The sequence below is a fragment of the Pseudophryne corroboree genome, chromosome 8 (assembly GCF_028390025.1).
Source record: "Pseudophryne corroboree isolate aPseCor3 chromosome 8, aPseCor3.hap2, whole genome shotgun sequence".
Lineage (NCBI taxonomy): Eukaryota > Metazoa > Chordata > Amphibia > Anura > Myobatrachidae > Pseudophryne > Pseudophryne corroboree.
Window position 1 is genome coordinate 484,116,505 of NC_086451.1, and position 144,179 is coordinate 484,260,683.

Consider the following 144,179-nt stretch of genomic DNA (forward strand, 5'->3'; position numbering starts at 1 on the left):
CATTACCCCTCATAGCCAGGGTATTTCCCGGGACATCCCCCCTCATAGCCAGGGTATTTACCAGGACATCACCCCACATATCCATGGTATTTCCCTGGACATCCCCCCCACATAGCCAGGGTATTTCCCGGGACATCACCCCACATAACCCGGGTATTTCCCGGGACATCACCCCACATAGCTAGGGTATTTCCCTGGACATCACCCCACATAGCCAGGGTATTTCCTGGGACATCACCCCTTATAGCCAGGGTATTTCCCGGGACATCAGCCCCTCATAGCCAGGGTATTTCCCGGGACATCACCCCTCATAGCCAGGGTATTTCCCGGGACATCCCCCCACATAGCCAGGGTATTTCCCGGGACATCTGCCCACATAGCCAGGGTATTTCCCGGGACATCTGCCCTCATAGCCAGGGTATTTCCCGGGACATCACCCCACATAGCCACGGTATTTCCCGGGACATCCCACCCCCATAGCCAGGGTATTTACCGGGACATCACACCTCATAGCCAGGGTATTTCCTGGGACATCATCCCTCATAGCCAGGGTACTTACCGGGACATCACCCCTCATAGCCAGGGTATTTCCCGGGACATCACCCCTCATAGCCAGGGTATTTCCCGGGGCATCACTCCTCATAGCCATGGTATTTCCCGGGACATTACCCCTCATAGCCAGGGTATTTCCCGGGACATCAGCCCTCATAGCCAGGGTATTTCCCGGGACATTACCCCACATAGCCAGGGTATTTCCCGGGACATCACCCCACATAGCCAGGGTATTTCCCGGGACATCCCCCCACATGGCCAGGGTATTTCCCTGGACATCAGCCCTCATAGCCATGGTAATTCCCGGGACATCACCCCACATAGCCAGGGTATTTCCCAGGACATCAGCCCCTCATAGCCAGGGTATTTCCCGGGACATCACCCCTTATAGCCAGGGTATTTCCCGGGACATCACCCCTCATAGCCAGGGTATTTCCCGGGACATCACCCCACATAGCCAGGGTATTTCCCGGGACATCTGTCCTCATAGCCAGGGTATTTACCGGGACATCACCCCTCATAGCCTGGGTATTTCCCGGGACATCAGCCCTCATAGCCAGGGTATTTCCCGGGACATCACTCCTCATAGCCAGGGTATTTCCTGGGACATCAGCCCCTCATGGCCAGGGTATTTCCCGGGACATCAGCCCTCATAGCCAGGGTATTTACCGGGACATACCCTAACATAGCCAGGGTATTTCCCGGGACATCCCCCCACATAGCCAGGGTATTTCCATGGACATCAGCCCTCATAGCCAGGGTATTTACCGGGACATCAGCCCTCATAGCCAGGGTATTTCCTGGAACATCCCCCCACATAGCCAGGGTATTTCCCGGGACATCACACCTCATAGCCAGGGTATTTCCCGGGACATCACCCCTCATAGCCAGGGTATTTCTTGGGACATCACCCCTCATATTCAGGGTATTTCCCGGGACATCACCCCTCATAGCCAGGGTATTTCCTGGGACATCACCCCTCATAGCCAGGGTATTTCTTGGGACATCACCCCTCATATTCAGGGTATTTCCCGGGACATCACCCCTCATAGCCAGGGTATTTCCTGGGACATCACCCCTCATAGCCAGGGTATTTCCCAGGACAACAGCCCCTCATAGCCAGGGTATTTCCCAGTACATCACCCCTCATAGCCAGGGTATTTCCCAGTACATCACCCCTCATAGCCAGGGTATTTCCCGGGACATCACCCCTCATAGCCAGGGTATTTCTTGGGACATCACCCCTCATATTCAGGGTATTTCCCGGGACATCACCCCTCATAGCCAGGGTATTTCCTGGGACATCACTCCTCATAGCCAGGGTATTTCCCGGGACATTTCCCCTCATAGCCAGGGTATTTCTCGGGACATCCCCCTCATAGCCAGGGTATTTACCAGGACATCACCCCACATATCCATGGTATTTCCCGGGACATCCCCCCCACATAGCCAGGGTATTTCCCGGGACATCACCCCACATAACCCGGGTATTTCCCGGGACATTTCCCCACATAGCTAGGGTATTTCCCGGGACATCACCCCTCATAGCCAGGGTATTTCCCGGGACATCACCCCTCATAGCCAGGATTTTTCCTAGGACATCACCCCTCATAGCCAGGGTATTTCCTGGGACATCACACCTCATAGCCAGGGTATTTCCCAGGACATCTCCCCACATAGCCAGGGTATTTACCGGGATATCTGCCCACATAGCCAGGGTATTTCCCGGGACATCTGCCCACATAGCCAGGGTATTTCCCGGGACATCACCCCTCATAGCCAGGGTATTTCCCGGGACATCACCCCTCATAGCCAGGGTATTTCCCGGGACATCTGCCCACATAGCCAGGGTATTTCCCGGGACATCTGCCCACATAGCCAGGGTATTTCCCGGGACATCAGCCCACATAGCCAAGCCCACATAGCCAGGGTATTTACCGGGACATCAGCCCACATAGCCAGGGTATTTAACGGGACATCAGCCCACATAGCCAGGGTATTTCCCGGGACATCAGCCCACATAGCCAGGGTATTTACCGGGACATCAGCCCAAATAGCCAGGGTATTTACCGGGACATCACCCCTCATAGCCAGGGTATTTCCTGGGACATCACTCCTCATAGCCAGGGTATTTCCCGGGACATTTCCCCTCATAGCCAGGGTATTTCTCGGGACATCCCCCTCATAGCCAGGGTATTTACCAGGACATCACCCCACATATCCATGGTATTTCCCGGGACATCCCCCCCACATAGCCAGGGTATTTCCCGGGACATCACCCCACATAACCCGGGTATTTCCCGGGACATTTCCCCACATAGCTAGGGTATTTCCCGGGACATCACCCCTCATAGCCAGGGTATTTCCCGGGACATCACCCCTCATAGCCAGGATTTTTCCTAGGACATCACCCCTCATAGCCAGGGTATTTCCTGGGACATCACACCTCATAGCCAGGGTATTTCCCAGGACATCTCCCCACATAGCCAGGGTATTTACCGGGATATCTGCCCACATAGCCAGGGTATTTCCCGGGACATCTGCCCACATAGCCAGGGTATTTCCCGGGACATCACCCCTCATAGCCAGGGTATTTCCCGGGACATCACCCCTCATAGCCAGGGTATTTCCCGGGACATCTGCCCACATAGCCAGGGTATTTCCCGGGACATCTGCCCACATAGCCAGGGTATTTCCCGGGACATCAGCCCACATAGCCAAGCCCACATAGCCAGGGTATTTACCGGGACATCAGCCCACATAGCCAGGGTATTTAACGGGACATCAGCCCACATAGCCAGGGTATTTCCCGGGACATCAGCCCACATAGCCAGGGTATTTACCGGGACATCAGCCCAAATAGCCAGGGTATTTACCGGGACATCAGCCCACATAGCCAGGGTATTTCCCGGGACATCAGCCCACATAGCCAGGGTATTTCCCGGGACATCACCCACAAAGGGGTTCACTACGATATGCCGGCGGTCGGGCTCCCGGCGCCCAGCATACCGGCGCCGGGAGCCCGACCGCCGGCTTAACGACAGTGTGGTGAGCGCAAATGAGCCCCTTGCGGGCTCGCTGTGCTCGCCACGCTACGGGCACGGTGGCGCTCTACGCGCGCCACACTATTTTATTCTCCCTCCAGGGGGGTCGTGGACCACCACGAGGGAGATTAAGTGTCGGTATGCCGGCTGTCGGGATCCCGGCGTCGGTATACTGTGCGCCGGGATCCCGACAGCCGGGATACTGAAGATCACCCCCCACAAAGCCAGGGTATTTACTGGGATATCAGCCCACATAGACAGGGTATTTCCCGGGACATCACCCACATAGCCAGGGTATTTACTGGGACATCAGCCCACATAGCCATGGGTATTTACCGGGACATCAACCCACATAGCCAGGGTATTTACCGGGACATCAGCCCACATAGACAGGGTATTTCCCGGGACATCATCCACATAGCCAGGGTATTTACTGGGACATCAGCCCACATAGACAGGGTATTTCCCGGGACATCACCCACACAGCCAGGGTATTTACTGGGACATCAGCCCACATAGCCAGGGTATTTACCGGGACATCAGCCCACATAGCCAGGGTATTTCCCGGGACATAGCCCACATAGCCAGGGTATTTCCCGGGACATCGCCCACATAGCCAGGGTATTTACTGGGACATCAGCCCACATAGCCAGGGTATTTACCGGGACATTAGCCCACATAGCCAGGGTATCTCCCGGCTCATCACCCACATAGCCAGGGTATTTACTGGGACATCAGCCCACATAGCCAGGGTATTTACCGGGACATTAGCCCACATAGCCAGGGTATTTACCAGGACATCAGCCCACATAGCCAGGGTATTTACCAGGACATCAGCCCACATAGCCAGGGTATTTACCAGGACATCAGCCCACATAGCCACGGTATTTACCGGGACATCAGCCCACATAGCCAGGATATTTCCCGGGACATCAGCCCACATAGCCAGGGTATTTCCCGGGACATCACCCCTCATAGCCAGGGTATTTCCCGGGACATCACCCCTCATAGCCTGGGTATTTCCCAGGACATCAGCCCCTCATAGTCAGGGTATTCCCCGGGACATCACCCCTCATAGCCAGGGTATTTACCAGGACATCACCCCACATATCCATGGTATTTCCCGGGACATCCCCCCCACATAGCCAGGGTATTTACCAGGACATCACCCCACATATCCATGGTATTTCCCGGGACATCCCCCCACATAGCCAGGGTATTTCCCGAGACATCACCCCCATAGCCAGGGTATTTCCCGGGACATCACCCCACATAGCCAGGTTATTTACCACAACATCACAGCACATATCCATGGTATTTCCCGGGACATCCCCCCCACATAGCTACTGGCAGAGCTTTCTGACCAGAGGAGAGATAGGAGGGTGGGGAGAGCTGTAAGTGACACAGGGATCCCAGCTTCTCCTCCTCCCCACCAGGGTGTCTGAGTCCTGTGTAAACTTTTATGTAACTAAACCATTTGGGTCTATAGATAGAGACACACAGTGTGCTCCTGAGTCCTGTCCCAGTGTGTAAGTAGTACAGAGGATGCTGCTATTCTTCCATATGACAACATACAAATAGAAAAATAAAATAATGTATTTTAAGGTTAAGTTGTGTTTGTTCCACTTCAAGAAAATGTTATAAAATAGTTGTCTTTTAATAAAGTGTATAAACAGTACCCAGGCGTTATTAAACTATAAGTTTAAAACTAATATACAGCATTGGTTTAAATGTAATATAGACAATCTATACCTCCCACCATGACCCATTCCAGGAGGACAAAATGCTTTCTACCTGGACTTCCTTCTTCATTTATGATTGCAATCACCTGTGGTGAAACATCTTTCTTATCAATTAAATAGTTCAACGCAGGTGACACCAATCATATAGTAAGAGGGAAGTCCAGGTAGAGAGCATTTTGTCCCTCCTGGAATTAGACATGTTGGGAGGTATGCACAATCTAATATACACCCCCCCACCTTCCACCGGGGGGCCCCCTACCCAAAGTGCCCCGGGCACCCCTAAGGTTTAATCCAGCCCTGTAGCCAGTGTATTTGCCGGGACATCACTCCACACTCTCCAGTCAGTTGTGTTGTTTTGTGACACTTTATTGGAAGTGCAGAATTCTGCAGCATGTCAGGAATACATCACACAGCACTTATCTCCATGGAGAACATAAGAGATCTGCGTCTCGGCCTCGCGCCGGCGCCGCGTTATTTATTCTACCCTGATACGAGGCTTCTATCCTACCAGGACTTATTTTATGTCGCCTCTGCCTAACTCTTAATCAGCTCCTCACAGTTGGTTGCTTATGAATATAGACATAAAATGTTCGTTCTCTGTGAATTGCTTTGTGCCCGCATCTACAATAAGGAATTTCCATTTGTGATCTTCCAGTTGTTATTTATTTCTCTTCTACATGAATGCTCCGGCTGATACAAAGAAACAGGAGGCCGGAGAGAAGCACCAGGGGTGCCCCAACGGCCGCGAACAGGAACGACCATCCGTAATACACGCGGACGTGGGTGTCTGGGAAACACTTCTGGCTTCTTTCTAACAAGATATACTTCTCAAGGTCAGCGGCAAACTCCTTCCAGAGGGTGAAGAGGGCGATGAGAAGGGCGAGCAGCACGCCTGAAAGCAGATGAGAATTTCTGTCACTGAACGTGTTACACAGTCATTCGCGTTAGCGGCTGAGGCGGAGGGGCCGGGGGGGATGGGGGGGTAGTATGCAAAATCCCGACCCCGGGACCCTCACACGCCACCATAAATGTAACTAATTGTATAATGAAAACATTCACTTACCACTTGGTCACTTACCATCATCCAGCCCCCCCTCCCTACACACACCTATGTCTGGGTAAATGTAACTTATTATATAATGTATGACCATATTTACCTACCTTGAATGTCTCCTCTCTGGGAAAAGCCTGGAGAGAAGACGATGCAAGAGACTTCAAGGAGCAGGGGAGGGCAGTGACATCATCAAGCCCCGCCCGCACATCCGGAAAACATTGCGTTTTGTGTGTCCGCTGGAAGGGGGCGGGGCTAAAAGGACGCGATTCGCGTAATTTTAACCCCTTCCCCACTCCACGGATCCGCGAACTCAGGAGAATATCCCTCCATCCTGCCCGCATCACTAGGATGAAGCAGGATGCGGGAAACCTGCCTTCTCTTCCGGGGGTGCAGGGGGCTACCCCAAAAAACGGGAGCCTCCCGCAGCTTCCGGGAGAGTAGGTAAGTCTGTGTACAACTGTCACTTACCACTCGTCTATAACTGACATCCAGTCCCCCACCACCCCACACCTACGTACGTCTGGATAAATGGAACTTATTATACAGTATAATGTATAGCTTTCACCTACCACGTGGGGGCATATCCAGTCAGCCTGCAAGGTTTAACCCTCAGCTAATTGTCGGCTCCCCCGTGCGCTTAAGGGGGTCATTCAGACCCAATCGCACACTAGCTTTTTTTGCAGCGCTGCGATCGGGCCTGAACTGTGCATGCGTATGCTCTGCAATGCGCATGCCGCCGGCGACGCGGATCGACGGACAGCGACAGATCCAACGAAGAAATCGATCGCACCGGCGATCACAAGAAGATTGACAGGAAGAAACCGTTTATTGGTGGAAACTGACCGTTTTTAAGGAGTGTCCGGGCGAACGCAGGCGTGTCCAGCCGTTTCAAGGGAGGGTTCCTGACGTCAGCTCCAGGCCGGACCATAGCACTGGAAGAGTAAGTCCTGAGCTGTGCAGCTCCCTGCACAAGCGATCGCACCCCTGCACAGCGACTACCCCCTCCCCTTGTAGGCGGCACCTACCTGATTGCAGCACTGCAAAAAAATGCCTGTGTGCGATCAGGTCTGAATCCCCCCCTAAGCCCCCAGGGTGCACTTTTCCTCCCAGCCAGGGGAGCTGCAAGAGAAAATCTGCATTAAAATGCACCCTCTGGGATTTAACGCGCAGCGAACCCCATAGAGTCCAGCATTTATACATGGGATCTATGGGTTACCGCGGGTTTCCCGAGGATTTACCGTGTGTGGAAAATGCAGAATAATTGAATAGCTCTGGGTGTGAAACTCTGAGTTTTCCCCCGTGCCTAATTGAATACAGTATGTCGCTAGGTCTGTTACCGTATCGGATCACCCAAACCACACCCACGTCTGAATAAATGTAACAATATATAATGTATAACTTACCACATCAGGTCCCCGTCAGAAGAGAGAATCAAGGGCGTAGGCGTGGGTGGTCTTCTGTATGCCGAATGTCGGTATCCAGGCGCACAGTATACCGGCGCCGGAATCCCGACACCCGGCATACCGACAAATATTCTCCCTCGTGGGGGTCCATGACCCCCCTGGAGGGAGAATAAAATAGTGTGGCGCGCGTAGCGCGTCACCGTGCCCGCAAGGGGCTCCTTTGCGCTCGCCACGCTGTCGGTATGCCGGCGGTCAGGCTCCCGGCGCCGGTATGCTGGTCGCCGGGAGCCCGAGCGCCGGCATACCGTACTACACTCGTAGGCGTAAGTCCTGTCCATTTTTCTATTTTGATACAGATGTAGCCGTGCTCATTATGGCTATGAAGTGGACGCACGGGCACTCCTTTAGCGCCTAGTCGCACCCATGCCGCGCCGGACTGTGGCTTTTGACACTCAATACAATGTTAATGGGCGCGGGCATGATTAAGATGCATGCTCACGCCAGCGTATGTGCGCATTGTGGCAAATGAGGCGCGCCCGTGCCTAGTCGTAGACACAGTGAGCGTGGCGGCATCTGTATCTTATATTCTTACCGCTAGTAATCCCTGCATTGTTAGGTCTGGGTCTCGCTATCCCGGTGTGGTATACAAGATCTACAATACTTACAACCACAGTCATTAGGTCGACCCCATGTGGCAGACATGCATTAAGTCGACATTGACAAAAGGACGACACGCACAAAATGTCTGGAGCAAAAGGTCAACATGGAAATGGTCGACACCAAAAAGGGTCGACACATTTTTGTGTGTGGCATTTTTGGGGTTAGTGTGGATAGTTTTTCCATCTGGGACCACCATTTGTAGAAACATGTCCGCTTGCCACGCTTCAGGCGTGGTATCTCGCTCTGCTCCGCGCGTCATAAGGTTACTAAAGGTTATGATTTGTGACATGGATAGTCAAGGATGGAAAAAGTCCAAAAACATGTGTTCATTATTGCCATGTCGACCATTTGAACCTGCTGACCTTTTGTCAGTGTCAGCCGAATGCACGTCGACAATATGGGGTCGACCTTGATATTATCGGCCTACCATATTGTCTAGATCCCATGCTATTCTTACATTAAAAGAATGTTTGCAGTGATAAGAATTTTTAACCCTTTGGTATATAGGGTGAAGCGATGAAAATGCATAGTGGCTCCCCTTTCAGTGTGTAATCTCCTGCTGTCCCGCACTGTAAATCAGAAACCCTGAATTCTTCACTACAGCTCAACTCAGCCTTCAGGGGGGCCACAAAGGGGTTTCTGGGCAAGGACATTGATTTGCTGCAGTCACTGTGATTGATGTAGCTGCTTAGGAGACCCTGTTGTTGGACCCGAGCCCAATGTGTCTTCTTATCTCTGCTGTGTGTGTAGTGATCCATAGTGTCTGCTCCTAATGCTTGGTTGTTCTATTGTGAGCTGTGATTGAGGGTAAGAGTTCTTATTAGTAGTATTTAAACACATTGGTTTAATTAAAGTGTCTGTGTCCATTACGGACACAGTTTACACTTTTAATTAAACCAATGTGTTTATGTGATTTGCAGTATACTGTAACTGTACGGAAAACAGCACAAACAATAAATATAGGTAGGGCTTACAAGGTGCAGGCAATCCAGTGTTCACAGTAAAATAACATCTAACACACAAAAACATACACAGTAAGCTTCAGGATGAATTCACACAAAGTCAAATTGCATACGGAATTTATTGTATAGGCATCACATTTATTATGTATAGTGGCCCTCATTCCGAGTTGTTCGCTCGTTATTTTTTTTCGCTACGGAGCGATTAGTCGCAAATTGCGCAATGTTTGCAGTGCGCCTGCGCCAAGTAAATTCGCACAAAAGTTTGGTCTTTTACTCACGGCCTAACGAGGTTTTTTCATCGTTCTGCTGATCGGAGTGTGATTGACAGGAAGTGGGTGTTTCTGGGCGGAAACTGACCGTTTTATGGGAGTGTGTGAAAAAATGCAGGCGTGTCAGAGAAAAACGCGGGAGTGGCTGGAGAAACGGGGGAGTGGCTGGGCGAACGCTGGGTGTGTTTGTGACGTCAAACCAGGAACGAAACGGGCTGAGCTGATCGCAGTGTAGGAGTAAGTCTCGAGCTACTCAGAAACTGCTAAGAAATTTCTATTCGCAATTCTGCTAATCTTTCGTTCGCAATTCTGCTAAGCGAAGATACACTCCCAGAGGGCGGCGGCTTAGCGTGTGCAATACTGCTAAAATTTGCTAGCGAGCAAACAACTCGGAATGAGGGCCATTGTGCTCAGCTAGATGAAAAGAAATATTACAGCAAATACTATAGCTGCAAACAAGAAATCCAGTACTACCAATAATTGCTAAATTTACAGAAATGTATTCTTACTAATGTTATATAGAAATATCCCACAAGCATATAAACATGGACACGCCCCCTGTGTGGAGCTAGACACGCCATTTTGGCAGAGTGCGACACCCCCCCCCCCTCAATCTTCCTGAATTTAGTTTCCAATCAAAGTTATATGTAAAACAGCCTTATGGGTAATGTACAACGCACCTATTGTGTCTCTCTGTGCCTCTATTCCCCCAGTATACACTGGGACACACTAGGCCATAAAAGACATTAACCCAAAAATTCTATTCAATATATTTAACAGGTCTTGAGCCTTTATAATATATTATATAAGATCTCGGTGCTTGTTTATATATTATTACATTTTGATTGCATTCGGGTTATAACAGTTTATGGGGGTCATTCCGAGTTGATCGCTCGCTGCCGATTTTCGCAGCGCAGCGATCAGGTGAAAAAATGGCATTTATGCGCATGCGTTTGCCCCGCAATGCGAATGCGCGACGTACGGGTACAAAGCCCTTTGTGGTTGTGCTCAGGTTCTAGCAAAGTTTTTCTTCGCACTGACAGTCGCAAGAAGATTGACAGGAAGGGGGCGTTTCTGGGTGTCAATTGACCGTTTTCAGGGAGGGTTTGCAAAAACGCAGGCGTGTCTGAAAAAACGCAGGCATGGCTGGGCGTTCGCTGGGCGGGTGTATGACGTCATATCCGTACAGGAATAGGCTGAAGTGATCGCAAGCGATGAGTAGGTTCAGAAACTGCACAAACTGTTTTTGCAGAGCTCGGCTGCACAGGCGTTCACACTTCTGCTAAGCTAAAATACACTCCCAGTGGGCGGCGGCATAGCGTTTGCACGGCTGCTAAAACTAGCTAGCGAGCGATCAACTCGGAATGACCCCCTATGTTTCTTGTTGCTGCGCAGACTGTCTTGGAAGGAGCCCTCTGCAGCGCATCTATTCCTCCTACTGTAAGACCGCACATTGTCTGCTGAGCGGAAAATTAGCAAAGTGATCTCCTCTGGCCTCCGTCCAGCGGGAAGCTGCCAAATAAAATAATACCCGTCTGCATTAAGGGGCCGTTAATTCATTAGAACACTGTTCCAGTACCAGAAAAGGTTCCTCGCTGCATGGATAAGGACACCCGTGAGAATGATGTAAGTCACATAAGGGGCAATTTAACAAAATGAAAAATAAATCTTTAGAAAACTATTTTTATTGGTGCAATGTTTAGTGCTTTTGCCCCTCTACAGTACACGAAGCCCCCCATGTAAGGGCAGCGTATCGCTAACTACCGGGGCCATTCTATGCTGCATGCGGAAGCCTATGTATCATGGGGAGCTGTCCCCCAAGAACCTACACATCCTAGGATGGCCTTAGCTGCGGTGCCCCCCCCCCCGGGAAAATTATTATATTATTATTATTATTATTATTATTATTATTATTATTATTATTATTTGTTTTTTACTTAAAATAAAAAAGGTATTTCATATTTTTTATTGAATCTAGAATTGGACGCCTGTGCGGTTCCACTCCCAGTGGGCACACAGGTGGCGGTGAGCTGGGTTACACATGCGCTGTATCGCGGCTGCCTGTCCAGGCTACCCTTACCACTGCCGTGCCACGTCGCCGGGGGTTTGTGTGCCACTCAACACAGAGATCAGCATCTAGGGGCATTTATTGCACCAACATAGCAGTAGCCATGTAGACAAGACTATGAGCTTCTTTTTGCAAAAAAAACACCCCAGACAGGGATCCAATGGCTGCGCGGACTGCGCCTGCGCACTTGGGCCCCCAGTACATAAACCCAGAAGTCTTTTCCTCCCTGGAGCAGCTGTATATCGGAGCAGCAGTCCTGGCCGGAAAGGACAGTAGCGCATGCAGACGAATGGGGGCCGGATAAATTGCGATGTATTTGCGCTGCGTGATGCATCCCACCTGTAATCAGGCTACGTAGTCTCACTGGGACCTGTTGTCGTCTTGCGCCAATAGCGGTCATTTTCCGGTCGCAATACTATCAGGCGTCAGAGTCGCAATGTGTGTACCCAGCCTAGCTGCCCCCACACTGACATGTATACCTTAGGGGTCCCGTGCCAGGAGCCCACACACATAGTCGCGATAATCTGCGATAAGTTTTCCACCGTATGACTGGAGGGAAAAAATTATAATGCCCCTTTTATAACAGAAATACGCAAACATAAATATCAGAACCCCCCACATACATAGGGCGGCGGTTTCTGGAAGCGGTCGCCATAAATCAGCTTTGCTCTTGCAATGATCTTTCCCTTCAGACACAGGATTTGGCACGCACGGCATCAGTGTATCTAATTACCGGACTTGGCATCTTACCAGAAGTGATGAGGAATCCACCGCCTACTTTATAGAGCTGGGCGGCCGCGAAGGGGACAGCGCACACCAACAGAAGCCCCCCCACCAGACTGGCAGCCACAGCGAGGATGATGAATGCCGTCCAGAAGCCTCTGTACACTGGCAATAAAAACAAATATCATTGTGTTGTTTAACGGCTGTAATCCCTGGTTAGTGCTCAGCCCCTGTCTGTGTCCAATGTACTGAGAGCTAAGAGACTGGTTCCAGCAGCCGGGACGCGGCCTGTTCTGCCTGAGAGGGAGAGAGGCGCAGGTCTGACTGCTCTGCCGCAGAACATTCCCACTACAGGGAGACGTCTGCAGCATCAGTGCAGTGTACTCTGTCCCCTTGTCAGCCCCTCAGAGGCGTCCCCAGCATCAGTGCAGTGTACTCTGTCCCCATGTCATCCCCTCAGAGACGTCTCCAGCATCAGTGCAGTGTACTCTGTCCCCATGTCAGCCCCTCAGAGGTGTCCCCAGCATCAGTGCAGTGTACTCTGTCCCCATGTCAGCCCCTCAGAGGTGTCTCCAGCATCAGTGCAGTGTACTCTGTCCCCATGTCATCCCCTCAGAGACGTCTCCAGCATCAGTGCAGTGTACTCTGTCCCCATGTCAGCCCCTCAGAGACGTCTCCAGCATCAATGCAGTGTACTCTGTCCCCATGTCAGCTACTCAGAGGTGTCTCCAGCATCAGTGCAGTGTACTCTGTCCCCATGTCATCCCCTCAGAGACGTCTCCAGCATCAGTGCAGTGTACTCTGTCCCCATGTCAGCCCCTCAGAGATGTCCCCAGCACTGGTGCAGTGTCCTCTGTCCCCATGTCAGCCCCTCAGAGACGTCTCCAGCATCAGTGCAGTGTACTCTGTCCCCATGTCAGCTACTCAGAGACGTCCCCAGCATCAGTGCAGTGCACTCTGTCCCCATGTCAGCCCCTCAGAGACGTCTCCAGCATCAGTGCAGTGTACTCTGTCCCCATGTCATCCCCTCAGAGACGTCTCCAGCATCAGTGCAGTGTACTCTGTCCCCATGTCAGCTACTCAGAGACGTCCCCAGCATCAATGCAGTGTACTCTGTCCCCATGTCAGCCCCTCAGAGACGTCTCCAGCATCAGTGCAGTGTACTCTGTCCCCATGTCAGCTACTCAGAGACGTCCCCAGCATCAGTGCAGTGCACTCTGTCCCATGTCAGCCCCTCAGAGACGTCTCCAGCATCAGTGCAGTGTCCTCTGTCCCTATGTCAGCCCCTCAGAGACGTCTCCAGCATCAGTGCAGTGTACTCTGTCCCCATGTCAGCTACTCAGAGACGTCCCCAGCATCAGTGCAGTGCACTCTGTCCCCATGTCAGCCCCTCAGAGACGTCTCCAGCATCAGTGCAGTGTCCTCTGTCCCCATGTCAGCCCCTCAGAGACGTCTCCAGCATCAGTGCAGTGTACTCTGTCCCCATGTCAGCTACTCAGAGACGTCCCTAGCATCAGTGCAGTGCACTCTGTCCCCATGTCAGCCCCTCAGAGACGTCTCCAGCATCAGTGCAGTGTCCTCTGTCCCCATGTCAGCCCCTCAGAGACGTCTCCAGCATCAGTGCAGTGTACTCTGTCCCCATGTCAGCTACTCAGAGACGTCCCCAGCATCAGTGCAGTGCACTCTGTCCCCATGTCATCCCCTCAGAGACGTCTCCAGCATCAGTGCAGTGTACTCTGTCCCCATGTCAGCCCCTCAGAGGTGTCTCCAGCATCAGTGCAGTGTACTCTGTCCCAATGTCAGCCCCTCAGAGGTGTCTCCAGCATCAGTGCAGTGTACTCTGTCCCCAATGTCAGTCCCTCAGAGATGTCCCCAGCACTGGTGCAGTGTATTCTGTCCCCATGTCAGCCCCTCAGAGACGTCTACAGCATTAGTGCAGTGTACTCTGTCCCCATGTCAGCCCCTCAGAGACGTCTCCAGCATCAGTGCAGTGTACTCTGTCCCCAATGTCAGCCCCTCAGAGACGTCTCCAGCATCAGTGCAGTGTACTCTGTCCCCATGTCAGCCCCTCAGAGGTGTCCCCAGCATCAGTGCAGTGTACTCTGTCCCCATGTCAGCCCCTCAGAGGTGTCTCCAGCATCAGTGCAGTGTACTCTGTCCCCATGTCATCCCCTCAGAGACGTCTCCAGCATCAGTGCAGTGTACTCTGTCCCCATGTCAGCCCCTCAGAGGTGTCTCCAGCATCAGTGCAGTGTACTCTGTCCCCATGTCAGCCCCTCAGAGATGTCCCCAGCACTGGTGCAGTGTACTCTGTCCCCATGTCAGCCCCTCAGAGACGTCTCCAGCATCAGTGCAGTGTCCTCTGTCCCTATGTCAGCCCCTCAGAGACGTCTCCAGCATCAGTTCAGTGTACTCTGTCCCCAATGTAAGTCCCTCAGAGATGTCCCCAGCACTGGTGCAGTGTACTCTGTCCCCATGTCAGCTACTCAGAGACGTCCCCAGCATCAGTGCAGTGCACTCTGTCCCCATGTCATCCCCTCAGAGACGTCTCCAGCATCAGTGCAGTGTACTCTGTCCCCATGTCAGCCCCTCAGAGATGTCCCCAGCACTGGTGTAGTGTCCTCTGTCCCCATGTCAGCCCCTCAGAGACGTCTCCAGCATCAGTGCAGTGTCCTCTGTCCCCATGTCAGCCCCTCAGAGGTGTCTCCAGCATCAGTGCAGTGTACTCTGTCCCCAATGTCAGTCCCTCAGAGATGTCCCCAGCACTGGTGCAGTGTATTCTGTCCCCATGTCAGCCCCTCAGAGACGTCTACAGCATCAGTGCAGTGTACTCTGTCCCCATGTCAGCCCCTCAGAGACGTCTCCAGCATCAGTGCAGTGTACTCTGTCCCCAATGTCAGCCCCTCAGAGACGTCTCCAGCATCAGTGCAGTGTACTCTGTCCCCATGTCAGCCCCTCAGAGATGTCCCCAGCACTGGTGCAGTGTCCTCTGTCCCCATGTCAGCCCCTCAGAGATCTCCCCAGCATCAGTGCAGTATACTCTGTCCCCATGTCAGCCCCTCAGAGGTGTCCCCAGCATCAGTGCAGTGTACTCTGTCCCCTTGTCAGCCCCTCAGAGGCGTCCCTAGCATCAGTGCAGTGTACTCTGTCCCCATGTCAGCTACTCAGAGACGTCCCCAGCATCAGTGCAGTGCACTCTGTCCCCATGTCATCCCCTCAGAGACGTCTCCAGCATCAGTGCAGTGTACTCTGTCCCCATGTCAGCCCCTCAGAGGTGTCCCCAGCATCAGTGCAGTGTACTCTGTCCCCATGTCATCCCCTCAGAGACGTCTCCAGCATCAGTGCAGTGTACTCTGTCCCCATGTCAGCCCCTCAGAGGTGTCCCCAGCATCAGTGCAGTGTACTCTGTCCCCATGTCAGCCCCTCAGAGATGTCCCCAGCACTGGTGCAGTGTCCTCTGTCCCCATGTCAGCCCCTCAGAGACGTCTCCAGCATCAGTGCAGTGTTCTATGTCCCCATGTCAGCCCCTCAGAGACGTATCCAGCATCAATGCACTGTACTCTGTCCCCATGTCAGCCCCTCAGAGATGTCCCCAGCACTGGTGCAGTGTACTCTGTCCCCATGTCAGCCCCTCAGAGACGTCTCCAGCATCAGTGCAGTGTCCTCTGTCCCTATGTCAGCCCCTCAGAGACGTCTCCAGCATCAGTTCAGTGTACTCTGTCCCCAATGTCAGTCCCTCAGAGATGTCCCCAGCACTGGTGCAGTGTACTCTGTCCCCATGTCAGCCCCTCAGAGACGTCTACAGCATCAGTGCAGTGTCCTCTGTCCCCATGTCAGCCCCTCAGAGACGTCTCCAGCATCAGTGCAGTGTACTCTGTCCCCAATGTCAGCCCCTCAGAGACGTCTCCAGCATCAGTGCAGTGTACTCTGTCCCCATGTCAGCCCCTCAGAGATGTCCCCAGCACTGGTGCAGTGTACTCTGTCCCCATGTCAGCCCCTCAGAGACGTCTCCAGCATCAGTGCAGTGTCCTCTGTCCCTATGTCAGCCCCTCAGAGACGTCTCCAGCATCAGTGCAGTGTACTCTGTCCCCATGTCAGCCCCTCAGAGATGTCCCCAGCACTGGTGCAGTGTCCTCTGTCCCCATGTCAGCCCCTCAGAGATCTCCCCAGCATCAGTGCAGTATACTCTGTCCCCATGTCAGCCCCTCAGAGGTGTCCCCAGCATCAGTGCAGTGTACTCTGTCCCCATGTCATCCCCTCAGAGACGTCTCCAGCATCAGTGCAGTGTACTCTGTCCCCTTGTCAGCCCCTCAGAGGCGTCCCCAGCATCAGTGCAGTGTACTCTGTCCCCATTTCAGCTACTCAGAGACGTCCCCAGCATCAGTGCAGTGCACTCTGTCCCCATGTCATCCCCTCAGAGACGTCTCCAGCATCAATGCAGTGTACTCTGTCCCCATGTCAGCCCCTCAGAGGTGTCCCCAGCATCAGTGCAGAGTACTCTGTCCCCATGTCAGCCCCTCAGAGGTGTCTCCAGCATCAGTGCAGTGTACTCTGTCCCCATGTCAGCCCCTCAGAGATGTCCCCAGCACTGGTGTAGTGTCCTCTGTCCCCATGTCAGCCCCTCAGAGACGTCTCCAGCATTAGTGCAGTGTTCTATGTCCCCATGTCAGCCCCTCAGAGACGTCTCCAGCATCAGTGCAGTGTACTCTGTCCCCATGTCAGCCCCTCAGAGATGTCCCCAGCACTGGTGCAGTGTACTCTGTCCCCATGCCAGCCCCTCAGAGACGTCTCCAGCATCAGTGCAGTGTCCTCTGTCCCCATGTCAGCCCCTCAGAGACGTCTCCAGCATCAGTGCAGTGTCCTCTGTCCCCATGTCAGCCCCTCAGAGGTGTCTCCAGCATCAGTGCAGTGTACTCTGTCCCCAATGTCAGTCCCTCAGAGACGTCTCCAGCATCAGTGCAGTGTACTCTGTCCCCAATGTCAGCCCCTCAGAGACGTCTCCAGCATCAGTGCAGTGTACTCTGTCCCCAATGTCAGCCCCTCAGAGACGTCTCCAGCATCAGTGCAGTGTACACTGTCCCCATGTCATCCCCTCAGAGACGTCTCCAGCATCAATGCAGTGTACTCTGTCCCCATGTCAGCCCCTCAGAGGTGTCCCCAACATCAGTGCAGAGTACTCTGTCCCCATGTCAGCCCCTCAGAGGTGTCTCCAGCATCAGTGCAGTGTACTCTGTCCCCATGTCAGCCCCTCAGAGATGTCCCCAGCACTGGTGTAGTGTCCTCTGTCCCCATGTCAGCCCCTCAGAGACGTCTCCAGCATTAGTGCAGTGTTCTATGTCCCCATGTCAGCCCCTCAGAGACGTCTCCAGCATCAGTGCAGTGTACTCTGTCCCCATGTCAGCCCCTCAGAGATGTCCCCAGCACTGGTGCAGTGTACTCTGTCCCCATGCCAGCCCCTCAGAGACGTCTCCAGCATCAGTGCAGTGTCCTCTGTCCCCATGTCAGCCCCTCAGAGACGTCTCCAGCATCAGTGCAGTGTCCTCTGTCCCCATGTCAGCCCCTCAGAGGTGTCTCCAGCATCAGTGCAGTGTACTCTGTCCCCAATGTCAGTCCCTCAGAGACGTCTCCAGCATCAGTGCAGTGTACTCTGTCCCCAATGTCAGCCCCTCAGAGACGTCTCCAGCATCAGTGCAGTGTACTCTGTCCCCAATGTCAGCCCCTCAGAGACGTCTCCAGCATCAGTGCAGTGTACTCTGTCCCCATGTCAGCCCCTCAGCGATGTCCCCAGCACTGGTGCAGTGTACTCTGTCCCCATGTCAGCCCCTCAGAGACGTCTCCAGCATCAGTGCAGTGTCCTCTGTCCCTATGTCAGCCCCTCAGAGACGTCTCCAGCATCAGTGCAGTGTACTCTGTCCCCATGTCAGCCCCTCAGAGATGTCCCCAGCACTGGTGCAGTGTCCTCTGTCCCCATGTCAGCCCCTCAGAGATCTCCCCAGCATCAGTGCAGTATACTCTGTCCCCATGTCAGCCCCTCAGAGGTGTCCCCAGCATCAGTGCAGTGTACTCTGTCCCCATGTCATCCCCTCAGAGACGTCTCCAGCATCAGTGCAGTGTACTCTGTCCCCATGTCAGCCCCTCAGAGGTGTCCCCAGCATCAGTGCAGTGTACTCTGTCCCCATGTCAGCCCCTCAGAGACGTCTCCAGCATCAATGCAGTGTACTCTGTCCCCATGTCAGCCCCTCAGAGACGTCTCCAGCATCAGTGCAGTGTACTCTGTCCCCATGTCAGCCCCTCAGAGATGTCTCCAGCACTGGTGCAGTGTCCTCTGTCCCCATGTCAGCCCCTCAGAGACGTCTCCAGCATCAGTGCAGTGTCCTCTGTCCCTATGTCAGCCCCTCAGAGGTGTCTCCAGCATCAGTGCAGTGTACTCTGTCCCCAATGTCAGTCCCTCAGAGATGTCCCCAGCACTGGTGCAGTGTATTCTGTCCCCATGTCAGCCCCTCAGAGACGTCTACAGCATCAGTGCAGTGTCCTCTGTCCCCATGTCAGCCCCTCAGAGACGTCTCCAGCATCAGTGCAGTGTACTCTGTCCCCAATGTCAGCCCCTCAGAGACGTCTCCAGCATCAGTGCAGTGTACTCTGTCCCCATGTCAGCCCCTCAGAGATGTCCCCAGCACTGGTGCAGTGTACTCTGTCCCCATGTCAGCCCCTCAGAGGTGTCTCCAGCATCAGTGCAGTGTACTTTGTCCCCAATGTCAGTCCCTCAGAGATGTCCCCAGCACTGGTGCAGTGTATTCTGTCCCCATGTCAGCCCCTCAGAGACGTCTACAGCATCAGTGCAGTGTCCTCTGTCCCCATGTCAGCCCCTCAGAGACGTCTCCAGCATCAGTGCAGTGTACTCTGTCCCCAAAGTCAGCCCCTCAGAGACGTCTCCAGCATCAGTGCAGTGTACTCTGTCCCCATGTCAGCCCCTCAGAGTTGTCCCCAGCACTGGTGCAGTGTACTCTGTCCCCATGTCAGCCCCTCAGAGACGTCTCCAGCATCAGTGCAGTGTCCTCTGTCCCTATGTCAGCCCCTCAGAGATGTCTCCAGCATCAGTGCAGTGTACTCTGTCCCCATGTCAGCCCCTCAGAGATGTCCCCAGCACTGGTGCAGTGTCCTCTGTCCCCATGTCAGCCCCTCAGAGATCTCCCCAGCATCAGTGCAGTATACTCTGTCCCCATGTCAGCCCCTCAGAGGTGTCCCCAGCATCAGTGCAGTGTACTCTGTCCCCATGTCATCCCCTCAGAGACGTCTCCAGCATCAGTGCAGTGTACTCTGTCCCCTTGTCAGCCCCTCAGAGGCGTCCCCAGCATCAGTGCAGTGTACTCTGTCCCCATGTCAGCTACTCAGAGACGTCCCCAGCATCAGTGCAGTGTACTCTGTCCCCATGTCATCCCCTCAGAGACGTCTCCAGCATCAGTGCAGTGTACTCTGTCCCCGTGCCAGCCCCTCAGAGGTGTCCCCAGCATCAGTGCAGTGTACTCTGTCCCCATGTCAGCCCCTCAGAGGTGTCTTAAGCATCAGTTCAGTGTACTCTGTCCCCAATGTCAGTCCCTCAGAGATGTCCCCAGCACTGGTGCAGTGTACTCTATCCCCATGTCAGCCCCTTAGAGACGTCTACAGCATCAGTGCAGTGTCCTCTGTCCCCATGTCAGCCCCTCAGAGACGCCTCCAGCATCAGTGCAGTGTACTCTGTCCCCAATGTCAGCCCCTCAGAGACATCTCCAGCATCAGTGCAGTGTACTCTGTCCCCATGTCAGCCCCTCAGAGATGTCCCCAGCACTGGTTCAGTGTACTCTGTCCCCATGTCAGCCCCTCAGAGACGTCTCCAGCATCAGTGCAGTGTCCTCTGTCCCTATGTCAGCCCCTCAGAGACGTCTCCAGCATCAGTGCAGTGTACTCTGTCCCCATGTCAGCCCCTCAGAGACGTCCCCAGCATCAGTGCAGTGTCCTCTGTCCCCATGTCAGCCCCTCAGAGATGTCTCCAGCACTGGTGCAGTGTCCTCTGTCCCCATGTCAGCCCCTCAGAGACGTCTCCAGCATCAGTACAGTGTCCTCTGTCCCTATGTCTGCCCCTCAGAGACGTCTCCAGCATCAGTGCAGTGTCCTCTGTCCCCATGTCAGCCCCTCAGAGACATCTCCAGCATCAGTGCAGTGTACTCTGTCCCCATGTCAGCCCCTCAGAGGTGTCCCCAGCATCAGTGCAGTGTACTCTGTCCCCATGTCAGCCCCTCAGAGACGTCTCCAGCATCAGTGCAGTGTCCTCTGTCCCTATGTCTGCCCCTCAGAGACGTCTCCAGCATCAGTGCAGTGTACTCTGTCCCCATGTCAGCCCCTCAGAGGTGTCCCCAGCATCAGTGCAGTGTACTCTGTCCCCATGTCAGCCCCTCAGAGACGTCTCCAGCATCAGTTCAGTGTACTCTGTCCCCAATGTCAGTCCCTCAGAGATGTCCCCAGCACTGGTGCAGTGTACTCTGTCCCCATGTCAGCCCCTCAGAGCCGTCTACAGCATCAGTGCAGTGTCCTCTGTCCCCATGTCAGCCCCTCAGAGACGTCTCCAGCATCAGTGCAGTGTACTCTGTCCCCAATGTCAGCCCCTCAGAGACGTCTCCAGCATCAGTGCAGTGTACTCTGTCCCCATGTCAGCCCCTCAGAGACGTCTCCAGCATCAGTGCAGTGTCCTCTGTCCCTATGTCAGCCCCTCAGAGACGTCTCCAGCCTCAGTGCAGTGTACTCTGTCCCCATGTCAGCCCCTCAGAGACGTCTACAGCATCAGTGCAGTGTCCTCTGTCCCCATGTCAGCCCCTCAGAGACGTCTCCAGCATCAGTGCAGTGTACTCTGTCCCCAATGTCAGCCCCTCAGAGACGTCTCCAGCATCAGTGCAGTGTCCTCTGTCCCCATGTCAGCCCCTCAGAGATGTCCCCAGCACTGGTGCAGTGTACTCTGTCCCCATGTCAGCCCCTCAGAGACGTCTCCAGCATCAGTGCAGTGTCCTCTGTCCCTATGTCAGCCCCTCAGAGACGTCTCCAGCATCAGTGCAGTGTACTCTGTCCCCATGTCAGCCCCTCAGAGACGTCTCCAGCATCAGTGCAGTGTCCTCTGTCCCTATGTCAGCCCCTCAGAGACGTCTCCAGCATCAGTGCAGTGTCCTCTGTCCCTATGTCAGCCCCTCAGAGATCTCCCCAGCATCAGTGCAGTATACTCTGTGCCCATGTCAGCCCCTCAGAGGCGTCCCCAGCATCAGTGCAGTGTACTCTGTCCCCATGTCAGCCCCTCAGAGATGTCCGCAGCACTGGTGCAGTGTTCTATGTCCCAATGTCCGCCCCTCAGAGACGTCTCCAGCACTGGTGCAGTGTTCTCTGTTCCCATGTCAGCCCCTCAGAGACGTCTCCAGCATCAGTGCAGTGTCCTCTGTCCCTATGTCTGCCCCTCAGAGACGTCTCCAGCATCAGTGCAGTGTCCTCTGTCCCCATGTCAGCCCCTCAGAGACGTCTCCAGCATCAGTGCAGTGTACTCTGTCCACATGTCAGCCCCTCAGAGATGTCCCCAGCACTGGTGCAGTCCTCGGTCCCCATGTCAGCCCCTCAGAGATCTCCCCAGCATCAGTGCAGTGTACTCTGTCCCCATGTCAGCCCCTTAGAGACGTCTCCAGCATCAGTGCAGTGTACTCTGTCCACATGTCAGCACCTCAGAGGTGTCTCCAGCATCAGTGCAATGTACTCTGTCCCCATGTCAGCCCCTCAGAGGTGTCCCCAGCATCAGTGCAGTGTCCTCTGTCCCCATGTCAGCCCCTCAGAGGTGTCTCCAGCATTAGTGCAGTGTACTCTGTCCCCATGTCAGCCCCTCAGAGGTGCCTCCAACATCAGTGAAGTACTCTGTCCCCATGTCAGCCCCTCAGAGACGTCACCAGCACTGGTGCAGTGTTCTATGTCCCCATGTTAGCCCCTCAGAGACGTTCCCAGCACTGGTGCAGTGTTCTCTGTCCCCAATGTCAGCCCCTAAGAGACGTCTCCAGCATCAGTTCAGTGTCCTCTGTCCCTATGTCAGCCCCTCAGAGACGTCTCCAGCATCAGTGCAGTGTCATCTGTCCCCATGTCAGCCCCTCAGAGACGTCTCCAGCATCAGTGCAGTGTACTCTGTCCCCATGTCAGCCCCTCAGAGATGTCCCCAGCACTGGTGCAGTGTCCTCTGTCCCCATGTCAGCCCCTTAGAGATCTCCCCAGCATCAGTGCAGTGTACTCTGTCCCCATGTCAGCCCCTCAGAGACGTCTCCAGCATCAGTGCAGTGTCCTCTGTCCCCATGTCAGCCCCTCAGAGACGTCTCCAGCATCAGTGCAGTGTACTCTGTCCTCATGTCAGCCCCTCAGAGACGTCTCCAGCATCAGTGCAGTGTCCTCTGTCCCCATGTCAGCCCCTCAGAGACGTCTCCAGCATCAGTGCAGTGTACTCTGTCCCCCTGTCAGTCCCTCAGAGATGTCCCCAGCACTGGTGCAGTGTCCTCTGTCCCCATGTCAGCCCCTTAGAGATCTCCCCAGCATCAGTGCAGTGTACTCTGTTCCCATGTCAGCCCCTCAGAGACGTCTGCAGCATCAGTGCAGTGTACTCTGTCCCCATGCCAGCCCCTCAGAGGTGTCCCCAGCATCAGTGCAGTGTACTCTGTCCCCATGTCAGCCCCTCAGAGGTGTCTCCAGCATCAGTGCAGTGTACTCTGTCCCCTTGTCAGCCCCTCAGAGGCGTCCCCAGCATGAGTGCAGTGTACTCTGTCCCCATGTCATCCCCTCAGAGACGTCTCCAGCATCAGTGCAGTGTACTCTGTCCCCATGTCAGCCCCTCAGAGGCGTCCCCAGCATCAGTGCAGTGTACTCTGTCCCCATGTCAGCTACTCAGAGACGTCCCCAGCATCAGTGCAGTGCACTCTGTCCCCATGTCATCCCCTCAGAGACGTCTCCAGCATCAGTGCAGTGTACTCTGTCCCCTTGTCAGCCCCTCAGAGGCGTCCCCAGCATCAGTGCAGTGCACTCTGTCCCCATGTCATCCCCTCAGAGACGTCTCCAGCATCAGTGCAGTGTACTCTGTCCCCATGTCAGCCCCTCAGAGGTGTCCCCAGCATCAGTGCAGTGTACTCTGTCCCCATGTCAGCCCCTCAGAGGTGTCTCCAGCGTCAGTGCAGTGTACTCTGTCCCCATGTCATCCCCTCAGAGACGTCTCCAGCATCAGTGCAGTGTACTCTGTCCCCATGTCAGCCCCTCAGAGACGTCTCCAGCATCAATGCAGTGTACTCTGTCCCCATGTCAGCTACTCAGAGGTGTCTCCAGCATCAGTGCAGTGTACTCTGTCCCCATGTCATCCCCTCAGAGACGTCTCCAGCATCAGTGCAGTGTACTCTGTCCCCATGTCAGCCCCTCAGAGACGTCTCCAGCATCAATGCAGTGTACTCTGTCCCCATGTCAGCTACTCAGAGACGTCCCCAGCATCAGTGCAGTGCACTCTGTCCCCATGTCATCCCCTCAGAGACGTCTCCAGCATCAGTGCAGTGTCCTCTGTCCCCATGTCAGCCCCTCAGAGGTGTCCCCAGCATCAGTGCAGTGTACTCTGTCCCCATGTCAGCCCCTCAGAGGTGTCTCCAGCATCAGTGCAGTGTACTCTGTCCCCATGTCATCCCCTCAGAGACGTCTCCAGCATCAGTGCAGTGTACTCTGTCCCCATGTCATCCCTCAGAGACGTCTCCAGCATCAATGCAGTGTACTCTGTCCCCATGTCAGCTACTCAGAGACGTCTCCAGCATCAGTGCAGTATACTCTGTCCCCATGTCAGCCCCTCAGAGGTGTCTCCAGCATCAGTGCAGTGTACTCTGTCCCCATGTCAGCCCCTCAGAGATGTCCCCAGCACTGGTGCAGTGTACTCTGTCCCCATGTCAGCCCCTCAGAGACGTCTCCAGCATCAGTGCAGTGTCCTCTGTCCCCATGTCAGCCCCTCAGAGACGCCTCCAGCATCAGTGCAGTATACTCTGTCCCCAATGTCAGCCCCTCAGAGACATCTCCAGCATCAGTGCAGTGTACTCTGTCCCCATGTCAGCCCCTCAGAGATGTCCCCAGCACTGGTTCAGTGTACTCTGTCCCCATGTCAGCCCCTCAGAGACGTCTCCAGCATCAGTGCAGTGTCCTCTGTCCCTATGTCAGCCCCTCAGAGACGTCTCCAGCATCAGTGCAGTGTACTCTGTCCCCATGTCAGCCCCTCAGAGACGTCCCCAGCATCAGTGCAGTGTCCTCTGTCCCCATGTCAGCCCCTCAGAGATGTCTCCAGCACTGGTGCAGTGTCCTCTGTCCCCATGTCAGCCCCTCAGAGACGTCTCCAGCATCAGTGCAGTGTCCTCTGTCCCTATGTCTGCCCCTCAGAGACGTCTCCAGCATCAGTGCAGTGTCCTCTGTCCCCATGTCAGCCCCTCAAAGACGTCTCCAGCATCAGTGCAGTGTACTCTGTCCCCATGTCAGCCCCTCAGAGGTGTCCCCAGCATCAGTGCAGTGTACTCTGTCCCCATGTCAGCCCCTCAGAGACGTCTCCAGCATCAGTGCAGTGTCCTCTGTCCCTATGTCTGCCCCTCAGAGACGTCTCCAGCATCAGTGCAGTGTACTCTGTCCCCATGTCAGCCCCTCAGAGGTGTCCCCAGCATCAGTGCAGTGTACTCTGTCCCCATGTCAGCCCCTCAGAGACGTCTCCAGCATTAGTGCAGTGTTCTATGTCCCCATGTCATCCCCTCAGAGACGTCTCCAGCATCAGTTCAGTGTACTCTGTCCCCAATGTCAGTCCCTCAGAGATGTCCCCAGCACTGGTGCAGTGTACTCTGTCCCCATGTCAGCCCCTCAGAGCCGTCTACAGCATCAGTGCAGTGTCCTCTGTCCCCATGTCAGCCCCTCAGAGACGTCTCCAGCATCAGTGCAGTGTACTCTGTCCCCAATGTCAGCCCCTCAGAGACGTCTCCAGCATCAGTGCAGTGTACTCTGTCCCCATGTCAGCCCCTCAGAGATGTCCCCAGCACTGGTGCAGTGTACTCTGTCCCCATGTCAGCCCCTCAGAGACGTCTCCAGCATCAGTGCAGTGTCCTCTGTCCCTATGTCAGCCCCTCAGAGACGTCTCCAGCCTCAGTGCAGTGTACTCTGTCCCCATGTCAGCCCCTCAGAGACGTCTACAGCATCAGTGCAGTGTCCTCTGTCCCCATATCAGCCCCTCAGAGACGTCTCCAGCATCAGTGCAGTGTACTCTGTCCCCAATGTCAGCCCCTCAGAGACGTCTCCAGCATCAGTGCAGTGTCCTCTGTCCCCATGTCAGCCCCTCAGAGATGTCCCCAGCACTGGTGCAGTGTACTCTGTCCCCATGTCAGCCCCTCAGAGACGTCTCCAGCATCAGTGCAGTGTCCTCTGTCCCTATGTCAGCCCCTCAGAGACGTCTCCAGCATCAGTGCAGTGTACTCTGTCCCCATGTCAGCCCCTCAGAGACGTCTCCAGCATCAGTGCAGTGTCCTCTGTCCCTATGTCAGCCCCTCAGAGACGTCTCCAGCATCAGTGCAGTGTCCTCTGTCCCTATGTCAGCCCCTCAGAGATCTCCCCAGCATCAGTGCAGTATACTCTGTCCCCATGTCAGCCCCTCAGAGGCGTCCCCAGCATCAGTGCAGTGTACTCTGTCCCCATGTCAGCCCCTCAGAGATGTCCGCAGCACTGGTGCAGTGTTCTATGTCCCAATGTCCGCCCCTCAGAGACGTCTCCAGCACTGGTGCAGTGTTCTCTGTTCCCATGTCAGCCCCTCAGAGACGTCTCCAGCATCAGTGCAGTGTACTCTGTCCACATGTCAGCCCCTCAGAGATGTCCCCAGCACTGGTGCAGTCCTCGGTCCCCATGTCAGCCCCTCAGAGATCTCCCCAGCATCAGTGCAGTGTACTCTGTCCCCATGTCAGCCCCTTAGAGACGTCTCCAGCATCAGTGCAGTGTACTCTGTCCACATGTCAGCCCCTCAGAGGTGTCTCCAGCATCAGTGCAATGTACTCTGTCCCCATGTCAGCCCCTCAGAGGTGTCCCCAGCATCAGTGCAGTGTCCTCTGTCCCCATGTCAGCCCCTTAGAGGTGTCTCCAGCATCAGTGCAGTGTACTCTGTCCCCATGTCAGCCCCTCAGAGGTGCCTCCAACATCAGTGAAGTACTCTGTCCCAATGTCAGCCCCTCAGAGACGTCACCAGCACTGGTGCAGTGTTCTATGTCCCCATGTTAGCCCCTCAGAGACGTTCCCAGCACTGGTGCAGTGTTCTCTGTCCCCAATGTCAGCCCCTAAGAGACGTCTCCAGCATCAGTTCAGTGTCCTCTGTCCCTATGTCAGCCCCTCAGAGACGTCTCCAGCATCAGTGCAGTGTCCTCTGTCCCCATGTCAGCCCCTCAGAGACGTCTCCAGCATCAGTGCAGTGTACTCTGTCCCCATGTCAGCCCCTCAGAGATGTCCCCAGCACTGGTGCAGTGTCCTCTGTCCCCATGTCAGCCCCTTAGAGATCTCCCCAGCATCAGTGCAGTGTACTCTGTCCCCATGTCAGCCCCTCAGAGACGTCTCCAGCATCAGTGCAGTGTCCTCTGTCCCCATGTCAGCCCCTCAGAGACGTCTCCAGCATCAGTGCAGTGTACTCTGTCCTCATGTCAGCCCCTCAGAGACGTCTCCAGCATCAGTGCAGTGTCCTCTGTCCCCATGTCAGCCCCTCAGAGACGTCTCCAGCATCAGTGCAGTGTACTCTGTCCCCCTGTCAGTCCCTCAGAGATGTCCCCAGCACTGGTGCAGTGTCCTCTGTCCCCATGTCAGCCCCTTAGAGATCTCCCCAGCATCAGTGCAGTGTACTCTGTTCCCATGTCAGCCCCTCAGAGACGTCTGCAGCATCAGTGCATTGTACTCTGTCCCCATGCCAGCCCCTCAGAGGTGTCCCCAGCATCAGTGCAGTGTACTCTGTCCCCATGTCAGCCCCTCAGAGGTGTCTCCAGCATCAGTGCAGTGTACTCTGTCCCCTTGTCAGCCCCTCAGAGGCGTCCCCAGCATCAGTGCAGTGTCCTCTGTCCCCATGTCATCCCCTCAGAGACGTCTCCAGCATCAGTGCAGTGTACTCTGTCCCCATGTCAGCCCCTCAGAGGCGTCCCCAGCATCAGTGCAGTGTACTCTGTCCCCATGTCAGCTACTCAGAGACGTCCCCAGCATCAGTGCAGTGCACTCTGTCCCCATGTCATCCCCTCAGAGACGTCTCCAGCATCAGTGCAGTGTACTCTGTCCCCTTGTCAGCCCCTCAGAGGCGTCCCCAGCATCAGTGCAGTGCACTCTGTCCCCATGTCATCCCCTCAGAGACGTCTCCAGCATCAGTGCAGTGTACTCTGTCCCCATGTCAGCCCCTCAGAGGTGTCCCCAGCATCAGTGCAGTGTACTCTGTCCCCATGTCAGCCCCTCAGAGGTGTCTCCAGCGTCAGTGCAGTGTACTCTGTCCCCATGTCATCCCCTCAGAGACGTCTCCAGCATCAGTGCAGTGTACTCTGTCCCCATGTCAGCCCCTCAGAGACGTCTCCAGCATCAATGCAGTGTACTCTGTCCCCATGTCAGCTACTCAGGGGTGTCTCCAGCATCAGTGCAGTGTACTCTGTCCCCATGTCATCCCCTCAGAGACGTCTCCAGCATCAGTGCAGTGTACTCTGTCCCCATGTCAGCCCCTCAGAGACGTCTCCAGCATCAATGCAGTGTACTCTGTCCCCATGTCAGCTACTCAGAGACGTCCCCAGCATCAGTGCAGTGCACTCTGTCCCCATGTCATCCCCTCAGAGACGTCTCCAGCATCAGTGCAGTGTACTCTGTCCCCATGTCAGCTACTCAGAGACGTCCCCAGCATCAGTGCAGTGCACTCTGTCCCCATGTCAGCCCCTCAGAGACGTCTCCAGCATTAGTGCAGTGTACTCTGTCCCCATGTCAGCCCCTCAGAGGTGTCCCCAGCATCAGTGCAGTGTACTCTGTCCCCATGTCAGCCCCTCAGAGGTGTCTCCAGCATCAGTGCAGTGTACTCTGTCCCCATGTCATCCCCTCAGAGACGTCTCCAGCATCAGTGCAGTGTACTCTGTCCCCATGTCATCCCTCAGAGACGTCTCCAGCATCAATGCAGTGTACTCTGTCCCCATGTCAGCTACTCAGAGACGTCTCCAGCATCAGTGCAGTATACTCTGTCCCCATGTCAGCCCCTCAGAGGTGTCTCCAGCATCAGTGCAGTGTACTCTGTCCCCATGTCAGCCCCTCAGAGATGTCCCCAGCACTGGTGCAGTGTACTCTGTCCCCATGTCAACCCCTCAGAGACGTCTCCAGCATCAGTGCAGTGTCCTCTGTCCCCATGTCAGCCCCTCAGAGACGTCTCCAGCATCAGTGCAGTGTCCTCTGTCCCCATGTCAGCCCCTCAGAGGTGTCTCCAGCATCAGTGCAGTGTACTCTGTCCCCAATGTCAGTCCCTCAGAGATGTCCCCAGCACTGGTGCAGTGTATTCTGTCCCCATGTCAGCCCCTCAGAGACGTCTACAGCATCAGTGCAGTGTACTCTGTCCCCATGTCAGCCCCTCAGAGACGTCTCCAGCATCAGTGCAGTGTACTCTGTCCCCAATGTCAGCCCCTCAGAGACGTCTCCAGCATCAGTGCAGTGTACTCTGTCCCCATGTCAGCCCCTCAGAGATGTCCCCAGCACTGGTGCAGTGTCCTCTGTCCCCATGTCAGCCCCTCAGAGATCTCCCCAGCATCAGTGCAGTATACTCTGTCCCCATGTCAGCCCCTCAGAGGTGTCCCCAGCATCAGTGCAGTGTACTCTGTCCCCTTGTCAGCCCCTCAGAGGCGTCCCTAGCATCAGTGCAGTGTACTCTGTCCCCATGTCAGCTACTCAGAGACGTCCCCAGCATCAGTGCAGTGCACTCTGTCCCCATGTCATCCCCTCAGAGACGTCTCCAGCATCAGTGCAGTGTACTCTGTCCCCATGTCAGCCCCTCAGAGGTGTCCCCAGCATCAGTGCAGTGTACTCTGTCCCCATGTCATCCCCTCAGAGACGTCTCCAGCATCAGTGCAGTGTTCTCTGTCCCCATGTCAGCCCCTCAGAGGTGTCCCCAGCATCAGTGCAGTGTACTCTGTCCCCATGTCAGCCCCTCAGAGATGTCCCCAGCACTGGTGCAGTGTCCTCTGTCCCCATGTCAGCCCCTCAGAGACGTCTCCAGCATCAGTGCAGTGTTCTATGTCCCCATGTCAGCCCCTCAGAGACGCATCCAGCATCAATGCACTGTACTCTGTCCCCATGTCAGCCCCTCAGAGATGTCCCCAGCACTGGTGCAGTGTACTCTGTCCCCATGTCAGCCCCTCAGAGACGTCTCCAGCATCAGTGCAGTGTCCTCTGTCCCCATGTCAGCCCCTCAGAGATGTCCCCAGCACTGGTGCAGTGTCCTCTGTCCCCATGTCAGCCCCTCAGAGACGTCTCCAGCATCAGTGCAGTGTTCTATGTCCCCATGTCAGCCCCTCAGAGACGCATCCAGCATCAATGCACTGTACTCTGTCCCCATGTCAGCCCCTCAGAGATGTCCCCAGCACTGGTGCAGTGTACTCTGTCCCCATGTCAGCCCCTCAGAGACGTCTCCAGCATCAGTGCAGTGTCCTCTGTCCCTATGTCAGCCCCTCAGAGACGTCTCCAGCATCAGTTCAGTGTACTCTGTCCCCAATGTCAGTCCCTCAGAGATGTCCCCAGCACTGGTGCAGTGTACTCTGTCCCCATGTCAGCCCCTCAGAGACGTCTACAGCATCAGTGCAGTGTCCTCTGTCCCCATGTCAGCCCCTCAGAGACGTCTCCAGCATCAGTGCAGTGTACTCTGTCCCCAATGTCAGCCCCTCAGAGACGTCTCCAGCATCAGTACAGTGTACTCTGTCCCCATGTCAGCCCCTCAGAGATGTCCCCAGCACTGGTGCAGTGTACTCTGTCCCCATGTCAGCCCCTCAGAGACGTCTCCAGCATCAGTGCAGTGTCCTCTGTCCCTATGTCAGCCCCTCAGAGACGTCTACAGCATCAGTGCAGTGTACTCTGTCCCCATGTCAGCCCCTCAGAGATGTCCCCAGCACTGGTGCAGTGTCCTCTGTCCCCATGCCAGCCCCTCAGAGACGTCTCCAGCATCAGTGCAGTGTACTCTGTCCCCATGTCAGCCCCTCAGAGATCTCCCCAGCATCAGTGCAGTATACTCTGTCCCCATGTCAGCCCCTCAGAGGTGTCCCCAGCATCAGTGCAGTGTACTCTGTCCCCATGTCATCCCCTCAGAGACGTCTCCAGCATCAGTGCAGTGTACTCTGTCCCCTTGTCAGCCCCTCAGAGGCGTCCCCAGCATCAGTGCAGTGTACTCTGTCCCCATGTCAGCTACTCAGAGACGTCCCCAGCATCAGTGCAGTGCACTCTGTCCCCATGTCATCCCCTCAGAGACGTCTCCAGCATCAGTGCAGTGTACTCTGTCCCCATGTCAGCCCCTCAGAGGTGTCCCCAGCATCAGTGCAGTGTACTCTGTCCCCATGTCAGCCCCTCAGAGGTGTCTCCAGCATCAGTGCAGTGTACTCTGTCCCCATGTCAGCCCCTCAGAGATGTCCCCAGCACTGGTGTAGTGTTCTCTGTCCCCATGTCAGCCCCTCAGAGACGTCTCCAGCATTAGTGCAGTGTTCTATGTCCCCATGTCAGCCCCTCAGAGACGTCTCCAGCATCAGTGCAGTGTACTCTGTCCCCATGTCAGCCCCTCAGAGATGTCCCCAGCACTGGTGCAGTGTACTCTGTCCCCATGCCAGCCCCTCAGAGACGTCTACAGCATCAGTGCAGTGTCCTCTGTCCCCATGTCAGCCCCTCAGAGACGTCTCCAGCATCAGTGCAGTGTCCTCTGTCCCCATGTCAGCCCCTCAGAGGTGTCTCCAGCATCAGTGCAGTGTACTCTGTCACCAATGTCAGTCCCTCAGAGAAGTCCCCAGCACTGGTGCAGTGTCCTCTGTCCCCATGTCAGCCCCTCAGAGACGTCTCCAGCATCAGTGCAGTGTACTCTGTCCCCAATGTCAGCCCCTCAGAGACGTCTCCAGCATCAGTGCAGTGTACTCTGTCCCCATGTCAGCCCCTCAGAGATGTCCCCAGCACTGGTGCAGTGTACTCTGTCCCCATGTCAGCCCCTCAGAGACGTCTCCAGCATCAGTGCAGTGTCCTCTGTTCCTATGTCAGCCCCTCAGAGACGTCTTCAGCATCAGTGCAGTGTACTCTGTCCCCATGTCAGCCCCTCAGAGATGTCCCCAGCACTGGTGCAGTGTCCTCTGTCCCCATGTCAGCCCCTCAGAGATCTCCCCAGCATCAGTGCAGTATACTCTGTCTCCATGTCAGCCCCTCAGAGACGTCTTCAGCATCAGTGCAGTGTACTCTGTCCCCATGTCAGCCCCTCAGAGATGTCCCCAGCACTGGTGCAGTGTCCTCTGTCCCCATGTCAGCCCCTCAGAGATCTCCCCAGCATCAGTGCAGTGTACTCTGTCCCCATGTCATCCCCTCAGAGACGTCTCCAGCATCAGTGCAGTGTACTCTGTCCCCTTGTCAGCCCCTCAGAGGCGTCCCTAGCATCAGTGCAGTGTACTCTGTCCCCATGTCAGCTACTCAGAGACGTCCCCAGCATCAGTGCAGTGCACTCTGTCCCCATGTCATCCCCTCAGAGACGTCTCCAGCATCAGTGCAGTGTACTCTGTCCCCATGTCAGCCCCTCAGAGGTGTCCCCAGCATCAGTGCAGTGTACTCTGTCCCCATGTCAGCCCCTCAGAGACGTCTCCAGCATCAATGCAGTGTACTCTGTCGCCATGTCAGCCCCTCAGAGACGTCTCCAGCATCAGTGCAGTGTACTCTGTCCCCATGTCAGCCCCTCAGAGATGTCTCCAGCACTGGTGCAGTGTCCTCTGTCCCCATGTCAGCCCCTCAGAGACGTCTCCAGCATCAGTGCAGTGTTCTATGTCCCCATGTCAGCCCCTCAGAGACGTATCCAGCATCAATGCACTGTACTCTGTCCCCATGTCAGCCCCTCAGAGATGTCCCCAGCACTGGTGCAGTGTACTCTGTCCCCATGTCAGCCCCTCAGAGACGTCTCCAGCATCAGTGCAGTGTCCTCTGTCCCTATGTCAGCCCCTCAGAGGTGTCTCCAGCATCAGTGCAGTGTACTCTGTCCCCAATGTCAGTCCCTCAGAGATGTCCCCAGCACTGGTGCAGTGTATTCTGTCCCCATGTCAGCCCCTAAGAGACGTCTACAGCATCAGTGCAGTGTCCTCTGTCCCCATGTCAGCCCCTCAGAGACGTCTCCAGCATCAGTGCAGTGTACTCTGTCCCCAATGTCAGCCCCTCAGAGACGTCTCCAGCATCAGTGCAGTGTACTCTGTCCCCATGTCAGCCCCTCAGAGATGTCCCCAGCACTGGTGCAGTGTACTCTGTCCCCATGTCAGCCCCTCAGAGACGTCTCCAGCATCAGTGCAGTGTCCTCTGTCCCTATGTCAGCCCCTCAGAGATGTCTCCAGCATCAGTGCAGTGTACTCTGTCCCCATGTCAGCCCCTCAGAGATGTCCCCAGCACTGGTGCAGTGTCCTCTGTCCCCATGTCAGCCCCTCAGAGATCTCCCCAGCATCAGTGCAGTATACTCTGTCCCCATGTCAGCCCCTCAGAGGTGTCCCCAGCATCAGTGCAGTGTACTCTGTCCCCATGTCATCCCCTCAGAGACGTCTCCAGCATCAGTGCAGTGTACTCTGTCCCCTTGTCAGCCCCTCAGAGGCGTCCCCAGCATCAGTGCAGTGTACTCTGTCCCCATGTCAGCTACTCAGAGACGTCCCCAGCATCAGTGCAGTGTACTCTGTCCCCATGTCATCCCCTCAGAGACGTCTCCAGCATCAGTGCAGTGTACTCTGTCCCCGTGTCAGCCCCTCAGAGGTGTCCCCAGCATCAGTGCAGTGTACTCTGTCCCCATGTCAGCCCCTCAGAGGTGTCTTAAGCATCAGTTCAGTGTACTCTGTCCCCAATGTCAGTCCCTCAGAGATGTCCCCAGCACTGGTGCAGTGTACTCTATCCCCATGTCAGCCCCTTAGAGACGTCCCCAGCACTGGTGCAGTGTCCTCTGTCCCCATGTCAGCCCCTCAGAGACGTCTCCAGCATCAGTGCAGTGTTCTATGTCCCCAATGTCAGCCCCTCAGAGACGTCTCCAGCATCAGTGCAGTGTACTCTGTCCCCATGTCAGCCCCTCAGAGATGTCCCTAGCACTGGTGCAGTGTACTCTGTCCCCATGTCAGCCCCTCAGAGACGTCTCCAGCATCAGTGCAGTGTCCTCTGTCCCTATGTCAGCCCCTCAGAGACGTCTCCAGCATCAGTGCAGTGTACTCTGTCCCCATGTCAGCCCCTCAGAGATGTCCCCAGCACTGGTGCAGTGTCCTCTGTCCCCATGTCAGCCCCTCAGAGATCTCCCCAGCATCAGTGCAGTATACTCTGTCCCCATGTCAGCCCCTCAGAGGTGTCCCCAGCATCAGTGCAGTGTACTCTGTCCCCATGTCATCCCCTCAGAGACGTCTCCAGCATCAGTGCAGTGTACTCTGTCCCCTTGTCAGCCCCTCAGAGGCGTCCCCAGCATCAGTGCAGTGTACTCTGTCCCCATGTCAGCTACTCAGAGACGTCCCCAGGATCAGTGCAGTGCACTCTGTCCCCATGTCATCCCCTCAGAGACGTCTCCAGCATCAGTGCAGTGTACTCTGTCCCCATGTCAGCCCCTCAGAGGTGTCCCCAGCATCAGTGCAGTGTACTCTGTCCCCATGTCAGCCCTCAGAGGTGTCTCCAGCATCAGTGCAGTGTACTCTGTCCCCATGTCAGCCCCTCAGAGATGTCCCCAGCACTGGTGTAGTGTCCTCTGTCCCCATGTCAGCCCCTCAGAGACGTCTCCAGCATTAGTGCAGTGTTCTATGTCCACATGTCAGCCCCTCAGAGACGTCTCCAGCATCAGTGCAGTGTACTCTGTCCCCATGTCAGCCCCTCAGAGATGTCCCCAGCACTGGTGCAGTGTACTCTGTCCCCATGCCAGCCCCTCAGAGACGTCTACAGCATCAGTGCAGTGTCCTCTGTCCCCATGTCAGCCCCTCAGAGACGTCTCCAGCATCAGTGCAGTGTCCTCTGTCCCCATGTCAGCCCCTCAGAGGTGTCTCCAGCATCAGTGCAGTGTACTCTGTCCCCAATGTCAGTCCCTCAGAGATGTCCCCAGCACTGGTGCAGTGTCCTCTGTCCCCATGTCAGCCCCTCAGAGACGTCTCCAGCATCAGTGCAGTGTACTCTGTCCCCAATGTCAGCCCCTCAGAGACGTCTCCAGCATCAGTGCAGTGTACTCTGTCCCCATGTCAGCCCCTCAGAGATGTCCCCAGCACTGGTGCAGTGTACTCTGTCCCCATGTCAGCCCCTCAGAGACGTCTACAGCATCAGTGCAGTGTCCTCTGTCCCTATGTCAGCCCCTCAGAGACGTCTCCAGCATCAGTGCAGTGTACTCTGTCCCCATGTCAGCCCCTCAGAGATGTCCCCAGCACTGGTGCAGTGTCCTCTGTCCCCATGTCAGCCCCTCAGAGATCTCCCCAGCATCAGTGCAGTATACTCTGTCCCCATGTCAGCCCCTCAGAGGTGTCCCCAGCATCAGTGCAGTGTACTCTGTCCCCATGTCATCCCCTCAGAGACGTCTCCAGCATCAGTGCAGTGTACTCTGTCCCCTTGTCAGCCCCTCAGAGGCGTCCCTAGCATCAGTGCAGTGTACTCTGTCCCCATGTCAGCTACTCAGAGACGTCCCCAGCATCAGTGCAGTGCACTCTGTCCCCATGTCATCCCCTCAGAGACGTCTCCAGCATCAGTGCAGTGTACTCTGTCCCCATGTCAGCCCCTCAGAGGTGTCCCCAGCATCAGTGCAGTGTACTCTGTCCCCATGTCAGCCCCTCAGAGACGTCTACAGCATCAATGCAGTGTACTCTGTCCCCATGTCAGCCCCTCAGAGACGTCTCCAGCATCAGTGCAGTGTACTCTGTCCCCATGTCAGCCCCTCAGAGATGTCTCCAGCACTGGTGCAGTGTCCTCTGTCCCCATGTCAGCCCCTCAGAGACGTCTCCAGCATCAGTGCAGTGTTCTATGTCCCCATGTCAGCCCCTCAGAGACGTATCCAGCATCAATGCAATGTACTCTGTCCCCATGTCAGCCCCTCAGAGATGTCCCCAGCACTGGTGCAGTGTACTCTGTCCCCATGTCAGCCCCTCAGAGACGTCTCCAGCATCAGTGCAGTGTCCTCTGTCCCTATGTCAGCCCCTCAGAGGTGTCTCCAGCATCAGTGCAGTGTACTCTGTCCCCAATGTCAGTCCCTCAGAGATGTCCCCAGCACTGGTGCAGTGTATTCTGTCCCCATGTCAGCCCCTCAGAGACGTCTACAGCATCAGTGCAGTGTCCTCTGTCCCCATGTCAGCCCCTCAGAGACGTCTCCAGCATCAGTGCAGTGTACTCTGTCCCCAATGTCAGCCCCTCAGAGACGTCTCCAGCATCAGTGCAGTGTACTCTGTCCCCATGTCAGCCCCTCAGAGATGTCCCCAGCACTGGTGCAGTGTACTCTGTCCCCATGTCAGCCCCTCAGAGACGTCTCCAGCATCAGTGCAGTGTCCTCTGTCCCTATGTCAGCCCCTCAGAGACGTCTCCAGCATCAGTTCAGTGTACTCTGTCCCCAATGTCAGTCCCTCAGAGATGTCCCCAGCACTGGTGCAGTGTACTCTGTCCCCATGTCAGCCCCTCAGAGACGTCTACAGCATCAGTGCAGTGTCCTCTGTCCCCATGTCAGCCCCTCAGAGACGTCTCCAGCATCAGTGCAGTGCACTCTGTCCCCATGTCAGCCCCTCAGAGACGTCTCCAGCATTAGTGCAGTGTACTCTGTCCCCATGTCAGCCCCTCAGAGGTGTCCCCAGCATCAGTGCAGTGTACTCTGTCCCCATGTCAGCCCCTCAGAGGTGTCTCCAGCATCAGTGCAGTGTACTCTGTCCCCATGTCATCCCCTCAGAGACGTCTCCAGCATCAGTGCAGTGTACTCTGTCCCCATGTCATCCCTCAGAGACGTCTCCAGCATCAATGCAGTGTACTCTGTCCCCATGTCATCCCTCAGAGACGTCTCCAGCATCAATGCAGTGTACTCTGTCCCCATGTCATCCCTCAGAGACGTCTCCAGCATCAATGCAGTGTACTCTGTCCCCATGTCAGCCCCTCAGAGACGTCTCCAGCATCAGTGCAGTGTACTCTGTCCCCATGTCAGCCCCTCAGAGGTGTCTCCAGCATCAGTGCAGTGTACTCTGTCCCCATGTCAGCCCCTCAGAGATGTCCCCAGCACTGGTGCAGTGTACTCTGTCCCCATGTCAGCCCCTCAGAGACGTCTCCAGCATCAGTGCAGTGTCCTCTGTCCCTATGTCAGCCCCTCAGAGACGTCTCCAGCATCAGTTCAGTGTACTCTGTCCCCAATGTCAGTCCCTCAGAGATGTCCCCAGCACTGGTGCAGTGTACTCTGTCCCCATGTCAGCTACTCAGAGACGTCCCCAGCATCAGTGCAGTGCACTCTGTCCCCATGTCATCCCCTCAGAGACGTCTCCAGCATCAGTGCAGTGTACTCTGTCCCCATGTCAGCCCCTCAGAGATGTCCCCAGCACTGGTGTAGTGTCCTCTGTCCCCATGTCAGCCCCTCAGAGACGTCTCCAGCATCAGTGCAGTGTCCTCTGTCCCCATGTCAGCCCCTCAGAGGTGTCTCCAGCATCAGTGCAGTGTACTCTGTCCCCAATGTCAGTCCCTCAGAGATGTCCCCAGCACTGGTGCAGTGTATTCTGTCCCCATGTCAGCCCCTCAGAGACGTCTACAGCATCAGTGCAGTGTACTCTGTCCCCATGTCAGCCCCTCAGAGACGTCTCCAGCATCAGTGCAGTGTACTCTGTCCCCAATGTCAGCCCCTCAGAGACGTCTCCAGCATCAGTGCAGTGTACTCTGTCCCCATGTCAGCCCCTCAGAGATGTCCCCAGCACTGGTGCAGTGTCCTCTGTCCCCATGTCAGCCCCTCAGAGATCTCCCCAGCATCAGTGCAGTATACTCTGTCCCCATGTCAGCCCCTCAGAGGTGTCCCCAGCATCAGTGCAGTGTACTCTGTCCCCTTGTCAGCCCCTCAGAGGCGTCCCTAGCATCAGTGCAGTGTACTCTGTCCCCATGTCAGCTACTCAGAGACGTCCCCAGCATCAGTGCAGTGCACTCTGTCCCCATGTCATCCCCTCAGAGACGTCTCCAGCATCAGTGCAGTGTACTCTGTCTCCATGTCAGCCCCTCAGAGGTGTCCCCAGCATCAGTGCAGTGTACTCTGTCCCCATGTCATCCCCTCAGAGACGTCTCCAGCATCAGTGCAGTGTACTCTGTCCCCATGTCAGCCCCTCAGAGGTGTCCCCAGCATCAGTGCAGTGTACTCTGTCCCCATGTCAGCCCCTCAGAGATGTCCCCAGCACTGGTGCAGTGTCCTCTGTCCCCATGTCAGCCCCTCAGAGACGTCTCCAGCATCAGTGCAGTGTTCTATGTCCCCATGTCAGCCCCTCAGAGACGTATCCAGCATCAATGCACTGTACTCTGTCCCCATGTCAGCCCCTCAGAGATGTCCCCAGCACTGGTGCAGTGTGCTCTGTCCCCATGTCAGCCCCTCAGAGACGTCTCCAGCATCAGTGCAGTGTCCTCTGTCCCTATGTCAGCCCCTCAGAGACGTCTCCAGCATCAGTTCAGTGTACTCTGTCCCCAATGTCAGTCCCCCAGAGATGTCCCCAGCACTGGTGCAGTGTACTCTGTCCCCATGTCAGCCCCTCAGAGACGTCTACAGCATCAGTGCAGTGTCCTCTGTCCCCATGTCAGCCCCTCAGAGACGTCTCCAGCATCAGTGCAGTGTACTCTGTCCCCAATGTCAGCCCCTCAGAGACGTCTCCAGCATCAGTGCAGTGTACTCTGTCCCCATGTCAGCCCCTCAGAGATGTCCCTAGCACTGGTGCAGTGTACTCTGTCCCCATGTCAGCCCCTCAGAGACGTCTCCAGCATCAGTGCAGTGTCCTCTGTCCCTATGTCAGCCCCTCAGAGACGTCTCCAGCATCAGTGCAGTGTACTCTGTCCCCATGTCAGCCCCTCAGAGATGTCCCCAGCACTGGTGCAGTGTCCTCTGTCCCCATGTCAGCCCCTCAGAGATCTCCCCAGCATCAGTGCAGTATACTCTGTCCCCATGTCAGCCCCTCAGAGGTGTCCCCAGCATCAGTGCAGTGTACTCTGTCCCCATGTCATCCCCTCAGAGACGTCTCCAGCATCAGTGCAGTGTACTCTGTCCCCTTGTCAGCCCCTCAGAGGCGTCCCCAGCATCAGTGCAGTGTACTCTGTCCCCATGTCAGCTACTCAGAGACGTCCCCAGGATCAGTGCAGTGCACTCTGTCCCCATGTCATCCCCTCAGAGACGTCTCCAGCATCAGTGCAGTGTACTCTGTCCCCATGTCAGCCCCTCAGAGGTGTCCCCAGCATCAGTGCAGTGTACTCTGTCCCCATGTCAGCCCTCAGAGGTGTCTCCAGCATCAGTGCAGTGTACTCTGTCCCCATGTCAGCCCCTCAGAGATGTCCCCAGCACTGGTGTAGTGTCCTCTGTCCCCATGTCAGCCCCTCAGAGACGTCTCCAGCATTAGTGCAGTGTTCTATGTCCACATGTCAGCCCCTCAGAGACGTCTCCAGCATCAGTGCAGTGTACTCTGTCCCCATGTCAGCCCCTCAGAGATGTCCCCAGCACTGGTGCAGTGTACTCTGTCCCCATGCCAGCCCCTCAGAGACGTCTACAGCATCAGTGCAGTGTCCTCTGTCCCCATGTCAGCCCCTCAGAGACGTCTCCAGCATCAGTGCAGTGTCCTCTGTCCCCATGTCAGCCCCTCAGAGGTGTCTCCAGCATCAGTGCAGTGTACTCTGTCCCCAATGTCAGTCCCTCAGAGATGTCCCCAGCACTGGTGCAGTGTCCTCTGTCCCCATGTCAGCCCCTCAGAGACGTCTCCAGCATCAGTGCAGTGTACTCTGTCCCCAATGTCAGCCCCTCAGAGACGTCTCCAGCATCAGTGCAGTGTACTCTGTCCCCATGTCAGCCCCTCAGAGATGTCCCCAGCACTGGTGCAGTGTACTCTGTCCCCATGTCAGCCCCTCAGAGACGTCTACAGCATCAGTGCAGTGTCCTCTGTCCCTATGTCAGCCCCTCAGAGACGTCTCCAGCATCAGTGCAGTGTACTCTGTCCCCATGTCAGCCCCTCAGAGATGTCCCCAGCACTGGTGCAGTGTCCTCTGTCCCCATGTCAGCCCCTCAGAGATCTCCCCAGCATCAGTGCAGTATACTCTGTCCCCATGTCAGCCCCTCAGAGGTGTCCCCAGCATCAGTGCAGTGTACTCTGTCCCCATGTCATCCCCTCAGAGACGTCTCCAGCATCAGTGCAGTGTACTCTGTCCCCTTGTCAGCCCCTCAGAGGCGTCCCTAGCATCAGTGCAGTGTACTCTGTCCCCATGTCAGCTACTCAGAGACGTCCCCAGCATCAGTGCAGTGCACTCTGTCCCCATGTCATCCCCTCAGAGACGTCTCCAGCATCAGTGCAGTGTACTCTGTCCCCATGTCAGCCCCTCAGAGACGTCTCCAGCATCAGTGCAGTGTACTCTGTCCCCATGTCAGCCCCTCAGAGATGTCTCCAGCACTGGTGCAGTGTCCTCTGTCCCCATGTCAGCCCCTCAGAGACGTCTCCAGCATCAGTGCAGTGTTCTATGTCCCCATGTCAGCCCCTCAGAGACGTATCCAGCATCAATGCAATGTACTCTGTCCCCATGTCAGCCCCTCAGAGATGTCCCCAGCACTGGTGCAGTGTACTCTGTCCCCATGTCAGCCCCTCAGAGACGTCTCCAGCATCAGTGCAGTGTCCTCTGTCCCTATGTCAGCCCCTCAGAGGTGTCTCCAGCATCAGTGCAGTGTACTCTGTCCCCAATGTCAGTCCCTCAGAGATGTCCCCAGCACTGGTGCAGTGTATTCTGTCCCCATGTCAGCCCCTCAGAGACGTCTACAGCATCAGTGCAGTGTCCTCTGTCCCCATGTCAGCCCCTCAGAGACGTCTCCAGCATCAGTGCAGTGTACTCTGTCCCCAATGTCAGCCCCTCAGAGACGTCTCCAGCATCAGTGCAGTGTACTCTGTCCCCATGTCAGCCCCTCAGAGATGTCCCCAGCACTGGTGCAGTGTACTCTGTCCCCATGTCAGCCCCTCAGAGACGTCTCCAGCATCAGTGCAGTGTCCTCTGTCCCTATGTCAGCCCCTCAGAGATGTCTCCAGCATCAGTGCAGTGTACTCTGTCCCCATGTCAGCCCCTCAGAGATGTCCCCAGCACTGGTGCAGTGTCCTCTGTCCCCATGTCAGCCCCTCAGAGATCTCCCCAGCATCAGTGCAGTATACTCTGTCCCCATGTCAGCCCCTCAGAGGTGTCCCCAGCATCAGTGCAGTGTACTCTGTCCCCAAGTCATCCCCTCAGAGACGTCTCCAGCATCAGTGCAGTGTACTCTGTCCCCTTGTCAGCCCCTCAGAGGCGTCCCCAGCATCAGTGCAGTGTACTCTGTCCCCATGTCAGCTACTCAGAGACGTCCCCAGCATCAGTGCAGTGTACTCTGTCCCCATGTCATCCCCTCAGAGACGTCTCCAGCATCAGTGCAGTGTACTCTGTCCCCGTGTCAGCCCCTCAGAGGTGTCCCCAGCATCAGTGCAGTGTACTCTGTCCCCATGTCAGCCCCTCAGAGGTGTCTTAAGCATCAGTTCAGTGTACTCTGTCCCCAATGTCAGTCCCTCAGAGATGTCCCCAGCACTGGTGCAGTGTACTCTATCCCCATGTCAGCCCCTTAGAGACGTCTACAGCATCAGTGCAGTGTCCTCTGTCCCCATGTCAGCCCCTCAGAGACGCCTCCAGCATCAGTGCAGTGTACTCTGTCCCCAATGTCAGCCCCTCAGAGACATCTCCAGCATCAGTGCAGTGTACTCTGTCCCCATGTCAGCCCCTCAGAGATGTCCCCAGCACTGGTTCAGTGTACTCTGTCCCCATGTCAGCCCCTCAGAGACGTCTCCAGCATCAGTGCAGTGTCCTCTGTCCCTATGTCAGCCCCTCAGAGACGTCTCCAGCATCAGTGCAGTGTACTCTGTCCCCATGTCAGCCCCTCAGAGACGTCTCCAGCATCAGTGCAGTGTACTCTGTCCCCATGTCAGCCCCTCAGGTGTCCCCAGCATCAGTGCAGTGTACTCTGTCCCCATGTCAGCCCCTCAGAGACGTCCCCAGCATCAGTGCAGTGTCCTCTGTCCCAATGTCCGCCCCTTAGAGACGTCTCCAGCATCAGTGCAGTGTACTCTGTCCCCATGTCAGCCCCTCAGAGGTGTCCCCAGCATCAGTGCAGTGTACTCTGTCCCCATGTCAGCCCCTCAGAGATGTCCCCAGCACTGGTGTAGTGTCCTCTGTCCCCATGTCAGCCCCTCAGAGACGTCTCCAGCATCAGTGCAGTGTCCTCTGTCCTTATGTCAGCCCCTCAGAGATCTCCCCAGCATCAGTGCAGTATACTCAGTCCCCATGTCAGCCCCTCAGGTGTCCCCAGCATCAGTGCAGTGTACTCTGTCCCCATGTCAGCCCCTCAGAGACGTCTCCAGCATCAGTGCAGTGTCCTCTGTCCTTATGTCAGCCCCTCAGAGATCTCCCCAGCATCAGTGCAGTATACTCAGTCCCCATGTCAGCCCCTCAGGTGTCCCCAGCATCAGTGCAGTGTACTCTGTCCCCATGTCAGCCCCTCAGAGACGTCCCCAGCATCAGTGCAGTGTCCTCTGTCCCCATGTCAGCCCCTCAGAGATGTCCGCAGCACTGGTGCAGTGTTCTATGTCCCAATGTCCGCCCCTCAGAGACGTCTCCAGCACTGGTGCAGTGTTCTCTGTTCCCATGTCAGCCCCTCAGAGACGTCTCCAGCATCAGTGCAGTGTCCTCTGTCCCTATGTCTGCCCCTCAGAGACGTCTCCAGCATCAGTGCAGTGTCCTCTGTCCCCATGTCAGCCCCTCAGAGACGTCTCCAGCATCAGTGCAGTGTACTCTGTCCACATGTCAGCCCCTCAGAGATGTCCCCAGCACTGGTGCAGTCCTCGGTCCCCATGTCAGCCCCTCAGAGATCTCCCCAGCATCAGTGCAGTGTACTCTGTCCCCATGTCAGCCCCTTAGAGACGTCTCCAGCATCAGTGCAGTGTACTCTGTCCACATGTCAGCCCCTCAGAGGTGTCTCCAGCATCAGTGCAATGTACTCTGTCCCCATGTCAGCCCCTCAGAGGTGTCCCCAGCATCAGTGCAGTGTCCTCTGTCCCCATGTCAGCCCCTCAGAGGTGTCTCCAGCATCAGTGCAGTGTACTCTGTCCCCATGTCAGCCCCTCAGAGGTGCCTCCAACATCAGTGAAGTACTCTGTCCCCATGTCAGCCCCTCAGAGACGTCACCAGCATCAGTGCAGTGTACTCTGTCCCCATGTCAGCCCCTCAGAGACGTCTCCAGCATCAGTGCAGTGTACTCTGTCCCCATGTCAGCCCCTCAGAGGTGTCCCCAGCATCAGTGCAGTGTACTCTGTCCCCATGTCAGCCCCTCAGAGGTGTCTCCAGCATCAGTGCAGTGTACTCTGTCCCCATGTCATCCCCTCAGAGATGTCCCCAGCACTGGTGCAGTGTTCTCTGTCCCCAATGTCAGCCCCTAAGAGACGTCTCCAGCATCAGTGCAGTGTCCTCTGTCCCCATGTCAGCCCCTCAGAGACGTCTCCAGCATCAGTGCAGTGTCCTCTGTCCCCATGTCAGCCCCTCAGAGACGTCTCCAGCATCAGTGCAGTGTACTCTGTCCCCATGTCAGCCCCTCAGAGATGTCCCCAGCACTGGTGCAGTGTACTCTGTCCCCATGTCAGCCCCTCAGAGACGTCTCCAGCATCAGTGCAGTGTACTCTGTCCCCATGTCAGCCCCTCAGAGACGTCTCCAGCCTCAGTGCAGTGTACTCTGTCCCCATGTCAGCCCCTCAGAGATGTCCCCAGCACTGGTGTAGTGTCCTCTGTCCCCATGTCAGCCCCTCAGAGATGTCCCCAGCACTGGTGTAGTGTCCTCTGTCCCCATGTCAGCCCCTCAGAGATGTCCCCAGCACTGGTGTAGTGTCCTCTGTCCCCATGTCAGCCCCTCAGAGACGTCTCCAGCATTAGTGCAGTGTTCTATGTCCCCATGTCAGCCCCTCAGAGACGTCTCCAGCATCAGTGCAGTGTCCTCTGTCCCCATGTCAGCCCCTCAGAGACGTCTCCAGCATCAGTGCAGTGTACTCTGTACCCATGTCAGCCCCTCAGAGATGTCCCCAGCACTGGTGCAGTGTACTCTGTCCCCATGTCAGCCCCTCAGAGACGTCTACAGCATCAGTGCAGTGTCCTCTGTCCCCATGTCAGCCCCTCAGAGACGTCTCCAGCATCAGTGCAGTGTCCTCTGTCCCCATGTCAGCCCCTCAGAGATGTCCCCAGCACTGGTGCAGTGTACTCTGTCCCCATGTCAGCCCCTCAGAGACGTCTCCAGCATCAGTGCAGTGTCCTCTGTCCCTATGTCAGCCCCTCAGAGACGTCTCCAGCATCAGTGCAGTGTCCTCTGTCCCCATGTCAGCCCCTCAGAGATCTCCCCAGCATCAGTGCAGTATACTCTGTCCCCATGTCAGCCCCTCAGAGACGTCCCCAGCATCAGTGCAGTGTCCTCTGTCCCCATGTCAGCCCCTCAGAGATGTCCGCAGCACTGGTGCAGTGTTCTATGTCCCAATGTCCGCCCCTCAGAGACGTCTCCAGCACTGGTGCAGTGTTCTCTGTTCCCATGTCAGCCCCTCAGAGACGTCTCCAGCATCAGTGCAGTGTCCTCTGTCCCTATGTCTGCCCCTCAGAGACGTCTCCAGCATCAGTGCAGTGTCCTCTGTCCCCATGTCAGCCCCTCAGAGACGTCTCCAGCATCAGTGCAGTGTACTCTGTCCACATGTCAGCCCCTCAGAGATGTCCCCAGCACTGGTGCCGTCCTCGGTCCCCATGTCAGCCCCTCAGAGATCTCCCCAGCATCAGTGCAGTGTACTCTGTCCCCATGTCAGCCCCTTAGAGACGTCTCCAGCATCAGTGCAGTGTACTCTGTCCACATGTCAGCCCCTCAGAGGTGTCTCCAGCATCAGTGCAATGTACTCTGTCCCCATGTCAGCCCCTCAGAGGTGTCCCCAGCATCAGTGCAGTGTCCTCTGTCCCCATGTCAGCCCCTCAGAGGTGTCTCCAGCATCAGTGCAGTGTACTCTGTCCCCATGTCAGCCCCTCAGAGGTGCCTCCAACATCAGTGAAGTACTCTGTCCCCATGTCAGCCCCTCAGAGACATTCCCAGCACTGGTGCAGTGTTCTCTGTCCCCAATGTCAGCCCCTAAGAGACGTCTCCAGCATCAGTTCAGTGTCCTCTGTCCCTATGTCAGCCCCTCAGAGACGTCTCCAGCATCAGTGCAGTGTCCTCTGTCCCCATGTCAGCCCCTCAGAGACGTCTCCAGCATCAGTGCAGTGTACTCTGTCCCCATGTCAGCCCCTCAGAGATGTCCCCAGCACTGGTGCAGTGTCCTCTGTCCCCATGTCAGCCCCTTAGAGATCTCCCCAGCATCAGTGCAGTGTACTCTGTCCCCATGTCAGCCCCTCAGAGACGTCTCCAGCATCAGTGCAGTGTACTCTGTCCTCATGTCAGCCCCTCAGAGACGTCTCCAGCATCAGTGCAGTGTACTCTGTCCCCATGTCAGCCCCTCAGAGACGTCTCCAGCATCAGTGCAGTGTACTCTGTCCTCATGTCAGCCCCTCAGAGACGTCTCCAGCATCAGTGCAGTGTCCTCTGTCCCCATGTCAGCCCCTCAGAGACGTCTCCAGCATCAGTGCAGTGTACTCTGTCCCCCTGTCAGTCCCTCAGAGATGTCCCCAGCACTGGTGCAGTGTCCTCTGTCCCCATGTCAGCCCCTTAGAGATCTCCCCAGCATCAGTGCAGTGTACTCTGTTCCCATGTCAGCCCCTCAGAGACGTCTGCAGCATCAGTACAGTGTACTCTGTCCCCATGCCAGCCCCTCAGAGGTGTCCCCAGCATCAGTGCAGTGTACTCTGTCCCCATGTCAGCCCCTCAGAGGTGTCTCCAGCATCAGTGCAGTGTACTCTGTCCCTATGTCAGCCCCTCAGAGGTGTCTCCAGCATCAGTGCAGTGTTCTCTGTCCCCATGTCAGCCCCTCAGAGACGTCTCCAGCATCAGTGCAGTGTCCTCTGTCCCCAATGTCAGTCCCTCAGAGATGTCCCCAGCACTGGTGCAGTGTACTCTGTCCCCATGTCAGCCCCTCAGAGACGTCTCCAGCATCAGTGCAGTGTCCTCTTTCCCCATGTCAGCCCCTCAGAGACGTCTCCAGCATCAGTGCAGTGTACTCTGTCCCCAATGTCAGTCCCTCAGAGATGTCCCCAGCACTGGTGCAGTGTCCTCTGTCCCCATGTCAGCCCCTCATAGACGTCTCCAGCATCAGTGCAGTGTACTCTGTCCCCATGTCAGCCCCTCAAAGACGTCTCCAGCATCAGTGCAGTGTCCTCTGTCCCCATGTCAGCCCCTCATAGATGTCTCCAGCATCAGTGCAGTGTACTCTGTCCCCATGTCAGCCCCTCAGAGATGTCCCCAGCACTGGTGTAGTGTACTCTGTCCCCATGTCAGCCCCTCAGAGATGTCCCCAGCACTGGTGCAGTGTCCCCTGTCCCCATGTCAGCCCCTCAGAGATCTCCCCAGCATCAGTGCATTATACTCTGTCCCCATGTCAGCCCCTCAGAGGTGTCCCCAGCATCAGTGCAGTGTACTCTGTCCCCATGTCAGCCCCTCAGAGACGTCTCCAGCATCAGTGCAGTGTACTCTGTCCCCATGTCAGCCCCTCAGAGGTGTCCCCAGCATCAGTGCAGTGTACTCTGTCCCCATGTCAGCCCCTCAGAGGTGTCTCCAGCATCAGTGCAGTATACTCTGTCCCCATGTCAGCCCCTCAGAGGTGTCCCCAGCATCAGTGCAGTGTACTCTGTCCCCATGGCAGCCCCTCAGAGATGTCTCCAGCATCAGTGCAGTGTACTCTGTCCCCATGTCAGCCCCTCAGAGGTGTCTCCAGCATCAGTGCAGTGTACTCTGTCCCCATGTCAGCCCCTCAGAGATGTCCCCAGCACTGGTGCAGTGTCCTCTGTCCCCCATGTCAGCCCCTCAGAGGTGTCCCCAGCATCAGTACAGTGTATTCTGATTCATGTTTGTAAGTAAAGCAAAAATTTAAGCACCCGGGTAACACCATGCTGCACTGCAGGGGGGCAGATGTAACATGTGCAGAGAGTTAAGTGTGGGAGGGGTCAGAGCTACATTGCAGTGTGAGAATAAAGCTGCCCAGCATGTGTGGGCTACATGCAGAAGCAGCCAGTAACTGAGCACCTGGGTAACACCATGCTGCACTGCAGGGGGCAGATGTAACATGTGCAGAGAGTTAGGTGTGGGAGGGGCGTTTCCTAGCTCAGAGCTACATTGCAGTGTGAGAATAAAGCTACCCAGCATGTGTGGGCTACATGCAGAATCAGCCAGTAACTTATCACCTGGATAACACCATGCTGCACTGCAGGGAGGCAGATGTAACATGTGCAGAGGGTTAGGTGTGGGAGGGGCGTGTCCTAGCTCAGATCTGCATTGCAGTGTGAGAATAAAGCTACCCAGCATGTGTGGGCTACATGCAGAAGCAGCCAGTAACTGAGCACCTGTAACACCATGCTGCACTGCAGGGGGGCAGATGTAACAGGTGCAGAGTGTATTAGGTTTTGGAGGGGAGTGGGCTACATGCAGAAGCAGCCAGTTACTGAGCACCTGGGTAACACCATGCTGCACTGCAGGGGGCAGATGTAACATGTGCAGAGAGTTAGGTGTGGGAGGGGCGTGTCCTAGCTCAGATCTACATTGCCCAGCATCTTTTAGCTACATGCAGAAGCAGACAGTTTTTACCCTACATGAGTGACATGTATTTCCCCTCTTTCATGCTGTATTTGGCTACTCTCCCGAATTGGCTGGGAGTCTCTTGAATTTCGGGTAGCACTACCAACTGCCTGAAAAAGTATTCACATCTTCCCGAGTAAAGTGGGTAGTCCGGGTGGCCGATGACGTGATTTGTGCTAAATTGCATCATTGCCGCTACGCTTTACAATGCCTGTAATCTTGGGTATGCCCCCTAGCAGGGTAGCATGGTGTACCCAGGGGCACCGTTATTGTCTTCTCTGCTTTGCTCCTAGGTCATCCCCGCAACACTCAGGGATTAGATGGAATAGGATACACCCGTAACACAGCAGCACTCAGGGATTAGATGTTTGTATAGGAATAGGAGACTCCCGGAAAACAGCAGCAATCAGTTACATTTGTTTCCTCTCTGTATAGTGGGTTTCCAGCTTCCCCCGTTATGTTTCCCCCCCAGTGATAAGGTGTTGGATGTGTGCCCAGGATGGCTGGGTTCTGTAGCAGCAGTAACTGGCGTTGGGGCAGTAATTGCAGGTAATGTATGCCGGCACATGGTCAGAATGTTTATTGTTACACCTATCGCATTACACAGTGTGGCATAATTACCTGCAGGTCGTGCAGAATAATACATGTAATTGGCTCATTAGGAAATGGATGGGTGATACAAATCTAGTTATTCACAATAAGTAATTGCTGAGGTCAGACGGTGTCGGTAACGCGGCTAATAGGGGTCAGCGGGGAGCAGATGGCAGAGAGACGGGGGGAGTCACAGCTCATGTGACATGACAGCGGAGGGACAGAATACTAAGGTGAAATATAAGAGCTGAGGAATTACAGTGTGGCCTCAGGAGGGCGCAATCTTTACCAGTAATGCATTAAAGAGAAAGTCCCCACTGTCCCTTAGGGTTAGGGGTCGTCTCCCTGGGGAACCTTTTATAAATTCACTGGTATTTTCAGCACCAGACAATCAATGCTTTCTCCATACCGGGACAAAGGGGGTCATTCAGAGTTGATCGCAGCGGCAAATTTGTTAGCAGTTGGGCAAAATCAAGGTGGTCATTCCGAGTTGTTCGCTCGTTGCCGTTTTTCGCAATGCAGCGATTAGGTGGAAAATGCGCATGCGCATGGTACGCAGCGTGCATGCGCTAAGTAATTTAACACAAAACTGTAGATTTACACAAGCTCGAGCGACGTTTTTTCATCGCTCGAGTGATCGTAGTGTGATTGACAGGAAGTGGGTGTTTCTGGGCTGAAAAAACTGACCGTTTTCAGGGAGTGTGCTAAAAAAACGCAGGCGTGTCAGGTAAAAACGCAGGAGTGTCTGGAGAAACGGGGGAGTGGATGGCCGAACGCACGGCGTGTTTGTGACGTCAAAGCAGGAACTAAACGGACAGCTGATCGCAATCTGTGAGTAGGTCCAGAGCTACTCAGAAACTGCTAAGAATTATTTAGTAGCAATTCTGCTAATCTTTCGTTCGCTATTCTGCTAAGCTAAGATACACTCCCAGAGGGCGGCGGCCTAGCGTGTGCAATGCTGCTAAAAGCAGCTAGCGAGCGAACAACTCGGAATGAGGGCCCATGTGCACTGCAGGGGGGGCAGATGTAACATGTGCAGAGAGAGTTAGATTTGGATGGGTTATATTGTTTCTGTGCAGGGTAAATACTGGCTGCTTTATTTTTACACTGCAATTTAGATTTCACTTTGAACACCCCGCACCCAAATCTAACTCTCTCTGCACATGTTACATCTGCCCCACCTGCAGTGCACATGGGGGGGGGGGCATTCCGACCCTATCGCTCGCTGCAGGTTATCGCAGTGCAGCGATCGGGTCGGATCTGTGCATGCGCCGTCGCCACAACCCCTCCCTGCCCGCAAACGGCTTCAGACTGTCTATCTGTTGATGTCTGAAGCTGCAGTGCATCCAACAACGCAGGACCTCTATGGTACACTTGCAGTACGGGTCCAGCGCAAAGTACCAAACATCGGTACAGTACTTTGTGCTATGTGCCTCAGATCCGCTGGGACCTGAATTAGGCCACTGTTCTTGCAGGTAATTTCTGCGGAGTGCGCCATTCCCGATTGTGCTCACTTGCACTGAGCCCACACAGCGGGGTCCAGTCTGACAATCGCAGTGTGGGAGACCTGATTGGCCAGTGAGGACGCTGGGGCGGATGCAGGTGAGAGTAGTACGCCGGTTTGCGCAGTCCTTATTTTCGCATGTTCTTTCTATGCTCATTTTGCTACCAACATGGTATCAGCCCCACTGCGTGCGATACTGACCATTACATGTGTCAGGATGGTCACCAAATGAAGGAATCTCCTCTGCGCCATGACGGCTGGTGACTGGATTGCACATGGGTGACCCCCATTATTTGCACTAGGTGTATGTGCTGTGTTTCCTCACCCACCCAGCAATAGAACACGCGTATCACCTACCTGCTGTTGGGTCATAAGATGGATGGGGAACCGGCCACGTGGCGATCGGCATGGGGAACAGATACCCCTGGATGCAGTGTTTAGGGTGGGCTTGGCTGGCTGAAAAGAAAGGTTTCATACAGCAGAATATTAGCTGAGGCCACTGATGGAGGCAGACAGAAATCATTTTATTATAACTGCAATGGTGAGCAACCAGTAACTAAACCAGTCCCTTCCCAGTAACACCACCCCCAACCCCAAGTAAACAGCTCCCCCTGTAACCAGCTACTTCCCAGTAATCAGCCCCACCCCCCAAGTAACCAGCTCCCCCAGTAACCCACCCCCTCTCAATAACCAGCTCCCCCAGTAACAAGCTTCTTCCCAGTAACCACCCCCACCCCCCAAATAACCAGCTATCCCCAGTAACCAGCTCCATCCCAGTAACCAGCTCCATCCCAGTAACCAGCTCCCCCAGTAACCAGCTCCCCCAGTAACCACCCCCACACACCAAGTAGCCAGCTATCCCCAGTAACCAGCTCCATCCCAGTAACCAGATCCCCCTGTAAACAGCTCCCCCAGTAACCAGCTCCCCCAGTAACCACCCCCACCCCCCAAGAAACCAGCTACCCCAGTAACCAGCTACCCCAGTAACCAGCTCCCCCTGTAACCAGCTCCATCCCAGTAACCAGCTCCCCCTGTAACCAGCTACCCAAGTAACCAGCTCCATCCCAGTAACCAGCTCGCCCTGTAACCAGCTCCCCCTGTAACCAGCTCCCCCAGTAACCAGCCCCCTCCCAATAACCAGCTCCATCCCAGTAACCAGCTCCCCCTGTAACCAGCTCCCCCAGTAACCAGCTCCTTCCCAGTAACCAGCTCCCCCTGTAACCAGCTCCCCCAGTAACCAGCCCCTTCCCAATAACCAGCTATCCTTAGTAACCAGCTCCATCCCAGTAACCAGCTCCCCCAGTAACCAACTCCTTCCCAGTAACCAGCTCCTTCCCAGTAACCAGCTCCCCCTGTAACCAGCTCCCCCTGTAACCAGCTCCCCCAGTAACCAGCTCCTTCCCAGTAACCAGCTCCCCCAGTAACCAGCTCCCCCAGTAACCAGCTCCTTCCCAGTAACCAGCTCCTTCCTAATATTCAGCTATCCCCAGCAACCAGCTCCATCCCAGTAACCAGCTCCTTCCCAGTAAACAGCTCCCCCAGTATCCAGTTCCTTCCCAGTAACCAGCTCCCCCAGTAACCAGCTCCTTTCCAGTAACCAGCTCCCCCAGTAACCAGTCCACCCTCCCCCTAAGTAACCAGCCCCCCTCCCCCCCAGTAACCATCTCCCCCTAGTAACCAGCAGCTCCTTCCCAGTAACCAGCTCCCCCCAGTAACCAGCTCCTTCCCAATAACCAGCTCCCCCCAGTAACCAGCCCCCCTCCCCCTTAGTAACCAGCCCCCCTCCCCCCCAGTAACCATCTCCCCCTAGTAACCAGCAGCTCCTTCCCAGTAACCAGCTCCTCCCAGTAACCAGCTCTTTCCCAATAACCAGATCCCCCCAGTAACCAGCCCCCCTTCCCCCCAGTAACCAGCCCCGCCTCAGTAACCAGCTCCCCCATTAACAAGTTTCTTCCCAGTAACCAGCTCCTCCCTCCAGTAACCAGCTCCTTCCCAGTAACCAGCAACTCCTTGCCAGTAACGCACCCCCAGTAACCAGCTCCATCCCAGTAACCAGCTCCCCTGTAACCAGCTCCCCCAGTAACCAGCTCCTTCCCAGTAACTAGCTCCCCCAGTAACCAGCTCCCGAGTAACCACCCCCACCCCCCAAGTAACCAGCTATCCCCAGTAACCAGCTCCATCCCAGCAACCAGCTCCCCCTGTAACCAGCTCCCCCACTAACCAGCTCCTTCCCAGTAACCAGCCCCTTCCCAATAACCAGCTATCCTTAGTAACCAGCTCCATCCCAGTAACCAGCTCCCCCAGTAACAAACTCCTTCCCAGTAACCAGTTCCTTCACAGTAACCAGCTCCCCCTGTAACCAGCTCCTTCCCAGTAACCAGCTCCCCCAGTAACTAGCTCCTTCCCGGTAACCAGCTCCTTACCAATAACCAGCTATCCCCAGTAACCAGCTCCATCCCAGTAACCAGCTCCTTCCCAGTAAACAGCTCCCCCAGTAACCAGCTCCTTCCCAGTAACCAGATCCCCCTGTAACCAGCTCCCCCAGTAACCAGCTCCTTTCCAGTAACCAGCTCCCCCAGTAACCAGTCCCCCCTCCCCCTTAGTAACCAGCCCCCCTCCCCCCCAGTAACCATCTCCCCTAGTAACCAGCAGCTCCTTCCCAGTAACCAGCTCCCCCCAGTAACCATCTCCTTCCCAATAACCAGCTCCCCCCAGTAACCAGCCCCCCTCCCCCCCAGTAACCAGCTACCCCAGAAACCAGCCCCGCCTCAGTAACCAGCTCCCCCATTAACAAGTTTCTTCCCAGTAACCAGCTCCTTCCCAGTAACCAGCAGCTCCTTGCCAGTAACCCCCCCCCCAGTAACCAGCTCCCCTAGTAACCAGCCCCCCCCCAGTAACCAGCTCCCCTAGTAACCAGCTCCCCAGTAACCAGCCCACCCCCCCCCCAAATAACCAGCTCCCCTTGTAACCAGCAGCTCCTTCCCAGTAACCAGCTCCCCCACAGTAACCAGCTCCCTTAGTAACCAGCTCCCCCAGTAACCAGCCCCCCTCCCCCCAAGTAACCAGCTCCCCTAGTAACCAGCAGCTCCTTCCCAATAACCAGTCCCCCCCCCCAGTAACCATCTCTCCTAGTTACCAGCTCCCCTCATTAACCAGCTCCCCTAGTAACCATCTCCCCCAGTAACCAGCCCCCCAAGTAACCAGCTCCCCTAGTAACCAGCAGCTCCTTCCCAGTAACCAGCTCCCCCAAAGTAACCAGCTCCCCCAGTAACCAGCTCCTTCCCAGTAACCAGCTCCTCCCTCCAGTAACCAGCTCCTTCCCAGTAAACCCCAGCTCCTTCCCAGTAACCAGTCCCCCCAGTAACCAGCTCCACCAGTAACCAGATCCTCTAGTAACCAGCTCCAACCAGTTACCAGCTCCTTCCCAATAACCAGCTTCCCCCAGTAACCAGCACCTTCAAGTAACCAGCCCCCCCCCCCAGTAGCCAGCTCCCCCACAGTAACCTGCTCCTTCCCAGTAACCAACTCCTTCCCAATAACCAGCTCCTTCCCCGTAACCAGCTCCCCCCCAGTAACCAGTCCCCCCTGTAACCAGCCCCAATAGTAACCAGCAGCTCGTTCCCAATAGCCAGCTCCACCAGTAACCAGCTCCTTCCCAATAACCAGCTCCTCCAGTAACCAGCTCCTTCCCAGTAACCAGATCCTACATCCAGTAACCAGCTTCTTCCCAGTGACCAGCAGCTCCTTCCCTGTAACCAGCCCCTCCAGTAACAAGCCCCCCCCCCCCCCAGTAACCAGCTCACCCAGTAACCAACTCCTTCCCAATAACCAGCTCCTTTCCAGTAACCAGATCCCCCCCCCAGTAACCAGCCCCCCCAGTAACCAGCCCCCCTCCCCCCAGTAACCAGCTCCCCTAGTAACCAGCAGCTCCTTCCCAGTAACCAGCTCCCCCAGTAACCAGCTCTTCCAGTAACCAGCCCCCCCTCCCCCCAGTAACCAGCTCCCCTAGTAACCAGCAGCTTCTTCACAGTAACCATCTCCCCCAGTAACCAGCTCCTTCCCAATAACCAGCTCCCCCCCAATAACTAGCTCCTTCCCAATAACCAGCTTACCCCAGTAACTAGCTCCTTCCCAATAACCAGCTCCCCCTGTAACCAGCTCCTTCTCAGTAACCAGCTCCCCCAGTAACCAGCTCCTTCCCAATAACCAGCTCCCCCCAGTAACCAGCCCCCCTCCCCCCCAGTAACCAGCTACCCCAGTAACCAGCTCCCCCATTAACAAGTTTCTTCCCAGTAACCAGCTCCTTCCCAGTAACCAGCAGCTCCTTGCCAGCAACCCCCCCAGTAACCATCTCCCCTAGTAACCAGCTCCCCCCCCAGTAACCAGCTCACCTAGTAACCAGCTCCCCAGTAACCAGCCCCCCCCCAATAAACAGCTCCCCTTGTAACCAGCAGCTCCTTCCCAGTAACCAGCTCCCCCACAGTGACCAGCTCCCTTAGTAACCAGCTCCCCCAGTAACCAGCCCCCCCCCCCCAAGTAACCAGCTCCCCTTTTAACCAGCAGCTCCTTCCCAATAACCAGTCCCCCCCCCCCAGTAACCAGCTCTCCTAGTAACCAGCTCCCCCCATTAACCATCTCCCCTAGTAACCATCTCCCCCAGTAACCAGCCACCCCAAGTAACCAGCTCCCCTAGTAACCAGCAGCTCCTTCCCAGTAACCAGCTCCCCCACAGTAACCAGCTCCCTAGTAACCAGCAGCTCCTTCCCAGTAACCAGCTCCTCCTTCCAGTAACCAGCTCCTTCCCAGTAACCAGTCCCCCCAGTAACAAGCCCCCCTCCCACCCAGTAACCAGCTCCCCCCAGTAACCAGCTCCACCAGTAACCAGATCCTCTAGTAACCAGCTCCAACCAGTTACCAGCTCCTTCCCAATAACCAGCTTCCCCCAGTAACCAGCACCTTCCAGTAACCAGCCCCCCCCCCAGTAACCAGCTCCCCCACAGTAACCTGCTCCTTCCCAGTAATCAACTCCTTCCCAATAACCAGCTCCTTCCCCGTAACCAGCTCCCCCCCCAGTAATCAGCCCCCCCAGTAACCAGCCCCAAGAGTAACCAGCAGCTCGTTCCCAATAGCCAGCTCCACCAGTAACCAGCTCCTTCCCAATAACCAGCTCCTCCAGTAACCAGCTTCTTCCCAGTAACCAGATCCTACATCCAGTAACCAGCTTCTTCCCAGTAACCAGCAGCTCCTTCCCTGTAACCAGCCCCTCCAGTAACAAGCCCCCCCCCCCAGTAACCAGCTCCTTCCCAGTAACCAGCTCCTCCAGTAACCAGCCCCCACCCCTCCCCCCAGTAACCAGCTCCCCTAGTTACCAGCAGCTCCTTCACAGTAACCAGCTCCCCCAGTAACCAGCTCCTTCCCAATAACCAGCTCCCCCCCAGTAACTAGCTCCTTCCCAATAACCAGCTTTCCCCAGTAACTAGCTCCTTCCCAATAACCAGCTCCCCCTGTAACCAGCTCCTTCCCAGTAACCAGCTCCTTCCCAGTAACCAGCTCCTTCCCAGTAACCAGCTATCCCCAGTAACCAGCTCCATCCCAGTAACCAGCTCCTTCCCAGTAACCAGCTCCCCCAGTAACCAGCTCCTTCCCAGTAACCAGCTCCCCCTGTAACCAGCTCCCCCAGTAACCTGCTCCTTCCCAGTAATTAACTCCCCCAGTAACCAGCTCCTTCCCAGTAACCAGCTCCTTCCCAATAACCAGCTATCCCCAGTAACCAGCTCCATCCCAGTAACCAGCTCCTTCCCAGTAAACAGCTCCCCCAGTAACCAGCTCCTTCCCAGTAACCAGATCTCCCCCCCAGTAACCATCCCCCCCCCCCCAGTAACCAGCCCCCCTCCCCCCAGTAACCAGCTCCCCTAGTAACCAGCAGCTCCTTCCCAGTAACCAGCTCCTCCAGTAACCAGCTCCTCCAGTAACCAGCCCCCCCCTCCCCCCAGTAACCAGCTCCCCTAGTAACCAGCAGCTCCTTCACAGTAACCAGCTCCCCCAGTAACCAGCTCCTTCCCAATAACCAGCTCTCCCCCAGTAACTAGCTCCTTCCCAATAACCAGCTTTCCCCAGTAACTAGCTCCTTCCCAATAACCTGCTCCTTCCCAGTAACCAGCTTCCCCAGTAACCAGCTCCCCCAGTAACCAGCTCCTTCCCAGTAACCAGCTCCTTCCCAGTGACCAGCTCCTTCCCAATTACCAGCTATCCCCAGTAACCAGCTCCATCCCAGTAACCAGCTCCTTCCCAGTAACCAGCTTCCCCAGTAACCAGCTCCCCCTGTAACCAGCTCCCCCCAGTAACCTGCTCCTTCCCAGTAACCAGCTCCCCCAGTAACCAGCTCCTTCCCAGTAACCAGCTCCTTCCCAATAACCAGCTCCATCCCAGTAACCAGCTCCTTCCCAGTAAACAGCTCCCCCAGTAACAAGCTCCTTCCCAGTAACCAGCTCCCCCTGTAACCAGCTCCCCAGTAACCAGCTCCTTTCCAGTAACCAGCTCCCCCAGTAACCAGTCACCCCTCCCCCTTAGTAACCAGCCCCCGTCCCCCCCAGTAACCAGTAGCTCCTTCCCAGTAACCAGCTCCCCCCAGTAACCAGATCCTTCCCAATAACCAGCTCCCCCCAGTAACCAGCACCCCTCCCCCCCAGTAACCAGCTACCCCAGTAACCAGCTCCCCCATTAACAAGTTTCTTCCCAGTAACCAGCTCCTCCCTCCAGTAACCAGCTCCTTCCCAGTAACCAGCAGCTCTTTGCCAGTACCCCCCCCCCAGTAACCAGCTCCCCTTTTAACCAGCTCCCCCCCAGTAACCAGCTCCCCTAGTAACCAGCTCCCCCCCCCAGTAACAAGCTCCCCTAGTAACCAGCTCCCCCAGTAACCAGCCCCCCCCCCTAAATAACCAGCTCCCCTTGTAACCAGCAGCTCCTTCCCAGTAACCAGCTCCCTTAGTAACCAGCTCCCCCAGTAACCAGCAGCTCCTTCCCAATAACCAGCTATCCCCAGTAACCAGCTCCATCCCATTAACCAGCTCCTTCCCAGTAAACAGCTCCCCCAGTAACCAGCTCCCCCTGTAACCAGCTCCCCCAGTAACCAGCTCCTTTCCAGTAACCAGCTCCCCCAGTAACCAGTCCCCCCTCCCCCTTAGTAACCAGCCCCCCCTCCCCCCCAGTAACCATCTCCCCTAGTAACCAGCAGCTCCTTCCCAGTAACCAGCTCCCCCCAGTAACCAGCTCCTTCCCAATAACCAGTTCCCCTCAGTAACCAGCCCCCCTCCCCCCCAGTAACCAGCTACCCCAGTAACCAGCCCCGCCTCAGTAACCAGCTCCCCCATTAACAAGTTTCTTCCCAGTAACCAGCTCCTTCCCAGTAACCAGCAGCTCCTTGCCAGTAACCCCCCCCCCCCAGTAACCAGCTCCCCTAGTAACCAGCTCCCCCCCAGTAACCAGCTCCCCTAGTAACCAGCTGCCCAGTAACCAGCCCCCCCAAAAAAAAAATAACCATCTCCCCTAGTAACCAGCAGCTCCTTCCCTATAACCAGTCCCCCCCAGTAACCATCTCTCCTAGTTACCAGCTCCCCCCATTAACCAGCTCCCCTAGTAACCATCTCCCCCAGTAACCAGCCCCCCAAGTAACCAGCTCCCCTAGTAACCAGCAGCTCCTTCCCAGTAACCAGCTCCCCCACAGTAACCAGCTCCCCCAGCAACCAGCTCCTTCCCAGTAACCAGCTCCTCACTCCAGTAACCAGCTCCTTCCCAGTAAACCCCAGCTCCTTCCCAGTAACCAGTCCCCCCAGTAACAAGCCCCCCTCCCACCCAGTAACCAGCTCCCCCCAGTAACCAGCTCCACCAGTAACCAGATCCTCTAGTAACCAGCTCCAACCAGTTACCAGCTCCTTCCCAATAACCAGCTTCCCCCAGTAACCAGCACCTTCAAGTAACCAGCCCCCCCCCCCAGTAGCCAGCTCCCCCACAGTAACCTGCTCCTTCCCAGTAACCAACTCCTTCCCAATAACCAGCTCCTTCCCCGTAACCAGCTCCCCCCCCCAGTAACCAGTCCCCACAGTAACCAGCCCCAATAGTAACCAGCAGCTCGTTCCCAATAGCCAGCTCCACCAGTAACCAGCTCCTTCCCAATAACCAGCTCCTCCAGTAACCAGCTCCTTCCCAGTAACCAGATCCTACATCCAGTAACCAGCTTCTTCCCAGTAACCAGCAGCTCCTTCCCTGTAACCAGCCCCTCCAGTAACAAGCCCCCCCCCAGTAACCAGCTCACCCAGTAACCAACTCCTTCCCAATAACCAGCTCCTTTCCAGTAACCAGATCCCCCCCCCAGTAACCAGCCCCCCTCCCCCCAGTAACCAGCTGTCCTAGTAACCAGCAGCTCCTTCCAGTAACCAGCTCCCCCAGTAACCAGCTCCTCCAGTAACCAGCCCCCCCTCCCCCCAGTAACCAGCTCCCCTAGTAACCAGCAGCTCCTTCACAGTAACCAGCTCCCCCAGTAACCAGCTCCTTCCCAATAACCAGCTCCCCCCCAATAACTAGCTCCTTCCCAATAACCAGCTTTCCCCAGTAACTGTTATGATTCCAGCACTCTGGTCAGAGGAGATCTTATGGAAAGGACCGGAGCACTGGAACGGAATGCTGGGGAAGGGAGCAGGACAGGAAAATAGCCCCTGGCGCCCTAACTCTGTTGTCTCACCCGTGTTGTCAGAAATCCCCTGCGAGACTATGGTTTCTTGAGCCCTTGGCAGCCGCGTTTGAAGGGCGGATTATGTCTGCCCAACTTCGATGCCCCCCGGTCTTAATGAGAGACAAAGGGAAACCCGAGACAGGGTGATAACAAGAGGCCCTCTAACTAAACAACCAGGCCAGGGGCTAAGCAAACTCAAAACTATAATATGTGCGGAGAACCCGCCAGGGAAAAGGACAACCAAAATATCCACTTGTCCAATTCTCCTACCCGGCACCGCCGAGTACCAGAGAGGACTTGTGGAAGCGGAACCCTCCGCAAATGCTCCAAACACAAAGTATAAAAGGTAAAGCGGCTGAGCCGCAACACACGGCAGAGCCGCAACTCACGAACACCACTGGATATAAAACGGTGATCAGTCAGGACTCCAGGGAACCAAACGGCCTCTTGGGATGAGATGACAACTCCCGAATACCGGACTTCTGAGGACTGGAATGACCGGATACAGCAGGACTGGAAACAGACTCTCAGCAAACAAAGGCAGCATGCAGGAAGCTATTACCGGCGTCTGTGAGAAGCCCTGGGAGTGTATTTAACAAGGAGTCCTCCAATCAGCTGCTAAAGGCTGATTAGAATAAATGCCGTGCAGCTGCCTTGCTGCACGGCCAGAGAGCAGGTGAATATCTTAATTTCCTAAAGCCTAGCAACGGGGAACGCAGTCCGTCAGTGGCGTCCCCGTTGCTAGGGTCCGTGCGGCTCAGCGCGCCCGGCGTCTAGTGTTGCTAGGGAGCCGACAGCTGTACGCGCACGGCGTCTCTAGTTGCTAGGCGCCGGGCCGCGCAGACAAGCGGACCCCGGCGCCTAACAGTACCCCCCCCCCTTGAGGAGGGGTCAAGGAACCCCAAAAGCCAGGTTTCTGAGGAAATTCCCGAAAAAATGCCCTCTTGAGCCTCGGGGCATGAAGATCCTTATCCAGGACCCAAGACCTTTCCCCCGGACCATAGCCTTTCCAGTGAACTAGAAAATACAGCCGACCCCGGGACAATTTGGAATCGAGAACCTTCTCTACCAAGAACTCTTGTTGTCCCTGTACATCCACTGGAGATCTACCCTGAGAGATCTTCCGATGAAATCTACTGGAAGAAACGTATTGTTTCAACAGGGAACAATGAAACGTATTTCCAATCCTGAGAGATCTTGGTAAACGTAACCGAAAGGCAACTGGGTTGACTCTTTTAATAATAAGAAATGGCCCAATAAATTTGGGTCCCAGTCTAGCCGAGGATTGTCGAAGCCTGATGTTGCGAGTCGACAACCACACCCTATCTCCCACCTTAAAAGTGCAAGGACGTCGGAGCCTGTCAGAAAATTTCTTCTCTCGAAAGGCCGCTTTTCTGAGAGCAAGGTGCACCTTTTTCCAAATGGCTCTGAGATGGGAGGTTAAGGTTAGCGAGGAGACTGAGGAATGATGAAAAAAAGAATTAGCTCTGGGGTGAAAACCAAAAACTGAAAAGAATGGAGACTCTTTAGTGGAGGAATGACAAGAATTATTGTAAGCAAATTCAGCCAACGGAAGAAACTCGGACCAATCATTCTGGAGTTTGGCTGAATACAAGCGCAAATATTGTTTCAATGATTGGTTAACTCGTTCGGTTTGCCCGTTGGATTGTGGGTGGTAACCGGATGTTAACGACAATTTCATCTTCAATGAGGCACAAAAACATTTCCAGAATTGTGCGATGAATTGTGGACCCCGATCAGAAACAATATCAGTAGGCAACCCATGAAGTCTGAATACATGGCGGAGAAACAAAACTGCCAACCCTTGGGCAGAAGGCAATCGGGGAAGAGCAATAAAATGAGCCATTTTACTAAAACGGTCCACTACCACCCATATGACTCGGAATCCGGCTGAAAGGGGAAGGTCAACCACAAAATCCATGGAAATATGAGACCACGGCCTGAGAGGAACATTTAAGGGCATAAGTTGCCCGATGGGCAAGGAACGGGGAACCTTATGCTGTGCACAAACCTGTCATGAATAAACAAATTCCTTGACGTCTTTAGAAAGACCAGGCCACCATACTGAGCGAGAGACTAACTCCAATGTCTTAGAGACTCCTGGATGCCCTGAAACTTTGTTATCATGGAATTCCGTTAAAACAGTAGCTCTCAAAAACTCAGGGACGTAAAGACGACCAGCAGGAGTAATTCTAGGAGCTTGGTGTTGAAGCTGTTTTAACTGGGTAAATAAATCTTGTGTGAGGCCCGCCCAGATGACCGAAGATGGAAGTATGGGGGTAACAGGATTGTTATTGTGAACCGGAAGAAAGCTACGTGACAGGGCATCAGCCTTAGTATTCTTGGAACCAGGCCTGAAAGTGATTATAAATTTGAAACGCGTAAAAAATAATGCCCAACGTGCCTGCCGGGCATTAAGCCGCTTAGCCGATTCAATGTATTGCAGGTTCTTATGGTCAGTCAATACCGAAATAGTATGTTTTGCTCCCTCCAGCCAATGCCTCCACTCCTCGAAAGCCCACTTTACCGCCAGTAACTCCCGATTACCAACGTCATAGTTGGATTCAGCGGAGGAGAATTTCCTGGACATAAAGGCACAAGGATGTAACTCCAGAGACTCCGGATCCTTTTGAGAAAGGATAGCCCCCACTCCAACCTCCGAGGCATCAACCTCCACCACAAAGGGCAATTCCGGATTAGGATGTCTGAGGACTGGAGCCGAGACAAAGGCTTGTTTCAAGGCCCGGAAGGACAACTCAGCTTCACGCGACCAGTTGGTAGGATCCGCTCCTTTCTTTGTCAGAGCTACAATGGGAGCAACCAGGTCAGAAAAAGAATGAATGAACCTCCTATAATAATTTGCAAACCCTAAAAAGCGCTGAATTGCTTTTAAATTGGTGGGTTGCGCCCCAACTAAGGATGCCCTGGAGTTTCTTTGGTTCCATGGAAAATCCCTGAGGGGAAATTATGTACCCTAAAAAAGATACTTTCGTGACATGAAACTCACACTTCTCCAGCTTGGCATATAAATGATTTTCGCGTAACTTTTGAAGAACCAGACGCACCTGGGTAACATGTTGTTCCATTGATTCAGAAAAAATCAGGATGTCGTCTAAGTAAACGACCACGAATTTCCCTAGGAAGTCACGGAGCACATCGTTAATGAGGTCTTGAAAAACTGCCGGAGCATTGGACAGGCCGAACGGCATCACCAGGTATTCGTAGTGACCCGACTGAGTACTGAAGGCCGTTTTCCACTCATCTCCAGATTTAATTCGGATGAGGTTGTACGCTCCTCTAAGGTCAATTTTAGAAAAGATCACAGCAGAACGTAACTGATCAAAGAGTACAGAAATCAACGGCAAAGGATAGGTGTTTTTAACTGAGATCTTATTCAGGGCTCTAAAATCAATGCAAGGTCTAAGCGAGCCATCCTTTTTCTCCACAAAGAAGAAGCCTGCACTTAAAGGAGATTTTGATGGTCTAATAAATCCTTTCTCAAGGCTCTCCTTTACATAATCATTCATAGCCGCAGTTTCTGGCCCGGATAATGCATATAATCTTCCCTTTGGCAATGCGGCACCAGGAATTAACTCAATAGCACAATCATAAGGCCGATGGGGAGGCAGAATGTCCGCATTGCCTTTGGAGAAAACATCAGCAAACTCCTGGTATTCCACCGGAATGGGTTCTGGAATGATAGCTGCTACTCTGACTGGAAACGTGATACATTCCTTATCACAAAAAGTACCCCATTGTGAAATCTCCCCCGACCGCCAATCAATGGTGGGATTATGAAAGGCCAGCCAAGGGTGGCCCAGAACAACTGGAACTGCTGGGCAATGTGTAAGAAAGAACTCGATTTTCTCGGAATGTAGAGCTCCTACTGTAAGTAGTACAGGGGGTGTATGGAGAGAAATAATCCCATTAGACAGCGGACTCCCATCTAAGCCATGCATGGTGACACACCTACCCAAAGGTAACTGAGGAATGCCTAAGGCCTTAGCCCAAGTTAAATCCATAAAGTTTCCTGCAGCTCCACTGTCAACAAAAGCCGACACCGAAGAACTGAGGCTGCCAAAGGAAACTTTAACTGGGACTAAAAGGGAGTTATTCGAGGAGATAAGCTGCAGACCTAGGTGAACCCCCTCACAATTCACCTGGTCAAAGCGTTTCCCGACTTGTTCGGACAATTACGAGCAAAATGTCCCTTACCCCCACAGTACAGACAAAGACCAGAATTTTGCCTTCTGGCTCTTTCTTCAGGAGACAGCCGGGAGAGACCCATCTGCATGGGCTCCTCTACGTCTTCAGGAATGGAATATACACACGGACTTGACCTTACAGGTGCTCCTTTTTCAGCCCTCCGCTCTCTGAGACGACGATCAATCTTAATAGAAAGCTCCATGAGTTTATCAAGAGTCTCAGGAGCGGGGTACTGAAGGAGACTGTCTTTTATAGACTCTGATAAGCCGAGGCGAAACTGACTGCGCAGGGCTGGGTCATTCCAGCCACAGTCGTTCGACCAACGGCGAAACTCCGTACAATAAACCTCCGCAGGATTTCTACCCTGTCTGAGAGCGCGCAACTGACTTTCAGCGGACGCCTCTCTATCAGGGTCATCATACAAGAGCCCTAAAGATTCAAAAAAAGCGTCAACTGACAACAATGCCGAATCCTCTGCTCTTAAACCAAATGCCCAGGTCTGAGGATCCCCCAGGAGCAAAGAAATAATAATCCCGACCCGCTGAGATTCAGTACCCGAGGAAGTCGGTCTTAAACGAAAATAAAGCTTACAGGATTCTTTAAAATTAAAAAACTCTTTTCTATCACCAGAAAAACGGTCAGGCAAATGCATCTTTGGTTCAGGGACTACCCTTGGGGAAGCTCGCAAAAGATCTTCCTGCGACTTCACCCGAAGAGAAAGATCCTGAACCATCTGAGTAAGTTCTTGAATCTGGCTGACTAAGAGCTGACCAGGATTTGGCACTAAACCTGTTGGATTCATGAGGCCGATAAACTCTCACAAAACTGAATGAGAAAAAATTAAACCCCGTTTAATTTTAAGTTTTGGTAGGGCCGGTAATAATGTTATGATTCCAGCACTCTGGTCAGAGGAGATCTTATGGCAAGGACCGGAGCACTGGAACGGAATGCTGGGGAAGGGAGCAGGACAGGAAAATAGCCCCTGGCGACCTAACTCTGTTGTCTCACCCGTGTTGTCAGAAATCCCCTGCGAGACTATGGTTTCTTGAGCCCTTGGCAGCCGCGTTTGAAGGGCGGATTATGTCTGCCCAACTTCGATGCCCCCCGGTCTTAATGAGAGACAAAGGGAAACCCGAGACAGGGTGATAACAAGAGGCCCTCTAACTAAACAACCAGGCCAGGGGCTAAGCAAACTCAAAACTATAATATGTGCGGAGAAACCGCCAGGGAAAAGGACAACCAAAATATCCACTTGTCCAATTCTCCTACCCGGCACCGCCGAGTACCAGAGAGGACTTGTGGAAGCGGAACCCTCCGCAAATGCTCCAAACACAAAGTATAAAAGGTAAAGCGGCTGAGCCGCAACACACGGCAGAGCCGCAACTCACGAACACCACTGGATATAAAACGGTGATCAGTCAGGACTCCAGGGAACCAAACGACCTCTTGGGATGAGATGACAACTCCCGAATACCGGACTTCTGAGGACTGGAATGACCGGATACAGCAGGACTGGAAACAGACTCTCAGCAAACAAAGGCAGCATGCAAGAAGCTATTACCGGCGTCTGTGAGAAGCCCTGGGAGTGTATTTAACAAGGAGTCCTCCAATCAGCTGCTAAAGGCTGATTAGAATAAATGCCGTGCAGCTGCCTTGCTGCACGGCCAGAGAGCAGGTGAATATCTTAATTTCCTAAAGCCTAGCAACGGGGAACGCGGTCCGCCAGTGGCGTCCCCGTTGCTAGGGTCCGTGCGGCTCAGCGCGCCCGGCGTCTAGCGTTGCTAGGGAGCCGGCGGCTGTACGCGCACGGCGTCTCTAGTTGCAAGGCGCCGGGCCGCGCAGACAAGCGGACCCCGGCGCCTAACAGTAACCTGCTCCTTCCCAATAACCAGCTCCCCCTGTAACCAGCTCCTTCCCAGTAACCAGCTCCCCCAGTAACCAGCTCCTTCCCAATAACCAGCTCCCCCCAGTAACCAGCCCCCCTCCCCCCCAGTAACCAGCTACCCCAGTAACCAGCCCCACCTCAGTAACCAGCTCCCCCATTAACAAGTTTCTTCCCAGTAACCAGCTCCTTCCCAGTAACCAGCAGCTCCTTGCCAGTAACCCCCCCCCCCCAGTAACCAGCTCCCCTAGTAACCAGCTCCCCCCCAGTAACCGGCTCCCCTAGTAACCAGCTCCCCAGTAACCAGCCCCCCCCCCCAAATAACCAGCTCCCCTTGTAACCAGCAGCTCCTTCCCAGTAACCAGCTCCCCCACAGTAACCAGCTCCCTTAGTAACCAGCTCCCCCAGTAACCAGCCCCCCCCAAGTAACCAGCTCCCCTTTTAACCAGCAGCTCCTTCCCAATAACCAGCCCCCCCCCCCAGTATCCAGCTCTCCTAGTAACCAGCTCCCCCCATTAACCATCTCCCCTAGTAACCATCTCCCCCAGTAACCAGCCACCCCAAGTAACCAGCTCCCCTAGTAACCAGCAGCTCCTTCCCAGTAACCAGCTCCCCCACAGTAACCAGCTCCCTAGTAACCAGCTCCTTCCCAGTAACCAGCTCCTCCCTCCAGTAACCAGCTCCTTCCCAGTAAACCAGCTCCTTCCCAGTAACCAGTCCCCCCAGTAACAAGCCCCCCTCCCACCCAGTAACCAGCTCCCCCCAGTAACCAGCTCCACCAGTAACCAGATCCTCCAGTAACCAGCTCCAACCAGTTACCAGCTCCTTCCCAATAACCAGCTTCCCCCAGTAACCAGCACCTTCCAGTATCCAGCCCCCCCCCCAGTAACCAGCTCCCCCACAGTAACCTGCTCCTTCCCAGTAATCAACTCCTTCCCAATAACCAGCTCCTTCCCCGTAACCAGCTCCCCTCCAGTAACCAGCCCCCCCAGTAACCAGCCCCAATAGTAACCAGCAGCTCGTTCCCAATAGCTAGCTCCACCAGTAACCAGCTCCTTCCCAATAACCAGCTCCTCCAGTAACCAGCTCCTTCCCAGTAACCAGATCCTACATCCAGTAACCAGCTTCTTCCCAGTAACCAGCAGCTCCTTCCCTGTAACCAGCCCCTCCAGTAACAAGCCCCCCCCCCCAGTAACCAGCTCCTTCCCAGTAACCAGCTCACCCAGTAACCAACTCCTTCCCAATAACCAGCTCCTTCCCAGTAACCAGATCCCCCCCCCAGTAACCAGCCCCCCCCCCAGTAACCAGCCCCCCTCCCCCCAGTAACCAGCTCCCCTAGTAACCAGCAGCTCCTTCCCAGTAACCAGCTCCCCCAGTAACCAGCTCCTCCAGTAACCAGCCCCCCCCTCCCCCCAGTAACCAGCTTCCCTAGTAACCAACAGCTCCTTCACAGTAACCAGCTCCCCCAGTAACCAGCTCCTTCCCAATAACCAGCTCCCCCCCAGTAACTAGCTCCTTCCCAATAACCAGCTTTCCCCAGTAACTAGCTCCTTCCCAATAACCTACTCCCCCTGTAACCAGCTCCCCCAGTAACCAGCTCCCCCAGTAACCAGCTCCTTCCCAGTAACCAGCTCCTTCCCAGTGACCAGCTCCTTCCCAATTACCAGCTATCCCCAGTAACCAGCTCCATCCCAGTAACTAGCTCCTTCCCAGTAACCAGCTCCCCCAGTAACCAGCTCCTTCCCAGTAACCAGCTCCCCCTGTAACCAGCTTCCCCCAGTAACCTGCTCCTTCCCTGTAACCAGCTCCCCCAGTAACCAGCTCCTTCCCAGTAACCAGCTCCTTCCTAATAACCAGCTCCATCCCAGTAACCAGCTCCTTCCCAGTAAACAGCTCCCCCAGTAACCAGCTCCTTCCCAGTAACCAGCTCCCCCTGTAACCAGCTCCCCCAGTAACCAGCTCCTTTCCAGTAACCAGCTCCCCCAGTAACCAGTCCCCCCTCCCCCTTAGTAACCAGCCCCCCTCCCCCCCAGTAACCATCTCCCCTAGTAACCAGTAGCTCCTTCCCAGTAACCAGCTCCCCCCAGTAACCAGATCCTTCCCAATAACCAGCTCCCCCCAGTAACCAGCACCCCTCCCCCCCAGTAACCAGCTACCCCAGTAACCAGCTCCCCCATTAACAAGTTTCTTCCCAGTAACCAGCTCCTCCCTCCAGTAACCAGCTCCTTCCCAGTAACCAGCAGCTCCTTGCCAGTAACCCCCCCCCCCCCCAGTAACCAGCTCCCCTTTTAACCAGCTCCCCCCCCCCAGTAACCAGCTCCCCTAGTAACCAGCTCCCCCCCAGTAACCAGCTCCCCTAGTAACCAGCTCCCCCAGTAACCAGCCCCCCCCCCTAAATAACCAGCTCCCCTTGTAACCAGCAGCTCCTTCCCAGTAACCAGCTCCCTTAGTAACCAGCTCCCCCAGTAACCAGCCCCCCCCCCCTAAGTAACCAGCTCCCCTAGTAACCAGCAGCTCCTTCCCAATAACCAGCTATCCCCAGTAACCAGCTCCATCCCATTATCCAGCTCCTTCCCAGTAACCAGCTCCCCCTGTAACCAGCTCCCCCAGTAACCAACTCCTTTCCAGTAACCAGCTCCCCCAGTAACTAGTCCCCCCTCCCCCTTAGTAACCAGCCCCCCCTCCCCCCCAGTAACCATCTCCCCTAGTAACCAGCAGCTCCTTCCCAGTAACCAGCTCCCCCCAGTAACCAGCTCCTTCCCAATAACCAGTTCCCCTCAGTAACCAGCCCCCCTCCCCCCCAGTAACCAGCTACCCCAGTAACCAGCCCCGCCTCAGTAACCAGCTCCCCCATTAACAAGTTTCTTCCCATTAACAAGTTTCCTCCCTCCAGTAACCAGCTCCTTCCCAGTAACCAGCAGCTCCTTGCCAGTAACCCCCCCCCCCAGTAACTATCTCCCCTAGTAACCAGCTCCCCCCCAATAACCAGCTCCCCTAGTAACCAGCTCCCCCCCAGTAACCAGCTCCCCCAGTAACCAGCCCCTCCCCAAATAACCAGCTCCCCTTGTAACCAGCAGCTCCTTCCCAGTAACCAGCTCCCCCACAGTAACCAGCTCCCTTAGTAACCAGCTCCTCCAGTAACCAGCCCCCCCAAGTAACCAGCTCCCCTAGTAACCAGCAGCTCCTTCCCAATAACCAGTCCCCCCCCCCAGTAACCAGCTCCCCTAGTAACCAGCTCCCCCAGTAATCAGCCCCCCCAAGTAACCAGCTCCCCTAGTAACCAGCAGCTCCTTCCTAGTAACCAGCTCCCCCACAGTAACCAGCTCCCCCAGTAATCAGCTCCTTCCCAGTAACCAGCTCCTCCCTCCAGTAACCAGCTCCTTACCAGTAAACCCCAGCTCCTTCCCAGTAACCAGTCCCCCCAGTAACAAGCCCCCCTCCCACCCAGTAACCAGCTCCTCCCCAGTAACCAGCTCCACCAGTAACCAGATCCTCTAGTAACCAGCAGCTACTTCCCAGTAACCAGCTCCCCCAGTAACCAGCTCCCCCCAGTAACGAGCTCCAACCAGTAACCAGCTCCTTCCCAATAACCAGCTTCCCCCAGTAACCAGCACCTTCCAGTAACCAGCCCCCCCCCCCTCAGTAACCAGCTCCCCCACAGTAACCTGCTCCTTCCCAGTAACCAACTCCTTCCCAATAACCAGCTCTTTCACAGTAACCAGCTCCCCCCCAGTAACCAGCCCTCCCAGTAACCAGCCCCCTTAGTAACCAGCAGCTCGTTCCCAATAGCCAGCTCCAGCAGTAACCAGCTCCTTCCCAATAACCAGCTCCTCCAGTAACCAGCTCCTTCCCAGTAACCAGCTCCAACCTCCAGTAACCAGCTTCTTCCCAGTAACCAGCCCCTCCAGTAACAAGCCCCCTCCCCCCCCCAGTAACCAGCTCCTTCCCAGTAACCAGCTCACCCAGTAACCAACTCCTTCCCAATAACCAGCTCCTTCCCAGTAACCAGCCCCCCCCCCCCCCAGTAACCAGCCCCTCCCCCCAGTAACCAGCTCCCCTAGTAACCAGCAGCTCCTTCCCAGTAACCAGCTCCCCCAGTAACCAGCTCCTCCAGTAACCAGCTCCCCCCAGTAACCAGCTCCTTCCCAATAACCAGCTCCTCCAGTAACCAGCTCCTTCCCAGTAACCAGCTCCAACCTCCAGTAACCAGCTTCTTCCCAGTAACCAGCAGCTCCTTCACAGTAACCAGCTCCCCCAGTAACCAGCTCCTTCCCAATAACCAGCTCCCCCCAGTAACTAGCTCCTTCCCAATAACCAGCTTTCCCCAGTAACCAGCTCCAACCTCCAGTAACCAGCTTCTTCCCAGTAACCAGCCCCTCCAGTAACAAGCCCCCTCCCCCCCCAGTAACCAACTCCTTCCCAGTAACCAGCCCCCCCCCCCCCCCAGTAACCAGCCCCTCCCCCCAGTAACCAGCTCCCCTAGTAACCAGCAGCTCCTTCTCAGTAACCAGCTCCCCCAGTAACCAGCTCCTTCCCAATAACCAGCTCCCCCAAGTAACCAGCTCCTTCCCAATAACAAGCTCCCCCCAGTAACCAGCCCCCTCCCCCCCAGTAACCAGCTCGCTCCCCCCCCCAAGTAACCAGCTCCCCTAGTAACCAGCAGCTCCTTCCCAGTAACCAGCTCCCCCAGTAACCAACTCCTTCCCAATAACCATCCCCTTCCAGTAACCAGCCCCCCCCCCCAGTAACCAGCTCCCCTAGTAACCAGCAGCTCCTTCCCAGTAACCAGCTCCCCCCAGTAACCAGCTCCTTCCCAATAACTAGCTCCCCCCAGTAACCAGCCCCTCCCAGTAACCAACCCCCCTCCCCCCCAAGTAACCAGTTCCCCCAGTAACCAGCCCCTTCCAGTAACAAGCCCCTCCCTCCCCCAGTAACAAGATCCCCCCCCCCAGTAACCAGCTCCCCTATTAACCAGCAGCTACTTCCCAGTAACCAGCTCCCCCAGTAACCAGCTCCTTCCCAATAACCAGCTCCCCCCCCCCCAGTAACCAGCTCCTTCCCAATAACCTGCTCCCCCCAGTAACCAGCTCCTTCCCAATAACCAGCTCCCCCCAGTAACCAGCCCCTCCCTGTAACCAGCCCCCCTCCCCCCCAGTAACCAACTCCCCCAGTAACCTGCTCCCCTAGTAACCAGTAGCTCCTTTCCAGTAACAAGCTCCCCCAGTAACCAGCCCCCCTCCCCCCCAGTAACCAGCTCCCCCAGTAACCAGCTCCCCTAGAAACCAGCAGCTCCTTCCCAGTAACCAGCTCCCCCAGTAACCAGCTCACCCCTCCAGTACTGCTCAACCTCCCCCAGTAACCAGCTACCCCAGTAACTAGCTCCCCCTCCAGTAACCAGCTTCCTCCAGTAACCAGCTTCCTCCAGCAACCAGCTCCCCCCTCAGTAACCTGCCCACCCCCACCCCCAGTAACCAGCTTCCTCCAGTAACCAGCCCTCCAGTTACCAGCTCACCCCTCCAGTAACCAGCTCCCCCCTGCAGTAACCAGCTCCAACAGTAACCGACTCCCCCCCAGTAACCATCTCCCCCAGTAACTAGCTCCCCCCTCCAGTAACCTGCTCATCCCCCCCCACATAACCAGCTTCCTCCATTAACCAGCTCCCCCTCGAGTAACCAGCCCTCAAGTAACTAGCTCACGCAACCAGCTCCCCCTGCAGTAACCTGCTCCAACAGTAACCGACTCACCCCCCCCCCCAGTAACCAGCTCCCCCCTCCAGTAACCTGCTCATCCCCCCCCCACATAACCAGCTTCCTCCATTAACCAGCTCCCCCTCGAGTAACCAGCCCTCAAGTAACTAGCTCACGCAACCAGCTCCCCCTGCAGTAACCAGCTCCAACAGTAACTGACTCACCCCCCCCCCAGTAATCAGCTCCCGCCTCCAGTAACCTGCTCACCCCCCCCCACCCCCATAACCAGCTTCCTCCAGTAACCAGCTCCCCCTCCAGTAGCCAGCTTCCTCCAGTAACCAGCCCTCCTGTAACCAGCTCACCCCTCCAGTGACCAGCTCCCCCCTGCAGTAACCAACTCCAACAGTAACCGACTCTCCCCCCCCCCAGTGACCAGCTCCCCCTGTAACCAGCTTCCTTCAGTAACCAGCTCCCGCCTCCAGTAACCTGCTCACCCCCCCCCCCACCCCTGTAACCAGCTTCCTCCAGTAACCAGCTCCCCCTCCAGTAACCAGCTTCCTCCAGTAACCAGCCCTCCAGTAACCAGCTCCCCCCTCCAGTGACCAGCTCCCCCCTGCAGTAACCAACTCCAACAGTAACCGACTCTCCCCCCCCCCCCAGTAACCAGCTCCCCCTGTAACCAGCTTCCTCCAGTAACCAGCTCCCCCCTCCAGTAACCAGCTCCCCCCTCCAGTAACCTGCTTACCACCCCCCCCCAGTTACCAGATCCCCCAGTAACCGACTCACCCCTCCAGTAACCCACTCACCACCACTATTAACCAGCTCCCTCCAGTAACCAGTTCATACAGTATCATTATACAGCATCAGACAGCGTAATACAGTATCTCATACAGTGTTATACAGCATCATACAGCGCCATGCAGTGTTATACAGCATCATACAAAGTAATACAGCATCATACAGCATCATACAGTGTTATACAGCATCATACAGTGTTATACAGCATCATACAGCATCATACAGTGTTATACAGCATCATACAGCGCCATGTTGTGTTATACAGCATCATACAAAGTTATACAGCATCATACAGCATCATACAGTGTTATACAGCATTATACAGTGTTATACAGCATCATACAGTGTTATACAGCGTTATACAGCATCATACAGTGTTATACAGCGTTATACAGTTATAAAGCATCATACAGTGTTATACAGCATCATACAGCGCCATGCAGTGTTATACAGCATTATACAGCGCCATGCTGTGTTATACAGCATCATACAAAGTTATACAGCATCACACAGCGTCATACAGTGTTATACAGCATCATACAGTGTTATACAGCATCATACAGTGTTATACAGCATCATACAAAGTTATACAGCATCATACAGCGTCATACAGTGTTATACAGTGTTATACAGCATTATACAGCGCCATGCAGTGTTATATAGCATCATACAGTGTTATACAGCATCATACAGCGCCATGCTGTGTTATACAGCATCATACAAAGTTATACAGCATCATACAGCATCATACAGTGTTATACAGCATTATACAGTGTTATACAGTGTTATACAGCATCATACAGTGTTATACAGTGTCATACAGCGTCATACTGTTTTATACAGCATTATAAAGTGTTATACAGCATTATACAGTGTTATACAGCGTGATACAGTACATATCCTCCAACATTTTAAACATGAAAAACAGTACAAATTAGGGATGGGGGTGTGGCCACTGGTAAAGGGGGTGTGGCCACGTCCCTTTTCCTATACTTTCTATGGAAGTTTGGAGAGCCAAAAATCGGTACAGACCATAAAAAAAGTACTGTACCACAGTATCATCCAGTGTTATACAGTATTATACAGCATCATACAACGTTATACAGCATAATACAGTGTTATACAGCATCATACAGCGTCATACAGTGTTATATAGTGTTATACAGCATCATACAACGTTATCCAGCATCATACAGTGTTATCCAGCATCATACAGTGTTATACAGCATCATACAATGTTATACAGCATCATACAGTGTTATACAGCATCATACAGAGTCATACACTGTTATATAGCATCATACAACGTTATACAGCATCATACAGTGTTATACAGCATCATACAGCCATGACGCTGTATGACCACTGTTATATAGCATCATACAATGTTATACAGCATCATACAGTGTTATACAGCATCATACAGTGTCATACAGTGTTATACAGCATCATACAACGTTATACAGCATCATACAGTGTTATACAGCATCATACAGCATCATACAGTGTTATACAGCATCATACAACGTTATACAGCATCATACAGCGTCATACAGTGTTATACAGCACATACGTTATACAGCATCATACAGCGTCATACAGTGTTATACAGCACATACGTTATACAGCATCATACGGTGTTATACAGCATCATACAGCATTATACAGTGTCATACAACGTTATACAGTGTTATACAGCATCATACAACGTTATACAGCGTCATACAACGTTATACAGCATCATACAGTGTTATACAGCATCATACAGCGTCATACAGTGTTATACAGCATTATACAGTGTTATACAGCATCATACAACGATATACAGTGTTATACAGTGTGATACAACGTTATACAGCATCATACCGTGTTATACAGCATTATACAGCGTCATACAGTGTTATACAGAATTATACAGTGTTATACAGCATCATACAACGTTATACAGTGTTATACAGTGTCATAAAACGTTATACAGCATTATACAGTGTTATACAGTGTTACACAGCATCATATAGTGTTATACAGCATCATACAGTGTTATACAGTGTTATACAGCATCATACAGTGTTACACAACATCATACAGTGTTATACAGTGTCATACAGTGTTATACAGCATCATACAGTGTTATACAGCGTCATACAGTGTTATGCAGTGTCATACAGTGTTACACAGCATCATACAGTGTTATACAGTATCATACAGTGTTATACAGCATCATACAGTGTTATACAGCATCATACAGTGTTATACAGTGTCATACAGCGTCATACAGTGTTATACAGCATTATACAGTGTCATACAGTGTTATACAGAATTACACAGTGTTATACAGCATCATACAACGTTATACAGTGTTATACAGTGTCATACAACGTTATACAGCATTATACAGTGTTATACAGTGTTACACAGCATCATACAGTGTTATACAGCATCATACAGTGTTATACAGTGTTATACAGCATCATACAGTGTTACACAGCATCATACAGTGTTATACAGCGTCATACAGTGTTACACAGCATCATACAGTGTTATACAGTGTCATACAGTGTTATTCAGTGTTACACAGCATCATACAGTGTCATACAGTGTTACACAGCATCATACAGTGTTATACAGTGTTATACGGTGTCATACAGCGTCATACAGTGTTATACAGTGTCATACAGTGTCATACAGCGTCATACAGGATCATACAGTGTCATACAGCGTCATACAGGATCATACAGCGTCATACAGTGTTATACAGCATCATACAGTGTTATACAGCATCATACAGTGTTATACAGTGTCATACAGTGTCATACAGTGTTATACAACATTATACAGCGTCATACAGTGTTATACAGAATTACACAGTGTTATACAGCATCATACAACGTTATACAGTGTTATACAGTGTCATACAACGTTATACAGCATTATACAGTGTTATACAGTGTTACACAGCATCATACAGTGTTATACAGCATCATACAGTGTTATACAGTGTTATACAGCATCATACAGTGTTACACAGCATCATACAGTGTTATACAGTGTCATACAGTGTTACACAGCATCATACAGTGTTATACAGTGTCATACAGTGTTATACAGCATCATACAGTGTTATACAGCGTCATACAGTGTTATACAGTGTTACACAGCATCATACAGTGTTACATAGCATCATACAGCGTCATACAGTGTTATACAGTGTCATACAGCGTCATACAGGATCATACAGTGTTATACAGCATCATACAGAGTTATACAGTGTCATATGGTGTAATACAGTGTTATACTGTGTCATACAGTGTCATACAGGATCATACAGTGTTATACAGTGTCATATACATTAGTGTTATACAGTGTTATTATACGGTGTTATACAGCGTCATACAGTGTTATACAGCATCATACAGAGTTATACAGTGTCATATGGTGTTATACAGTGTTATACTGTGTCATACAGTGTCATACAGGATCATACAGTGTTATACAGTGTTATACGGTGTCATACTACGTCATACAGTGTTATACAGCGTTATACATCATCATACAGCGCTATACAGTGTCATATACAGTAGTGTTATACGGTGTCATACAGTGTCACACTGCGTCATACTGCGTCATACAGTGTTATACGGTGTCATACGGCGTCATCTCCCTGTTTTACTTGACGGAACGTGAGAAAAGTGGGGAGAACGGGGTGTGGTCTGAGCAAACTTCGGGTCACACAACTGACGCCATGTATTGTAGTATCTAAGGAACTGCATAAGTAATGGGAAGAGAACCAGCAAATCCTTTTCCCCGCCACAGAGCTCAGACAGGGTTAGAGACGCCGTGATGGTAGTAGGGTTAGCACCTCATCCCTTTCATTCTGGACACATATTAATTACACAGGTTCTGGGGCTGGCTGACTTCAAGACTTCATTTCAGCTGGTTTGAATCAGCCACAGAACCTGGGTAATTAATATGTGTCCGGAATGAAAGGGGTGAGGTGGTGACCCTACCTGATAGTGCTGTCACCTGATAAACGTACAGCGCTGCTGTGTATACTGCAGGTTATACATTATACATAGCTGCAGAAATACTGAGGGTTAGAGACATTGCAGGTAAGTGTCTATAACAACCCAAACTAACACACTAAGGATAATGGACGGCTGAAAGGGGTTTCCATTACTCTCATGACTTCAACCACAAACATTTACATTAAAAAAACAAAGAGATAATTCATTATTGAAATCTTTATAATGTACACGGCTACGTCATCCGTAATAGCTCCCTCCCGTCCAATGTCGTCTGTAAGCTGTAGATCTACTGTATCTGGATAAATTAGCTGTTTCCATTCCTCACCCAACCTGACCCCATCGCCCCAGCTCTCGTCAGAAACTATGGGGGTCATTCCGAGTTGATCGCTCGTTGCCGATTTTCGCAATGGAGCGATTAAGGCTAAAATGCGCATGTGCATAGTACGCAGTGCGCATGTGCTAAGTATTTTAACACAAAACTTAGTAAATTTACTCACGTCCGAACGAAGAATTTTCATCGTTGTAGTGATCGGCGTGTGATTGACAGGAAGTGGGTGTTTCTGGGTGGAAACTGCCCGTTTTCTGGGAGTGTGCGGAAAAACGCAGGCGTGCCAGGATAAAACGCGGGAGTGTCTGGAGAAACGGGGGAGTGGCTGGCCGAACGCTGGCCGTGTTTGTGATGTCAAACCAGGAACGAAACTGACTGAACTGATTGCAATCTGTGAGTAGGTCTGATGCTACTCAGAAACTAAGAATTTTCTATTCGCAATTCTGCTAATCTTTTGTTCGCTATTCTGCTAAACTAAGATTCACTCCCAGAGGGCGGTGGCCTAGGGTGTGCAATGCTGCTAAAATCTGCTAACGGGCGAACAACTCGGAATCACCCCCTATGGGGTATATTTACCTAATGTCCTCTTTATCCATTTCAAATCAATAAAAAACATCTAAATCAACGTTGTGATTCCACGACTAAGATGCACATTTACTAACATTGAACAATTAATATAAAATAATCATCTGTTAGTAAATATCGGTATTAACCTCTGATTCACATGTCTCACCAGTGAGAAATACATACAAATCGTATGCAAAAATTGGGGGTAATACTGAGTTGATCGCAGCAGCAAATTTGTTAGCAGATGGCAAAACCATGGCCCTCATTCCGAGTTGATCGGTCGCAAGGCGAATTTAGCAGAGTTACACACGCTAAGCCTACGCCTACTGGGAGTGTATCTTAGCTTCTTAAAATTGCGACCGATGTATTCGCAATATTGCGATTACAAACTACTTTGCAGTTTCTGAGTAACTTCAACCTTACTCTGCCTGTGCGATCAGTTCAGTGCTTGTCGTTCCTGGTTTGACGTCACAAACACACCCAGCGTTCGCTCAGACACTCCCCCGTTTCTCCAGCCACTCCTGCGTTTTTTCCGGAAACGGTAGCGTTTTCATCCACACGCCCATAAAACGCCGTGTTTCCGCCCAGTAACTCCCATTTCCTGTCAATCACATTACGATCGCCGGAGCGATGAAAAAGCCGTGAGTAAAAATACTATCTTCATTGTTAAATTACTTGGCGCAGTCGCAGTGCGAATATTGCGCATGCGTACTAAGCGGATTTTCATTGCGATGCGATGAAAAATACCGAGCGAACGACTCGGAATGAGGGCCCATGTGCACTGCAGGGTGGGCAGATGTAACACGTGCAGAGAGAGGTAGATTTGTGTGGGGTATATTGTTTCTTTGCAGGGTAAATACTGGCTGTTTTATTTTTACACTGCAATTTAGATTTCAGTATGAACACACCCCATCCAAATCTAACTCTCTCTGCACATGTTACATCTGCCCCACCGGCAGTGCACATGGGGGGTCATTCCGACCTGATCGCACGCTAGGTTTTTTCGCTGCGCTGCGATCAGGTCAGAAATGCACAAGCGTATGCACCGCAATGCGCAGACGCGTCGTACGGCTACAAAGCGGATAATTGTTGAGCGATGGATTTAACGAAGAATCCATTCGCACAGCCGATCGCAAGGAGATTGACAGGAAGAGGGCGTTTGTGGGTGTCAACTGACCGTTTTCTGGGAGTGTTTGGAAAAACGCAGGCGTGTCCAAGCGTTTGCAGGCCGGGTGTCTGACGTCAATTCCGGGACCTGACAGGCTGAAGTGATCGCAGCGGCTGAGTAAGTCCTGGGCTGCGCAGAGACTGCAAAAAGTTTTATTGTACCGCTCGGCTGCACATGTGATCGCACACTTGCACAGCTAAAATACCCTCCCCTGTAGGCGGCGACTATCTGATCGCAGCGCTGCAAAAAACAGCTAGCGAGTGATCAGGTCTGAATGACCCCCGTGGTTTTGCCCAACTGCTAACAAATTTGCTGCTACGATCAACTCTGAATTACCCCCATTGACCTTTAGTATATACACCCCTATATATTGCCACAGATAAGGCCCAGATGAGCAATAAAAGCTTGAAGACCCCGTCACCGGAAAGTCGCACATCTGAGTAATTTCCAGCATCGCTGCAAAGTCAAAACAACATTTTGCCGCAACTTCCCTCATCTCTACATAGCAGCGGGTGGGGTCTGGAACCTCTGACTAGAAAGCAAGACGTCTTAGAATGGTACTTACTGAACCAGAAGTTCCAGATGGTCTCCTGGAATTCCTCCCCATTGAACCAGCATCTCCAGAAAAAACCCTCGTGGTGGAAATAGAGAGGAGGCGCCGCGGGGTCCGTCCCGTTCTACAGAAAGAAAAGAAAGGTTTATAGTCAGCGACTCCTCCTCAGGACACGGACCGGATTATGGGTCTCATTCAGCATAAGCTGCAAATGTGAATAATCACGCAGTGAGCGGTTATCGGAACACAGCGCCTGCGTACACAACCATACAGAAGACTCCAAGAAGCAGGCGCTAGGTCTGGTTTCTGTGTCCGTACCTAGGTATCTGCGAACACAGTAGCGATCACATTTAGCACCGAATACCAGAGGCGTGTCAGTGGGCGGGGTCCGCAATTTATGCAATGCGGGGCATGTAGTGGGTTTGTCGTGGGCATTGCAATCGCAATATATACGAAACAGATTGCGAACATTGCAAACGCTTCAATAGCACAGACTGGGGTAGTGATGGCAGCAGCAACAAACGTTCCGATGGTCAGGCTAATAATTTCAGAATCACTGGCAGATGATGGTGTCACAGTGACGCAGGGAATGCGGTGAGTGCGTGCCGACTGTAGGGACTATTCCCACTGGTGGGTGTCCTCGACACTCATGGAGCGGAAATAGAACCTGCTGTGTGCAGCTCGACCCCCACTGTCAACATAAACTTCTGGATCCCAACAGGCGGTCTCGTGAATGCTTCCCCTTCTGACAGGTGCATGACGTGTTAAATGCAGGTACTCCTATTTCACATCCAGCTAGTGGGTACTATAAATGTGCACATATAGGGGGTCATTCCTAGTTGATCGCTCGCTAGCTACTTTTTGCAGTGCTGCGATCAGATAGTCGCCGCCTATGGGGGAGTGTATTTTAGCTGTGCAAGTGTGCGATCGCATGTGCAGCCGAGCGGTACAAAAAAGTTTTGCGCAGTTTCTGAGTAGCCCAGAACTTACTCAGCCGCTGCGATCACATCAGCCTGTCCGGTCCCGGAATTGACGTCAGACACCCGCCCTGCAAACGCTTGAACACGCCTGCGTTTTTCCAACCACTCCCAGAAAACGGTCAGTTGACACCCACAAACGCCCTCTTCCTGTCAATCTCCTTGCGATCGGCCGTGAGAATGGATTCTTCATTAAATCCAACGCTCAGCAACGATCTGCTTTGTACCCGTACGACGTGCCTGTGCATTGCGGTACATATGCATGCGCAGTAGTGACCTGATCACTGCGCTGCGAAAAACGGGAGCGTGCGAACAGGTCTGAATGACCCCCTATAACGGTCACAGTTGGGTTGATGGCTTTAACTACTGTATAAGGCGGCCGCAGAGTTGAGCGCAAATGGAACGTAATCGCTCCCGCAATGGATGCACAGAGATCCCTGGTACCGAAGATCTGCCTGAAAGCGAGTATTGTTTTGCGTCCGTATAATTCTGCGCAGCCTGAAATTCCGCCAACACGCCCTCAACACCCCCCCGCTATACATAGCCCAGATGCCAACTCCCTGTTGCCCCCCAGTTACGCCGCTTCTGCTGAGAATGGAGTGCAACTTCCATGATTACATACACTGGGCTGTGGTGCGTACGCAGCGCAAAAGCTTCATGGCGCAGCCACAAAACTCACGTTCATCCACGCACCAGCGCCCACGTTTTCTGCTGATACTATACATCTAAGCGGCCTTTACAGTGTGGTCACACAATTGTAGGGGGGAGTTTGTTTAGAACTGGTGATGTTACCCATAGCAACCAATCAAATCCTATCTATTATCTTCTCGAAGCAGCTAGATAAATGTTACGTAGAATGTGACTGGTTGCTACGAGCAACATCGCCAGTTCTAAAAAACTCCCACCTGAGTAAATTTATCCCACCGTGTTTCGTATATGATTTCATATAAATACTAGAAATGTTCCGGTATATCTGCGGTTCCGTTGTGATTGTGAGGGGATAAACTTCCTACGCCCGGCAGCTATAATGTAAGTACCCTTGCGGGAGGACACAGCAGTCAGCTGATTGGCTGATAACAGAGAACACTAGCGTGTGTGGGGTAAGTGATGAAGAAAAAGCAATTTCTACACAAAACTGCAACAGAACGGGCACAATAATTCATTTCCTTTGAGGCAATAAGAAATAATGAGGGCGACATTTCAGTTGTAGATAAATACACTAGAGATGAGCGCCTGAAATTTTTCGGGTTTTGTGTTTTGGTTTTGGGTTCGGTTCCGCGGCCGTGTTTTGGGTTCGACCGCGTTTTGGCAAAACCTCACCGAATTTTTTTTGTCGGATTCGGGTGTGTTTTGGATTCGGGTGTTTTTTTCAAAAAACACTAAAAAACAGCTTAAATCATAGAATTTGGGGGTCATTTTGATCCCAAAGTATTATTAACCTCAAAAACCATAATTTACACTCATTTTCAGTCTATTCTGAATACCTCACACCTCACAATATTATTTTTAGTCCTAAAATTTGCACCGAGGTCGCTGTGTGAGTAAGATAAGCGACCCTAGTGGCCGACACAAACACCGGGCCCATCTAGGAGTGGCACTGCAGTGTCACGCAGGATGTCCCTTCCAAAAAACCCTCCCCAAACAGCACATGACGCAAAGAAAAAAAGAGGCGCAATGAGGTAGCTGTGTGAGTAAGATTAGCGACCCTAGTGGCCGACACAAACACCGGGCCCATCTAGGAGTGGCACTGCAGTGTCACGCAGGATGGCCCTTCCAAAAAACCCTCCCCAAACAGCACATGACGCAAAGAAAAAAAGAGGCGCAATGAGGTAGCTGTGTGAGTAAGATTAGCGACCCTAGTGGCCGACACAAACACCGGGCCCATCTAGGAGTGGCACTGCAGTGTCACGCAGGATGGCCCTTCCAAAAAACCCTCCCCAAACAGCACATGACGCAAAGAAAAAAAGAGGCGCAATGAGGTAGCTGTGTGAGTAAGATTAGCGACCCTAGTGGCCGACACAAACACCGGGCCCATCTAGGAGTGGCACTGCAGTGTCACGCAGGATGTCCCTTCCAAAAAACCCTCCCCAAACAGCACATGACGCAAAGAAAAAAAGAGGCGCAATGAGGTAGCTGTGTGAGTAAGATTAGCGACCCTAGTGGCTGACACAAACACCGGGCCCATCTAGGAGTGGCACTGCAGTGTCACGCAGGATGTCCCTTCCAAAAAACCCTCCCCAAACAGCACATGACGCAAAGAAAAAAAGAGGCGCAATGAGGTAGCTGACTGTGTGAGTAAGATTAGCGACCCTAGTGGCCGACACAAACACCGGGCCCATCTAGGAGTGGCACTGCAGTGTCACGCAGGATGTCCCTTCCAAAAAACCCTCCCCAAACAGCACATGATGCAAAGAAAAAGAAAAGAAAAAAGAGGTGCAAGATGGAATTGTCCTTGGGCCCTCCCACCCACCCTTATGTTGTGTAAACAAAACAGGACATGCACACTTTAACCAACCCATCATTTCAGTGACAGGGTCTGCCACACACGACTGTGACTGATATGACGGGTTGGTTTGGACCCCCCCCCAAAAAAGAAGCAATTAATCTCTCCTTGCACAAACTGGCTCTACAGAGGCAAGATGTCCACCTCATCTTCACCCTCCGATATATCACCGTGTACATCCCCCTCCTCACAGATTATCAATTCGTCCCCACTGGAATCCACCATCTCAGCTCCCTGTGTACTTTGTGGAGGCAATTGCTGCTGGTCAATGTCACTAAACACTCTTTCGGAGTACACACTTGTGGGAGGGCAACTTAGGTAGAATAAAGCCAGTTTGTGCAAGGGCCTCCAAATTGCCTCTTTTTCCTGCCAGTATAAGTACGGACTGTGTGACGTGCCTACTTGGATGCGGTCACTCATATAATCCTCCACCATTCTATCAATGTTGAGAGAATCATATGCAGTGACAGTAGACGACATGTCCGTAATCGTTGTCAGGTCCTTCAGTCCGGACCAGATGTCAGCATCAGCAGTCGCTCCAGACTGCCCTGCATCACCGCCAGCGGGTGGGCTCGGAATTCTGAGCCTTTTCCTCGCACCCCCAGTTGCGGGAGAATGTGAAGGAGGAGATGTTGACAGGTCGCGTTCCGCTTGACTTGACAATTTTGTCACCAGCAGGTCTTTCAACCCCAGCAGACCTGTGTCTGCCGGAAAGAGAGATCCAAGGTAGGCTTTAAATCTAGGATCGAGCACGGTGGCCAAAATGTAGTGCTCTGATTTCAACAGATTGACCACCCGTGAATCCTTGTTAAGCGAATTAAGGGCTGCATCCACAAGTCCCACATGCCTAGCGGAATCGCTCCCTTTTAGCTCCTTCTTCAATGCCTCCAGCTTCTTCTGCAAAAGCCTGATGAGGGGAATGACCTGACTCAGGCTGGCAGTGTCTGAACTGACTTCACGTGTGGCAAGTTCAAAGGGCATCAGAACCTTGCACAACGTTGAAATCATTCTCCACTGCACTTGAGACAGGTGCATTCCACCTACTATATCGTGCTCAATTGTATAGGCTTGAATGGCCTTTTGCTGCTCCTCCAACCTCTGAAGCATATAGAGGGTTGAATTCCACCTCGTTACCACTTCTTGCTTCAGATGATGGCAGGGCAGGTTCAGTAGTTTTTGGTGGTGCTCCAGTCTTCTGTACGTGGTGCCTGTACGCCGAAAGTGTCCCGCAATTCTTCTGGCCACCGACAGCATCTCTTGCACGCCCCTGTCGTTTTTTAAAAAATTCTGCACCACCAAATTCAAGGTATGTGCAAAACATGGGACGTGCTGGAATTTGCCCATATTTAATGCACACACAATATTGCTGGCGTTGTCCGATGCCACAAATCCACAGGAGAGTCCAATTGGGGTAAGCCATTCCGCGATGATCTTCCTCAGTTGCCGTAAGAGGTTTTCAGCTGTGTGCGTATTCTGGAAAGCGGTGATACAAAGCGTAGCCTGCCTAGGAAAGAGTTGGCGTTTGCGAGATGCTGCTACTGGTGCCGCCGCTGCTGTTCTTGCGGCGGGAGTCCATACATCTACCCAGTGGGCTGTCACAGTCATATAGTCCTGACCCTGCCCTGCTCCACTTGTCCACATGTCCGTGGTTAAGTGGACATTGGGTACAACTGCATTTTTTAGGACACTGGTGAGTCTTTTTCTGACGTCCGTGTACATTCTCGGTATCGCCTGCCTAGAGAAGTGGAACCTAGATGGTATTTGGTAACGGGGGCACACTGCCTCAATAAATTGTCTAGTTCCCTGTGAACTAACGGCGGATACCGGACGCACGTCTAACACCAACATAGTTGTCAAGGACTCAGTTATCCGCTTTGCAGTAGGATGACTGCTGTGATATTTCATCTTCCTCGCAAAGGACTGTTGAACAGTCAATTGCTTACTGGAAGTAGTACAAGTGGGCTTACGACTTCCCCTCTGGGATGACCATCGACTCCCAGCGGCAACAACAGCAGCGCCAGCAGCAGTAGGCGTTACACGCAAGGATGCATCGGAGGAATCCCAGGCAGGAGAGGACTCGTCAGAATTGCCAGTGACATGGCCTGCAGGACTATTGGCATTCCTGGGGAAGGAGGAAATTGACACTGAGGGAGTTGGTGGGGTGGTTTGCGTGAGCTTGGTTACAAGAGGAAGGGATTTACTGGTCAGTGGACTGCTTCCGCTGTCACCCAAAGTTTTTGAACTTGTCACTGACTTATTATGAATGCGCTGCAGGTGACGTATAAGGGAGGATGTTCCGAGGTGGTTAACGTCCTTACCCCTACTTATTACAGCTTGACAAAGGGAACACACGGCTTGACACCTGTTGTCCGCATTTCTGGTGAAATACCTCCACACCGAAGAGCTGAATTTTTTGGTATTTTCACCTGGCATGTCAACGGCCATATTCCTCCCACGGACAACAGGTGTCTCCCCGGGTGCCTGACTTAAACAAACCACCTCACCATCAGAATCCTCCTGGTCAATTTCCTCCCCAGCGCCAGCAACACCCATATCCTCCTCATCCTGGTGTACTTCAACACTGACATCTTCAATCTGACTATCAGGAACTGGACTGCGGGTGCTCCTTCCAGCACTTGCAGGGGGCGTGCAAATGGTGGAAGGCGCATGCTCTTCACGTCCAGTGTTGGGAAGGTCAGGCATCGCAACCGACACAATTGGACTCTCCTTGTGGATTTGGGATTTCAAAGAACGCACAGTTCTTTGCGGTGCTTTTGCCAGCTTGAGTCTTTTCAGTTTTCTAGCGAGAGGCTGAGTGCTTCCATCCTCATGTGAAGCTGAACCACTAGCCATGAACATAGGCCAGGGCCTCAGCCGTTCCTTGCCACTCCGTGTGGTAAATGGCATATTGGCAAGTTTACGCTTCTCCTCCGACAATTTTATTTTAGGTTTTGGAGTCCTTTTTTTACTGATATTTGGTGTTTTGGTTTTGACATGCTCTGTACTATGCCATTGGGCATCGGCCTTGGCAGACGACGTTGCTGGCATTTCATCGTCTCGGCCATGACTAGTGGCAGCAGCTTCAGCACGAGGTGGAAGTGGATCTTGATCTTTCCCTAATTTTGGAACCTCAACATTTTTGTTCTCCATATTTTAATAGGCACAACTAAAAGGCACCTCAGGTAAACAATGGAGATGGATGGATTGGATACTAGTATACAATTATGGACGGGCTGCCGAGTGCCGACACAGAGGTAGCCACAGCCGTGAACTACCGCACTGTACTGTGTCTGCTGCTAATATAGACTGGTTGATAAAGAGATAGTATACTCGTAACTAGTATGTATGTATAAAGAAAGAAAAAAAAACCACGGTTAGGTGGTATATACAATTATGGACGGGCTGCCGAGTGCCGACACAGAGGTAGCCACAGCCGTGAACTATCGCACTGTACTGTGTCTGCTGCTAATATATAGACTGGTTGATAAAGAGATAGTATACTCGTAACTAGTATGTATGTATAAAGAAAGAAAAAAAAAACACGGTTAGGTGGTATATACAATTATGGACGGGCTGCCGAGTGCCGACACAGAGGTAGCCACAGCCGTGAACTACCGCACTGTACTGTGTCTGCTGCTAATATATAGACTGGTTGATAAAGAGATAGTATACTCGTAACTAGTATGTATGTATAAAGAAAGAAAAAAAAAACACGGTTAGGTGGTATATACAATTATGGACGGGCTGCCGAGTGCCGACACAGAGGTAGCCACAGCCGTGAACTACCGCACTGTACTGTGTCTGCTGCTAATATAGACTGGTTGATAAAGAGATAGTATACTCGTAACTAGTATGTATGTATAAAGAAAGAAAAAAAAACCACGGTTAGGTGGTATATACAATTATGGACGGGCTGCCGAGTGCCGACACAGAGGTAGCCACAGCCGTGAACTACCGCACTGTACTGTGTCTGCTGCTAATATATAGACTGGTTGATAAAGAGATAGTATACTCGTAACTAGTATGTATGTATAAAGAAAGAAAAAAAAACCACGGTTAGGTGGTATATACAATTATGGACGGGCTGCCGAGTGCCGACACAGAGGTAGCCACAGCCGTGAACTACCGCACTGTACTGTGTCTGCTGCTAATATAGACTGGTTGATAAAGAGATAGTATACTCGTAACTAGTATGTATGTATAAAGAAAGAAAAAAAAACCACGGTTAGGTGGTATATACAATTATGGACGGGCTGCCGAGTGCCGACACAGAGGTAGCCACAGCCGTGAACTACCGCACTGTACTGTGTCTGCTGCTAATATATAGACTGGTTGATAAAGAGATAGTATACTCGTAACTAGTATGTATGTATAAAGAAAGAAAAAAAAACCACGGTTAGGTGGTATATACAATTATGGACGGGCTGCCGAGTGCCGACACAGAGGTAGCCACAGCCGTGAACTACCGCACTGTACTGTGTCTGCTGCTAATATATAGACTGGTTGATAAAGAGATAGTATACTCGTAACTAGTATGTATGTATAAAGAAAGAAAAAAAAACCACGGTTAGGTGGTATATACAATTATGGACGGGCTGCCGAGTGCCGACACAGAGGTAGCCACAGCCGTGAACTACCGCACTGTACTGTGTCTGCTGCTAATATATAGACTGGTTGATAAAGAGATAGTATACTCGTAACTAGTATGTATGTATAAAGAAAGAAAAAAAAACCACGGTTAGGTGGTATATACAATTATGGACGGGCTGCCGAGTGCCGACACAGAGGTAGCCACAGCCGTGAACTACCGCACTGTACTGTGTCTGCTGCTAATATATAGACTGGTTGATAAAGAGATAGTATACTCGTAACTAGTATGTATGTATAAAGAAAGAAAAAAAAACCACGGTTAGGTGGTATATACAATTATGGACGGGCTGCCGAGTGCCGACACAGAGGTAGCCACAGCCGTGAACTACCGCACTGTACTGTGTCTGCTGCTAATATAGACTGGTTGATAAAGAGATAGTATACTACTAATATTATATATACTGGTGGTCAGGTCACTGGTCACTAGTCACACTGGCAGTGGCACTCCTGCAGCAAAAGTGTGCACTGTTTAATTTTAATATAATATTATGTACTCCTGGCTCCTGCTATAACCTATAACTGGCACTGCAGTAGTGCTCCCCAGTCTCCCCCACAATTATAAGCTGTGTGAGCTGAGCAGTCAGACAGATATATAATATATATAGATGATGCAGCACACTGGCCTGAGCCTGAGCAGTGCACACAGATATGGTATGTGACTGACTGAGTCACTGTGTGTATCGCTTTTTTCAGGCAGAGAACGGATATATTAAATAAACTGCACTGTGTGTCTGGTGGTCACTCACTATATAATATATTATGTACTCCTGGCTCCTGCTATAACCTATAACTGGCACTGCAGTAGTGCTCCCCAGTCTCCCCCACAATTATAAGCTGTGTGAGCTGAGCAGTCAGACAGATATATATAATATTATATATAGATAATAGATGATGCAGCACACTGGCCTGAGCCTGAGCAGTGCACACAGATATGGTATGTGACTGAGTCACTGTGTGCTGTGTATCGCTTTTTTCAGGCAGAGAACGGATTATAAATAAAACTGGTGGTCACTGGTCACTATCAGCAAAACTCTGCACTGTACTGAGTACTCCTAATGCTCCCCAAAATTAGTAAATCAAGTGTCTCTCTAATCTATTCTAAACGGAGAGGACGCCAGCCACGTCCTCTCCCTATCAATCTCAATGCACGTGTGAAAATGGCGGCGACGCGCGGCTCCTTATATAGAATCCGAGTCTCGCGATAGAATCCGAGCCTCGCGAGAATCCGACAGCGTCATGATGACGTTCGGGCGCGCTCGGGTTAACCGAGCAAGGCGGGAAGATCCGAGTCGCTCGGACCCGTGAAAAAAAACATGAAGTTCTGGCGGGTTCGGATTCAGAGAAACCGAACCCGCTCATCTCTAAAATACACCCAGTTGCGCCTCTCATGATAAACCGTCCCCCATTCCGTGCGCTGAGTGCAGGCTGCCATGTTGTCTTCTCTGAATGTAAACAGAGGAATACTCATATAAAGGGACATGTATCAAGCCTTGGAGAGAAGTCGCCTGAAGCAGCCATTTATCCAGCACAAACTCTCTTAGAGGTTTAATACATCGGCCCCTTAAAGTTTTAACCAAATGGGTAAAAAATATATATATATACTGTATATATTTTCTAAAGAGAAAACTACTGTAGAATAAGGGGGACATGTACTAAGCAGTGATAAAAGTGGAGAAGTCAGCCAGTGGAGAAGTTGCCCATGGCAACCAATCAGCTGCTCTGTATACTTTCATAGTATGCAAATTATAAATGTTACGTCAATGCTGATTGGTTGCCATGGGCGACTTCTCCACTGGCTCACTTCTCCACTTTTATCACTGCTTAGTACATATCCCCCTAAGTTCCAACTTGTCAAAATGTTTTTAGCAATATAAATGACAATGAAGTCTACGGGGTAAATTTACTAAGATGGGAGTTCTATTTAAGATGGGATGTTGCCCTTAGCAACCAATCACATTCCATGTATTATCTTCTAGAAGGTGCTAAATAATTGAGAAGTAGAATATCATTGGTTGCTATGGGCAACATTCCATCTTACATAGAACTCCCATCTTAGTAAATTTACCCCTAGAGATCAACACGTCCTCACCCTAGCGCTACATTGCCTTATTCCGTGTTCCTGGAAACTGCTGCCAACCCTATGTGAGCATGTCCGCCCTGTGTCACCGTGTTACCTCAGGAGGGGGCGAAAGTCCGCCAATAGCCCCGCAGTTCTCGGTTGCCAGCAGCCAGTAGTCCGTGCCGAAGGCTACGAGGAATAAGAGTACCCCAATCCCTCCAATGAGGCCGGCCACCAGCGCTGCTGCTCCAACTCTCATGGTGACAGGTCCTGCAGCTACTCGCAGGGAGACACAGGCGGCCGGGGGTACAGGGCGAGGGCTGTGGGAGAGGCGGCTGCTATTTTCGGATATAGCTGTTCCTCCTAATGACTGGTGTGGGTTTCGCAGAGGAGTGGTAAATGAGCTATTATAAGCAGACGACCTTATCCCACAGAACAGTTGTGGTGCCCCAGGAATGCCGGGAACACATGGACAATATTTTGGTTTGTGGGGAGGATGATTGTGAAGAGAAACATTAAAGGATGTATATTCCTCTGTCGTCCTGAGGGAATCGTGAAGAAACCTTTCATGTCGTCAGCGATGAGCTGCGGGCGGGGTCATTCGCTGCAGACGTAGATAATATATAACACGTTGTATGTTATTAGTGCAGGTATGTGAGGAAGTCTCTGTGATGTGTATATACCCAGGAACAGTGTAATATATATAGGAAGAAAAGAAGATATTATTACGGCCTGATTCTAAGGTAGGAGTAGAGCAAAACACAGGCAGTAACTGAGCACCTGGGTAACACCATGCTGCGCTGCTGGGGGGGCAGAGGTAACATGTGCAGAGAGATGTAGGTTTGGGACGGGCATGTCCAGGGGCACATTAAGAGACTGTGGGGGTCATTCCGAGTTGTTCGCACGTTATTTTTTTGTCGCAACGGAGCGAATAGTCGCTAATGCGCATGCGCAATGTCGGCAGTGCGACTGCGCCAAGTAAATGTGCTATGCAGACAGTTAGGTATTTTATTCACGGCATTACAAAGTTTTTTCTTCGTTCTGGTGATCGTAATGTGATTGACAGGAAGTGGGTGTTTCTGGGCGGAAACTGGCCTTTTTATGGGAGTGTGTGAAAAAACGCTACCGTTTCTGGGAAAAACGCGGGAGTGGCTGGAGAAACGGAGGAGTGTCTGGGCGAACGCTGGGTGTGTTTGTGACGTCAAACCAGGAACGACAAGCACTGAACTGATCGCAGATGCCGAGTAAGTCTGGAGCTACTCAGAAACTGCTAAGAAGTGTCTATACGCAATTCTGCTAATCTTTCGTTCGCAATTTTAATATGCTAAGATTCACTCCCAGTAGGCGGCGGCTTAGCGTGTGCAAAGCTGCTAAAAGCAGCTTGCGAGCGAACAACTCGGAATGACCCCCTGTGGGCCTAATTCAGCGTGGATCGCTATTCAGAGAAATCACAAATCGATCGATTATCTAATGACTGCGCATGCGTAGCGTTCGTATTGCGCATACGCGAGGGGTAATAGCGACAGAAATTGCGTACAGGTCATAATCTCAATGTAGCCGCTGTTTCACTGACAGGAAGCCGGCGTTTCTGGGTGTGACAGGAAAAACGCAGGCGTGTCCAGTAGTGATGAGCGGGTTCGGTTTCTCGGAAACCGAACCCCCCCGAACTTCACGCTTTTTACACGGGTCCGAGGCAGACTCGGATCTTCCCGCCTTGCTCGGTTAACCCGAGCGCGCCCGAACGTCATCATCCCGCTGTCGGATTCTCGCGAGGCTCGGATTCTATCGCGAGACTCGGATTCTATATAAGGAGCCGCGCGTCGCCGCCATTTTCACACGTGCATTGAGATTGATAGGGAGAGGACGTGGCTGGCGTCCTCTCCGTTTATAGTAGACTAGAGAGTAGTAGAGACACTTGATTTACTAATTTTGGGGAGCATATTAGGAGTACTACTTGCTGATAGTGTGACCAGTGACCACCAGTTTAATTAATCCGTTCTCTGCCTGAAAAAAAACGATACACAGTGTGACACAGTCACATACCATATCTGTGCTCATCCTCAGTGTGCTGCATCATCATATGTAATACTGTATATCTGACTGTGCTGAGTGCTCACTGCTCACACAGCTTAATTGTGGGGGAGACTGGGGAGCAGTTATAGCAGGAGTACATATTTTTAACAGTGCACACTTTTGCTGCCAGAGTGCCACTGCCAGTGCCAGTGTGACTGACCAGTGACCACTGACCACCAGTATATTGTGATTGTCTGCCTGAAAAAGTTAAACACTCGTCGTGTGGTGTTTTTATTCTATAAACGCATTCTGCTGACAGTGTCCAGCAGGTCCGTCATTATATAATATATACCTGTCCGGCTGCAGTAGTGATATATATATATTTTTTATATCATTATCATCCAGTCTATATTAGCACTGCAGCAGACGCAGTACGGTAGTCCACGGCTGTAGCTACCTCTGTGTCGGCAGTCGCTCGTCCATCCATAATTGTATACCACCTACCCGTGGTGTTTTTTTTTTTCTATCTTCTTGATACTAGTAGCTTACTTTAGGAGTCTGCAGTGCTGAGCTGACAGTGTCCAGCAGGTCCGTCATTATATAATATATACCTGTCCGACTGCAGTAGTGATATATATATATATTTTATATCATTATCATCCAGTCTATATTAGCAGCAGACGCAGTACGATAGTCCACGGCTGTAGCTACCTCTGTGTCGGCAGTCGCTCGTCCATCCATAATTGTATACCACCTACCCGTGGTGTTTTTTTTTTTTTTTATATCTTCTTGATACTAGTAGCTTACTTTAGGAGTCTGCAGTGCTGAGCTGACAGTGTCCAGCAGGTCCGTCATTATATAATATATACCTGTCCGGCTGCAGTAGTGATATATATATATTTTTTATATCATTATCATCCAGTCTATATTAGCAGCAGACGCAGTACGGTAGTCCACGGCTGTAGCTACCTCTGTGTCGGCAGTCGCTCGTCCATCCATAATTGTATACCACCTACCTGTGGTGTTTTTGTTTTTTTCTATCTTCTTGATACTAGTAGCTTACTTTAGGAGTCTGCAGTGCTGACAGTGTCCAGCAGGTCCGTCATTATATAATATATACCTGTCCGGCTGCAGTAGTGATATATATATATTTTTTATATCATTATCATCCAGTCTATATTAGCAGCAGACGCAGTACGGTAGTCCACGGCTGTAGCTACCTCTGTGTCGGCAGTCGCTCGTCCATCCATAAGTATACTAGTATCCATCCATCTCCATTGTTTACCTGAGGTGCCTTTTAGTTGTGCCTATTAAAACATGGAGAACAAAAATGTTGAGGTTCCAAAAATAGGGAAAGATCAAGATCGACTTCCACCTCGTGCTGAAGCTGCTGCCACTAGTCATGGCCGAGACGATGAAATGCCAGCAACGTCGTCTGCCAAGGCCGATGCCCAATGTCATAGTACAGAGCATGTAAAATCCAAAACACCAAATATCAGTAAAAAAAGGACTCAAAAATCTAAAATAAAATTGTCAGAGGAGAAGCGTAAACTTGCCAATATGCCATTTACCACACGGAGTGGCAAGGAACGGCTGAGGCCCTGGCCTATGTTCATGGCTAGTGGTTCAGCTTCACATGAGGATGGAAGCACTCAGCCTCTCGCTAGAAAAATTAAAAGACTCAAGCTGGCAAAAGCACAGCAAAGAACTGTGCGTTCTTCGAAATCACAAATCCACAAGGAGAGTCCAATTGTGTCGTTTGCGATGCCTGACCTTCCCAACACTGGACGTGAAGAGCATGCGCCTTCCACCATTTGCACGCCCCCTGCAAGTGCTGGAAGGAGCACCCGCAGTCCAGTTCCTGATAGTCAGATTGAAGATGTCAGTGTTGAAGTACACCAGGATGAGGAGGATATGGGTGTTGCTGGCGCTGGGGAGGAAATTGACCAGGAGGATTCTGATGGTGAGGTGGTTTGTTTAAGTCAGGCACCCGGGGAGACACCTGTTGTCCGTGGGAGGAATAGGGCCATTGACATGCCTGGTGAAAATACCAAAAAAATCAGCTCTTCGGTGTGGAAGTATTTCAACAGAAATGCGGACAACATTTGTCAAGCCGTGTGTTGCCTTTGTCAAGCTGTAATAAGTAGGGGTAAGGACGTTAACCACCTCGGAACATCCTCCCTTATACGTCACCTGCAGCGCATTCATCATAAGTCAGTGACAAGTTCAAAAACTTTGGGCGACAGCGGAAGCAGTCCACTGACCAGTAAATCCCTTCCTCTTGTAACCAAGCTCACGCAAACCACCCCACCAACTCCCTCAGTGTCAATTTCCTCCTTCCCCAGGAATGCCAATAGTCCTGCAGGCCATGTCACTGGCAATTCTGACGAGTCCTCTCCTGCCTGGGATTCCTCCGATGCATCCTTGCGTGTAACGCCTACTGCTGCTGGCGCTGCTGTTGTTGCTGCTGGGAGTCGATGGTCATCCCAGAGGGGAAGTCGTACTCGTAAGACCACTTTTACTACTTCCACCAAGCAATTGACTGTCCAACAGTCCTTTGCGAGGAAGATGAAATATCACAGCAGTCATCCTGCTGCAAAGCGGATAACTGAGGCCTTGGCATCCTGGGCGGTGAGAAACGTGGTTCCGGTATCCATCATTACTGCAGAGGCAACTAGAGACTTGTTGGAGGTACTGTGTCCCCGGTACCAAATACCATCTAGGTTCCATTTCTCTAGGCAGGCGATACCGAAAATGTACACAGACCTCAGAAAAAGACTCACCAGTGTCCTAAAAAATGCAGTTGTACCCAATGTCCACTTAACCACAGACATGTGGACAAGTGGAGCAGGGCAGGCTCAGGACTATATGACTGTGACAGCCCACTGGGTAGATGTATGGACTCCCGCCGCAAGAACAGCAGCGGCGGCACCAGTAGCAGCATCTCGCAAACGCCAACTCTTTCCTAGGCAGGCTACGCTTTGTATCACCGCTTTCCAGAATACGCACACAGCTAAAAACCTCTTACGGCAACTGAGGAAGATCATCGCAGAATGGCTTACCCCAATTGGACTCTCCTGTGGATTTGTGGCATCGGACAACGCCAGCAATATTGTGTGTGCATTAAATCTGGGCAAATTCCAGCACGTCCCATGTTTTGCACATACCTTGAATTTGGTGGTGCAGAATTATTTAAAAAACGAGAGGGGCGTGCAAGAGATGCTGTCGGTGGCCAGAAGAATTGCGGGACACTTTCGGCGTACAGGCACCACGTACAGAAGACTGGAGCACCACCAAAAACGCCTGAACCTGCCCTGCCATCATCTGAAGCAAGAAGTGGTAACGAGGTGGAATTCAACCCTCTATATGCTTCAGAGGTTGGAGGAGCAGCAAAAGGCCATTCAAGCCTATACAACTGAGCACGATATAGGAGGTGGAAAGCACCTGTCTCAAGCGCAGTGGAGAATGATTTCAACGTTGTGCAAGGTTCTGCAACCTTTTGAACTTGCCACACGTGAAGTCAGTTCAGACACTGCCAGCCTGAGTCAGGTCATTCCCCTCATCAGGCTTTTGCAGAAGAAGCTGGAGACATTGAAGGAGGAGCTAACACAGAGCGATTCCGCTAGGCATGTGGGACTTGTGGATGGAGCCCTTAATTCGCTTAACAAGGATTCACGGGTGGTCAATCTGTTGAAATCAGAGCACTACATTTTGGCCACCGTGCTCGATCCTAGATTTAAAACCTACCTTGGATCTCTCTTTCCGGCAGACACAAGTCTGCTGGGGTTCAAAGAACTGCTGGTGACAAAATTGTCAAGTCAAGCGGAACGCGACCTGTCAACATCTCCTCCTTCACATTCTCCCGCAAGTGGTGGTGCGAGGAAAAGGCTCAGAATTCCGAGCCCACCCGCTGGCGGTGATGCAGGGCAGTCTGGAGCGACTGCTGATGCTGACATCTGGTCCGGACTGAAGGACCTGACAACGATTACGGACATGTCGTCTACTGTCACTGCATATGATTCTCTCCCCATTGAAAGAATGGTGGAGGATTATATGAGTGACCGCATCCAAGTAGGCACGTCAGACAGTCCGTACTTATACTGGCAGGAAAAAGAGGCAATTTGGAGGCCCTTGCACAAACTGGCTTTATTCTACCTAAGTTGCCCTCCCACAAGTGTGTACTCCGAAAGAGTGTTTAGTGCCGCCGCTCACCTTGTCAGCAATCGGCGTACGAGGTTACATCCAGAAAATGTGGAGAAGATGATGTTCATTAAAATGAATTATAATCAATTCCTCCGTGGAGACATTGACCAGCAGCAATTGCCTCCACAAAGTACACAGGGAGCTGAGATGGTGGATTCCAGTGGGGACGAATTGATAATCTGTGAGGAGGGGGATGTACACGGTGATATATCGGAGGATGATGATGAGGTGGACATCTTGCCTCTGTAGAGCCAGTTTGTGCAAGGAGAGATTAATTGCTTCTTTTTTTGTGGGGGTCCAAACCAACCCGGCATTTCAGTCACAGTCGTGTGGCAGACCCTGTCACTGAAATGATGGGTTGGTTAAAGTGTGCATGTCCTGTTTATACAACATAAGGGTGGGTGGGAGGGCCCAAGGACAATTCCATCTTGCACCTCTTTTTTCTTTCATTTTTCTTTGCGTCATGTGCTGTTTGGGGGGTGTTTTTTGGAAGGGCCATCCTGCGTGACACTGCAGTGCCACTCCTAGATGGGCCAGGTGTTTGTGTCGGCCACTAGGGTCGCTTAGCTTACTCACACAGCTACCTCATTGCGCCATTTTTTTTCTTTGCGTCATGTGCTGTTTGGGGAGTGTTTTTTGGAAGGGCCATCCTGCGTGACACTGCAGTGCCACTCCTAGATGGGCCAGGTGTTTGTGTCGGCCACTAGGGTCGCTTAGCTTACTCACACAGCTACCTCATTGCGCCTCTTTTTTTCTTTGCGTCATGTGCTGTTTGGGGAGTGTTTTTTGGAAGGGCCATCCTGCGTGACACTGCAGTGCCACTCCTAGATGGGCCAGGTGTTTGTGTCGGCCACTAGGGTCGCTTAGCTTACTCACACAGCTACCTCATTGCGCCTCTTTTTTTCTTTGCGTCATGTGCTGTTTGGGGAGTGTTTTTTGGAAGGGCCATCCTGCGTGACACTGCAGTGCCACTCCTAGATGGGCCAGGTGTTTGTGTCGGCCACTAGGGTCGCTTAGCTTACTCACACAGCTACCTCATTGCGCCTCTTTTTTTTCTTCTTTGCGTCATGTGCTGTTTGGGGGCGTTCGAACCCAAAACACGGCCGCGGAACCGAACCCAAAACCAAAACACAAAACCCGAAAAATTTCCGGTGCTCATCACTAGTGGCCAGGCGTTTTGGGGGAGGGTCTCTGATGTCAGCACAGACCACTTCCAGCCCGTCTCAGTCGCAGATTACTGGCAGCCTCAGACCTACTCACATTCGCTCAGACAGCAAAGTTTCTTCGATGTTCCGGGAATTGCATATGGATAGCGATCTGCGATGCATTCTCCATTTTGCATGGGCTTTTTCTTCCTGTCGGGGCGGTGCCTTTCTACTCGCAGACAACTGCAATTTCTCACAATAGCGATCCATACTGAATAAGGCCCTGTGTGCAGTCTCCATCTCTAGCCAGCAGCTCCACTAGCCCAGAGTCGCATGTGTAGATCTCCGGGGGAAGTGGCGCGGCAGCCATTTTCCCAGTGAATTCCCTACATTGTACGTGCGAAACACTGGGAAAATGGCCACTGCACCATTTTTCCAGTGATATGTGCAGCGCTGCTGCTGGTGACGTAGGACACCAGAGGGGTAAGTGTTCAGTAAATGGGTGTGCGCAGAGGCAGAACTACCATTGATCCAGCAGATGCATTGCGCCGGGGCCCCTGAGGACTAAGGGGCCCACTGCTGCCCAGACCAGCAATGAGTTATCCTCTGGCCGTCATAATGTCGGATGAATGTACCAGTGCAGAGAGCAGGATGGGCCCCGCTGTCTGAGGGAGCTTAGGTGGGCATGGCTGACCCTGTGTGTGCCGGACTGATAGAGGACCCCTGCCACCTACCAGCGCTGGTGATCACAGCCACTTACTGCCTCTAATTAACACACAGCTGTACATTATTCTGACTCACTGCTGTCTGTGACTTACAGGCAGCTCACACCCGGAGTACCTGGCACTGTCAGAGTCTGCCCGACCGAGTGCCACACTGAGGAGAGCACAAGGGGTGGGGGCCCCTGTTACTGACAGAGCTGAGGCCGCTGTGTTCCTGCCCCTACCAAGATACATGCCCCAGGTTCTTCACACCACGCAGGACATTGTGCTTGTACCCCTGTCACCAACTGTCTCCCTGTCACCCACTGTCTGCCCCTGTCACCCACTGCCTCCCCGTCACCCACTGTCACCTACTGTCTCCCCCTGTCACCCACTGCCTCCCCCTGTCACCCACTGTCTCCCCGTCACCCACTGCCTCCCCTAGTGTCTGTCATCCGAGGAAAGGAGCGGCGCTGGCGGAGATCTGCAGCGGTTGGGAGCGGGGATAGTAAGTATTTTTTTTTCTTTCAGCGGCGCTACTCCACTGTACAGGGGGCGTAACTGACCACGCCCCCTATATGAAGCCACGCCCCCATTTTCCGCCCGGGGCGCCAAAGGGTCTAGAACCGGCCCTGCAGCTACGGCATGCAGTCATTATACAGCTACTGCACACAGTCATGACTCATTATACAGCTACTGCACACAGTCATTATACAGCTACTGCACACAGTCATTATACAGCTACTGCACAAAGTCATTATATAGCTACGGCACGCAGTTATTATACAGCTACTGCACACAGTCATTATACAGCTACTGCACACAGTCATTATACAGCTACTGCACACAGTCATTATACAGCTACTGCACACAGTCATTATACAGCTACTGCACAAAGTCATTATATAGCTACGGCACGCAGTCATTATACAGCTACTGCACACAGTCATTATACAGCTACTGCACACAGTCATTATACAGCTACTGCACACAGTCATTATACAGCTACTGCACACAGTCATTGTACAGCTACTGCACACAGTCATTATACAGCTACGGCTCACAGTCATTATACAGCTACGGCTCACAGTCATTATACAGCTACGGCACACTGTCATTATACAGCTACGGCACACAGTCATTATACAGCTACGGCACACTGTCATTATACAGCTACGGCACACAGTCATTATACAGCTATGGCACACTGTCATTATACAGCTACGGCACACAGTCATTATACAGCTACGGCTCACAGTCATTATACAGCTACGGCACACTGTCATTATACAGCTACGGCACACAGTCATTATACAGCTACGGCTCACAGTCATTATACAGCTACGGCACACTGTCATTATACAGCTACGGCACACAGTCATTATACAGCTACGGCACACTGTCATTATACAGCTACGGCACACAGTCATTATACAGCTACGGCACACAGTCATTATACAGCTACGGCACACAGTCATTATATAGCTACGGCACACAGTCCTTATATAGCTACGGCACACAGTGCCACTGTACACCCTCTCCCACACTGAACCATTACACCACACGTGCTGCAGCTGGAGGCTGTGACCACTTCCCTAAAAATAACACTTTATTGTTTCCACTGTGGGAGTGAATATTTATGTGTGTGACTCCGGATCTCATCCCTCTCTCCGGGCTGCCTCCGCCGTGTGTAGTCCCTGTCGGCTCCCATTTTATTGTCCCATCCATTCTTATTTTTATGGCTTTCTTTTTCTCTGAGAGTGTTGCTGGTGCCCCCGAGGTCCCCGGTTGGGGAAGACAGTAAAACTGCAGCAAATAAATAACATTGTGGAAGACCTGGAGGGGCCGGTGTATTAAACAAAGGAGCGTAACGATCCATTAATTGGGCCCCTGGTGTATTGTGTTTGGAGTGCTTTTGCTATGAGTAATATCCTCGTAAAACTGCGGCTCACATGGAGGTCTAAGCGGCCTTCATTCCTGGTTGCTGTCTTATCATATAACAACAGTGTTTGTCACCGGTAAGTGACGACTTAGAGCAGAGGATTATGCACCGTACACCGGACAATCCAGGAGGTGAATGAGCCCACGTTGGGCGTCGCCTCAAGGATAATGGGGGTTACTAAGAGTTGGTCACAGATTTCACTATTTTAGCAAAATCTGTGACCACTAAAATGCTGGGGACCGCCCAGTACAGGGCAAGGCGTCGCCCCACGATGCAACCGCAATTCAGTTGTGATCGCATCGCAAATACCTCACATAGAGGTTAACCCCTGCCACCATATTTCGATTTCAGGATACGCAGGTGACGCCATTGTGTTTCCGGTACACTCCCCCCCATCGCCATGCCTCCGTCAGCGACGTATTGATTGGTCGTGCACATGCACTCTGGCCGCGGCGCGGGTGCAGTGTTTCAAAAATTACCCCTTTGCACTTTTTGGGACACTGCGTCTATCTCTGAATAGCCCCCAATGTACAGAAAGATACTGAAATGTTTTTTTGTAGGTTTCCAAAATATAAATCAGGGGTATACAGATACATAACTGGGGTCCATATGAATTTTGTGAAAGGCCCCCCCCCCTCACCTTCACAACAACCATAAAAGTTGTGTCCTATATCTGTACTGAGCATAACAGGATTGTATTATGGTTATGTCCAGTGGTCAGATTAAGTTGTGGGTATAGTGTCCTACGTCTGTAGAGTAGGCTGGGTTGAATTTTTTTTTTTACGAGAATCGAAAAAAAAGTTGCCTCTTTGTGCAAATAAAACGTGTAAAAAAATGTCAGCTGGATTGGTTAATAGTATCTTCTGTTGTGTCGGAAGCGGAGGCCTGAATTTTGGAAATATCCGTAAAAAACCCACAAAACTCTGCAATGTTTTTGCCGTTCCTGTCCTCAGTAGGGTTATTTGTGCTCTAAATGAGAGGCGACATCACAATCAGCTGATTATCTGGTGCTAGATCAGATTGATTTACCAGATAAGATTGCTATGTGTGCAGCTCTTTGCCAACTTGGCGTAACAAAGTGCCCCAGAACCCTCCACACATTTTATATAAAAAAAAGAACCATACTGTAACTCTACTTACCGCCATACTATCTAGCACTAACGGGCGCTCTTACAGAGGATACTGGCTCTTGTTGTCAAACTTTGGGACTGTTTGTTGGGATAACAATGAGCAACGGATGGAACCATCGTTTGCATCACCGCCGTAGGATTAAGTGGATGTTTCTGGAATGAACCTGACTAAACGTTCCACTGCAACAGTGTGACAGGGATAGCAGGAGAATTACCAATTTCCATACTCGTGGTTACCCGACAACTTTTCTTTCAGCTCTTGGTTCAGTATGTTCTTGAAAAATGGCGGAGTCAACATTTAAACAGAGGACCAACGTATCATTCTGTGGTAGTCATCCGCACAGAAATTGATTTTCGGCAAAACACGGCTTGGTACATTTCCGCGTCCACCAATCACAGCGGCCGTCCCTCAGGCTTCCACAATGTTACTTAATGCTTCCATTCAAACTTCGAGCTTCTCGCCTGTCACCATGGAGAAATCCCTGCAGATGCCGCAAGGGCTGCTCTGGCCAATCATTTGCCCTAGGTTCCACCATGTCTCTCACAGATCTGACTGTAATCCGGTTCCAGTGGACCAATTGCAAGGCGCCATTTTCCACTCATACCCCGGCCCCGCTCCACCACGCTGTTGAGTTTTATTGATTTGGGGTTATTCATATGTCAAGGAAAGATAAAAATAACAGAGAAAAGATGCGTCTCACCAAACTCATGATGGGTGCAATACTGAGATTCCGGAAACTGTTACCGAAATCCACTCCCAATAAAATTGCATCAAATTCTGCATATTTGCTGCTCTCCTGAGGCTGGACTGAGATGGACTTAGATCTTTGGACTGAGGAAGGCACCGGGTCAACATTCTCTACTGTGGTGCCGGTTACTGCAAATATTCCAGCAGTGGAAGGGTCAGTATTGGAGAAGGGACTGAATGTAGGGGAAAAGGAAGTGGCAGAGGTAAGGGTGACTCTGAGACATTGGACTTGAGCAATGAAGGACAATGAGATATTAACAGATGAAGGAGGAGAGGATGGGAGGAGAGGGAACTTTGGATGGAGATAGACAATGAGTTCATATTTAGATATATTGAGTTCAGGAAGCCTTGTGCCATCCATGGTGAGCTGCCTGACAGACTGGAGGTGGCATGGGCGAGAGATGACCTTCCTAGTGGAGATGAATCGCTATAAAACAATGATGGACAGCAGCCCTTTGAGTTCACTTATGAGAACGAGCCTGGTCTTCTGAGTGTGTTCCCGCACAGTGTTTTATGGCATAGGGGTCTATGTACTAAACCTTGGAGAGAAATAAAGTAGATGGAGATAAAGTACCAGCCAATCAGCATAGCACCCCTGTCATTGAGCACACATCTTCATACATGGGGGAGAAGTGGTATCAGGGCATATTACGGAGCTGATAACGCTTCTCCCCATAATGAGCCTTCTTACATCTACCAGTCTATCTTCGTCACTTTATATCTCTCCAAGGCTTAGTACATAGACCCCCTATACCCTGTATGCACGGACCCTCTCACATGTGGGGTGTAGGGATGCCATGTCCCACCCCAGAGTCTTACCCAAGGATATTGTAGGACTCTAGGACCCAGCAGATGTGTGAGGCCACTTCCTCTCATCACAGATGTACTTTATCAACAACGGGGAGAAGAATCCAAATCTCGCCAACAAATAATGGAATGTAACGCCTCACGTCTGCCACATACATGTCTGATACACAGCGTCACTCCCTGGCCGGTCTGATCAGCAGCGTCTCTGCCAGAACATTGCCCGAGGAACACGTCACTACACATCATGATCCAATTGTAGCATCACTGGAGTCAGGAGAATCTCACATTGTTCAAATACTCGCTGCGAAAAAATATTCCACTTATTTAATCCCACTGAACCCACGCGGCCGTCATCACCACAGATGTCAGCGAGGCTCCGTACTGCTATTGCTGGCAGGAGAGGAGCAATGTATAAGTGGCTCAAGTGAATGGAAAATCCAATTCCAGACGAAAGGACTGAGCAATGTTTTCCTGGTCCATGGACCAGCATCGTGACGCAGTGGTAAGCAGTGCTGTTAAGTACTAGACATTGTTGTATGGTCTGAAATGAACATACGGGCATCATGATCATATATATATATATATATATTGCCTGAATTGCATGGACGGTGGTGCATCACAGGAGCCTAGGTTTGTGCCAATGCGAATCCTGTAGTTGTAGGTAAGTAGCAGGTGGTGGATCTGTATTCTGGGCATCCTATCTCCTTCCGCCAGTGTTAGAGAGATGCCCCTAACGCCAGTCTAACCATAGTGTTACCCTGGCACCCCCTCACAATGCCCTTCCAGTGTTCCTCTGCCTTAGCTCACTGCAACTGCATCTTATTAGTCAGTGAATGAAGTGGGATTGGGCAGGGCACAAATAATGCAGGTTACCCTACCTACCCATCTAATGCTGGGTACAGAGGAGGAACTACCATTGGTGCAGCAGGTGCATTGCACCGGGGCCCCTGAGGACCAAAGGGCCCACTGCTGCCCAGACCAGCAATGAGTTATCCCCTGGCTGCCATAATGTCGGATGAATGTCCCAGTGCAGAGAGCAGGATGGGCACGACTGCATGAGGGAGCTTATGTGGGCATGGCTGACCCTGTGTGTGCCGGACTGATAGAGGAGTCCTGCCACCTACCAGCGCTGGTGATCACAGCCACTTACTGCCTCTAATTAACACACAGCTGTACATTATTCTGACTCACTGCTGTCTGTGACTTACAGGCAGCTCACACCTGGTGTACCTGGCACCCTCTGTCTCCCCTTGCCCTCTGCTGTCACCCTCTGCCTCCCAGTGCCTTCTGCTATTACCCTCTACCTCCCCCTGCCTTCTGCTGTCACCCTCTGCCTCCCCTGCCTTCTGCTGTCACCCTTTTACTCGCCCTGTCTTCTGCTGTCACCCTTTTACTCCTCCTGCCTTCTGCTTTCACCCTCTGCTTCCCCCTGCCCTCTGCTGTCACCATCTGCCTCCCCCTGTCTTCTGCTGTCACCCTTTTACTCCCCCTGCCTTCTGCTTTCACCCTCTGCCTCCCCCTGCCCTCTGCTGTCCCCCTCTGCCTCCCCCTGTCTTCTGCTGTCACCCTTTTACTCCCCCTGCCTTCTGCTTTCACCCTCTGCCTTCCCATGCCCTCTGCTGTCACCCTCTGCCTCCCAGTGCCTTCTGCTATTACCCTCTGCCTCCCCCTTCCTTCTGCTGGCACCCTCTGCCTCCCCCTGCCCTCTGCTGTCACCCTCTGCCTCCCAGTGCCTTCTGCTGTTACCCTCTGCCACCCCCCTTGTCTTGTGCTGTCACCCTCTGCCTGCCTCTGTCTTCTGCTGTCACTCTCTGCCTCCCATTGCCTTCTTTTGTCAATCTCTGCCTCCCCCTGCCATCTGCTGTAATCCTCTGCCTCCCCCTGCCATCTGCTGTCATCCTCTGCCTCCTCCTGCCTTCTGCTGTTACCTTTTGCCTCCCCCTGCCTTCTGCTGTCACCCTCTGCCTCCCCCTGCCCTCTGCTGTTACCTTTTGCCTCCACCTGCCTTCTGCTGTCACCCTCTGCCTCCCCCTGCTTTCTGGTGTCAACCTCTGCCTCCTCCTGCCTTCTGCTGTCACCCTCTGCCGCCTCCTGCCTTCTGCTGTCACCCTCTGCCTCCCCCTGCCCTCTGCTGTTACCTTTTGCCTACGCCTGCTTTCTGCTGTCACCCTCTGCATCCCCCTGCCTTTTTGTTGTCACATCTACACCTCTATGACAACCTCTGCCTCCCTCTGCCTTCTGTTGGCACTCCTGCCTGTCTCTATCACCACCTGCCCTGTGGCACATTGTGGTCTTGGGATGGGGTGAAAGAGGGGGAAACAAATTATATTTTTGCACCTAGGCCCACCACCAGGGATGGACTGGCACTACATTTTGACCCTGGCATCCATGTGTGCGCGTGAAAGGGGGCGCGCATGCCGCAAAAGGGGCATGCGGACACTGCAAATGGGGGGTGTGGACTCATGGCACTCCCCCATATTGCTTAGCAACAGGGCACTACAGGCGGCAGCGGGGTACAAACCAGAAAGCTGCGCTGTGTGCCGCCTTCCTGTCTCTTTGTTGACCAGACCGGCCCATCGGCCCTTCTGGCAAGTGCCAGGTGGGCATTCCGGCTCTGCCCACCACTCACAAGTTCCACCACTGGCTGGGTACATCTGTCATCAGAATAATGCATGACTAAGGTAAACCAGAATGAGGGGGAAGCAATGAAGGAGAGAAGGTGTAAGACAGAGTACGCTTATGATGGGATGTAAGTGACTGCAGAATGACTGATGGCGCCGGACAGGGTGGTCTGAATATTACAGAAGCTAATGATCGCCTGGGATTATGGCTCATTACAGTCTCCAGCATTTGCATACAATGGTTCATACAACTAAAAGCATCCAGTGATCTGATTGGATCCCTTTCGATGCAAAACACAATAAGAAATCCATAGGCTTCTATTGGTTAACGCAATGTAAAGAATGGGCAGACAGGTGCAAGCTGACAGGAGGGAGACAGTAGCCATGCGTCATATCACCTCTGACCGCACAGCACGTCGCACCAGCAGGATACCGCACCGGGATCCACCCCTCTCAGCTAAGATCAGGAGCCTGCTGTGGAAAGTTACCCCAAGCACAGTGCCGTTTCTTGCGGCGGGCGAGCCACGCAACCGCACGGGGCGCCCGCTGCGGCACTTCTTGAGGACCCTCACCTCTCCTCCGGAGTGCCCAGCTCGGGGGGCGGGGTTTTGCGGAATGACGCAATTGCGTTGTGACGTCACAACGCAATCGCGTCATTCCATGAAACCCCGCCCCCCGAGCTGGGCACTCGGGAGGAGGCAGAAGGGGGAGCCAAGCCGGCCGGCGCCGCGCAGACGAAGGAGAGGCGGCTGAAGAGCGGGAAGAACTGCTTCAAATGTAAGTCAGCCCCTCTCCCTCTCTCTCTCTCCCTCCCCCCCCTTCCCCACCACCTGCCGTACTGTGTAAAATGGGGACACTTGCCTGCCGGAATGTGTAAAATGGGGACCCTTGCCTGCCGGAATGTGTAAAATGGGGACACTTGCCAGCGTACTGTGTAAAATGGGGACACTTGCCTGCCGGAATGTGTAAAATGGGGACACTTGCCTGCCGTACTGTGTAAAATGGGGGCACTTGTCTGCCGGAATGTGTAAAATGGGGACACCTGCCTGCCGCAATGTGTAAATTGGGGACACCTGTCTGCCGCAATGTGTAAATTGGGGACACCTGTCTGCCGCAATGTGTAAAATGGGGACACTTGCCTGCCGCAATGTGTAAAATGGGGACACTTGCCTGCCGCAATGTGTAAAATGGGGACACTTGCCTGCCGCAATGTGTAAAATGGGGACACTTGCCTGCCGCAATGTGTAAAATGGGGACACCTGTCTGCCGCAATGTGTAAAATGGGGACACTTGCCTGCCGTACTGTGTAAAATGGGGACACTTGCCTGCCGTACTGTGTAAAATGGGGACACTTGTCTGCCGGAATGTGTAAAATGGGGACACCTGCCTGCCGCAATGTGTAAATTGGGGACACCTGTCTGCCGCAATGTGTAAAATGGGGACACCTGCCTGCCGCAATGTGTAAATTGGGGACACCTGTCTGCCGCAATGTGTAAAATGGGGACACTTGCCTGCCGTACTGTGTAAAATGGGGACACTTGCCTGCCGTACTGTGTAAAATGGGGACACTTGTCTGCCGGAATGTGTAAAATGGGGACACTTGCCTGCCGCAATGTGTAAAATGGGGACTTTTTTTTTTTATCCTGTGGTGGCCGTGATGATGAGATCAGATGAGGCCACGCCCATCTTAACAAAGGCATGATTTTACTCTTTATATTTATGTGAATGGGGTGGGCACATTTTTAAATCTCGCACTGGGAGCCAAATTGGCTAGAAACGGCCCTGCCCAAGCATTTCATACTTACTTCTTCATCAGAGGTCTGACTTATTGCATCATTATGACAGTATTATTGATTGCTTAATTGTGTTTTATGGTAACACCCTATTAAATGAAATCTCTAATTATTGTTGATGCAAATTCACCTTAGTTCATTAATTTGGGAACTATATAAAACTTACACTATAACAGCAGTTTAATCACAATACAACCACATTGTTTCACAAACATGAAGTTGTACTTGACACATGATACTTTGGAGGCTATTTACTAAGCCTTGGATGGAGATAAAGTTGCTGGAGGTAAAGTACCAGCCAATCAGCTCCTGTCATATTTCAAACACAGCCTGTGACATGACAGCTAGGAGCCGATTGGCTGGTACGTTATCTCCAGCGACTTTATCTCCATTCAATGCTTAGTAAATAGACCCCTTTTTACCTAATAATGAATTCACATGACAAGGTGGCAGGGGCAAACTTTGTGCCCATTGTGGTGCCTCTCATCTCTATATTTCCCATCTCCAGTCCTCGGGGAACCCTAACATTGCATGTTTTCCAGGTCTCCTCACAGAACCACACATGAAACAATTAGCACCACTCGTGGATATTTAAAATGTGATAAAATACGACTGAGGCACAGTGGAGGGAGACTTACTGTTCAAGAAGAGCGCAGCTCATGGGTTCATGGGAACAAATGACACAAATATCTATTCTGCCCCCTTCATACCTGTGATGAAGAGACCAAGAAATATATTGAAGGTTATGATGAGGTGTAATGTGACGATGGTGATATCACCAGTAGCAGTAACACCGGGAATGATTATGTAAATCAGCTGTCTCACTTTATTATCCAGAATGTGTATATAGTAATATTAAATCCTCCTGCAGATGTTCTTAGTGTCGGACCTTTGTTATTAAGGGAAAACATTACAGCGCTTTGGGTGCATCTGTCAATGAGATGTGATGTAACATGAGAGAAGAACGAGTAGAATTTGGGCACTGGAAATTCTGTTTTTAAAAATGTGCTTTCAATTTGGGCATCAGCTACGTTATATATATATTTACAAAAAAGAGACTGCAGCACTCCAAATATTGCTACAAATTTTTTTTAGGGAGGCAGAATCATCATGCACAAGTGCAATATATATATAAATAGTTGTTTGTCTGAATCCACATTTTACCTACACATGTGAAAGCCGACGTGGACTACAATTGGGAATAGTAACCTGTGCTGAGCGCAGCGGTAGAGGGCGAGACACCTTGCCCGAAGCACGAGGGGACACGGTGCACTAATTGGGGTTCAAGGTCACTTTACGAAGAAAATGAGACAATTTTTTTTAAAACTAATTTTTCCACGTCGACCTTGTTCATGTTGAACTAATGGCCGTGTCGACCTATATCAGGTGTCGACCTAGCCACTGTCGACCAATAGTGGTCGATCTAATGACTCTCGACCTAAATGTGGTCGATCCGATGATCCACACCCCTATGTTATATGGGCACAATATTATATATGCCATGTAATAGGCACAATGCACCAAATTAGTGTCTTTTTATGGCTTAAATGTTGCATTCTATCTCATGGTTTGGTAACAATATAATCTCACAGCTCAGGCCATAAATCTGTGTCTGAGGCATTGTCACCTCAGTTGTGCACCTCTGAGGCATCATTATACAGATGACAATGTAGATGACATGGAAGCGTTACAAGGCACCAGCTTAGCCCCCATCTCGGTGCTGCACTTTTAGAAACGCTGCAAATTATTTGGAAATGTTTCTAGTTTTTGGGAGGAATATCTGGAAAAAGTATTGAAAACATAAAGTAATGAATAAGGCAAAATGTGTCAGTTTGAATGGAATACATACAGTATATGTATATATATATATATATATATATATATATATATATATATATATACAGTAGCGGATCTTGCCACGGGCAAGCAGGACTTTTGCCCGGGGTGCCGCCTTTTCGGAGGGCGCCGCACCATAGCAAGATCCGTTGCTGCTGTGCCCCCTGCTGCGGCTGCCGCTGCCCCCCGCTGTGAAGGGAACTAGACGTGTAGCGTCTAGTTTCCCTTCGTGAAGAGGACCTTTACTGTGCGGTGCGCGATTACGTCATCGCGCACCGCACAGCAAAGGTCCTCTCCACGAAGGGAACTAGACGCGCAGCGTCTAGTTTCCCTTCGTGGAGAGGACCTTTGCTGTGCGGTGCGCGATGACGTCATTGCGCACCACACATCATTTCAGCGGCGCTACTACTGTACAGGGGGCGTAACTGACCACGCCCCCTGTTTGAAGCCACGCCCCTATTGCCCGCCCGGGTCACTAAAAGCCCTAGAACCGGCCCTGTATATATATATTGTGGCAGGAGAGGTACTTTGCCATCTGGAAACAACCATAAGGAATTAATAGTGGCTTTGGCCACTGATAAAGTGGCTGGTGGAAGCTACTCATAGGGTCCTGGGGGTAGGTGGGAAGTGTGGATGGACCGGGCTCCCATCCATTGGGCCCAGACCAGGTCTTATAGGCTTCTTAGGCCAAGAAGCTGCTTCATCAGCCAGCACCTGGCTGCTGGGTTTAAAGCAGAGTCTCTCCCATGAGTCAGCGCTCCTGACAGCAGTTAGTGCCCAGGTGATAGGTCCGATAGGGATAGTGGGATCCGGAAGACTGGGGCACTAGTGTCAGGATGCCGGGACCTGAAGGGTTCCTTATTAAGTAACAGGGAGTGAGGAAGGGCCTAACCTCCCTGGTTGTTTATACTAAAGACAACAATCTTTGTTTTATGTGTATCTTTGTATTTGAGCAATCTTAATAAAAGGTATTTGTTGTTATTGCACAAGCCTGGAGTCGGTCGCTGGTGGAAATTTTGTAGCAGAGCACATTCTAGCAAGATTCCTCTTACTATATATATATATATATATATATATATATATCTATCTATCTATCTATCTATCTATCTATATATATATATATATATAAAATGCAGCAATCACTGATGTCTGAGCCCTGTAGCTTGCAGCATCATCTGCAATAGTTCCCTGATGTCCCGGGAACATAGGAGCTGGGAATTCATCCTCTGCCCATAGGAAATCTGTTCTGCATTGTGCAGTGCTTTCCTGTGACGATGTGGCGTGCCGCTAGAAGCTCTGGTCTTAATGTTATAAATAAAATAATACAGCGTCAGGACAAACTGACTAAGCCTCAGGATATTGCTGAGATTTATACTCTGGACCAGTTACAGGCTTCAGCCGTTCTCTGCCATCGCCTCATCCACCCTGACGCAGAGCTGCGCTGTCACAGTCTGACTCTGTATTCCATAGGGTGGGGGTCCCCCAAAGGTCAGGACGAAGAGATACAATGTAACGTTAGATATCAATAAAGCTGCATCAATGTTTTTTTGTTTATATGCCAACAATTATAACCCTATTCAATCGCATCGGCATACAACCTAATCACACATCTTACAGTCCGATTCTTTTTTTTATTTTTTTTATTTGTGAGTTATAAAATAGAAGATTGCTTCACACACATCACAACTGCAATCCTGTCTATGGATGCATTGATCCCAGTTACAGCTATAAAACTCTGCAAATGAATCTTATTCATTAATGGCAAAAAATATATTCTCTGTGGTCGCCAAAAATGTACGTGATTGTGCGAATGGCGCCGTATTACAGGATAATATTTGATTAACGCTCTCTTTCCTTCCCAGACACAGCTCAGATCAGTGCACTCACTTGTACAACACACACAGCACACAATGATTCACTGTTACTTTGTATAATAGAAAATCAACAATTGTGCGGAATATTCTGTGAAATGTGCTGTTGTGGCGCCATCTAGTGTCCACAAAGCAAACTTCTTAAGAAACAAATCACGAACCTAAAAGGCCCTACACACTGCCAGATAATCCTGAAAGATATGAACGATCTCGTTCATTATTGAACGAGATACCGTTCATATCTTTCATGGTGGAGGCACCAGCGATAAACGATGCGCGGCCCCGTGCTCGTTCATCGCTGGTGCCCGTGTCGCCTGTGCATGCAGACCAATATGGACAATCTCATCCATATTTGCCTGCATTGCTATGTAGCTGGGTGACGGGGGGAGTGAAGAAACTTCACTTTCCCAGTAAATGCCCCCCCGCCGCCGGGTCGCCCGTCTGCCGTATCGGCGGTCGGGCAGCTCAGCGGCGTAACACCGTATCTGTAGGGCCCTTTATACACATTGCAAACCAACGAAACTACCAACGTCCTATCCATACTGTATAATTGTAGTATTGTCACAGATATTAGCATGATTAAAATCATTCTTCATTGAACACTGTTGCAGAATTATTATGTATTACCAGTTATTTATATAGCACATACATATTCCGCAGCGCTTTACAGAGAATATTTTAGCCACTCATATCAGTCCCTGCTCCAGTGGAGCTTACAATCTATATTCCCTACCACATGTACACACACAAACATTCACACTAGGGTTAATTTTGTTGGGAGCCAATTAACACACAGTATATTTTTGGATTGTGGGAGGAAACCGCACACAAGCACGGGAAGAATATACAAACTCTGCACCGTTAGGGTCATGGTGGGAATTGAACCCATGACCTCAGTGCTGTGAGGCAGTAATGCTAACCACTACACCATGTGTGCTGCCCGTGCTGCGTCAGTGGCGTATAAATGTTACAGTAGGAGTAGCCTTTGGTTCTCTGTAATCACATTGGTTCTCTGTCTCACTGATATTATTTATATGTGTGTGTGTGGCTGTTTCTTCCAATCTATTCCACCAAATGTATTCAAACATTTCACACACTCTATAACCCAAGTCACTGACCTGGATCAATCAAATCACTTTGACTAGGCAGCAATATTATCCAGAGCCGGGCAGATGAAGCCTCTGTATCCTTATCTGCTGTCAGTGATGCGATGGCTGTCTGTGGGAATTTCCACGCTGGTTCTGTGCTCCCAGACAGTGTTAGTGTATCTGTAATAGTGGGGTCCATTCACACGTTGGGGCAAAAGTAAGCTACAAACACTGTGCATGGTATATACTGACTACTGCAATAACATATTGATGTATATACATTCTGTACCGTGAGAACTAGTAATATGCTTATTTTATTGTTTGACACTTCTATGAGAAGGCAGTATATGTTTCCTCTCACTGTACACGGCAGGATATCACAAGTAATAAGTAGTGGGGGAATTATTGGGGGTCATTCCGAGTTGTTCGCTCTGTAAAAATCTTCGCATCGCAGCGATTTTCCGCTTAATGCGCATGCGCAATGTCCGCACTGCGACTGCGCCAAGTAAATTTGCTATGCACTTAGGAATTTTACTCACGGCATTTTCATCGTTCTGGCGATCGTAATGTGATTGACAGGAAATGGGTGTTACTGGGCGGAAACAGGCCGTTTTATGGGCGTGTGGGAAAAAACGCTACCGTTTCTGGAAAAAACGCAGGAGTGGCTGGAGAAACGGGGGAGTGTCTGGGCGAACGCTGGGTGTGTTTGTGACGTCAAACCAGGAACGACAAGCAGTGAAATGATCGCAGATGCCGAGTAAGTCTGAAGCAACTCAGAAACTGCTACGAGGTGTGTAATCGCAATATTGCGAATACATCGTTCGCAATTTTAAGATGCTAAGATTCACTCCCAGTAGGCGGCGGCTTAGCATGAGCAAATCTGCTAAAATTCACTTGCGAGCGAACAACTCGGAATGACCCCCCATTATACCTTGTAGATATAACACAGTATATAGGGCGCTCAGATTACAGGGGAATTACCCTGTGTTGCAATGAATATGAAAATACACTTGTTGCAGGTTTGATTTAGATTGTAAGCTCATTCGCCCAACCTTTGATTCATGTACATAGAACAATCCCCTGATTGCACATTGCTGCATCATATACTTAGAGTATAGAAGTAATCGTTGTTACATATATTATATATCTGAGCATGGGGTGGAAGGTATATGCTCAGCTGGAAATGGTTCCGTATTTAATGCCACAGTTTATAAGAAGTGCCCCTATGGGGGTGAGTAGAAGTTACAGGGTATTTATCTAGGGTGTGTGCACTGGGGATATACTGTGAATGTTCCTTCCTACCCTGGGGTTGTGCCCATTGGCGGAGCTGGGTTTGGAAGCGAGGTGGAGCAGAGGGTAAAACAGGCAGAATGTCAGATAACTACATTGTCCATAGAGCAATACATGCTGCGTATTCGCACCACCCACTGCGCAGCCACACAGAGACGCCAAGGCTCAGATCCCTATAGGTAGGAGAGGCGTGCCGAGGGAGAGTCGGGAGGAGCAAGAAGCTGAGAGAGAGTCTCCTTACCTAATAGGATGGTCAGTATTTCACCCTTTCCAGCCCTGAGGTCAATTCTCTTGCTGTGTAGACCAGTGTCTGGGTGTTTTCTGGTGGAGCGTCCCCAGTGTGAACAGCGCGGTGAGCTGACGGAGCACGCAGTGTACGGTTGCCTATCATCAGCTTTAGGCTTGGACCTGCACCAGCGTGTAAAATTATTTTCTTAGCTACAAGCATTGCGGTGTTTATTGAAGGCAGGACATTTGTAGCATTCATGGGAATTGCGACCCCCACAATTCACGCAGCGTGTATGTTGCCGCACATGTTACTGGTGGTCATACATATCAGACTGTCTTTAGAGCTCCATTTCACTTTTATTGGACTGATCATGCAGCATGCATATGTGTATAGCAGTGTCCTGTGTTATTCCTGTCTCATGTAATGAACGTGCACGAGTTACATCATTATGAGTCCCACACACAATCCTGTCCCTGATGAGCTCACCTGCTAATGCACCATAATCACGTCTTTGCTAGTATCATCAGTCTGGCAGCATACTGTATGACAGGGTCCTCTCAGAGGGGCTCTGCACAGCAGTGGTAGAAGCACGGTCATGCCTGTCCAGTATAACATTTGTCACTGGTAAGCATACTGTATCTCATCAAATGTTTTTATTACTGTTTCTTGATCCTCCTGATCTTTGCCCTCTGAATAAACGAATGTGTCTTCCTTATCAGCAGCCTCAGCCCCAGCTAGGGTGAGCAAGGTATATGCCTGTACCTTTTGTATCTGAGAGCCGACACAGCAGGATATGCACCGTTCTTTCCTGAGCTTGAGCTATAAATCCCCAATAGCGTCATCGAAGACCAACGGATCTGTGTGTCAGGGACCTTGTGCCATCACAGCCAGGCTTCTGACACCATGTAAAGTGGTCTGATACCACAAGAATCTGGAGAGCTGTAGAAGTGTGTCTTTACTAGTTGCAGTCATGCTGATCAATGGGAGCAGAGGCACTTCCTGTATAACAATCACTTCTTATATAACAAGAGGCAATGATGCAACTTCCACGTCCACATATAGGGGGTCATTCCGAGTTGATCGCTCGCTAGCTACTTTTTGCAGCGCTGCGATCAGATAGTCGCCGTCTATAGAGGAGTGTATTTTCGCTTTGCAAGTGTGCGATCGCATGTGCAGCCAAGCGGTACAAAAAAAGTTTTGTGCAGTTTCTGAGTAGGTCTGAACTTACTCAGCCGCTGCGATCACTTCAGCCTGTCCGGGGCCGGAATTGACGTCAGATACCCGCCCTGAAAACGCTTGGACACGCCTGCATTTTTCCAACCACTCCCAGAAAACAGTCAGTTGCCACCCACAAACGCCCTCTTCCTGTCAATCTCCTTGTGATCGGCTGTGCAAATGGATTCTTCGTTAAATCCATCGCCCAGCAACGATTTGCTTTGTACCCGTAAAACGCACCTGCGTATTGCGGTGCATACGCATGCGCAGTTTTGACCTGATCGCACCGCAGCCAAAAAACCTAGCGTGCGATCAGGTCGGAATGACACCCACAGTGTACATCAACAATTATGATCAGGAGTAGGCAGCCTGTGGCACTCCAGCTGCTGTAGAACTACATATCCCAGCAAATACCACATTTTGCATTTGTGCCCAAACATGTACTAAGAACCACAATTACTGTATACCGCATGAAGATTGTAGTTTATATAATAATTGTTAGTACAGGTCCTTGCATTCTTACCTACATATTAGAATGGGAAAAGGTCTGGATGAATTAATATAATATGTCAGTATAAGAAATGTTAGGGACCCACGTGATGAAGTCACCGTTACCTGGTAGATGGGCAAGCATTTTGGCCAAACATCTACTAAGAACCTCCATGAACATTGCAGAGTTTATTATAATTATTCTGATTATCAGTATCTTAGCGTGTGCACCTGCATCATCCTAATCTTACAAGAACTGGATATTTGCAGCTCCCAGCTTTATGGCTCCTCTGCCGCAACTAGTAACGTAACCGCACTGAGAGTCATCCTGCTGCAACCAGAAACATAACCACACTGAGAGTCATCCTGCCGCAACCAGTAACGTAACCGCACTGAGGGTCATCTGGCCGCAACCAGTAACATAACCATACTGAGAGTCATCCTGCCGCAGCAAGTAACATAACCACACTGAGAGTCATCCTGCCGCAACCAGTAACGTAACCGCACTGAGAGTCATCCTGCCGCAACCAGTAACGTAACCGCACTGAGAGTCATCCTGCCGCAACCAGTAATGTAACCACACTGAGAGTCATCCTGCCGCAACCAGTAACGTAACCGCACTGAGAGTCATCCTGCCGCAACCAGTAACGTAACCGCACCGAGAGTCATCCTGCCGCAACCAGTAACGTAACCGCACTGAGAGTCATCCTGCCGCAGCCAGTAACGTAACCGCACTGAGAGTTATCCTGCCGCAACCAGTAACGTAACCGCACTGAGAGTCATCCTGCCGCAACCAGTAATGTAACCGCACTGAGAGTCATCCTGCCGCAACGAGTAACGTAACTGCACTGAGAGTCATCCTGCCGCAACGAGTAACATAACCGCACTGAGAGTCGTCCTGCCGCAACGAGTAACATAACCGCACTGAGAGTCATCCTGCCGCAACCAGTAACATAACCACACTGAGAGTCATCCTGCTGCAACCAGTAACGTAACCGCACTGAGAGTCATCCTGCCGCAACCAGTAACGTAACCGCACTGAAAGTCATCCTGCCGCAACAAGTAACGTAACCGCACTGAGAGTCATCCTGCCACAATCAGTAACGTAACCGCACTGAGAGTCATCCTGCCGCAACCAGTAACATAACCACACTGAGAGTCATCCTGCTGCAACCAGTAATGTAACCACACTGAGAGTCATCCTGCCGCAACCAGTAACGTAACCGCACTGAGAGTCATCCTGCTGCAACCAGTAATGTAACCACATTGAGAGTCATCCTGCCGCAACCAGTAACGTAACCGCACTGAGAGTCATCCTGCCGCAACCAGTAACGTAACCGCACTGAGAGTCATCCTGCTGCAACCAGTAACGTAACCGCACTGAAAGTCATCCTGCCGCAACCAGTAACGTAACCGCACTGAGAGTCATCCTGCCGCAACCAGTAACGTAACCGCACTGAGAGTCATCCTGCCGCAACCAGTAACATAACCGCACTGTGAGTCATCCTGTCGCATCCAGTAACATAACCGCACTGAGAGTTATCCTGTCGCAACCAGTAACATAAGCGCACTGTGAGTCATGTTGTCGCAACCAGTAACATAACCGCACTGAGAGTCATCCTGCTGCAACCAGTAACGTCACCACACTGAGAGTCATCCTGCCGCAACGAGTGATGTAAATGCACTTAGAATCATCCTGCCGCAAACAGTAACGTAACCGCACTGAGAGTCATCCAGCCGCAACGAGTAACATAACCGCACTGAGAGTCATCTTGCTGCAACCAGTAACATAACCGCAATGAGAGTCATCCTGCTGCAACCAGTAACGTAACCGCACTGAGAGTCATCCTGCCGCAACCAGTGACATAACCGCACTGACAGTCATCATGCCGCAACTAGTAACATAACCGCACTGAGAGTCATCCTGCCGCAATCAGTAACATAACCGCACTGAGAGTCTTCCTGCCGCAACCAGTAACGTAACCACACTGAGAGTCATCCTGCCGCAACCAGTAACATAACCACACTGAGAGTCATCCTGCTGCAACCAGTAACGTAACCACACTGAGAGTCATCCTGCCGCAACCAGTAACGTAACCGCACTGAAAGTCATCCTGCCGCAACCAGTAACGCAACCGCACTGAGAGTCATCCTGCCACAACCAGTAACGTAAACCGCACTGAGAGTCATCCTGCCGCAACCAGTAACATAACCACACTGAGAGTCATCCTGCCGCAACCAGTAACATAACCACACTGAGTCATCCTGCCACAACGAGTGACGTAACCGCACTGAGAGTCATCCTGTCGCGACCAGTAACGTAACCGCACTGAGAGTCATCCTGCTGCAACCAGTAGTGTAACGACACTGAGAGTCATCCTGCCGCAACCAGTAACGTTACCGCACTGAGAGTCATCCTGCCGCAACCAGTAACGTAACCGCGCTGAGAGTCATCCTGCTGCAACCAGTAATGTAACCGCACTGAAAGTCATCCTGCCGCAACCAGTAACGTAACCGCACTGAGAGTCATCCTGCTGCAACCAGTAACGTCACCACACTGAGAGTCATCCTGCCGCAACGAGTGATGTAAATGCACTTAGAATCATCCTGCCGCAAACAGTAACGTAACCGCACTGAGAGTCATCCAGCCGCAACGAGTAACATAACCGCACTGAGAGTCATCCTGCTGCAACCAGTAACGTCACCACACTGAGAGTCATCCTGCCGCAACGAGTGATGTAAATGCACTTAGAATCATCCTGCCGCAAACAGTAACGTAACCGCACTGAGAGTCATCCAGCCGCAACGAGTAACATAACCGCACTGAGAGTCATCTTGCTGCAACCAGTAACGTAACCGCAATGAGAGTCATCCTGCTGCAACCAGTAACGTAACCGCACTGAGAGTCATCCTGCCGCAACCAGTGACATAACCGCACTGACAGTCATCCTGCCGCAACTAGTAACATAACCGCACTGAGAGTCATCCTGCCGCAACCAGTAACATAACCGCACTGAGAGTCTTCCTGCCGCAACCAGTAACGTAACCACACTGAGAGTCATCCTGCCGTAACCAGTAACATAACCACACTGAGAGTCATCCTGCTGCAACCAGTAACGTAACCACACTGAGAGTCATCCTGCCGCAACCAGTAACGTATCCGCACTGAGAGTCATCCTGCCGCAACCAGTAACGTAACCGCACTGAGAGTCATCCTGCCTCAACCAGTAACATAACCACACTGAGAGTCATCCTGCCACAACGAGTGACGTAACCGCACTGAGAGTCATCCTGTCGCAACCAGTAACGTAACCGCACTGAGAGTCATCCTGCTGCAACCAGTAGTGTAACGACACTGAGTGTCATCCTGCCGCAACCAGTAACATAACCACACTGAGAGTCATCCTGCTGCAACCAGTAACGTAACCACACTGAGAGTCATCCTGCCGCAACCAGTAACGTAACCGCACTGAAAGTCATCCTGCCACAACCAGTAACGCAACCGCACTGAGAGTCATCCTGCCACAACCAGTAACGTAACCGCACCGAGAGTCATCCTGCCGCAACCAGTAACGTAACCGCACTGAAAGTCATCCTGCCGCAACCAGTAACGTAACCGCACTGAGAGTCATCCTGCCGCAACCAGTAACGCAACCGCACTGAGATTCATCCTGCCGCAACCAGTAACATAACCGCACTGTGAGTCATCCTGTCGCAACCAGTAACATAACCGCACTGTGAGTCATCCTGTCGCAACCAGTAACATAACCGCACTGAGAGTCATCCTGTCGCAACCAGTAACATAACCGCACTGAGAGTCATCCTGCCGCAACCAGTAACGTAACCGCACTGAAAGTCATCCTGCTGCAACCAGTAACGTAACCGCACTGAGAGTCATCCTGCCGCAACCAGTAACATAACCGCACTGACAGTCATCCTGCCGCAACCAGTAACATAACCGCACTGAGAGTCATCCTGCCGGAACCATCTTCCCCTCTCCTCTCCACGCCCAGACTTACCATCACCAGGCGCAATCTCGGGTCCTTGACCCCGCTATCCTGTCCTCCCTCGAGACTTTCCTCTCTTCTCTTTCCACTATGACTTGTCCCAACTAGGCGGCCTCCTTCTATAACTCTTCCCTTACTGTTGCTCCCCACTCTGTGGCCCCCCACTCCTCTGTCCCCATCCGCCGCTCCAAACCCCAACCCTGGCACACCAAACTAACCCGATTCCTACAAAAATGCTCACGCTCCGCTGAACGCTCCTGGAGGAAATCTCACTCTCTGGCGGGCTTCCTCCATTTCAAGTTTATTCTCTCCTCCTACAGCTCTGCTCTTTCCCTCGCCAAGCAATTCTTTTTCCAAGCACTCATGTCTTCTCAGTCCTCCAGTCCACGCCCACTCTTTGAAACTTTCAACACTATCCTTCGCCCCCCTCCCACCCTCCCTCACTGCCACTGACTTTGCCTCCTTCTTCATCTCCAAAATTGAGGATATCTAACATGACATCTCCTCCCGTCACCCCTCTGCTGCCCCCCTGCCCCCATCATCCCTCCCCTCCATCTATCCCACCCTGTCCTGCTTCCATCCCACCTCAGACAAGGAAGTCCACTCCCACCAACCTCGACCCTTCATCACTCACTAGCTACCGCCCCATCTCTCTTCTTCCATTCGGCTCCAAACTACTTGAATGACTGGTCTACAGCTGCCTCACAAGCTACCTCTCTGACAACTTTATCATTGATCCACTACACTCCACTGAGACTGCCCTGGTGAAAGTCACCAATGTCCTGCTTTTGGCCAAATCCAGGGGCCACTCTCTGCTCATCCTGTTGGACTTCTCTGCTGCTTTTGACACCATAGATCATCCTCTCCTCCTCCGCACACTACAAAATGCTGGCCTCTCTAGCACTGTCCTTACCTGGTTTACCTATTACCTCACTAACTGCTCCTTCTCTGTGTCTGCCTCCGGCACCATCTCACACCCTTCCATCCTTCTTGTTGGTGTCCCTCAGGGTTCTGTCCTAGGCCCCCTTCTGTTCTCCCTATACACCTCTTCCGTGGGCGCGCTCATTAACTCCTTTGGCCTTCAATACCACCTCTATGCTGATGACACACAACTCTACCTCTCATCTCCTGATCTGTCCCCCTCTGTCCTCTGCTGGGGGAAGAGAGATGCAGATGCACACTCTTAGCACTAAGAACACTGATAATAAAAATAATTTAAATAAACCCTCACAATTAACATGGAGTATAATAATAGAAGTTCTTAGCACACATTTGCGCAAGTATGTGGGCCCATGTACCGTGGCCAGGTGACTTCATCAGAGGTAAGTCCTGTATAAATTTATAGAATGTGATAGTATTAGGGATGTTAGGGACCCATGTGATGAAGTCACCTGGCCGCGGTACATGGGCCCACATATTTGCGCAAATGTGTGCTAAGAACTTCTATTATTATACTCCATGTTAATTGTGAGGGTTTATTTAAATTATTTTTATTATCAGTGTTCTTAGTGCTAAGAGTGTGCATCTGCATCTCTCTTCCCCCAGCAGAGTATTAGAAGCCTCAGCATGATAGCACCTCTTGATATCTTTAGTAGTAGGATGTGCAATCCAGGTTCCCCCCTTTTTCCCCTCTGTCCTCTCTCAGGTTTCCAGCTGCTTCTTTGCCATCTCCTCCTGGATGTCTGAGCGCTCTCTGAAGCTCAACATGGACAAAACTAAACTCATTATCTTTCCCCCAGCCAGAGCAACACCCCCTACCAATATCTCTATCACTGGTGACAACACCACCATCTCCCCCGTTCCCCAACTCTGCTACCTGGGTGTCACTCTTGACTCCTCCCTCTACTTTGCACCCCACATCCAAGCTCTGGCACAATCATCTCGGTTCCAGCTATGCAACATTGCTCGCATCAGGCCATTTCTCTCCCAGAGTGCAACTAAACTTATCATCCACTCACTGGTCATCTCACGTCTCGACTATTACAACGTTCTCCTCACTGGCCTCACTTACTCCCATCTTGCTCCCCTCCAATCTGTCCTCAACTCCGCAGCTAGGCTCATCTTCCTCTCCTGCCACTCCACATCTGCCACACCCCTTCAACAAAATCTACACTGGCTCCTATTCCCCCTTCAATACTCTTCACACTCCTCACCCTCACATACAAGGCCATCTCTAATTCCACTGCTCCCTACATCTCCAACCTCCTCTCCCTTCATACTCCCTCCCGCCCACTACGGTCGGCCAATGACTGTCGCCTCTCCTCTGCCCTGGTCACTGCTTCCCATGCATGAGTTCAAGATTTTGCCTGTGCTGCACCCCTACAGTGGAACGCACTCCCCCGCTCCATTAGACTCTCCCCAACCTTGCACTGAAAACTCACCTATTAATCAAAGCGTACCCTCCGATGCATAACCAAGTCCTGAAGCTGCTCCTCCACCCCCCTGCCTCATGCCTTGAACATCTCTGCTTTGCTTACATACTGCCATCAGGCTTCCTCCCACTTGCTTGCACCTCATGTCATCTGTCTGTCGCCCCTTCCCACTAGATTGTTAGCTCTTCAGAGCAGGGCCCTCTTCTCCTCACATTTCACTCGCAGCTCTCCCCTACTCAGTGACCATCTTTACCTGCTTTTTCTCCTGCTGGTAAAGGCTCATTGTAACGGACTCAGTCCCAGCTGGCTCATGAGGAGTACTTTTTGCATACCTCCCAACTTTGAGGTTAGAGGAGGGACAGCAGATCGCAAGCCATGCCCCCGTTTTTATCATTATGGGGGCATGAACAGCGCTGTGAGAGCTGCTGGCCATGCCCCCTGTCCCTCTCTGCCAGGAATAGACGCTGTGCGCATGCGCACAGCATCTATTCACCGCTGCTCTGCTCAGAGCAGCAAGTGACAGGGGGGGATCTCCCAACTGCCCCCCCCCCCACCCACGGGACACTGTGACCCGCGGGTGGGACAGCGGGACAGACTGTGAAAAACGGGACTGTCCTGCCAAAATCGGGACAGTTGGGAGGTATGCTTTTTCCCAGCCTGTTTCTGGATTCAGTGCGTAAGTGTAAAGAGTCAGGAAAGAACTGTGTTATCACCTATATACAGCATGCTGCCTGGATTCCCAATAGAACTGTAGAACTGGACATCACATATTGTTGTGAAACATAATCCCTCTGTTATATGTGTTTGTGCTTATCAGGGAATAATGGTGGTCATTCCGAGTTGATCGCTCGTTATATTTTTCTCGCAACGGAGCGATTAGTCGATAATGCGCATGCGCAATGTCCGCAGTGCGACTGCGCCAAGTAAATTTGCTATGCAGTTAGGTATTTTACTCACGGCATTACGAGGTTTTTTCTTCGTTCTGGTGATCGTAATGTGATTGACAGGAAGTGGGTGTTTCTGGGCGGAAACTGGCCGTTTTATGGGTGTGTGCGAAAAAACGCTACCGTTTCTGGGAAAAACGCGGGAGTGGCTGGAGAAACGGAGGAGTGTCTCGCCGAACGCTGGGAGTGTTTGTGACATCAAACCAGGAACGAAACTGACTGAACTGATCGCAGTTGCCGAGTAAGTGTGGAGCTACTCAGAAACTGCAAAGAAGTGTCTATTCGCAATTTTGCTAATCTTTCGTTCGCAATTTTGATAAGCTAAGATTCACTCCCAGTAGGCGGCAGCTTAGCGTGTGCAATGCTGCTAAGAGCAGCTTGCGAGCGAACAACTCGGAATGAGGGCCAATATCTCTAGCCTGATGTTTTGTACAGAATGCATATGATGATGTATATATATGAATGTATTGGTTATTGTGTCTTAGTTTGTAAAATTATGTTCCCCCCATGTGACTGCTCAGATAACCTGTTTGTTTTCTGTTGGAGATACAGCCAGTCTCAGATGTCAGCCCATACACCCCCCTCATTCTTCCTCACACAATGGATTCCAGGCCACATAATCAGATTAATTAAGTAAGGTTAATTTAGTTAACATGTAGTGTGGCCCAGGGGACATGCTGGGACATGTGAAAGTAGGTCTGATCTGAAACTGTTCTCTAGTCAGCCCCTTAATGTAACTCACCCAATACAGAGCCAGGGGGTGTCGCCTCATGGTAGGAAAGACAGAGGTTTGATAATAGAAAACAGGGGCTATTGAGAGAGTGCAGTGGAGTTCCTGGCCTGAGAGGAATGATGTGTTTGGCTTCTGAAAGCTACTGGTAAGATAGTGCTTCCAGTGTGCTGAGGCCTAGAAGCATTGTTGGGATCCGCTGGTTTCAAAAGGCTACTGGACGTGCACTGAGGGAGAGATCTGCACAGAAGATCAGAGAGTGGATGTACCTCTGGAGTGCAGGCGCTGACTAGGCATTGTGGTGCCGTCAGTGGTGAGAATCCATGATGCAGGACGCTGTGTGAGCTGGTATCCTAGACCAGGGGGACACAGAACCACGGCCAGTGTGTAAAAGCAGGAGGCCGCAGGCATCTGTAATCCTAAACTACTGTGGGGACTTAGTAAGTAAGATACCATCCTGGCTGGTAGTTGTAAATGTTATTGTGTACTGTGTGTGTATATATACAATAAAGGGCATTTGCCACTTTACTAAACTGTTTACCTGAGTGATCAGAGAATCCGTATCTTCACACTCATCTCTATCTATGGCCACCAGCCCCAAGCAGTATGATGATCACTCCCTCGCTCCTTACATCTTAGTGGTATTGTGTATGAGAATTGTGGTGCTCTTTGTTACCTGTACTCTATTTCTGTTATTTATTGACTGTAATGCTAAGTTTTGTCTCCCTGTACTGTCCTTTGTTCAGCGCTGCAAAACACTTGTGGTGCCCTATAAATAAAATGTAATAATAATAATAACCAGTAACATAACCACACGGAGAGTCATTCTGCCGCAACTAGTATCGTAACCGCACTGAGAGTCATCCTGCCGCAACCAGTAACGTAACCACACTGAGTCATCCTGCCACAACCAGTAACATAACCGCACTGAGAGTCATCTTGCCGCAACCAGTAAAGTAACCGCACTGTGAGTCATCATGCCGCAACCAGTAACATAACCGCACTGAGAGTCATCCTGCCACATCCAGTAACATAACCACACTGAGAGTCATTCTGCCACATCCAGTAACATAACCGCACTGAGAGTCATCCTGCCACATCCAGTAACATAACCACACTGAGAGTCATTCTGCCACATCCAGTAACATAACCGCACTGAGAGTCATTCTGCCGCAACCAGTAACATAACCGCACTGAGAGTCATCCTGCCACATCCAGTAACATAACCACACTGAGAGTTATTCTGCCGCATCCAGTAACATAACCGCACTGAGAGTCATTCTGCCGCAATCAGTAACATAACCACACTGAGAGTCATCCTGCCGCAACCAGTAACATAACCACACTGAGAGTAATTCTGCCGCAATCAGTAACATAACCACACTGAGAGTCATTCTGCCGCAATCAGTAACATAACCACACTGAGAGTCATTCTGCCGCAATCAGTAACATAACCACACGGAGAGTCATTCTGCCGCAACTAGTATCGTAACCGCACTGAGAGTCATCCTGCCGCAACCAGTAACGTAACCACACTGAGAGTCATCCTGCCACAACCAGTAACATAACCGCACTGAGAGTCATCTTGCCGCAACCAGTAACGTAACCGCACTGTGAGTCATCCTGCCGCAACCAGTAACATAACCGCACTGAGAGTCATCCTGCCACATCCAGTAACATAACCACACTGAGAGTCATTCTGCCGCATCCAGTAACATAACCGCACTGAGAGTCATCCTGCCACATCCAGTAACATAACCACACTGAGAGTCATTCTGCCGCATCCAGTAACATAACCGCACTGAGAGTCATTCTGCCGCAATCAGTAACATAACCACACTGAGAGTCATCCTGCCGCAACCAGTAACATAACCACACTGAGAGTCATTCTGCCGCATCCAGTAACATAACCGCACTGAGAGTCATTCTGCCGCAATCAGTAACATAACCACACTGAGAGTCATCCTGCCGCAACCAGTAACATAACCACACTGAGAGTCATCCTGCCGCAACCAGTAACATAACCACACTGAGAGTCATTCTGCCGCAATCAGTAACATAACCACACTGAGAGTCATTCTGCCGCATCCAGTAACATAACCTCACTGAAAGTAATTCTGCCGCATCCAGTAACATAACCGCACTGAGAGTCATCCTGCCGCAACCAGTAACATAACCGCACTGAAAGTCATCCTGCCGCAACCAGTAACATAACCGCACTGAGAGTCATTCTGCCGCAATCAGTAACATAACTGCACTGAGAGTCATTCTGCCGCAACCAGTAATGTAACCGCATTGAGAGTAATCCTGCCGCAACCAGTAACATAACCGCACTGAGTCATCCTGCCGCAACGAGTGACGTAACCACACAGAGAGTCATCCAGCCGCAACCAGTAACGTAACCGCATTGAGAGTAATCCTGCCGCAACCAGTAACATAACTGCACTGAGAGTCATCCTGCCGCAACGAGTGACGTAACCACACAGAAAGTCATCCAGCCGCAACCAGCTGCTACAAGTAACTGTGAAAGTGGGGATGACGAATTGCGCAGTATTGGGATTGGACAGCTGGCCATGTGGAGAGTGCTAGAGCTCCCTAAAATAGCTCAAAATAGATAAATGTGTGAGAAAAAGTGAACTCTCCTACTCAGGCGCTGGTCCCTCTGGTCTACCTGAATGATGCACATCCAGGATTGGCAGGCGATATAGCTGAGAGTGTATGGTTAGATACACTCATATGTCGTGGTGTTTGATAAAAGACAGTGATTTAATACACAATAATTAATAATACAAACACAGTACGGACATAAAATCAATAACTAAAATGGACTGAGACGTGCTGTATTGGAGAATGGATTCCTACCCGTGTAGGTGGAGGAGACGCAGGAGATGGAAAGGCAGGGTACCCCGGGAAAATACCCTGCTGGTGGCTCCTCAAATAAGATTCCCCAAATGCAGATAGGCAACAGTCCAAGGAGAGTCCAGCGGTCTAAGGTCACCACAAGGTATCACCAAAGCGTTTCAGGACAGCCCGGTCCCTTCCTCAAGGCTAGATACCTTTGTGGCTATGATCCTATGTTAATAAAGTGCCCCCTGGCCAATGGAAACGGCGGGAAATTGACTTCCGGTCTGGACTCACCCGGAACCGGAAGTAGATGATGCGCTCCAAACGGCGGAAGTGGCGCCCGTATGCGGAAGTCCTGTGCGTTCCAAATTCGAAGTCTGTGATGTAATTGATCCCCAGATGGCATGCAGGCCGTGATGGATATGTAGGGTCACAGAATGGAATGAGGATTTTTGGTATAATCTCTGAGAAGGCTTTCCATAACGATGAGAAATATAAAATGGAACAACTTATCCCGAAAGGACTACGGATCGAGAAATATCCATCCTTCACGGATGCATCGGAAGATTTCACTAAGGAGTGGATTATGATATTGGACAATTGTTCATTTGCACTGATCGATTTGATTCTAAAAGAAAGGACTCTTAAATTGAAAGAAACAAAGGACAGAATTGAATCCTTTCAGACCATCATAGAACCTTTCACCAAACTACCTAGATTTGAGGTCCTAGAAAAATACCTAGCCATCAAAATGGAACACAACACTAAGGAGATCATCCAAAAAAAGCAAAAGAAATTACAAAGAGATTGTGATTTTTATCGGTTTGGGATTACGAAATCAACTAAATTAAAAACATCCACTCACGTTCCATCTACAGAAGGTCTTTCCGAAAGAGATCAAACCATCCACCCAATCGTGCACCCGTAAGAACAATGGAGAGAGGATTATAAACACAATAGAAACCAATTCCATCGGACAACGTGGGACAGGAGAGAACGTCGGTATAATGAGGATATTAATATAAGAAGACCCCGTTACAATTACAACAGATATCACGACAATAGAATTGGTACCAATCACGGTAGCTGGAGGGAACAAATAGAACGAAGAGAGCGGGACAATGACGCATCCAGATCTCCAGACCGATACAGGAGGCACAAAAGCCTCTATGGAAGACATAGTCAATCACAGGGAAGGAAAGAATGGAACACTGACCGCAGGGTCGGTGTTAGGGTGTTCGGCGCCCCTGCAAACTATAAATTTGCACCCTCCCATACTTTACAAACGCACAGCGCACATAATACTTTTACACATAATGCTCCCTGTAGTAGTGCCACTTGCACACGTAACACCCCTGTGGTAGTTCCACTTATACACAACGCCCCCAGTAGTAGTGGCACTTACACACATAACTCCCCCTGCAGCAGTGACACACGCTTAACACCCCCTGCAACAGTGATGCTTACACATGTAACGCCCCCTGCAGCAGTGACGCTTACATACGCAACGCCCCTTGTACCAGTGCCACTTACACACATAACACCCCCTGTACCAGTGCCACTTACACACATAACGCCCCTTGTACCAGTGCCACTTACACACATAACACCCCCTGTACCAGTGACACTTACACACGTAACGCCCCCCTGTACCAGTGACACTTACACACGTAATGCCCCCCTGTACTAGTGACGCCTACACACATAACGGCCCCTGTACCGATGACGCTTACATGTAACGCCCCCTGTACTAGTGATGCTTACACACGTAACGCCCCCTGTACCAGTGCCACTTACACACGTAATGCCCCCCTGTACTAGTGACACTTACACAAGTAACGCCCCCTCTGTACCAGTGCCGCTTACACACGTAATGCCCCCTGTACCAGTGATGCTTACACACGTAACGCCTCCTGTACCAGTGACACTTACACACGTAATGCCCCCTGTACTAGTGACGCTTACACACATAACGGCCCCTGTACCGATGACGCTTACATGTAACGCCCCCTGTACTAGTGATGCTTACACACGTAACGCCCCCTGTACCAGTGGCACTTACATGTAACGCCCCCTGTACTAGTGCCGCATACACACGTAACGCCCCCTGTACCAGTGCCGCTTACACACGTAATGCCTCCTGTACTAGTGCCACTTACACATGTAACGCCCCCTGTACTAGTGCCGCATACACACGTAACGCCTCCTGTACCAGTGCCACTTACACACGTAATGCCCCCTGTACTAGTGACGCTTACACACGTAACGCCCCCCTGTACCAGTGCCACTTACACACGTAATGCCCCCTGTACTAGTGACGCTTACACACATAACGGCCCCTGTACCGATGACGCTTACATGTAACGCCCCCTGTACCAGTGCCGCTTTTACACGTAACGCCCCCTGTACTAGTGATGCTTACACACGTAACGCCCCCTGTACCAGTGGCACTTACATGTAACGCCCCCTGTACCAGTGCCGCTTACACATGTAACACCCCCTGTACTAGTGCCGCATACACACGTAACGCCCCCTGTACCAGTGCCGCTTACACACGTAATGCCCCCCTGTACTAGTGACACTTACACACAGTGTCGGACTGGGGCATGAAGGGCCCACCGGGGGAATGCTGTTATAGGGGCCCATACTTAGGGGTGTGGCCAGCCTACAAAGTGGGTGTGGCCAGCCTCCACAGAGGCTTGAAATACACAATAGTTTAGTGCAGTGTAATGCAACATATCTACCATGTATAATACAAGTGCACAGTCTGGAACCTGATCCCTAGAGGAAGGAGTGGGCCCTCAGGCAGTGGGGCCTACCGGTGGTTTCCCTGGTACACCTGTGGGCCAGTCCGACCCTGCTTACACAAGTAATGCCCCCTCTGTACCAGTGCCGCTTACACACGTAATGCCCCCTGTACCAGTGATGCTTACATGTAACGGCCCCCTGTACCAGTGACACTTACATGTAATGCCTCCTGTACTAGTGCCGCTTACACATGTAGCGCTCCCTGTACTAGTGCCGCATACACACGTAACGCCCCCTGTACCAGTGCCGCTTACACACGTAATGCCCCCCTGTACCAGAGACGCTTACACACGTAATGCCCCATGTACCAATGACGCTTACATGTAACGCCCCCTGTACCAGTGCCGCTTACACACGTAATGCCCCCTGTACCAGTGACACTTACACACATAATGCCCCCTGTACTAGTGCCGCTTACACACGTAATGTCCCCTGTACCAGTGATGCTTACACACGTAACGCCCCCTGTACCAGTGACGCTTACACACGTAACGCCCCCTGTACCAGTGACACTTACACACATAATGCCCCCTGTACTAGTGCCGCTTACACACGTAATGTCCCCTGTACCAGTGATGCTTACACACGTAACGCCCCCTGTACCAGTGACGCTTACACACGTAACGCCCCCTGTACCAGTGACGCTTACACACGTAACGCCCCCTGTACCAGTGACGCTTACACACGTAACACCCCCTGTACCAGTGACACTTACACACGTAACGCCCCCTGTACCAGTGACACTTACACAAGTAATGCCCTCTGTACCAGTGACACTTACACAAGTAATGCCCTCTGTACCAGTGATGCTTACATGTAACGGCCCCTGTACCAGTGACGCTTACATGTAACGCCCCCTGTGCCAGTGACGCTTACACACGTAACGCCTCCTGTACCAGTGCCACTTACACACGTAATGCCCCCTGTACTAGTGACGCTTACACACATAACGGCCCCTGTACCGATGACGCTTACATGTAATGCCCCCTGTACCAGTGACGCTTACACACGTAACGCCTCCTGAACCAGTGCCACTTACACACGTAATGCCCTCTGTACCAGTGCCGCTTACACACGTAACGCCCCCTGTACCAGTGCCGCTTACACACGTAATGCCTCCTGTACTAGTGATGCTTACACACGTAACGCCTCCTGTACCAGTGACGCTTACACACGTAACGCCCCCTGTACCAGTGCCGCTTACACATGTAACGCCCCCTGTACCAGTGCCACTTACACACGTAACGCCCCCTGTACCAGTGCCGCTTACACACGTAATGCCTCCTGTACTAGTGCCGCTTACACATGTAACGCCCCCTGTACCAGTGCCACTTACACACGTAACGCCCCCTGTACCAGTGACACTTACATGTAACGCCCCCTGTACTAGTGCCGCTTACACACGTAATGACCCCCTGTACTAGTGACGCTTACACACGTAATGCCCCATGTACCAGTACTAGGGAACCTAGAGAAGTTGTAAACAACCCGGCCACAATAGAAGAGACTGAGGAGATTGTACAAGACTCACTGCCTGGGAATATACAGGAAAAAGGCGTGAAGATCTTCAATCTAAGCTCACATGTTTTAACGGAACCAGAAAAGAGAGTATTAGAAAAAGGTCTGAAATACGCCCCTGTTACTGCAATCAATAAATTTGAAACATTTATTGATATTCACAAGAAAATTGTGTCTTAAAAATTTTTTTCTTTCCAAAGAGGAAACCAACTGGGAAGGAATTGAGTCAGTTGCTAGAACTCCTTACAAACCAAAGTCTGTTTTCTTTCCAACACACGTTAAGGGAAAATTTATAGACACTTTCTGTGATCTGATACAAGATGATCTGAGAATGATCAAACCTACCGGTTTGAACTTCAATCTAAGTTTTAAAGAAAGCCAGGCCAAAAATAACATCATTATAAATTTAGACGCAGAGAAGGCATTTGATAAACTTGCCTGGCCTCACCTATCTCGAGTACTCGCCCACCAGGGATTTGGCGCAGCGTTTTGCAACTTGATACAGACCTTATATACTAACCCAGTGGCGCAGGTCTTAGTCAACAATGTGACATCTCCATCCTTCGCGTTGGAAAGAGGCACTAGGCAAGGATGCCCTTTATCTCCCCTCCTTTTTGATTTAGCACTGGAACCCCTTATACGCCATATTCTGTTACACAAGAACTATAAGGGCATTGCTGTGGGTACACAGGAATTAAGAGTGGTGGCATTCGCAGATGACCTCCTCCTTTTTATGTCAGATCCTCACCGTACGATTCCGCAGCTAATTGCCATGATTGATCGTTTCTCCTCTTTCGCAGGATTTTCCATTAATTATAGTAAGTCGGAGGCGTTAGCCATATATGGACGGGCGAGACTGGGTTGGGGGACCACCTTTCCCTTTAAATGGGCGAATACACATATTATCTATCTAGGCGTGGAACTCCCTGCTCATCCCTGCCACCTATATAGGCTTAATATCACTCCGGTCCTACATAGGATTAGAACCGAACTTGACCTTTGGCAATCCCTCCCCCTTAATATGCTAGGGAGATGCAACCTATTTAAGATGGCCAGCTTCCCAAAGCTCCTTTATGTTTTACAGATGACCCCCCTATTATTATCTAAGTCGGATTTATCTTCTCTGAATACCTCTATCTCCAGATACATCTGGGCTGGTAAACGCCCAAGGATTAGCATGAAAAAATTATCCCAGACGGTACCTAGAGGGGGAATCAACCTACCTGATATTAAGCAGTACAATCTTGCGTGCCTCCTACGCATTGCTATGGATTGGCTTGGAGACAATAATTATTACACAGATTCCAGCCTAGATTCTCAACTTTGCGCCCCCTTGTCCCTCAGCTATCTTCTCCATGCCAAGCCCTCCAAGTTGACCTTACATATTACCACTAATTTGTTACTACTCCCCATCATACAGGCGTGGAAAATGGCGAGGAAATCTCTCAAACTTCAATATCTATACTCACTCTCACTGCCCCTTATCGGTAACCTGGAGTTTCAGGAGGGGGGGGCTCTACAGCCCTTCACTGCCTGGCATTCTCTTGGTATCCGCAACCTGCGCAGCTTGCTTAACTCCTCTCGCGTCCCGCTGGCTTTCGCAGAGGCACGGGAGAAATACGGCCTGCCTCCTCACCACGAGTTTGCCTATTTCCAGGCAATGCACTATCTTAAAACTGTACTATCTAAATTGACAGGGATCGACTTTCTTAACTCTCTAGACACACTACTCCAATCAACTTGCTACTCTATATCAACCATTTATACACGTATTCGTCTTGAACTCATCCCAGACACGGACCTTCCAGAGCTGTCCCAATGGTCCTCCCACATCCCAACGGTCACCCCTGACTCCCTCTTAAGTCACTTTCAACTGACCCTTAAGCTTATTCCTGCAAGCTCCTACCAAGAAATGGCCTATAAAATGCTCCATAGGGCATACATCTCACCTAAACGCCGATCTTTGATGGGCATCTCAGAAGACAGTAAATGCACTAAATGCCTACTGGAGGGGGCCGACCTCTTCCATTGCTTCTGGGACTGCGCTCTGGTGTCACAGTTTTGGCATGAAGTACATCATTATGGAACTACGTCCTTAGGCATATCCTTTAGTTGCACTGTTTCCTGGGCATTGTTCGGATGTTTGACTGACCAGCCAGACGTCCCTAAGTCTAACAAAAAACTGCTTATGATATTATCAGCGGCTGGCAGGAAGGCAATCCTACAACAGTGGATCCACAACATACCTCCTAATCTTTCGATGGTGACCTCTAGACTATTTTTTTTATTCACCATGGACTGGCTGGAGGCCTCTATCCATAAGGAAAGGCTCACCCCTGCTCTGTTCCAATGTTGGGACACCTACATTTTGACACTCCCCTTACATAATAAACAAGCCATTGACAAATGCTTCCAATCTACCTCATGGTACCTCCTCCATACCATAGACCACCCTAACCCCTTGAACATCTGACTTACCCTCTCTCTCTTTCTCTGGACCCCTCCTCCACTCAATTCTATATTCAACTGTTTACCGGGTTGATTGGAAATATGGACCCCCGATTTGGGAAGATTGTGCTGTGGATGGATCGACGGCTCGTGTCCCATAGTAGGCATTACATGTTAGTTTATTTTCTTATGTTTTAGGTATTATGTATATGTTTAGGGATTTTTAAGATAATTTGTCTTTGCTGGTGGAGAACCGATATTTGATCCATCTATTTTCATCTATAGTCTGCTCCGCTTTGGTAATTAAAACACATTATAAATTCCCTGATATCACTAGTTATACACACGTTCCCTTTCTTGGAAGGGTATAAAGGTTTTATGTGAAGAAAAGTTTGAAAATATGTTTTGATCTCTACCTGGTATTATATGAGACTGAATAATCTGTGACTCCCTGTCTATTGTCAGGGGGATTATGTATAATGTATATTATGTTATACAATGCTAACTATTTATTCTATTCTATGTCTCATAATGCTGTATATTTACTCTGTACGGTGTGAGATTATAATAAAAATAGTTTGAAAAAGAAAAAAGAAAGAGCAGCTTTGAAAGATCTGAGTAATAACTCAGATATCATCGTGAAGCCCCAGCTGACAAGGGGGGGGGGGGGGTGTTGTTATAATGGATATCGATTGGTATATTAAAGAAGTAGAGAATCACATAGGTGATAGGGTCACCTACTCTAAACTCCGATCAGATCCTACTGGAAGAATTATGTCGGAATTGAAGACCCTCATTGAAAAATATGAGACCTTAGGAGCTCTAGAACAAAGGGAGGCAAAATTTCTTCTTAATCCCAATCCAGTTATACCAACACTTTATTTGTTACCCAAAGTACATAAAAATGCCACCAATCCCCCCGGTAGACCTATAGTGTCTGGTATAGGGTCCATAACGGCCAATCTATCAGAATATATAGACTTTTTCTTGCAACCATTGGTGTTGGAAAATGTATCACACTTAAATGACACCAAAGATTTTTTGAATTTTTTACCAACCATATAATGGGAAGCTGATATGATAATGATCACTGCCGATGTTAAATATTTGTATTCCATAATCCAACATGAAGCAGGCATCAAAGCCCTTACATCTTACCTCAGAAGAAGCACTTTAGAAGAATGTATCCAGAATTTGATCATCGAAGGTGTCCATTTTATTCTCCATAATAATTATTTCATTTTTAATGGGGATTTTTATATACAAAAAATGGGCACCAGGTTCGCTCCGAGTTACGCGAATATCTTTATGGGACAATGGGAATTAGACACTGTTTGGAATAACAATCCCTTCGGAGCGAACCTGGTGTCATGGCGAAGATACATAGATGATGTTTTTTTTATATGGAGAGGTAATAGAGATCTTTTAGATGATTTTTGTGTCTATTTGAACACCAATGATTTAAATATCAACTTCACTTTTAATATTGATGAAGCATGTGTCAACTTTTTAGATGTTTCAGTTTTTATTAAGGATAATTCTTTACAAACCAAGACTTATACTAAACAAACAGATTCCAGGTCAAACATAGAATATGACAGCTGCCATCACAGAAACTGGCTGGATTCGATCCCTCATGGACAACTGAGACGGTTAAAGAGGAATTGTACGGAGGAAACAGTTTATGAACAACAAGCAATGGAACAGAAATGGATATAAAATGGAGAAGGTAGATTAAGCTATCCAAGATATAGATAGAGTTGAAAGGAAGGATCTTTTGAATATAAATCCAAATAAAAAGCCCAATCAGGATAATTATGAGTGGGCGTTTATAACGAGTTTTAACTCTCAGTATCGTATTTTAGAAAGATCAATTAAGAAACACTGGAATATTTTAAAGAAAGACCCAGTGATTGGCAAAGTAATCCCCGAGCGCCCAACATTTATCTATAAAAGAGCTCCAAATATCAAACAAAAAATAGTTAAGAGTTTCCTTAAACTAAAAAAACGGGAAGGGAGAATTGCGACAACTGGATTTCACCGTTGCGGTACATGTTTGGGATGTAGAGAAATTAAGAGCGATGGTTCTAAGAAATTGGAGAATATAGTTATTAATGAGAACATTTTTAAGTTAACAGATTTTATGACATGTAATATGAACAATGTGATATATTTTATCGAATGCACATGTCATTTGTTTTATATTGGACGTACATCCCGGGCATTAAAAGTTAGGATTGGAGAACATTGCCGAAATATTCTTAAAGGTTTGGAAACGCATGCTTTGTCCAACCATTTTAAGAAATATCATGGCAGCTCTACTAAAGATATAGTGATATTTGCTGGGCTACGTTTAATAAAAGGCAACTCAAGACAGAGGGATATAGCTTCCCAATTAGCCAAGTGGGAAATGCAATTTATTTATGATTTTAATACATTGCATCCCCATGGTTTAAACAATGATTTTGAGTTAAAATGGTTTTTATGAACTTTTATATCTTATCAGGTGTTATTTCTATTTTCTATGTGTGAATTTTATTCACTCTATTTTTTATCCTTATGTGGGTACATATATTAATATATTAACTTTTAAGAGAATTAATTTTGTTAATATATTAACTTTTAAGAGAATTTATTTTGTATTTTGAAATGTTTACATTTGTTCTATATCCACAGGGATATACATTTTCTTCAATGAAGCGGCCACCATGGTTAGTACCGACAACGTGAGTCCCGTATGAGTAAAAGGTTGGCAGTACGGATGGTGTAATGGTTAGCATTACTGCCTCACAGCACTGAGGTCATGGGTTCAATTCCCACCATGGCCCTAACTGTGGGGAGTTTGTATATTCTCCCCGTACTTGCGTGGGTTTCCTCCCACAATCCAAAAATATACTGGTAGGTTAATTGGCTCCCAACAAAATTAACCCTAGCATGAATGTGTGTGCGTGTACATGTGATAGGGAATATAGATTGTAAGCTCCACTGGGGCAGGGACTGATGTGAATGACCGAATATTCTCTGTAAAGCGCTGCGGAATATGTGTGCGCTATATAAATAACTGGTAATAAATAAATAATAATAAATAAGGTTGAATTTAGGGGATTTGGACAATGCCGGAGGTAGAAACCAGTGACGGCGTCCTGATCCCCATGGCAACAACGTTGATACGTGCTATGGAAACAGCGTCACGGCTATGGGAGCCGCTTCCGGGATCGGGTGTCCATGGTAACGGCGCCTATGACGCACTTCCTGCCGACGGGCCGAAGTGACGTAACGGGACGCCGGAGAAGGCCGCGGAGAACACGCGAGACTTACATTTGAAAGGGGGATGTCCCTCGGTTTTAAATACAAGATCGAGGATGCTGATTTGTCAAAGGGAGGGAGTCTATTGATGGGACGTTAGGATTGGACATAAATGTACTTATAAGGAGCACCGTGGAGAGGATGACTTCATTCACTACCTTGATAAAGAACCTAAGGACAGGTTCGAAACGCGTTGGCTCAATTTGGAACAGTGCATCCTAGAATTTCTGCTGTGGAGACGTGGGAGACCGAACTCTTGCCAAGAATCCATCCCAGACCGTCTACCCGGGAAGACCAAGCTGGTGATATTTTAAAGAACTTTGTTTGAGAACTGTTTTCCACCGGTTCTCATACCTTTCTGGTAATTGTGCAATCTATCCACAATATCCTAGCACCTAGGATTCCACTGTCACCTATTTTACAATATTTTTTACAAATTTTAAAGATTTGTCAGTTTATGTGTGATTAAATTTTACTGTACCACACATGTTGTACCATTTGTTTTCTCCCCATGTGCTGACGGGACGGAATTAGGATAAAAGCTCATGGAAAAGAATCTATCTACACACACAAGAGGGATGTATTATTGAATTTTTCCTTTCATCTTTTATTCTGTTGGTTTTTGTGTGGCTCACTGTGTGAATTAGTACCGTCCTCTTTTTTCTTCTTTGTCTATATTAAGTGTACTGGAGAGACACTTAGAATTGGTACTATATCTATTGAGCAGCCTACATTGCGCAGATTGTCTATTCATCACTTAGAGGTTTTTTTTTGCTTACACACGTAACGCCTCCTGTACCAGTGATGCTTACACACGTAACGCCCCCTGTACCAGTGCCACTTACACACGTAACGCCCCCTGTACCAGTGACACTTACATGTAACGCCCCCTGTACCAGTGCCGCTTACACACGTAATGCCTCCTGTACTAGTGCCGCTTACACATGTAACGCCCCCTGTACTAGTGCCGCATACACACGTAACGCCCCCTGTACCAGTGCCACTTACACACGTAATGCCCCCCTGTACTAGTGACGCTTACACACGTAATGCCCCCCTGTACCAGAGACGCTTACACACGTAATGCCCCCTGTACCAGTGACGCTTACATGTAACGCCCCCTGTACCAGTGCCGCTTACACACGTAATGCCCCCTGTACCAGTGACACTTACACACATAATGCCCCCTGTACTAATGCCGCTTACATGTAACGCCCCCTGTACCAGTGCCGCTTACACACGTAATGCCCCCTGTACCAGTGACGCTTACACACGTAATGCCCCCTGTACCAGTGACGCTTACACACGTAACGCCCCCTGTACCAGTGACGCTTACACACGTAACGCCCCCTGTACCAGTGACGCTTACACACGTAATGCCCCCTGTACCAGTGATGCTTACATGTAACGCCCCCCTGTACCAGTGCCGCTTACACACGTAATGCCCCCTGTACCAGTGACGCTTACACACGTAATGCCCCCTGTACCAGTGACGCTTACACACGTAACGCCCCCTGTACCAGTGACGCTTACACACGTAACACCCCCTGTACCAGTGACGCTTACATGTAACGCCCCCTGTACCAGTGACGCTTACACACATTATGTTGCACAGTCACACATACACCACATATACATATACATACACACACATACTGTCCATACAATACACACATACAGTACAAATACACATTCTGTAGACACTCACACACACTCACACTTTCTCACTCACTCTCCCTCAACTCACCATCTGGCTAGCCGGCTCTGTATTCTGCCTTCTGTCTTCCTCTGCAGCATGGCCATGGTCCCGTGTAGCTCCACCCCTCAGCGCCGGTAAGCCCCATCCCTTTTTCGGGCTGGACACACAATGACGCTGGACTGAAGGTGACACTGTCAGGTGGGGGGGTAGGGGGAAGCTTCATGCTGCCGGCACCGCTGCCTGTCAAACAGTGTGACAGGCACAGCAGCAGCAGCAGAGGCCCAGGCGAAGCAGCGGGGATGCAGAGCAGGGAGAGCGCCTCTCCAACCCTAGTGCCTACCTACTTTGCATCCCTTTGCTGAGCGGGTAGCGCCAGGCCTGACTGACCGTCGGCAAGCTACCCATTACCATGATCAAGATGTGACCCAGAGAGAATGTAGAACATTAAGAAATGAAGATAGAGTCACTGACAAACAGAGTAACTACAGACAGAGACTGTGGGACAAATACAAAAGAAACAGAAGTCATTCCAGAAGATGCAGGCGGTCGCGAGGAAGAAGAAATGTGACCATCGATCGTTGGCCAGTACCCGTGAACAGGGACCATCGTACTAACAACAGAGAAGAGAGACCGGTTAGAAATGGGAATATAGACAACAAAAGACAGGCCGATCACCGCAAAGACGACCATCAAACAGAACCACCTTTTCAAGGAGAAAGGTTAGGTTCCAAGAGACACTAGCTGTTAAGGTTCATAAAACACACTACAAGAAGAGGGGAAAAAGAGGAAGCACCAAAACCAAAAATAAAAAAAGATTGAAGAAATCAGTTACAAAGACTAATCTCATCCCGATCGACATATCGTCAGAAGAAGAAAAAATAACTATATTCAATCTTAGTAGGAGAATTCTCACTGATGTAGAAACCAGGGTTTTGAAGAAGGGTCTCAAATATGCATCCTCTTCCACTGCTGATGCCTTCGAAAAGTTCATTGATCTCCAGAAATTCACTAGAAAAATTACTCTAAGAAAATTCTTCGCAATAAAGGAGTCTAATCCATCGACGACAAAGAATACATCCAATGACGAGGAATTGAGTAGTGCATTTAAGAAGAAATCCCATTTCTACCCAGCCCATATCAAAGGTAACTTCATCGAGACATTCCAGAAATTGGCGACCGAGGACTTCAGAAAGAAGAAGAACAAAAAGATTAATTTTAACTTATCAAAGAAGGAACGACAAGCAATCATTGATCTGAGTAAAGATGAAAACATCACCATTAAACCTTGTGACAAGGGAGGAGGGGTAGCCATCCTCAATACGGAGGACTACATCAATGAGATCACAGGACAGTTAGCGGATACAAGTACCTATCAGAAGTTGAATCAGACCCCTCCTTACGAATTAAAAATCTCTATGACAAATTCATAGCAAAACACCTTATCCTGATGATGGATAACAGAAAATGAACATGGATATCTCATCAACAATAATCCGGTTACTCCCATGATCTACATTCTGCCTAAAGTGCACAAAAGTTTGACTGCCCCCCCAGGACATCCGATTATTACTGGAACTGGCAGCCTCACTGCGAATTTATCTACCATGGTAGACCACCTCCTCCAACCAAAAGTCACTAAAACACCATCATTTTTAAAGGATACTGGTGATGCTGTTAGAAGAATACAGGAGATAGAATGAGTTAGAATTGCTACCTCATCACCGCTGATGTGTCATCGCTTTACACAGTGATCGACCATACCGATGGGATCAAGGCTGTATGGTGGTTTTTAGACCAGACTGAAGAAAGCAGTGCAAGAAAGTCCTTCATTGTGGAAGCTATCGAATTTATTCTAACAAACAACTTCTTCTTCTTCAATGGCGAGTACTATCTCCAACCTAAAGGCACAGCTATGGGTACCGATTTTGCCCCAAGTTACGCCAATTTGTTCATGGAGTATTGGGAATTTCTAACCATTTATTCAGGCGTAACTTGGGGAACAAAATTGCGAAACTGGAGTCGATATATTGATGACATCCTCTTCACCTGGAATGGATGTAAGGAAGATTTGGATATCTTTTGTCAGAGTCTCAATGACAATCAGGTTAATCTGAACTTTGTTTTCACCATCAGTCAAACCGAAGTGAATTTCCTTGATTTTTCGATATACATTAAAGATGGAACAGTTCATACCAAAATCTTTTACAAACCTACAGACACACAAAATTATATATCTACAGATAGTGAGCACCATCAGAACTGGCTCAAAGGGATACCGAAGAGTCAATTTATCCGTATAAGGAGAAATTGCAGTGAGCAAATTGAATGTGAGACTCAGATCGATCAATTGAAAGGTGCTTTCATAAAGAAAGGATACCGGGGGTCATTCCGAGTTGTTCGCTCGCAAGCTGCTTTTAGCAGCTTTGCACACGCTAAGCCGCCGCCTACTGGGAGTGAATCTTAGCTTATCAAAATTGCGAACGAAAGATGAGCAGAATTGCGAATAGACACTTCTTAGCAGTTTCTGAGTAGCTCCACACTTACTCGGCATCTGCGATCAGTTCAGTCAGTTTCGTTCCTGGTTTGACGTCACAAACACACCCAGCGTTCGCCCAGACACTCCTCCGTTTCTCCAGCCACTCCCGCGTTTTTCCCAGAAACGGTAGCGTTTTTTCGCATACACCCATAAAACGGCCAGTTTCCGCCCAGAAACACCCACTTCCTGTCAATCACATTACGATCACCAGAATGAAGAAAAAACCTCGTAATGCCGTGAGTAAAATACCTAACTGCATAGCATATTTACTTGGCGCAGTCGCACTGCGGACATTGCGCATGCGCATTAGCGACTAATCGCTCCGTTGCGAGAAAAAAATAACGAGCGAACAACTCGGAATGACCCCCACCATTCAGAAGAGATTGAAACAACAGCTCAAGAGATCAAATCCATGGAAAGGACCTCACTCATACAGGATCGGAAAAAGACGAAACAGATATTTACTTCCGAAAGCCAATGGGCTTTCCTCACAGGTTTCGACTCGGATCATTAATATTTCGAAAAAATAATTCAAAAACATTGGCATGTTCTTCAAGGAGACCCAATATTGAAGAGTATTATTCCCAATAAACCTAAATTCATCTATCGGAAGGCAGCCAATCTTAAGAACAAACTGCTGCGGAGCGCCCTACCCGTTAAAAATACCAATCCCATTAGAACAGCCGGCTTTCACAGGTGTGGGTTATGTTTGGGCTGCAGAAACATCAAAACTGACAAATCCAAATACACGGAGATCAAGATCAATGGAAAAACATTGAAGATTCATGACTTTATCACCTGTAACACTTCTTGTGTCATCTACCTCATTACTTGCAAATGTGGCAAATCGTATGTGGGTAGAACCTCTAGCGCACTAAAAACACGCATTAGGGAACATCTCCGCAACATCCGTAAAGGACTCACCACCCACCATCTCTCGGATCACTTCCGGAAAGAACATCAGTGTTCCACAAATTCCATTTCGCATTTTGTAGGTCTTCTAAATACTAAAGCCACATGGAAAGATAGATATTTGGAATCCAACCTAGCCAAAGCAGAGATGAAGATGATATTCAATCTACAGACCCTTTCCCCCACCAGTCATCCTGCTGCAACGAGTATTGTAACCATACTGAGAGTCATCCTGCCGCAACCAGTAACGTAACCGCTCTGAGCGTCATTGTCAGGATTCGGCGTTCAGCAGCATCTCACTTACCAGCGCGCTGGTGTGCAGGCCTCCGGAGGTCACGGCCCCAGTCACGGCTGCATGAATGCACTGTCTGCGAGCGTCATGTTCATTGTCGCTAAGTACCCCTGAACCTCATCCAGTGTGTACCCCGCTGTGTGCCGGAATCTGTATAGCATGGACGCCACCATGACACCTGCGCTTAGCTGACCTGGACATCCAATCCTGCAATGTGTTTGCACACAGAGCCCAGCAACCAATCACTGCAGAGCAAGGGGTATAAGTTCATGTTCCTGGCTCACTCTCATCGCCTCGGACAATGAGTCACATTCTGTGAACAAGTTCTCCTGGTTCCGGTGTTCCTGTCTCCAGCGATTTCCTGGCTTCCTACTATGACATCTGATCTCCAGTTTCCAGCCGTTCTGCTTGTTGCAAACTCCAACCACAGTCAGCCACCATACAGCTAGCAGTAAGAGACTTTCTCCAGGTGATTCTCCATTTACTCAACCTGTGCATTCAATTACCAGCATTCAGCATTGTGCATTGCATTCAGCACTTAATATACAACTTGCTGTGTTAAGACTGTCTCCTGCTTGGGCCTTGCTTGGCTTCTTTTTTTTATATTAGCAGTTTCTTATATAGCGCAGCATATTCCGTTGCGCTTTACAATTAGAACAACAGTTATAGAACAAAACTGGGCAAAGACAGACATAGAGGTAGGAAGGCCCTGCTCGCAAGCTTACACTCTATAGGGAAATAGGCATTGATACACAAGGATAGATGCTACCTGTTACATAATGGTCCCCCAGATTGCTAGGTTCTTAGTGGGTTGTATGATATGATCACCCAGCAATGTTGGAAGACAAAATGTGAGGTTATGGGGACTATACAGAGGGGATGTAACTGGATAGGGAAGCATTGAAGGTTATGTGTGTGGGTCAGGAATTTGGTAGGCTTGTCTGAAGAGATGAGTTTTCAGGGAACGTTTAAAGGTTTGGAGACTAGTGGAGAGTCTTATTGTGCGTGGGAGGGCATTCCACAGAGTGGGTAAAGCCCGGGTAAAGTCCTGTAATTTTGAGTGGGAACAGGTAATACATCTGGATGAGAGACGCAGATCTTGTGCAGAGCGGAGGGGTCTGGTAGGGAGATATTTTGAGATGAGTGAGGAGATGTATGATGGTGCAGTTTGGTTAATAGCCTTGTATATAAGTAAAAGTATTTTATATTTGACACGGTAGAATACCGGTAACCAATGGAGGGACTGACAGAGCGGATCAGCAGATGAAGAACGTCTGGCGAGGAAGATTAGCCTCGCAGCTGCATTTAAAATGGATTGAAGTGGTGAGAGCCTATGTTTGGGAAGACCAGTAAGGAGACTATTACAATAATCAATGCGGGAGATGATGAGTGCATGGATTAGAGTTTTTGCAGTGTCTTGTGTAAGATAAGGGCGTATTTTGGATATGTTTTTAAGGTGCATGTAACATGATTTAGAGACAGATTGAATGTGTGGAACAAACGACAGTTCAGAGTCAAGGATGACACCTAGGCAGCAAGCTTGTGGGGTAGGGTGGATAGTTGCATTGTCAACAGTTATGGCAATATCAGGTTGGTAACTACCCTTAGCTGGTGGGAAAATAATTAATTCTGTTTTGGAAATGTTGAGTTTGAGGTGGCGAGATGACATCCAAGATGAAATGGCAGACAGGCATCCAGTGACACGAGCCAATACAGATGGTGATAAATCTGGGGAGGATAGGTAGATTTGAGTATCCTCAGCGTACAAATGATACTGAAATCCGAAGGAGCTGATTAGTTTACCAAGAGAGGAGGTATAGATTGAGAAAAGCAGAGGACCTAAGACTGAGCCTTGCAGTACTCCAACTGATAGAGGTAGAGAAGAGGAGGTAGAATCAGAGAAGTGAACACTGAAAGATCGATTAGATAGGTAGGATGAGAACCAAGTAAGGGCTGTGTCCTGAAGACCTAGGGACTCTAGTGTTTGTATGAGAAGAGAGTGGTCAACAGTGTCAAAAGCAGCAGAGAGATCTAGAAGAATAAGTAGTGTGTAATGGCCTTTTGATCTAGCAGTGACCAGATCATTCACTACTTTGGTCAGTGCCGTCTCCGTGGAGTGTTGGGCACGAAAGCCTGACTGGAGTGGGTCCAGTAAGTTGTGGGAGTTAAGAAAGTGTGTAAGGCAAGTGTAGGCAAGTCTCTCAAGTAGCTTGGAGGGACTGGGTAGCTGAGAAATGGGACGGTAGTTAGAGAGTGTGTTTGGGTCAGAGTTGTGTTTTTTCAGAATGGGAGTAATCACTGCATGTTTAAACAGAGATGGAAAGATGCCAGTAGAGAGAGAGAGACTACAGATTTTAGTTAAGGTTGGGATAAGCACAGGAGACAAACTTTTACTGACCTGTGAGGGTATAACAGAGCCGGCCTTAACCAATATGATGCCCTAGGCAAGATTTTGGCTGGTGCCCCCTAGCACCGCCTCTAGTTCTGCAAGACATGCCTGGCGTGAGTCAGCAGGCAGCTCTGCTGGCATTGGGGCGCCTTTTGTTTATGAAAATGCGTCTTATTTGCATTACTATTTGGCTAGGATGCACAAGCAGCTTCTGCTGATTAAAATAATATGCGGCATGCCTATATTCTGTGTGCGACTGCGGCTGTATCTGCATACGAAATGCTACATAACAGTGATTTCCAGGAATACACTGCAACGTAGCATTTCGTATGCACATACAGCCGCAGTCACACACAGAATATAGGCATGCCGCATATCATTTTAATCAGCAGAAGCTGCTGGTGCCCCTAAGCATACCAAATGCGCTAGGCATTTGCCTAGTTTGCCTATGCCTAGGGCCAGCTCTGAGGTATAGGATCAAGAGGATAGGTAGTGGAGCAGGAGGATGAAAAGAGTGTTGATACTTCATCTTCACTTGTGGGCTTAGGAACGTGTGCTTACATACAGACTGTATGCTTTATTTGTTGGCTTCTCATCATACATCGGAGTTCTGTTTAATTTCATCTGTTCATCCAGTTCAATTTCATTATAACCAATTTCCAAGTTACCAGCATTTATATTTGTTATCAGCATAGTTGCCTACCCTCCCTCATTCTGCAGTAGACTCCCTGAAATAGTAGCAATCTCCCTCACTCCCTGAATAGTTCCTCAATCTCCCTGAAAAAAAGAGAAATCAGAGATACATACATTCAAATGGGATAATCAGTGCCATTTCCCTGTATTGGTTATAAGGCACAATGATCCCTATGGCTACATGCATTGTAAAGGTTTCTTGTGGCCACTTACAGTATATGGAACCTCTTGTAAAACACAATACACAAAAAAATCCTGCAAAATATCAGTCGTTTCTTCAACAAGTAGATCTTACGAACTTTGGGGCTCATTTACATTTGGATGTAAGTTATTTTCATGACACGCCTCTCAGATGTAGCAGTACGCGCCCACGCTGATAGGCGTTACTGTCACACTCTCCCTGAAATGCTTTTTCAAAAGTAGGTAAGTATGGTTATCAGTGACTTTTCAAACCTCATTCCATCAGATTCATTTATCACCATTTATCCCTGATATCAACTGTGTTTGTTTACCATTCATATATCATTTCTGCTGTTGCTGACTTCCAAGTCAATCATCATTTTGTTCTCCTCATTGATTTTCCAAACGTCAGTTTTATCATTGTGTTCCAGTTTGCTGTATACCCGTGCGTGCCAATAAACACCAAGCGCACATGCGCAGGACTTTAATTCAGCCTCCTCGTTTCCTCTACCGCACCTACACTGACCCACTAGTGCCCACTCCGGGGACAGACAAAACTACAGACCTGACAGTCATCCTGCCGCAACGAGTATTCTAACCGTACTGAGTCATCCTGCCGCAACCAGTAACGTAACAGTACTGAGAGTCATCCTGCTGCAATGAGTAACATATCCGCACTGAGCGTCATCCTGCCGCAACGAGTATTGTAACTGTACTGAGAGTCATCTTGCTGCAACGAGTATTGTAACCATACTGAGAGTCATCCTGCTGCAATGAGTAACATATCCGCACTGAGAGTCATCCTTCCGCAACGAGTATTGTAATCGTACTGAGAGTCATCCTGCCGCAACGAGTATTGTAACCGTACTGAGAGTCATCCTGCCGCAACGAGTATTGTAACCACACTGAGAGTCAACCTGCCGCAACCAGTAACATATCCGCACTGAGAGTCATCCTGCCGCAACGAGTATTGTAACTGTACTGAGAGTCATCCTGCTGCAACGAGTATTGTAACCGTACTGAGAGTCATCCTGCTGCAACGAGTATTGTAACCGCACTGATAGTCATCCTGCCGCAACCAGTAACGTAACCGTACTTAGAGTCATCCTGCCGCAACCAGTAATGTAATTGCACTGAGAGTCATCCTGCCGCAACGAGTATTGTAACTGTACTCATAGGCGTGCGCAGGGGGGGTGCCTGGTGCGCACAGGCACCCCCTAATGTGCGGCACCCCCCACACGCCACGCCTGCTGCTGCACAGTGGAGTGGTGATTGCTGTGGTCTGCCGCCGAGCCCGGCTTGCTGCTCTGCACTGACTGAAATCCCGTGCGCCTCCTCTCCCGGCCTGACAGGGCAGTTCCTGCTAATTTAGAGGGGTCTTTCTAAAAGTGGGCGTGGCCACGGGGGGTCCGCGATTAGGCCACACCCCCATATTTCCCTGGGTTCG

General features: G+C 51.0%; 1 protein-coding gene across 2 annotated transcripts; it reads right to left on the minus strand.

The window, feature by feature from the left end:
- Window positions 1-5,683: 5,683 nt before the first annotated feature.
- LOC134947986 (transmembrane protein 182-like) lies at window positions 5,684-88,285 on the minus strand. Of its 2 annotated transcripts, XM_063935763.1 has the most exons (5): window positions 88,049-88,285; window positions 77,757-77,868; window positions 50,139-50,237; window positions 12,505-12,642; window positions 5,684-6,230 (listed from the first exon to the last, which is right to left on the minus strand). In XM_063935763.1, exons 1-5 carry the CDS (start codon window positions 88,190-88,192, stop codon window positions 6,001-6,003), a joined length of 723 nt encoding a protein of 240 aa, XP_063791833.1. In that variant the 5' UTR covers window positions 88,193-88,285; the 3' UTR covers window positions 5,684-6,000. The 2 variants fall into 2 exon arrangements, with proteins under 2 accessions (XP_063791833.1, XP_063791832.1); XM_063935762.1 differs by lacking the exon at window positions 12,505-12,642 and having other exon boundaries at window positions 88,049-88,272.
- Window positions 88,286-144,179: the final 55,894 nt, after the last annotated feature.

Bases quoted from the DNA above. Each gene is read 5' to 3' on its own strand.
- LOC134947986 (XM_063935763.1), bottom strand. From the start codon at position 88,192: ATGAGAGTTGGAGCAGCAGCGCTGGTGGCCGGCCTCATTGGAGGGATT. The intron at 50,238-77,756 runs GTAAGTACCATT...CTTTCTTTTCAG, and splicing joins CATCTGGAACTTCTGGTTCA to CCAGCCAAGCCCACCCTAAA. The intron at 6,231-12,504 runs GTAAGATGCCAA...ATCTGCTTTCAG, and splicing joins TGGATTCCTCATCACTTCTG to GCGTGCTGCTCGCCCTTCTC.